The sequence below is a fragment of the Myxocyprinus asiaticus genome, chromosome 8, assembly GCF_019703515.2.
Source record: "Myxocyprinus asiaticus isolate MX2 ecotype Aquarium Trade chromosome 8, UBuf_Myxa_2, whole genome shotgun sequence".
NCBI lineage: Eukaryota > Metazoa > Chordata > Actinopteri > Cypriniformes > Catostomidae > Myxocyprinus > Myxocyprinus asiaticus.
The window spans coordinates 41,223,568-41,367,746 of record NC_059351.1 but is presented as its reverse complement, the minus strand read 5'-3'; the positions used below and the strand labels follow the sequence as shown (position 1 = coordinate 41,367,746).

At 37.9% G+C, this 144,179-nt stretch overlaps 4 protein-coding genes across 5 annotated transcripts in view; 1 reads left to right on the top strand and 3 right to left on the bottom strand.

The window, feature by feature from the left end:
• Nucleotides 1-52,950: 52,950 nt before the first annotated feature.
• On the bottom strand, nt 52,951-93,043 carry LOC127444594 (succinate--CoA ligase [ADP/GDP-forming] subunit alpha, mitochondrial-like). Its single transcript, XM_051704051.1, has 9 exons — nt 92,936-93,043; nt 90,656-90,756; nt 84,413-84,529; nt 83,473-83,685; nt 79,744-79,801; nt 78,864-78,947; nt 78,623-78,774; nt 59,566-59,754; nt 52,951-53,345 (listed from the first exon to the last, which is right to left on the bottom strand). The coding sequence occupies exons 1-9, from the start codon at nt 92,967-92,969 to the stop codon at nt 53,319-53,321; spliced, it is 975 nt and encodes a 324-aa protein (XP_051560011.1). The 5' UTR covers nt 92,970-93,043; the 3' UTR covers nt 52,951-53,318.
• A 3,124-nt stretch (nt 93,044-96,167) lies between these two features.
• LOC127444612 (CDGSH iron-sulfur domain-containing protein 2) lies at nt 96,168-105,198 on the top strand. Of its 2 annotated transcripts, none has more exons than XM_051704079.1 (3): nt 96,168-96,349; nt 100,872-101,086; nt 104,105-105,198. In XM_051704079.1, exons 1-3 carry the CDS (start codon nt 96,247-96,249, stop codon nt 104,192-104,194), a joined length of 408 nt encoding a protein of 135 aa, XP_051560039.1. In that variant the 5' UTR covers nt 96,168-96,246; the 3' UTR covers nt 104,195-105,198. The 2 variants fall into 2 exon arrangements, with proteins under 2 accessions (XP_051560039.1, XP_051560040.1); XM_051704080.1 differs by lacking the exon at nt 104,105-105,198 and adding an exon at nt 101,361-104,098.
• Nucleotides 105,199-105,307: 109 nt separating this feature from the next.
• On the bottom strand, nt 105,308-134,131 carry LOC127444576 (sodium/hydrogen exchanger 9B2-like). The gene is made up of 12 exons (XM_051704028.1): nt 133,950-134,131; nt 131,965-132,178; nt 131,602-131,772; nt 117,487-117,629; nt 114,669-114,796; nt 114,409-114,584; nt 114,206-114,312; nt 113,323-113,472; nt 111,708-111,816; nt 110,292-110,428; nt 109,092-109,275; nt 105,308-106,550 (listed from the first exon to the last, which is right to left on the bottom strand). Exons 1-12 carry the CDS (start codon nt 134,040-134,042, stop codon nt 106,489-106,491), a joined length of 1,674 nt encoding a protein of 557 aa, XP_051559988.1. The 5' UTR covers nt 134,043-134,131; the 3' UTR covers nt 105,308-106,488.
• A 4,655-nt stretch (nt 134,132-138,786) lies between these two features.
• LOC127444601 (dehydrogenase/reductase SDR family member 6) overlaps nt 138,787-144,179 on the bottom strand; it is a 15,111-nt gene continuing 9,718 nt past the window's right edge. The window contains exons 9-10 of the mRNA XM_051704058.1: nt 144,161-144,179; nt 138,787-139,345 (exon numbers count right to left, since the gene is read on the bottom strand). The exon at nt 144,161-144,179 is cut by the window's right edge and continues 74 nt beyond it. Coding sequence (XP_051560018.1) covers nt 139,292-139,345; nt 144,161-144,179 — 73 coding nt within the window. The 3' untranslated portion in view covers nt 138,787-139,291. The remainder of the gene's footprint in view (nt 139,346-144,160) is intronic.

The window sequence follows — 144,179 nt, the reverse complement described above, 5'->3', positions numbered from 1 at the left end:
TTCACGCAGCCCCTGCTCGCGAAACGTGGTGTTCAAGCGAAAACTCGTTTTGTTTATCTAAATATAGGTCCACCACAGCGATAGAAACAACAGAACACAACACAGCTGCACACAAACCAGAGAACCAAACTTACTAAACATGTCTGAAGACTTTGTAGTCAAATAATAGATGCATTTCTATGCCCAGCCTTTTTTAAACAGAGTACTCAATCAAACTGAGAGAGATAGAGGAGGTGAGAATGTCCGTCAAGAGAACGATACATTCAGCGAAAACATTCTTGGCCAAAATCAAGTAATTTTTAACCAGCTAGTGAGATGCAGGCTTCAATATACTGTTATGAGAAAGTTTTCAGACCAAAAATAGAAACCAAGCGATCAACAGAATGTGCCGTCACTCATCACAGCTGGTTAGGACAAAAACTCTGATTAACATAGTAAAGATACCTTTTATCACATGTCCTTTGCCATCAGGCACACAGTGTGAATGTGGCTGCCTTCAGCCTCCTCTGTCTGTCTTTCTTTGAGTTTGATTGGGAACTCAGATAATAAGGCTGGGCATAGAAATGCATCTATTCTCCGACTACAAACTCATCTCATCAGACATATTTAGTAAGTTCTGTTCTCTGGTTCATGTGCAGCATTGTTGTATTCTGTTGTTAATATTGCTGTGGCGGACCTGTTTTTAGATAAACAAAACGAGTTTTCGCTTGAACGCCCCATCTCGTGACAGATACTGCTCTTGTGCAGTCTCATGAACGCGCAGAGGAGAGCAACAGTCAGTCAACAGTTTCTTTAAATAATACTGTACATTAGATTTCGGTTTGTTTCTCACCAAACCTCATGGTATGCTTTCATAACAATCGTGAGTCTCATAGAATAATTTATTAAACTTCTGAATGATAATTTTGTATTCTTTTGAAGCTTGAAGAGGTGGTCACCATAAACTGCCATTGTATTACATCACAGAGCACAACATTTTTTCACAATTTCTCCCTTTGTGTTCAGAAAAAGAAAGAAAGTCAAATGTTTTTTTATTTTATTTTATTATTTTTTTTTTTAACAAAATAGGGGTGAGTAAACAATGATTGAATTTTCATTTTGGGGTGAACTATCCCTTTAAAAAAAATCTAAAATTATAAGGACATACACAGAAAGGAGTCTCATAATGAAAGAAACATTTGAGCAGACACAGGCTGGGGGTTTCAAATGGACAGTTCAGACTCTATATTCTAACTAGATGAGCCGTGTTCGAAATCAATGTAAAATGACTATTAACGCACACGAGACCGCACATCTATATTAAAGTGCCTTGTTGCTACGTTGCTTGGCAACCAAACAGCCTACGGTTAGGATAATAAACTATATACTTGGCGGAAGAATTGTTTATTCTGATCAGTTTTAATAATTTGGGCTTTAGATTTAATGTGTTAACTCAGTGCAACTAATTAAATAAATAATAACTCATTTTTTTATGTATACAAAAATAAAAAGGAAAAAATAACCATCATTATCTACCATTGAAGCAGTTAAAGCCTGAAGAACCACCTTTATGTTTTTGCGAGTCCCAGTCAGCAGGAAGAAGCTGTATAGGCAACGCTTAGCTGTTCAGGCAACAAACCATGGATGAGGATGTGCTAGTGAGACGCTCCAAAAGCTTCCATCCTTAGAAAAGCCCTTAAATTCAATTGAATTGATTGCCGTAGACTGTAGGCCAATGATAGGCTTACATTCAATGAAGTAGAAATAAACCAAACCACAAACTGACTTCTAAAACCACTTTTATATTTGTCTAATCACAATGTTTTACACATTTGCCACAATTAAGTAATGTATTTTAATTGTCTGAATTTATATATTATATTTATAATTAAGTATATTTATTTATAATTATTTAATCATTATATATTGATTTATTTTTATTTGGGGGCCTTTCTCTGCAAATTTTGATATGTGATTAATTGTGATTAATTTGATTAAAATTTTTAATTGACTGCCAGCCCTATTGATAATAAATGTAAATATTTTAAACATTAGTGTCTTTCATCATATTTTTATTGCCACCATTTTATAAAAGCAATAAGCTTTGCATTGTGACAAAGAACACCACTTATTCTTGGTAAAATAACTATAATGCACAGCCTCGTGTGGCTTGCTGTAATTAAACATTTAGGAATTGATTGCTAGACTTTAACCAACACATCTTTTGAGACTTTTATAGTATATTAATAACCACCCTTGGAAAGTACAACTGCTTGTTTTACATTTGATAATTATCAAACTCCCACCAGACATTTCAGAGTTAGCTTCTGTTAACTATCTCCACAACACAGCAGCACTTATTTAACATCAGAAGAATTCCTAAATCTGAAACAGCATCCAGATTTCCATACTGTAGGTTCAGCACTGTTTGAAGAGGAAAGGCAAGAGTCAAGGCAAAGAACGTGGTGCGAGTGAAATCTTGTGGTATCCATCATAAAGACCTGACAGGATTAGATTCAGCACAGTGTAGAACATCTCCAACTCCCAGAGCGGTTGAATCATTAACTACTTTGCAGAAGGTTACACAAAAGGCCCCATGTATTTTACATGCCCATCTGTACTGACATGGCAACCGCTGTCTGTCTGTCTGTACTGAACTGATTTAAAGCACTTAGTAAATGTTGCATCCATAGCTGAATCCATTCCAGTTCACACACTCTCCAAAATGGAGCTCTAAATCAAGCTAAGAATCTACATGCAAATTCAATTAAGAGATTTATGACACTAACGTGGTCATTATGGTATTCATGACAGAGGGTGCTGTAAGACATTGGCATCAAACATTCGAGTCCAATAAAGATTCTATATGCACAATGTTTTAGCATACATCACTAAGGTTTATATGAGACACAATATGTACCTGTACAGGTTTCAAGTGCATAGTTCTGTTGGTAAAAATCAATTTAGATCCACTTAATTCATGCTTTAGATTAAGTGTGATTACTTTGGGCACATTACAGTGCTGGAATCTTTCATCTGCACATTTTGGTGTATACACATCTTTGAGTATAGAAAATTCTGCTTTTAAGCTTGCAGCACAAAAACGAAACCATTGTTGAAAGTTCACTAGGTACTGTAGTTTTAGTTTGAGATTGAAACTACCCGAAGAAGACTGGAAGTCAATGGAGTTAATCTCTTTTGGTCCTTTTGTGCCCAGAGGCCAAAAATATTCCAGTCCTAATTGGCAGGCAGGAAGGAAGAAATCCTTGAGCTGCTGCCATCACATTCAGCATTTATAACAGCAGAATGAATTTAGTGAAATAAAATGTGCCTGAATGACCACAATGTCTGCTCTACCTCATACCACATACTTCACATTATATTAAACAGTAACCCTCAAAAGTGTCATCTGTATTGTCCTAACTTACAGTATATATTATTTTGTCTTTGTTGGGTGCTTCGTTCAGGAGCGGGTTTGGTTATTAGCAATAATTATCAAAGATAATTATTAATTATTAAGAACAATAGAACTAATGTTGATTAGAATCAACAGTAATCAAAGATAATTATTAATTATTCAAATCAATAGAACATTGATTAGAATTAACATTAGCTTATAAATCCTTCAAATCAACAATCATCAAAGATAATTATTAATTATTAAAATCAATAGAACATAGAATCAACATTAGCTTATTAATCCTTCAAATCAACAATCATCAAAGATAACTATCAATTATCAAAATCAATAGAATACTAATGTAACAGTATAAGGACGGGCAAGGAGGAGGCGGGAACTGGCTGAACAGTCAACGTAAAGTTTAATGATATAAATGAACTTAAAACCAACATAAACAAACATGCAACGCGGCCACATGCGTCTCTCTCTCTCTTGAACTGGCGTCTCCGGCTGGCCCTTATCTCGCTCTCCCACCGATCAGCTGATTCAACGGCGGCCGTGCTCCATCACGTCCCGGCCACACCCTCCTCCTCATCACACTCCTTCCCCGCCCGATTCAGGCTGGGGTGTCACCGGTCTGACTAACTCCCCCACATCTCTGGCAAAAACAGCCCAACGTGGTTGGACGACAACACAGCAAATCTCATTCGTAGTAACAGTAAGCTACATTAATACCTTAAGTATTATGAGCAGCAATGAGTGGACTCGGCGGTCTGTAAACTGTACAAGGAACAACCTTGATACACAAGAATAACACACTATAATAATCTATCTCTGCCCAGACGTAAATCTCTTACTTGAGTCGCATGAGGACGCGGGTAGAATGTGTGTTCTTCCGTCGTTTGACTCCGACTCGGTTCCTCGAAGTTCGGGTGATGACGGGAGGCCATTCCTCGCTCTGTTCTTGGTGAGTTGGTGGAGATATCAGCGAAGTCGACTCGGTTGAAGAAGGAAGAGAAATCTTCTTTCTTCACTTCTGCAGGCAAAAGGGTGAAGACGTGGATTGCTCGGCGTCTCCTTCGGATCCGTTAGCGAATCTGGGTGGAACACAGAGAAATCTCAGCTCGTCCAGTGAGATGGAGATTGTTTGGCCAAAGTTCAGGTATGTACGTTACTTCCTTGGGCAACAAGGCTACACCTGGGAGAAGGAGGGCTGCAACTAAACATGGCACATACTGTCGCTGGAAGCAAAGATTAGAAGGAATTTCCGGGTTTTATACTCTCGATGACATCATGGTTGAGGGACGCGTTCTATCGTGCGTTTCATACAATAGGAGTTGAGAGTTCAGTCCTTCAGAATTTCACACATAGGTGTAAAGTGAGCAAGGCTTGATCGGATCTGTAGTCTGTTTTGTACTCCCTTTGTTTGATTTTGGCACCATTGTTGTGGCTATCAGGCTTTGAGTGTTCCTACAGGCCGCAATCAGGCTTTATGACTGTATGTAGGCCTGCCTTTGTCTCCTATTTGAGTACATGAGGCCCAACATCTTACTGATCAGTTTCTATCTCCATGTTACTGTACTTTTATCCGGTGGGTAAAAATAAACACAAGAAACATAGTAACATTTGCATTCTGCAAAGAAGAGGTTGTAAGGTTTAATGTTTGATGGTGAAAATAGTTCCTACATCCTCAGAAAGAGTATGTACATGCATAAACAGATTCATAACAGAGGAGAAACAGCTACATCAAACACTTAGAACACTTAGAGGGAACCGAGTGGAAATGGTTACTAGGCAACTTGGTCTATGTCAACACTTCCAATCTGTATTTCAAATCTGATCTCTGGGACTGAATGTACGCCTTGCTATTTGCAAGTGATCAAATCGAGTCTGTGTGTTCAGGGTGTGTAGTTTTTTTCCAGCATAGTGTATATACATTGGCTGTAATAGCAAGGAAAACAGACATCAGCATGGTGCAGAGACTGTCTTCTTAAAAATTGGCTGCAGTACGGAGAGAGATCACAGATCACAAATCAAAATAGTTGTTCAGTCTGCATGACACACTGTAGGTTTCCTTTATTCTTGAGGTATAAATGCAACCACGTTGAATAAGAATAAAAGTATGTAACATTTCTGTAGCTAATCTGCCTCTATTCTGAATTTAACAGGAACATGCATTTAAACTAGGGCTGTCCATAGATTTTTTTTTTTTTAAATTGAATTAATTATATGATTATCCAATTAATCACAATTAATCACGTATACATATTTACAACAAAAGGCTCCCGAATAAAGGTAATTAAGAATGTATTAATTAAAATAATCATAAATATATAATAAATATTAAGACAATTAAAATACATTACATCATATACAGTTATTGTGGCAACAGACAAGTAAAGCTTTTAAACAATACAAAAAGTGTCTTTAAAACACCTCTAATTTTACGTGCTGTGTTTTTAGGAAAATGTACCAAGTGTCTCAAGATTCCAGCTCGGTCCAGCTGTCCTTGTGCGCAAAAGCGTGGGTGCGTCTCTCAACTAAGATGTTGTGAATTAGTACATCATAAATATGAATTTGGGCACTGCCAAGGATGTTCATCCACTGAACATTGGGACTCTTATGGAGAACATAGTGAGCAACGATGCTCTCTGGATTTTACAGTGCATTCTGGGAATTTTTCAAAAATATTGCACAGGAAAAAAAACTCATCTTGCATTGGTTGTACAAACAGGTAGCCCCTTCCCAAACTCACACCATTAGGCAAGCCAATGTTGCTGTGTTGGTCTGGATGAACCGAAGAGCCACAGAACCACAGTGTTACAATTTTAGGTGAAATCAACCTACCAAATGCCTTAATCCATAATTCAAATACAGTCTTCAGTTACATTCTCTAGCCCTTTTTCTGTATGCCAAATGTATAGTTTGATTAAACTTAAGGTCTGAGAGTGAATGAAAAATGACAGAGAAAAATCAAGATTTTAAGATCTCCTGACCGATTAAGCAAAAAGCAATTCCCTAACTCCTTTTCAACTCTTCTGAAAACACCTGCAAAATGAATTTCCAACAAATGCATCAACCCTTGTTCAGACTCAGAATCAGAGTGCTGCACCTGAGTGTCAATCCTGCTAATACATTGCATTCGATTAGATCTTTCTACATGTCTATCACAAAATGAGCTGGAAGCACACCAGTATTCTCTGCAGGATAAAGCCTCTGATAAATTGGTTGATCTGCGAACAATGAGTCATGAGGGCAGCGAATAAAGCAGGCCCATAGAAAGACAGGTAGGTTAGAGAGAGAGAGAAAGAGAGAGGGCGGGGGGGGGGTAAGGCAGCCCTCTGTTTAAATTAGGGAATTACTTGTCTGGCTCTGCGAAATGGTGGCAAACTTTAGGGAATAATTCACTGAAGCATAATTAAATGCACTGCAAAACTTTAAGTGTCCGAATGTGTCAAAATGTGTTTTGGGGCCACTGTATGAAAGTATTATGATTTTATATTCTGGACAGATTCCAGTTTAGGCAAGACATTTACAGTTACTTTTATCCATTTAGAAGACAAAGTTCCTCATGGTTCAATCAAATATGAATTTGAGGTGGATAGATAAACATAAACACTGCTTGATGAGTGCATTCTGCATGTGGTTCTAAGAATTATTCACATAGTTTGCTTTTTTTTATTGTTCCATAGAACAAATGTTGAGGAGCACAGTTGTGCAGAACACTTCCATCACAGACATCTGCTTCTTGCCAATTAGGTTTTTATCATTCTAAAACAAATAGCCTACTTTAAACTCCCGTATGAATAATAAAAAAAAAATAATAATAACCCTATTTCAGTAATTGTTGTCTAGAATTTATTTTCCCCATACTCATCTGGTTTGCTAACGTGAATTGTGTCCACAAATTAAAGACTTGCAAATTGGGTTACTAACCCTTGGTCCTTTTATGAATTATACATTCAGCAGTTTAATATTAAAAATAGAAGAAAAAAATATTGAATTATAAAACTCTCCAGCAAACCAAGGGACAGTCAAAAGGATAACTTTTGCATACTTTTAGTATTCCCCCTTTTGAGTTCTTTCCGCTTAGTCTGGAGTTGGAATGGACATTTCCCTCTGCTCTGTTAAATATGGAATATGCATTTCTCATAAATGAATTCTCCGCTCTTCTTACTAAGCCTGTTTCCACAGTCAGGTTAACAAAGTTGTGATTGGTGTGCAACTCTGTCCTTAGGCAAATGTCAAAGTCAGTATGAACTACTCAAGTTGGTAACATTTAAAGACCAGAGCAGCAGAATTGGGCAAACTTTAGAATTTAAGAATCAGCTCCCTGTCTATTCATGAGTTGGAATGTGAATTCAATTGGCCACATCCCACAGGACGTTGACTTTGATTTTGAATGACAGGAAGAGGAATTTAATGAATTGTAATTCAAAGAAATTCAACACTGTCACAAAACAGAAACATGTAATTAGTCCAGAACAAGTTTTGCATAAAAACATTCATATTACATAAATAATCTTGACTAATTTTGCCTATTTATTCCTGTAAATATAGATTTTTTTTCTCAATTGATTAGGTACACATCTCTTCAATACTGTCAATATATAGCTAACTTTGTAAAATACAGTTAGCTATAATAATAACTGTATACTAATTTTTATTGACATTGAAATTTAAATATATTGATTATGTATTATATATTGATGTTTGGGTCCAATTGAAGACGTAAATAAAAATTTCAATAGGCATTTCAAACATTTATTATTAATGTCATTAAAGACCACATGATGAAACTACCCAAATGAGTGGTGAAACCATAAAGACTATAATTTATACCTATGTACCATGATTTAACTGTTTTGCAGTGCTCAAAGCAGCAGGTGAAGTAGCAAAAAAATAAATACATTTGTTAAATTATGTATTCTATGATCAATCAACCAGTAGCGATAAACTGAACACTCCATTATCAAGTTGGAGGAGGAAATACATAAAAAATGAAAAAAATAAAATAAAAAAAATAAATACAGTATTTAATAAATAGAGAAATAAATAATTTAAATTTAATTTTTGCATTTCAACATTTTTGTATTTCCACAAAGATGTATTTTTGAAGTAGCCTATATTATTCTTTCTTTTTTCTTCCTCATTTATTTTTTATTTATTTGTATTTTTTCCATGTTTTATCCACATTAGGTAAAAGACATAAGCAAGATTACTTTTTTTCCAGATGGCCGGTGAAATATCATGTAATCAATCATTTATATATGATATGCAATCATTCTTCCGAAATATCTGAAGCTGGATGGTGCGACTGACCAATCAGGTAATAAGGTGATATCGTATTCCATATTCAAATGAACAGGTCTGCAAACAAAGACACACTTACATTTTCAGACTCGTGTGTAGTCACATTTAGTCTAGTGCCATGAAGTCTGGACCACATTGCAGTTTAGTCTGGAGATGTGAGCCAACCAAACACAATTTGCATCAATGATTCACAATAACAGACTAAAACAATACTACAATTGCACAACAGTACAGAAAACATCTTGGTTACTGATGTAACCTCTGTTCCCTGATGGAGGGAACGAGACATTGTGTCGATGTAGTGACACTAGGGGTTCGATCTCGAGAGCCCCAATCACCTTTGCTTAAAATAGAAAAGGCCAATGAAATTGGCGAGTGGAATTTGCATGCTACTCTCCGCCCCGGACATACGGGTATAATAGGAGATAGCGTGCATCACTCATTCAGATTTATGCTGAGGAGCCGATAGAGAGTCCCGGCCATTTCAGCGGTCGGTTCAGCGTGTCACAAGGTATGGAAGAGTGGACACAGGCAAGCTGCTGCGTGCCTCGCAGCGAGTGCTCAACCACGTCGTGACCTTCCAGCAAGTTAGGTAAGGCATGTCCCTAGTCCCGTTAAGGGGGGTGGAGGCACTTACCCAAGGAGGCTACAGGCAGTGTCGTAATTGATTGCTGTTAAGCAATGTCCCACCGAGCACTTTTCTAGAATAGCGCTGGGAAGTGCTCTTCCCTCTCCAGGAAGGAGAGCACTACAGAGACCACATCCTGCCAAAGGGAGTTAGCATGTGGAGAATACCTCACATTGACTTTTCCAACAGGGAAGTTCACATATGGAATGATACCACAGGAGGACCCTATCTATAGAGAGGGTACACAGCACAGTGGCTGAGGCAGAGAAAATTGTGACGAGGGGAAATGCAGGGTTCACCTAAGGGGAACCGAACAGTGGAAACTCATCATACGGGATTACCAAGGGGGAATCACCACGCATGGAGCATTGAGCCCGAGCACACGGGCTCACCTGAAAAGGGGAATACCACGAGTACTGGGCCTGGTGGCGTCACTCCTCTGCCGATTTAGTCACCTGAACAGTGCTAAAGAATTAAAGAGGCGTCCGGAGTCCGCCGGAATGGGGAACTGTTGTGGACATTATCACCTTTGAAAAAGGGGAAAGGCGCAATGCAGGCGGTACACCCAACCAGCCGCCCGGTCTACCTGCTGTTACCGCGTAACACTCGGATCGAAACCGGGTCTATGCGTAGGTTATAAAACCTCGCAATGGTATTGGGTGTAGCCCAACCCACAACCCGCAGCTCTGCATATGTCTGCAAGAGAGGCCCCCCTTGCCAGTGCCCAGGGGGATGCAACACCTCTAGTGGAGTAAGCCCGGACTCCCAAGGGGCACAGCAAGTCCTGAGACTGGTATGTGAGGAAAATGGCATCCACAATCCAATGGGCTAATCTCTGCTTGGAGACAGCTTTCCCCTTCTGCTGTCCTCCAAAACAGACAAAGAGCTGCTCCGAGCATCTAAAGCTCTGTGCACGGTCCAGATAGATGCGCAGAGTGTGAACTGAACACAGCAACGACAAGGCTGGGTCTTCCTCCTCTGAAAGGAGCGCTTGCAGGTTCACCACCTGTTCAAGAAAAGGAGTGGTGAGAACTTTGGGCACGTAACCGGGCCGGGGTCTCAAGACCACGTGAGAGTGTGCCGGCCTGAACTCCAGGCATTCGCTGGTAACAGAGAGTGCCAGCAGATCCCCCACCCTCTTGATGGAAGTGAGCGCCACCAGGAGGGCCATCTTCAGGGACAGAGTGCTGAGCTTGACCTGCTCCAGGGGCTCAAAGGGGGCTCTCTGTAGGGCAGGTAGGACCACAGAGAGATCCCAAGAGGGAATCAGGCGCGGTCTAGGAGGATTCAACCTCCTCGCGCCTTTGAGGAACCTGTTGATCAGGTCGCGCTGTTGTTAGGGTCTCCCATTCAGTGTCTCTGATGGCGCATCTCTGTGGGTCTTCCCCATGGGAAGAACACCAGTTAGACCTGCTAGGTCTTCTGCATCCTGTCCAGGAGCCAGATGTGGAGATTCCAGAGGTCCGGCCACGGGTGCTGGAGCGTACCCTGCCCCTGAGTGAGAAGGTCCTGCCTCAGGGGAATGCGCCAGGGAGATGCTACTGTCAGGAGCATCAGATCCAAGAACCAAGTCCGGTTGGGCCAGTACGGTGCAATGAACAGGACTTGCTGCTCGTCCTCCCTGACTTTGCACAGAGTCTGTGCAATGAGGCTCACAGGAGGAAACGCATACTTAGCACTTAGCTCGGTCACCGAGCGCAGCTCCTGCATCAAACCCGGGTCAGAACTGCCCTCGTGCATTTCTCCAAGTGCCTTGGCTTGGTGCACTTGCAGGAGAGCCATGGCATGCAGGGCGGAGGTGGCCTGTCCAGCGGCATCGCAGGCCTCAGTCACCAGAGATGACATAACCCTACAGGCGCTGGACGGGGGTCTCAGGCGGCCCCGCCAGGTGGCGGCACTTTGCGGGCACAGGTGCACTGCAACCGCCTTATCCACCTGGGGAATCGCCGAGTACCCCCTGGCAGCCCCACCATCGAGGGTAGTGAGAGCGGAGGAGCTCAGAGACCAGGTCCAGGCAGTGAAATGTGCCCACCACGACCTTGTGAGCTCCTCATGCACCTCCGGGAAGAAAGGGACCGGGGCGGGGCGTGGCCGTGAGCGGCGCTCCGGGCCCAGGAACCAATTGTCAGGCTGCGAGGGTTCAGGGGGGGTGGCGGTTTCCACTCCAGCCCAACACACACAGCCGCCCAGGCAATCATGGCTGCCAGCTGCACGTCAGACTGGGCGACCGCACCCGGTGGGAGCCCAGTCGAGTCCACAGCGTCAGACTGGACAGCCCACTCTCCGATGCTGCAATCGAGAGCTCATCCACTTCGCGAGCGCAGAAACGAGATTGCGAACTCGCCCTGAGACGAGCCGGCAGTCTCAACACAACGGGGAAAAACGAGCGTACTGGGGAATGGGAGGTCCATGGGGAGTTACCCGGTGGAGTGGCTCCCATTGGGGTCCCCAAATCGCCGCCAGTGCTAACCCGTAGGTAGAAGGAACGAGGTGGGGAGCCGCTGGGGTGGTCTTTCCCTCTAACGAAGGAAAAACCACGACCGCAACATTGCAATGGTCACGCTCTCGCAGTGAAAACGTGACCCGTCCACGAACACTGTATCCGCATGGGCAGCGCCCAAGCACGTAAGATCGTGATCGTGGCCATCAGAAGCGGAGAGGTAATGACCACAACCAGGAAATACACACAAACGGAGAGGTATCTTTAAAAAGACGTTCTCCGTTAATGCCACTCTTTTAAGAAGGGAAAATATATTCTCTTAGTAGGAAGAATATACTCTTTTAGCTGCTGAAGCACCCAGGGGCATTTTCTGCACTTCACCAGTGCAAGAGGGGGAGAAGCCGCTGTAATGCACCGTAAATCCAACAGCTTTACGAGGTGAATGGATCGGTAGAGTAATTCAGCTCGCTGAACACAACCACTCTGCTCCAAAGAGAAAATCTGAATGAGTGGTTGCATACCAGCTCCTTTTATACCCGTATGTCCGGGGGAGTGGCATGCAAATTCCACTCGCCAATTCCCATTGGCCTTTTTTCAAAAAGCAGAGGTGTTTGGGGCTCACAAGAGTGACCCCTAGTGTCACTACATCGACACAACATCAAGTGAGTGACAGATAGGGAAAACAATCATTTCACCCCGGTCACTTGCGGAGACCACCTCTCACAATATCAACTCACAGAGGTTGCCAAGTTGCAAAAGGAGTTTGCAGACGTGTTTTCCCCTCTACCGGGTTGTACGAACCTCATACAACACCACATCGAGACCAAGCCAGGGGTGGTGGTACATAGCCATCCCTACTGATTGCCCGAGCACAAAAGGAAAATTGTCTGGGAAGAATTGGATGCAATGCTCGATATGGGGTTAATAGAGGAATCCCACAGCAATTGGTCCAGCCTGGTTGTTCTAGTTCCTAAGAGCGATGTGTCTACACGGTTCTGTGTGGATTATAGAAATGTCAACGTGGTGTCTAAATTTGACGCATACCCAATGCCCAGTTGCTCGATCGGTTGGGCACTGATCAATTTTATTTGACGCTGGATTTGACAAAGGGTTATTGGCAGATCCCCTTGACACCAATTTCCCGTGAAAAAACAGCCTTCTCCACGCCGTTTGGATTACACCAATTTGTGACGCGTCCGTTCAGTTTGTTTGGAGCCCCGGCTACTTTCAGCGTCTCATGGACCGAATCCTCAAGCCGCATTCAGCTTATGCCGCTGCCTACTTAGATGACATCATCATTTACAGCAATGATTGGCAGCGGCACATGCAGCATCTGAGGGCGGTTCTGAGATCACTGAGATGTGTGGGACTCACAGCAGACCCCAAGAAGTGTGCGATTGGGCAGGTGGAGGTACGGTATCTGGGGTTCCACTTGGGCCACGGGCAAGTGCGTCCCCAAATTGACAAGACTGCGGCGATTGCGACCTGTCCGAGACCCAAGACCAAAAAGGGAGTGAGACACTGCCTGGGGCTGGCTTGCTATTATAGGAGATTTGAGCCTAATTATTCGGATGTCACCAGCCCACTGACTGATCTCACTAAAAAGGGAGATCCAGACCCGGTACAGTGGATGGAGCAGTGTCAACAGGCGTTCATGCAGGTTTAAGCCGCACTTTGCGGGGGCCGCTTTTACATTCACCCGATTTCTCTCTCCCTTTTGTCTTGCAGACAGACGCTTCAGACAGAGGGCTGGGGGCCGTACTCTCGCAGGTAGTGCAGGGGAAGGAGCACCCGGTGCTGTACATTAGCCGCAAGCTCTCGCTGAGGGAGTCTAAGTACAGCACCATAGAGAAGGAGTGTCTCGCCATCAAGTGGGCGGTCCTCACTCTCCTGTACTACCTGTTGGGGCGGGTCTTCACCCTCTGCTCGGATCACGCCCCACTCCAATGGCTTCACCGCATGAAGGATACCAACGCGCGGATCACCCATTGGTATCTGGCTCTTCAGCCATTTAAGTTCAAGGTGGTCCACAGACCGGGAGCGCAGATGGCTGTCACTGACTTCCTTTCCAGAAATGTGGGGGAGTGGTAGAAAGGCCGGATGTCTCCCTGGCCTGAGTCGGGCGGTGGGGATATGTGGCAGCGGAGGCGTGGAGCATCCATCCGGAGAGAGAGAAAGCTGTAAGGGTGCTTGCACCTGAGCTAGATTATGTGAAACACCTGTCTCTAATTCCAGTGAGCATGGGGAGAGCGGCATATAAACAGCCACACCACCAGCAGAGAGAGTGAGAGAGTCTGGCACAAGGAAGGCCACGGTACTCCTGAAGCTGCTACGTTTAATCTGTTATGTTTGTGAAGCTGATGTGTTTAAGGTACAAGTGCCTGTGAAGCTAATGAGTTTAAGTCTACGTGCCTGTGAAGCTGACAAGTTTGTGAAAGTTGTAAAGCATTGAAGTGGCCAATTAAATGTCCTACCTGAGCCTGGAAAAACCTGCTTCCCTGTGTTGTCCTTCCCTTCTGTTTGTGAGCTGTTATAGTATTAAAAACAGTTATAATAATATATGAAATATGTAATAATATATCATTTATATATTTATATATAATAAAATAATATAAATAACAAAATAAAATATTCACATATAATATTTTTTATAATTGTATTTATTATATATAATAATATATATTTTAAATATATAATATATAAAACTTTCTTTGAATTTCCTTCCTTTTTATTTGGTAACACTTTACAATAAGGTTCCATTCATTAACACATTAGGTGTCATGAACTAAATATACTGTATACTAACAATCTATTTTTACACCATTTATTAATCTTTGATACAATTGTTCACTGTTAGTTTGTTTTAGTTCCTAGTGCATTAACTAATGTTGTTACATGGCTCTCTGGAATACTCGATTCTGATTGGTCAATGGCGCCATCCAGCGGTCAGATATTGCTCTGTAACTACTGCACATCGGGGGATTAAGATGAATCAGACCACTCATCTGGGTTCTGCGAGCCATCTCTCCTGCTTCTCGGATCTGTGTGATCTCTACAAGTAAGCTTGTAAACTAATTTAAACTCAAATAAAATCAATGTTCTCCGCTTCGCGTCAGGGTCCTGATCACCCTGTCAGGTTTTATTGTGCGATAACATTATCCTTTACTTAACAAATAAAACTTTTGATTTAAAAAAGTAAAACAGTTTATCTTGAAATTAACATTAACCAAGATTAATAAATGCTGTTTAAGTATTGTTCATTGTTAGTTCATGTAAACTAATATTTTTAACTAATGTTAACTAATGGAACCTTATTGTAAAGCATTACCTTTAATTTTCTACTACTTTATATTCTAATTTCAATACTGGATCCTGTTTGTTACCACAGTTCATTTCATAGGAACTAAATTGGAATTTTAAAAGCAATTTCAACTCACTCCTCATGCAGTGGAAATGTATGGTGGAAATGTTTAATGGAAGCTTGCACTGATTGGTACTGCTGAGGTGCTCCAACTGCCCCAATCTGAACTTTCTGATGTGTTGCAAAACCAGCTTGAATTCCATGAACTAACAAGGTGATTTGGCAAGCTAACAGTAATAAAAAAGCAAGACTTTCCTTTGAGTCGGCCAAGCCACAGCAAGGGAAGTGTCATGAGACATATACTGTATAGTCTAACAATTGGGTGTCATTGTGCACATTTCCTTTAATCTAAACTTCATCGATTTTTCTGTAAACAGAACCGCAGTCACTTGCTTTTCTCCACCCTTGTATGTTCTTTTCTCAGCTAGTGGCTGGAAATAAGTGAGATTTGCTTATCTTCCCAACTCATTTTCTTCCCCAGCTATCACATAGAGATCTGAGGTTGGCAGGTAGCAGCTCACTTTCTCTACAACCTCCTCTCTTCCCCTGTCTTTCTTTACATTCTCCATCCTTCTCTGTACACCCACCGCCCCTTCCTTCTTTCATTATTTTTTAAGAAGATGGTTCAACATCAAATGTGTCTTCAATGGAAGGAATAGTCACTTCAAAGTGTGGCACCTCCAATCCCTCATTCTAAACAAATAGTATAAAATGAATTGTTAAGGTTTGAGGAGTAGGCAAAAAATAATAGCCATTAATATTCTTTTACTCCTTGCCTTCACTTCATTCACACTAACAGCCATAAATTTGTCAGGTTGTTTAATGTAATTTGCCAGTGGAAATGTAATTTCCCCAGAGAGACGAGGATGATCTGACTTCTGTGCTTCATATTCTTATCCAAGCTGAGAAAGATACTATTCTTCATTCAATAAATCTTCAATGTTTTTTCTCTTTAAAACTAAATCTAAATTAGCTTGTAATAATAATAATAAACATTATACATACAGTTGTGCTCAAAAGTTTGCATACCCTGGCAGAAATTGTGAAATTTTGGCATTGATTTTGAAAATATGACTGATCATGCAAAAAAATTTTATTTAAGAATAGTGATCATATGAAGCCATTTATTATCACATAGTTGTTTGGCTCCTTTTTATATCATAATGATAACAGAAATCACCCAAATGACCCTGATCAAAAGTTTACATACCCTTGAATGTTTGGCCTTGTTACAGACATACACAGGTTTAAATGGCAATTAAAGGTTAATTTCCCACACCTGTGGCTTTTTAAATTGCAATTAGTGTCTGTGTATGAATAGTCAATGAGTTTGTTAGCTCTCACGTGGATGCACTGAGCAGGCTAGATACTGAGACATGGGGAGCAGAAAAGAACAAGGTAATGGAACTTTATAAAGATGGAAAAGGATATAAAAAGATATCCAAAGCCTTGAAAATGCCAGTCAGTACTGTTCAAGAAAGAAGCCTTTACTGTGCCAGTGCCACAAAAAAGCCTGGTTACAATATGCCTAACAACACCTTGACATGCCTCACAGCTTCTGGCACACTGTAATTTGGAGTGACGAGACCAAAATAGAGCTTTATGGTCACAACCATAAGCACTATGTTTGGAGAGGGGTCAACAAGGCCTATAGTGAAAAGAATACCACCCCCACTGTGAAGCATGGTGGTGGCTCACTGATGTTTTGGGGGTGTGTGAGCTCTAAAGACATGGGGAATCTTGTGAAAATTGATGGCAAGATGAATGCAGCATGTTATCAGAAAATACTGGCAGACAATTTGCATTCTTCTGCACAAAAGCTGCGCATGGGACACACTTGGACTTTCCAGCACGACAATGACCCTAAGCACAAGGCCAAGTTGACCCTCCAGTGGTTACAGCAGAAAAAGGTGAAGGTTCTGGAGTGGCCATCACAGTCTCCTGACCTTAATATCATTGAGCCACTCTGGGGAGATCTCAAACGTGCGGTTCATGCAAGACGACCAAAGCCTTTGCATGACCTGGAGGCATTTTGCCAAGACGAACAGGCAGCTATACCACCTGCAAGAATTTGGGGCCTCATAGACAACTATTACAAAAGACTGCACGCTGTCATTGATGCTAAAGGGGGCAATACACAGTATTATGAACTAAGGGTATGCAGACTTTTGAACAGGGGTCATTTCATTGTTTTCTTTGTTGCCATGTTTTGTTTTATGATTGTGCCATTCTGTTATAACCTACAGTTGAATATGAATCCCATAAGAAATAAAAGAAATGTGTTTTGCCTGCTCACTAATTTTTTCTTTAAAAATGGTACATATATTACCAATTCTCCAAGGGCATGCAAACTTTTGAGCACAACTGTATATAAAAATATATATATATATATATGGTATGTCGCCATTCAGATACTGTAGCTAAGTGTGTGTCTGCAGATAGCATGAAGGGAAACAAAACAATATGATCATTTATGGGAAAAATAAAGCTTACTATATATCACAAATTTTGATGGCAATTACTACATAATTTACTCTTTCTATCTGCTTTCATATTGTGTTCTCATTCTCTCTTTTCATTATTCTGTGTTCATACATGGCTATATTACAGTCTAACATGATAAATTTATGATGTTCTGCATTGTGTTGCTGTGAAAGTGGGGGGCATCGACAGATAATTCTAGGAATTTCTTCTCGCTTCCTGTAACGCAACGACGTGGTGACAATAACGTGCAGATGCAATTTTTGATACGCTCCTCCACATTCTTCCTCTGGGATTATGACATGAATATAAATGAGAGATCAATGCTGTTATGAAACTGCTAAAACGTTTGAGATTTTACTGTCCAGTCTCTATATTTCCCTTAATGAAAACAAGATTGATCTGTCATGTAGGATTCTAGGTCATTTTTCAACTCTTAAACCAAATTCAAATGAAACTGCACATTGCATATACTGCACAAACAACATCAAAATCAATTCAAGCAATGGCACAAATGTATTTCTAAGAAAATGTAAGTGACTTAAAAAGATTACTTTGCAAAGTCTTTTCAACACAATATTCTTGTGCTTTTATATATTTTACTAATTAGTAAATTAGTATGTAATGGACCAGACATTAAAGGCACAGGGGACACAGGTTTGTAATGAAAATGTTGGGTTTGTTGGAATAATTCAATTCTGTTGTATTCAACAATAGAAATCAATGGGAAGCCCCCTCTATAATTGAAAAAAAAACAAACATGTGTTTGTGTGAACATACTTCACTATAGTTTGCAGAAAAAATATCCCCATAAGTTAGCTACATCTTACAAAACCCCCATTAAAGGACATTCAGGAATGTCCTTAATGGGAAAATCTATTAATACAGTAAATAAAGAAAATAGTTATTTTATAGGGTATAGGGTTTTGTTAGGGTTACAGTTAGTCTATAAATAATTTTAATTAGCTTTATATAAAAAGCAAAAGAAATCTATGGTACTTCCTCATTTAGATAGCTAAGTAAATCTAAATGTAAAAAGTAAAATGTGCATATGGATCAGGTTTTGCCTAAATTGTAGGGACCTGAAGTAGTGAGAGAAAAAAGACCACAGAGAATGAAAACAACCACAGGGGACTGTCTGGCTGAGAGAAGAGTGGACCATCATGCTGATCACCAGCTTGCGGCAGGGGGATACCAGGAGTGTGGGAAAGATGACACACTTCAGTACAGGGGCCACAACATGGGCTCTCACCTTATGTGAAAAAAACACCTCAGAATCTGGGAAGAAAAAAAAGAAGATAGAGGAAAGCGAGCGAGCGAGAGAGAGAGAGAGAGAGAGAGAGAGAGAGAGATAGAGAGAGAGAGAAGGACAGAGGCCCCTATCGATTTCAGATAGCGCCCTGCGCTGGAGCAAGCAGCTTAGAGACAGAGTCCCGCAATCATTAATGTCAGCCCAAAGTTCACATGGATCAATTTGGAGACTAAATAAAAACTGGAGGTAATCTCCTTCAGTGCCCCACCAAACACCATCAGCCTCCAGCCAGAAGGGCTGTATCAAGGTTGCCCTTTATAGATGGTGCCTGCAAAAGTGCAGAGAACATATTTCAGCAATATCACACAAGCAAGAATGCTGTTTTACTGAATGTGGCTGTGGTTTGGCAGTAGAGTATTAGGCACAGCTGTGCAGATGTTCAATACAAGTGTGATATTGCTTTTATAAAACAGTTATACAACCAAGAATTTAACCCACCTGTTGTGTTTTTTGACCTGTACAAGAAAAACTCGTTATAAAGGAATAGTTCACCCTAAAATGAAAATTCTTTCATCATTTACTCACCCTCATGCCATCCCAGATGTGTTTGACTTTGCAGAAGACAAATGAAGATTTTTAGAAGAATATCTCAGCTCTGTTGGTCCATACAATGCAAGTGAATGGTGACCAAAACTTTGAAGCTCCAAAAAGCACATAAAGGCAGCATAAAATAATCCATATGACTCCAGTGGTTTAAACCATGTCTTCAGAAGCGATATGATAAGTGTGAGAAACAGATCAATATCTAAGCCCTTTTTTACTATAAATCTCCACCTTCGACCAGCCCCGACCAGTAGGTGGTGATATGAATGAAGAATGGGGGGGGAAGGGGATTTCAGTGGATTGCTTTTATGATGCATTTATCTCCTTTTTTTTTTCACTTGCATCGTATGGACCTACAGAGCTGAAAAATTCTTCAAAAAATCTTTGTTTGTGTTATGCAAAAGAAAGAAAGCCATACATATCTAGGATGGCATGAGGGTGAGTACATGAGAGAATTTTCATTTTTGGGTGAACTATACCTTTAATCTTGTATTTAGTAAAAATGGCAGTGGATTATCCAAAATAATAAATTTTACAGTAAATTACAGTTTGAAAAAATAAATAAAAATTGTGTTAAATTTTTATGATACTTGTGTATATTTATACAAGGTCAGCATGTTTTGGGTGGTTACTAGGGCATTGTTAGGGAATTACTAAATGGTTTCTTACTGGCCCAAGTCAGAAGAGACCATCCCCAAGTCTCTATGATATCCTGATCTCTATTATGTGTGGTTAAATTTTCAATGGAAGTGTCTGAGATTTTTCACTAATTATTCATCTGTCGGGCAGGTACTTATATTGTGAATTAAAATCTTAGGATATAAACCATGATTCTTTATTTGTTTCAAACACTTACAGTGTTTAATATTCCAATGATCAGCTTTCTGTATTCTGTAAAAGAACAGTACCATCAGATGTCAGGAACTATCCCACAAAACACAAGGGTTAATATCAATTAACTTACATTTTAGACAAATATAAAGCCAGTGCAGGATTAATTGTGTGTAGCTGAGCAATATACAGACTGACAGCAACTCTTTGGAATGCCCCGAACACAGAGAAGTGGAGTGACACAAACAGTGAATAGTCCTAGAACTGCTACACTAAATTTCAGCACTCTTGGAATGCCTCTTGTCCAATTGGATTAAAGGACTGGAACTGTTTAAAATGGTAAGATGTGCACATCTTCAAACTGTGTGTACGAGTGTAGTTTAAAAGAATAAAAAATAAAAATAAAATAAGTTTAACAACATTGAGGGTGCTCAGATTGAACTGTAACACCATCTCAAGGGAAGGGTCGAGATCGAGATTCCTGCCTGGATGTGCATGAGTTTGCAGAGGGGGCCATCATGCCACCTCGCCCACAACCGCACAATTGCAGTGGGGAAACAGTCTTAGATGCATTAATTATGAGCCACTCTGTCTGGTGAGAAGATGTGATGGATTTTATTTATAGTTTTCTTTTAGGGTTTGGGAGGTGGGGATACAAGGAGGTGTATGATATCTGGAGAATGCTATCCATCAGCATTCCCATTCAGCTCAAAGGCAGTTGACCTTCTTAAATGCAATGTAAATTTAACAATGGCATGTCACCGTTCAACTTAACCGATGGAGACATCCTCCTCAACTTCTCCAGACCCATGCAGGTATTGTAAATTTCCTTAATAATGCATGCGTATGCGACAACACACAGTGAACAGATCTTGGAAATAAACTTCTTCGGCACTACACAGTCACTGGCGAGTGAAATCTGAGCTTTTACTAGCCAGTGGCTAATGACAGAAATGTTTTCGCCATGAAATTTGGTCGTAAATACAAGTGATGTACTCTACATTGTAGAGGGTTGGAAATTATATGGCAATATTTTTTTCAATTTCAATTCAAGTTTATTTATAAAGCACTATTTAAAACAACAAGTGTTGACCAATGTGTTGTTCAGCAGCCGATTAATACAGAAAACATATAAAATATTATTTAAAAGACACAGATACAAAATACAACTTCTAAGGTTGGTTAAAAGCCAGGGAGCAAAGGTACGTCTTCAACTTGGTTTGAGCTGTAAATGCCATGTGACACTCTGGAGCTGCAGAAAAATGATGTCCTGACAATACTGATTGGCTGACGGCACCACAAGAAGGCACACCATCCAAAGCCCTTTACTAGTGCCTATTCAGAATTTGAGATGTGAAAGGCACCAGACAGGGAAAGCTCCATTTTACACTTTTAAAAGCCTTAAAAAAACAGCACTTTTGAATGGCTACTTTTAAATGTCTGTCAACAGAGACAAATGCTTTTATTGCACCATAATGGAGGAGTTACGGCACCTATAAGCAGGGGCCAAACTGTCAATACCCACCAGGCAAACCTTGCCCCTATAGCTTCATAAAGTTCAAAAAAGTGCTCAAAGGTTTTATTAAAGATGGTCATCTGAACCTACAGGCCACCCTCATCCTTAAAGCACAAGCCGGACTTTTTGTAGCCTTTCTAAAGAGATAAAACAAAAACAGAAACTAAAATAAGTCAAGGTAAATCTAAAAAGTCCTCCTGTCCTTAAAAAAAAAAAAGGGGTTTTCAAAGTCACAAACAAGTTCAATGTCCCAAATTCAAGATGTAAGATCTCATTATGTAAAAAGTTTTCTGTATTAATGAAATGGAAGGAAAGTAAAAAAACATTTTACATCTTCCAACTGAAGTTCCTGAAACCGATGCCCTGATTTTGGCAACCTTAAGAATGATGGATTCTTAACTGCCATTTAATGCCCATATACAGAGGAGGTGTTTTGCGAGAAATTAGTGTGGTTACTTTCGGTTCTGTGACTCACATATTTAGCAGCGAGACACCCAAGTGGAGCCAAGCAAATATTAAGAGAATAAACTGTGTGACAGAGGCCCATCAGAACCATTTCCTTCCAGATTATACAGCATGTAAATCATGGCGATGCATTGCAGTTTGGAGAGGTACCAGACTGACCGATGACCATTAAGTTGACAGAAACTAAATGAAGCTGCCCGAATTCGACTCGTTTCTCCTCAGGGTGGGTGATTCATAGTCCCCCCAATCATTCCCACCTCCCTACCTCTGATTAAAGGGCACTTTTTAATATCTTCCTTACAGCAGTGCCAGACACTTTAGGGTAGACTCTGTAACAGTTTTTTTTTTTTTTTTTTGGCAAGAGCCAACCCTTGTTAAAGTCAAGGAACCATAAAAATACAGAGAGTGAATGTGTTATTTTTCATTCAACAATAAAGACAGTCTGGATCTTAATAGAGTGCTACAGATTAATCATCGTCTAAATGACAACAAAAGCAGAGAGCGATTAGGGCCAAGGAATGACCTGGATGGACATTATGTGCCATCTGCCTGCAGGAAACAAATAACTGCATGCACATCAGAGCAAGCAGAGGCATCATCATTACTTGTGAATTTAATTTACCTTCCATTGATTTTGGCCAGACTATTCTCTTGCTTCTTGGCTCTGTGACTAATTTCTTCAGCTGGCATCAAGTACTAAATGTTACCTTCTCATATGTAAAAGTGATGCATGTAATTTTTTCAACATTTAAATAATTTATCCTATCCCATATTAATATTGATACTGGAACTTAAACAAAAGTAAGCCATTCTAGGGTTGATTCTCCAAATTATTTTAACAATTTAGCTCTGTGGCACTATCTAAACCTTGCTATGCTTGTTTGAGCTTCCCAACCAGCCCAACATTGGCTTTGGCTTAGTCTTAAACAAAAGCATGAGTTTTGGGGGGGGGGGGGGGCACTATGTGTTTGTTCAATCAGTGGAAGACGGGGAAGAGTTCAGGTAACTGTCATTATTTTGCAATTCCATTTGGTGATGCTAGCTACTTTATTTTAATATCATAAACAAAACACTTGAAATATATTCGTCATAATATCTGTGGTCCTCTATGCATTAACCATTTACATTTATGAGAGGTCAGACAGCAACAACGTTATTTTAACACACTTTTATCCAAAGGGGTGTTCAATATACAAAATATTTTTAAAACCTAGTCTATAAGGTAAAGTTGCATGAACTCTAATTTTCATTTGAGAAGCTTACGGATACTGATACTCTAATCTAATCTGGTTTGGGATTCGGGCCTAAAATGGGCATTGATTTGCAGAAAAAAAAAACATTGACCAAGACACTTCCAAGACACTTCAGTGATTTTAAAAACTTTAAAATTTCACCAGGACAATCTCTAAAAATATTTCTGTCCCAACTTAAACTCAAAAACAGATTTCTGGCCTTAAATGAAGTGCACAACCTTGGTGAGACTAAGAAGATACTGTCTGCTTCAAAACTGCTAAACGCTTGCTCAGTGAAAATCTGAAGTGAATGTTTTTCAGCCCTCAATATTGGTCACTACAGGTGATTTCAATGATGCTTTCAAAATATATCTGCAAAAGCAAACACAAGTTTCTTTTAAATATGCATACCTTTATGATAGGTTTCACCCATGTTTCCCTGTAGATAAGAGGATGTCAATAAATTGGGAATGCAATTGTCTGAGAAACAGAGATCTCATTCAATTTTTTACATCAAAAAGCAAGTTTGAAACTCACAGAGTGTCTGGTGATCATGATTTACCAATGTGTTTGGGATGTACAGTGCATTAAACATTTGCATGGGATTATTACTTATGTGTGACCTGATGGGAACCATGTGACCACAGTTTTTCCCATCTCCAAGAGATTAAATAAGACATCAAAAACAGCTGAATTTCAGTTATAAATTATTGCAAGATATTAAAAAAAGACATCACTTAGGTATGTGCACCAAACTTCTTAGATGCTTACTTACTTATTAAAACTGAATCTTTAAATGACTGGACTGTAAACAAAATATATAATTCAAGATTCACATTAATGATTCAGTGTATTTAGATAAGGGCACCAATCCGATGACATTAGATTTGTGTGTACAAGTGAGTGGTAAAGGAAACTTTGATTCGTTAGTGAAATTATCATTCATTCCAAGGGAGTTTGTTGTACATACAGCTCTAAATGACAGGCTTTTACACTGAAAGGAGGAGTGTACACAAACGCTTTGACACAAAAAGAGACTTTTTGTGAAAGAAAGCTTTTACACTTGTAATATGGAAGCTCAGGGGTGCCATTTACAAAAGAATGAAGGAATAAATTATCAATCTATTAATTTGAAAATAAAAATCTGAATAAATCAATTTATAAATGGAAAAATAAAAAGCACATTTAAATATGTTTATTTAATTAGTGTTTAAAAATGTCATGATATTTAACAATAAAATTGTGCATTAATAAATTATATTTATTTCATGTTTAAATAAGCAATAAATGAGTAAATTAATCAGTCTTTTAAATGCACTTTTTAATGCACTTTAAAAGCACTTTTTAAATTGCATTTTAAAAAGGTATTTGGCAAGTCATTTGCCAATGGCTTTTCTTTTTCGTTTTGCTTTTCCTTTTCTTTCTCCAACTGAGAATCGAGTTAAAAGAAAATGCCATTGGACTGTTGAAATGTGGGAGCAACCAATGAACTTTCAATTCAGTTATAAGACACACCCCCTCTCCCACGTGCCACTTGGAGAGGATGTACTGAGAGAATCCCATGCATAAGAACAGGTACAAAGCATATCCGAAGTTAATGGTAGCTCATTCACTGTTGGTGTGAAATGCTGAAGGCGGCCCTACCTAAGTGGCACAGTAAGACGTGTTCTGGATGGGAGCTGGTAATCGTGATGCTGTCAACAGAACCAGCTTCCCGACCTGCGCCCCAAACTGAAACAAGCGACAGAGGTGTGCAAGGGCAACGGCTCGTGTCGCTGGAGAAAGCCGATGGACTTTCCAGAACTTATACTGAAGAAATGCACATCCCCATTCAGTTTTATCACATTCATTTTAAAAACACTGTATGATCAGCTTAAAATATTAAATTTTTTATTAAAATAATTGCATGTGTATGATCGAGAAAAGGCGGACTCTCAGAATGACGGTCAGCTGAGGGTACAGAGAAGGCAAGCGAGCACACTTTGCGGAACAAATGGCAGTGTTTAAACTAATGTGTATTACTTATGTGTATTATGAGTGTCTTTCAAATGAAAATTTATATATATATATATATATATATATATATATATATATATATATATATATATATATATCCACACCAACCTGCTGTGTATATCTGTTTATAATATTGCAAATAAAGTTTGTGCTTAATCTTTTGTTGTGCTCATCTTCATAAAGATGTTTATTGACTGACAGTATCTTTGCACACAGTAAACACACAATGTACACATTCTTTTATCACATTCCTCTTTTCCAGCTGTAGTCTGGGTCTTATGGATTTAACATTTGAATTTGAATTTTGAATGAATTTACATTTTAATTGTACCTGAATCGATTATGTTTTAGGCAAAATTTAATTGACACAGATAATGGCAATTAACATGTCAAATATGTTTTAGGTAAAATGTTCAAGATTTAGGCCACACATTTTCCAAGAGAGAGAAAAAAAAGCAATAACCAACAAGTGTTTTACCCCTTCACTGCTAGAATTGTGTGAAATGAAACAGTCACTTAACATAACTTTTACTGGAAGAAAAAAAAAAGACCTTCTGGTTGTGTAAATGAAAGATTAACACTTTATTAAGCTTTATTAAGAAACAGTTTCACAAAGTTTCATCGTGTTCCAGTGCTTATGATCGATGATCTCACAGTGCACAGAAGGTACAGTATATGGGCTTTGTTCACAAATATGGCAGAGAGAGCAGTCATACAGTAATGAAACAGGGTAGGGTTGCACCAGCTGTGCGTAAGGTCTTACGTAAGTTGAGACGTAAAGTTCACACTAAGGGCTTAATTACTACAAGTTAGTTTTTAACTAAGTGGCTTTTAACTAAGTCAGTGCTTAATTTGGTTGCACCACCTGTTCATGTCAGCATGCCATATCACCCTGTAGCTCAAAGCGGTTGCCCACTGAAGCTAAGCAGGGTTGAGCCTGCTCAGTACCTGGATGGGAGACCTTCTGGGGAAAACTAAGGCTGCTGCTGGAAGAGGTATTAGGGAGGCCAGCAGGGGTTGCTCACACTGCAGTCTGTGTGGGTCCTAATGCACCAATATACTGATGGAGATGCTATACTGTAAAAAGGCACCATCCTTCGGCTGAGATGTTAAACCGAGGCCCTGACTCTATGGGGTCATTAAAAATCCCAGGACACTTAGTGAAAAAAGTAGAGGTGTAATCCTGGTGTCCTGACCCCATTGGCCCTCATCAATCATGGATGCTGCACATTGGTGGTGGTTGAGGAGAATCCCCTGTTCACTGTGTAAAGCGTTTTGAGTGTAGTGTCAGAAAAGCGCTATATAAATGTGTTTCATTCATTAAGGCAAGGCTTAGCTAGTAGGTCGTAAGCTCTCTGTAAAGTAATGTGTAGTTGCATATGACGTTTACCTGTAATGATCTAAAAAACAGCCTTCAAATTTGTCACAGAAGTGTTAAAAAGCCATGCATTTTAGTTTTATCTTTTTACGGTTGATGTTCAAACCTTGTTTGCTCACGTAACTGTCAGTTGTAATAAATTATATCCCCATTAAAATATGATATGTAATAAACGTAGATTTGATAAATAGTATATTTGCCCTGTGTAAATAACAATATATAGGAACTGTATCTAAAACAAATAAGGGGTGATAAATAAATACTAATACAACAGGCTGGAAAAATAGACATTTATTAATTTTAATATCCTATATATATATATACACTATATTGCCAAAAGTATTCGCTCATCTGCCTTTAGACATATATGAACTTAAGTGACATCCCATTCTTAATCCATAGGGTTTAATATGATGTCGGCCCACCCTTTGCAGCTATAACTGCTTCAACTCTTCTGGGAAGGCTTTCCACAAGGTTTAGGAGTGTGTTTATGGGAATTTTTGACCATTCTTCCAGAAGCGCATTTGTGAGGTCAGACACTGATGTTGGACGAGAAGGCCTGGCTCGCAGTCTTCGCTCTAATTCATCCCAAAGGTGCTCTATCGGGTTGAGGTCAGGACTCTGTGCAGGCCAGTCAAGTTCTTCCACACCAAACTCGCTCATCCATGTCTTTATGGACCTTGCTTTGTGCGCTGGTGCGCAGTCATGTTGGAACAGGAAGGGGCCATCCCCAAACTGTTCCCACAAAGTTGGGAGCATGGAATTGTCCAAAATCTCTTGGTATGCTGAAGCATTCAGAGTTCCTTTCACTGGAACTAAGGGGCCAAGACCAGCTCCTGAAAAACAACCCCACACCATAATCCCCCCTCCACCAAACTTCACAGTTGGCACAATGCAGTCAGACAAGTACCGTTCTCCTGGCAACTGCCAAACCCAGACTTGTCCATCAGATTGCCAGATGGAGAAGCGTGATTTGTCACTCCAGAGAACATGTCTCCACTGCTCTATTGTCCAGTGGCGGCGTGCTTTACACCACTGCATCCGACGCTTTGCATTGCACTTGGTGATGTATGGCTTGGATGCAGCTGCTCGGCCATGGAAACCCATTCCATGAAGCTCTCTACACACTGTTCTTGAGCTAATCTGAAGGCCACATGAACTTTGGAGGTCTGTAGCGATTGACTCTGCAGAAAGTTGCCGCACTATGCGCCTCAGCATCCGCTGACCCCGCTCTGTCATTTTACGTGGCCTACCACTTCGTGGCTGAGTTGCTGTCATTCCCAATCACTTCCACTTTGTTATAATACCACTGACAGTTGACTGTGGAATGTTTAGAAGTGAGGAAATTTCATGACTGGACTTGTTGCACAGGTGGCATCCTATCACAGTACCATGCTGGAATTCACTGAGATCCTGAGAGCGGCCCATTCTTTCACAAATGTTTGTAGAAGCAGTCTGCATGCCTAGGTGCTTCATTTTATACACCTGTGGCCATGGAAGTGATTGGAACACCTGAATTCAATTATTTGGATGGGTGAGCGAATACTTTTGGCAATATAGTGTATATACTGAATGTGTAGAAACTTGACACTGGGAGATGCACCGTTAGAATGGTTTCATGCTGAAGAGTCACTTAAAAGTAAGTTTTCTTTCTCTCTTGTAAATGTAAAGGAGTGTAAATGTCAACATCATAATGTATGTCGAAAGGATTGAAGCCTGTCATGCAAAACATGAGCTCATTGATGTCATAAAATATCAGTCTGGTTTTTTATTCCAACCGTTACTCCTGGTCGGAGGCTTCCGTAAATATTTAGTTTATACATAGGGTTACGTTCTACCTAAGTTTAATGGTGCAATGCTCAAATATTTAGTAGTGTGTCAATTGTGACTTAGTGCCCATTTACGCCACAACTAGGCTAAGTTGTAACTTACGTATAGCTGGTGCAACCGGCCCCAGGTGAATAGCTATAAGGTCAGGCAGTGCAGAGAAGTGATTGATTTACTAACCTCCGTGAAGTTGGCACCTCATATAATTAAATCATTACCAAATCTATACCATTCGTTTGTGCTGCGTTTGCGCTGATTTGTGCTGCAAAAATGAACTTTTGTGTTGGTTTGGTGTTTGAGTGGCTTGTGCCGTGTTTGGTATGGTTAAAGCATTAATTTTTTGGCAAAGATTAATCTTTCAGCCCATCAAACTCCAAATGCAACAGCAAAAATGTTCTGTGTTTGTGCTGCAAATTATGATTTGTTTATAGGCTATATGTGAGACTGCTGAACAAAGCTGTACATCATGTTTATGTAGGTTAATTATTCAGATTTTTTTTTCGCAAGTAAACAGCCACAGTTTTCAGCTCTGAATTTTCTTTTATTTGTTTTAATTTAGCTAGAAGCTGCCGCGACTTGCGTTGATGGTGTTTGTGTAATTGTATAGGCCAATATGGTAGCTAATATTCAAAATATTTCTTTGAAATCTCAGCGCAATGTTTGAAAACATGTTAGGTGCCGTTCACATGCTGGAATGCATTGTTGTTGCGCTAAAATTACACGCAGTGCCACAAAAGAGCAAAACTTAGGCGTCTCGACTCGAGATGCACCTTTTTAACTTGACATGGCATTTAAAAACATGAACAAGCCATCAAAGATGTCTATCTAGCGCACGTTTACATTGAATCAATTATAAAACAGCGCGGACGGACACAAAAACGCGCTCAATGTTGACAGCCCTTCAGTGTAAGATTAGAACTCTTTCGCAAAGTTTGATCACACTTGCCTATTCTTTATTATTTGCAGCACATTTTAGAATTTAGAGTAGGCTATTATGTCATCAAAATTAAGTAACAAAAAATTATGGAAATTATGCAGTGACCAAAACAAATTCAATCAGAAACATCTTATATTTGAACTTCTTCAGTGTAGCTTTTTGTCTGTTCAAGCTCTGCATACTCTGTTCATTTTCTCAATCAACTTCAGGTGCATTCTGGGAAAATAAAAAATAAAAAATACTATAAAATAAAAAAATAAAAAGTTTGTATAGACATCTATAATTAGGCACAATTTATTTTTGAGTACAGAAATAATCCCAAGCGTTTGACCATAAGCCTTTAGATCAAAAGGTTCTAAGCGTATGAGAAAAAACGTAGTGTCCTATTGGACTGGTTGTGTAGGCTACATTTATTTTATATTTATATGTTCTTAATATTAATTTTATTTACTAACTTTAAAAATATATATATATTATTTGATTTGTATTGTATCGTGCTATGTTTTGCTATTACTGTAGATAAATCTAGAATAACTGAGTTTCACGTTTTTTTTTTGTTTGTTTTTGTTTTTTTAAGTTTTTAAGCTTCAAGTAACCATTTAAAGTGATTTTAATTAGAACAATTTAGAAATTTTACCAAACAATTTGGGCAAATTAGCTTCAGGAAAGGTGACTTTAGCTGATGGGTGAGTAATTTTCATCCCCGGTTTAAATATCAGACCAAATCTGATATTTCCTGACAGAGAAAGAGAGATGTGTTTAAATTTGATGGGGTGAAAGATTAAATCTTTACCAAAAAATGAATGCTTCAACGATACCAAACATGGCACAAACCAGAAGCGAGCACAAACGGGGGAGACAGGCGAGAGTGACTGACATGGGGTTTAGTCTGCATGATTTCACAGCTCTCAATGGGGCATGTGGTAAGCTGTGCGTGGATCACAGAGAGTAGCATGAGCCTCCACATGCGGAGTCTCCGTGGTGTCATGCACAACGAGCCACGTGATAAGAAGAGCGGATTGGCTATCTCAGAAGTGGAGGCTGAGACTTGTCCTCCGCCACCCGGACTGAGGTGGGTAACCACGCCACCATGAGGACCTACTAAGTAGTGGGAATTGGGCACTCCAAACTGGGAGAAAAGGGGATAAAAAAAATAAAATAAAAAAAAAAGCAATTGCCAAATACCTTTTTAAAATGCAATTTAAAAGGTGCTTTTAAAGTGCATTAAAAAGTGCATTTAAAAGACTCATTAATGTACTCATTTATTGCTACATTTAATGGCATTTTAAATGTGAAATAAATATGATTTATTAATGCACAATTTTATTGTTAAATATAATGACATTTTTAAACATTAATAAAATAAACACATTTAAATGTGTCTTTTTTATTTGTTCATTTATAAATTGAATTATTCATGTTATTTTATTTTATTTATTTTTTTTATTATTAATAGATTGATCATTTATTCCTTCATTCTTTTTTAATTGGCACTCCTGGGATTCAGCATGTATGGATTGACAAATAGCAAGAGAAAAGGAAAAGTCAAACAATAAAGAAAAGCAATTGTCAAATGTTTTTTAAAATGCAATTTAAAAGGTGCATTTAAAAATGACTTATTAATGTGCTGTTTTATTGCTAAATATAAGTACATTTAAAACATGAATTAAATAAACACATTTAAATGTGTCTACTTATTTGTCAGTTTATAAACTGGCTTATTTATTCACATTTTTATTTTCAAATTAATAGACTGATAATGTATTCCTTCATTCTTTTGTAAATGGCACTCCTGGGCTTCCATATTGTAATGCCTCTTTCTCTAGGACTGAGCAGTGGGAACATTGGTTCATGTTATGAGTCAATGGACACATATTAGGTCCTGGAAGGATCTGAGAAGAAATGTCAAGGAGAGAACAACAGAACAAAGGCTAGTCATATTAGCAAAAGACAATAGTGGCAGCCAAATGGAGATTTATTTTACATTTAAGATATATTCATAGAAAAGAAGCTACACAGTTACAGAACATTACAAGCTCAGTGAATGTGTGAATTTACACTGTTTTTTTTATTTATTTATTTTTATCATAATTGTAATTACTGTATGTTGTGTATACAACTGTAAAACAACAAAAATCAACTACTACTAAAAAATTAAAATAAAAAAATAACTAGACACAACACATAGCAGAACGTGGATGTCTGGAGATGCGCTTTTAAAAGTTGACATTCTTTTTTACCTGAACGGCATCTAAAAAATGCGGCGCTCCTGCATGATATGCTGAAAAAAAAAAAAAAAAAAAACTGGACGTGGTGCAACGGTCAAAGATGTCTATCTAGCGGTTTACATAGTAAAACAATGTTAAAAGTGCGCAGAGATGGACACAAAAATGTGTTCATTGTGAACGACCCCTAAAGTGAAAATACAGCACAATACCCCTACATGTAGGTCAGTCCATGATGATTTGGGGAAATATTTGCCATGAGATTAAAATGCTTCTTGTTTAAACCATTTAAAATAGTAAATATTACCTAAGTAAATATGTAAATGTTACCTGAGTTGACCAATTAATTATCACAAAGAAAAGGTTATTTGAACCGCTGACAACTCAGAGCTTGTCATAACCTGTATGTGTTTGATGGAGATGGAAACTGATATGGCTAATATTTTGCTAGTCTCTTTCCACTCCAAAGCCAACTGTGTGTGGACATCAGCTCAGTAAGCTGAGAATTCAACTTGGCAGCCCTAAAATTTTACTTTATTTACAAGCAGCCCTTCACATGGAGACAAACAAAGGTTCAATTTCACAGAGAACAGAAAGTGCCAAAGATCTGTGAGACTATCATATATAAACATGAATCTCCGTCAGACACGCAACAAACAGAGACTATTTCAACAAAAATCAAGAGATGGAAGCATCAAGCATCTCTCTAATCAAATAAACTGTGCAAAACAGAATGAAAGTGAACATTTTGTAAATTTGGTCAAGGCCAAATTTATATTTTTGTGAACTTCTGAAGGGCCATCAGATATAAAAAGACTGAAATCAAGGACTACCTATTTGCTCATCTGACCAGAAAAATTAGACTGTTTGCCAAAATTAAATTTGTCAATGTCAACCTTGATTCTTGAATTGAAGCCTCAATGAAACACTTTAATGGATGGCAATCACTCACATAACAACTTCCTTTGCATAAAAACTGATTTCCTCTGAGAATCTCTTGAGCTTTGCACTCACCGAACTACAATGCCACTTTAGAATGGTACATTAGTATCATGTTCAGAACTGGTGTCATGGAATAATATTTCGAACTAAACAAATTGCCTTTTTGTAACCTTTTAAATACATGATCTAACAATAATATCCGGCAAAATAGCACATTAGCATTAATAATAGAATAATACAGAGTTCTTGGTACACAAAGTGAACTGTTACTGTTAGTCAAAGGTCTCCCCAATCTCATTCTCAGTCTCTACATCATAATATTTCAGATGATGACATGTATGTTTTAAGAGCCTCTAATTTTACCTTACTTTCAGGCTCTTGGTCTTCTTGTGACCAATTCATCTGTGCACATAATTTCAAAATAATAAATAAATAATTTGTCTAAAAAAATAAAGCACATCAGTCTGATTCTGGAAGTAAAAATCCTCTAAATGTTGTATACATAGGGAAATTATTACAGACCTACAGTGAACTCCAAGGTTGTTAATCGATGATACTGTATATGCTTCTGCTAAAGTCATCAGAGCCTGCATTATTTAAACTTTTTAAAAATCTTATTTAATAGCAGTATTTGTGGTAAATAACTACATTATGCATGATCCAGCAAAGACAACATCCAGCAATCAGTTGGTGATGGCCCACTTCGATGACGGACTGAATGACATAATCGAACTAGTTTCCCTACACTCTCAAACTTCTTATATATTTGTATATATTTAGTATTTTGCAATAAACTTGAAACACATTGTTTCCGTACTTATAATCAAAAATGTTATAATTTTTAATTTGATCATGTCTTTAGCTTCATGCGAATGTAAATTATTCCCACATTAATGAAGTGGTCTTGTACCGTTGTTTTTTTGTCTCACTTTCAAATACTTATTTTGCTTTCAGTCATAGTTTGGAATGTTGCAATTCACCTCAGAGCTGGATGGTTTGGTTCACGGCTTAGAACTCTTTTATGAAAGATTTTATGAAACCCCAAAGGAAAAAAACATATCGGAAAAAACTTCCAGAACCAAAAATCTACAAAATTTGACGGGCACTGTTGCACTCTATGGGCCCTGTTTTAAGAGCACTAGCGATTAGCACAGCGCTATTCCATAAGCGCAAAGTCAATGGGAATGGCCATGAAGTTTTAGTATTTTCATGCAAGCATACGCTAAATTAGGGCGCAAATGGGTTTGTCGAAATTGTGCACACAATGCACTAATGGGCTGGATCAAGTGCAATTTAATTCTGAGGTTCTTCTACGGTTATTGCAGAATATGCTTCTTATTATATAGTACATTCCCTCAAGCACCAGTGTAAGAAAGTGGACTCTCTGAAGGAGGCGGGAGCCGGTCAAACATCCAACATAAGACACTTTATTGTCAGCATATTTGAGTGTAACAAAGACATTCAACACCACTGCTTTTCAGCAGCAAGAACACACATTAACGAGGTGCTTTTCAGCTCCACATAAACACACACAGCTTCGTTGTATCTCTCTCTCTCCCGGAGACTCTCTCGACTGCAGCTCTCATTGCGGCTTTATCCCTCACCCGTCAACACCACAATCACCAACAGGTGGGCGGAATAATTAGCTCCAGGTGTCCATCCCGGCCTTGCTCCGCACAATTGTCGCTCGGCCCGCCCCGCTCTCAACAACCAGTGAAATAAACAAAGACAGCACATTCATAAGAAGTTGGTAGAGTAAATGGACTGTATGCAATGAATTAGAATAAAAGATATATGGACACGCTCTTTAGTATGCTTACAAAATGTTATTCTCGTCAGGATTTGGATGTACGCTCCGCTAAAGTATAGGGAGTGTAAGTGGGGCAGTGGTGGCTCAGTGGCTAAGGCTCTGGGTTACTGATCAGAAGGTTGGGGGCTCAAGCCCCAGCACTGCCAAGTTGCCACTGTTGGGCCCTTGAGCAAGGCCCTTGACCCTATCTGCTCCAGGGGTGCCGTATCATGGCTGACCCTGCACTCTGACCCCAGCTTAGCTGGGATATGTGAAAAAAAGAATTTCACTGTATATGTGCAAATGTATAATGTGTGATAAATAAATATAATTAAATTAATTATTATTCATAATTTTCATCTACTGACACACAAAAAATGGCTAGTATTAAAGGGACAGTTCACCCAAAATTGAAAATTCTCTAATTGTTTACTCAACCTCATGCCATCTAAGATGTGTATGACTTTCTTTCTTCTGAAGAACACAAATAAAGATGTTTAGAAAAATATTTCAGCTCTGTGGGTCATACAATATAAGTGAATGGGTGCCAAAATTTTGATGCCTCAAAAAACACATATAGCCATCATAAAACTCCAGTGTTTTAATCCATATCTTCAGAAGTGATATGATAGCTGTTGGTGAGAAACAGATCAATATTTAAATAATTTTAGAAAATTCTCCACCCTACCCAGTAGGGGGTGATATGTATGGAAAATGTGAATCACCAAAAACACAAGAAGAAGAATGTGAAAGTGAAAGTGGAGATTGACTGAGCAGGGAGGAGAATTTATAAATAAAAAAAAAGTACTTAAATATTGATCTGCTTCTCACACGCACCTATTACATAACTTCTAAAAACATTGATTTAACCACTGGAGTCATATTAAATATTTTTATGCTGACTTATGTGATTTTTGGACCTTCAAAATTCTGGCACCCATTCACTTGCATTGTATGTCCCAAAAGAGCTGATAAATTCTTCTAAAAATCTTAATTTGTGTTCAGCAGATGAAAGTCATACACATTGGGGATGGCTTAAGGGTGAGTAAATGATAGGAGAATTTTCATTTTTGAAAGAACTATATTTAACAGTGACTGTATCAGCATGCACTTCACTTCTACCGGTCGGTTTTGATTTTGAACAATTAAATTAATTTATATATAAATATTTTAAATTGCACTTCAAAATAAAAATAAAAAATAGTAATCAAAATAATGAATTGGGGGGCCTGGGTAGCTCAGCGAGTAAAGACTTTGACTACCACCCCTGGAGTTCGCGAGTTCGAATCCCAGGGCGTGCTGAGTGACTCCAGCCAGGTCTCCTAAGCAACCAAATTGGCCCGGTTGCTAGGGAGGGTAAAGTCACATGGGGTAACCTCCTTGCGGTTGTTATAATGTGGTTTGCTCTTGGTGGGACACATAGTGAGTTGTGCATGGATGCCGCAGAGAATAGTGTGAAGCCTCCACACATGCTATGTCTCCACGGTAACACACTCAACAAGCCATGTGATAAGATGCGCGGATTGACGGTCTCAGACAACTGAGGCAACTGAGATTCTTCCTCCACCACCCGGATTGAGGTGAGTCACTACACCACCACGAAGGACTTAGAGTGCATTGAAAATGGGAGAAAAAACAAATTAATGAATTTATTAAAAAAGTAAATGGACAAAAAAATAAAAAAAATCTTCTAGCAAATCCAAACATATTATCCTCGCCCACTTATTTCACCAGGACCATTTGCAGTGGATAAAAAATATAAAATCAATATATGAAAACAGGCAGAAATATACCAATACAAATTAGTTCATAAATACATAAATACAATGTAATAATACCTGCAATAGCTACAACTCTGATCATCAAGGACATAAGCTGATGTTCCACTATATTTTCAGAATTTGGACATTAACTTTTTTACCACCTGCTGGTGGAATCTCCAAACTGCAAATAAAGGAACTGAGTTTGGGCTTTGCACTGAAAAAAGACCTGCTTTTGAAATGTCTTAGCACTAATAACCAATTTCTCAGGAAAATACACCCACAGAAGGAAAATACACCCACAGAAAGCACAAACACTCCAACCCAAGGCTGCTTGCGCTGACACAAAAATTGCACGTAGAATTAGCACTCTCATGAAAATTGGATAAGATGAAGCGAACAGTCATTGCGTGTAGCACTGCACTTTGCACACTCACAAAAATAGAGCCCCATAATCGTTAATCAAAATTGCGCCACCTCTGAAACAACTTTCTTTTTTCGGTTGACATCAGAAAACCCTTTTATTATTTCACCCCCTCTTACTACTTGGCTCCATGTTGGAACAGAATGCCCACTTTTCAATATCTAATCAATTCCCCCAAAATAAAATCAAGTCCCCCAATTCATTTTTTCCCCATTGAATGTCCTGTTTTATTCTGAAACATATTGTTTCATATTAATGAAATTAAATGGGTTGCAAATACCTTTTCATATTGACTTTAAGGCACCTCTCAAAAACATCAGTGCTTTATTTATGGCTGCTACTGTAGATCCAAAACTTTGAAAAAATATTGGGAATACTTGCTTGCTAACTTTAAGCCTGCTCCGTTTTAAAAAAAAAGCTATCCTCAAAAAAAGATGTGAGACTTTCATGCCTTCATTTCTCGATGCATTATACACCGTTTTTCTTCCATTCTTGCTGCTTTACATTATATTTACCCTGCCAGAGAAGTACCTGTATCATATATATCTGTATGTTTCTGCTTGTAATAACAGTCTGATTTATATCGTTTCATGACTTTGACAGTTTCTTTGAAATGAAACTCACCTATTTCTCTCCATTAAAGGCAAATGTACTCGGTCTCAACTCCCATCTCTCTTGATATGCTCCCTCTCTGTTAACATTTCTCTTTCAACATTTTGCTGGCTGAACCTGGGCTGTCTGTCTGGAATTAACACAAGAAAGTGCAGAACATGTCATTGCATGCTAGAGCTTGTCTTGTAGGCATGGAATTGAAGTAGGAGTGATTATAAGCCAAACTGAAATATGTGCAGAATAATATTAAATACAAGCTACTGCTCTTGAGTTTGACATGGTCCGAGTAGTAATTTTTGTGTGTTCATATAATTGATTAATTACAATCTCTGATTAAAATGCAACATAAAGCCACATTTCAGAGGTTTTACTTACAAAAGAGGCATGTCCACAGTCCATTCACTGACTGTCTGATGCACATTTATGTAACAACATTAATGGATGAAATCGCTTGAGAAGGGTCTGTCTGCGTCCTGCAAGACATGCCCACTACAATGCACCCCCACTACAAGTTACACCCCCTCCAAATAACCAGCAAAAAAGAGTTGGATGCAACATTCATACACTATGTTTGTTGTGTTTATTTGGAGTCCCGCAGAAACCCTACACCTATGCATAGCTCTAAACCTAACCATGAACACAAAGATTTAAAAAATGAAATGTTTTTAAATTCATTAGATATACTGCATAGTAAAATTCCTTTTGAATAGAATCATCTCTATCACTAGGAATCAATAGAATCAAGCACCATGTCATTAGGTGGCGACAATGAGGAGAAATGTGATGAAAATGAAGAGGAGAAGCAGCTAGCGGTATGCTAAGATAATAGGCTAATAATTAGCTTGTAAGCTAACTGGAGAAAACATAACAGGGACATTTTTATTTTACATTTATATCTTTTTATTATTAATATTGAATTGAATTATTGGTTTTTGCCTATTGGTTATGCTGAATTTATATTTAATTTTTTTTATATATTGTTTTCTAACATGTTTATTTTTGTGGCATAATCAAATATATTTCAGATAACATTGCCCCTAAAAAGCATGTACAAACAAAAAAGAACTGTAGCTGGTCACTATCTGTCGTTCAGATGGTTTCTTATTGTCTCAGTGGGTGGTTCATGGGCAGTATAAACTGCAATGAGGACTAGCAGTCAGTTGCAAGAAACCCCCTAAAGTAAAGAAAACCTATAGAGACAATACCCTTCTAATTATCCTAAAAGTGTTTTGTAACTCAAAAGGTTTCTTGCAGCTGGTCCCAGAACTTATGCCATTTAGTCAAAAGTCTGGCTATGTGCGAGATAACAAAATAGATCAATTATAATAATAAAAAATTTAAAAAAAAACATTCCCAGATTGAGGACAATGTTCAGATGGAACTTCCGGAGACACTCTGACCCAGTTTGTATTCTCACTGCGGTAAACACAAAAATAAGACATGCATGAAGGAGAAACCCTGTGGAGTAAACTTCAGTCAAAATCAAGTATAAGTCTAAGAAAAAATGTAGAGTGACTGTGGTTGTTTCAAACCGCAAAGAAAAAGTAAACATTAAAAAAAGAAAACATCATTCATCTTTAAGATACCAAATACTTAATGTCTTAGCATTAATGTTTCATCCACAGTACTAATGGAAGTATCATTTAATTTGATGGAAAATACAAAAATGAAACTGAAGCACATTAATTTTTGGATAATGGCAAAAATAAAATGGAAGTGGAAATGTATCTTTTATTTAAATATTGCTAAAAGCATCTCACTTTATTAGCTCTCCAAATGTTCAATAATCCAAGTGAAGAGCTTTATGCCTCTTTATTTGACTTTCTCAATGAAAAATAAAGAAATAAATGGACTTGTTTATTTTGACACCATGGTTGTCTTGCCTTTTGTGCAGGGTGGGACGTTGGCAAAGAAATGACACTTCTCCTAAGTTCATGATGGATGTGATGTGAATCTGCCTCCCTGCTGCATGACTGACGAGCTCATCATGCAGTTGGATAAGTGATGGTAAGTAAACTGTGTATAATGAAAAACTGCTGCAACGATGCAAGGCTATTGCTTTTCTTCTCAGAAGCAAACAACAAAAGCCTCGGGAACACTCACCAGGACCATGATGAATGGAGATGCCTTAATCAGTGACTAGACTGCAAACTCCACCATCAAATTAGCTCAGGATATAAGAGTGAGAGAGAGAGGGGTGCAGCAAAAGAAAAGGAGAGGGTGAGACTAAGATGAATGACATCCTTGAGGCGAAACGATAGGAGCCCTCTTACCATTTCATGTTTTCAGAAGCATTGCCTTTGAAAGATCGACTTGGTTTCCCTTTGCATCATGATTAAGTTGCAGTAAGGCCGCTCTGCTGCTTGATGAAATCACCATGGATGTGTAGAGGTTAAATTGCATTAGCATGCGACTGTGCGGGGAGCGAAGCACATTCAAACAGGATGTGATGTGCTCCGATTCTTTGAAACGCTCAGACGTTTCCCGTCAGTGTAAGCACACCCCGGTGTATAATTGCAGATTGACTTCAGACCCAACGGGAACACAAGTACAGCTATTTGAAGTCTAAAAACAGAACATATTTCACTTCGCTAAGTGTGCAGCCAGGGCCAGATGCTTTATAGCCATGTTATACAAGCACTTTACCTTCTCATGATCATGACTTCCAAAGGCTTTGAAATAAAAATGGGCAGGAAGTAGGGGTGGTTGAATTAGATGCCTAGAGCTGAGCACTTCTTAATGCAAGCAGTTGAGACAGTTTGGCATTTAGTAAGATGTCAGGCTGACTCGACCAGGACACAGGGGGGAAAACTGCATTTCTCTATGCGTAGAGGCAAACCACAGTTGTGCCACTTTTGTGCAAGGTATTTCCGTGCAAAAACCTGAAAACTGTATATTTTATATACACTTTATATACTATTTTTATTGAATGTGTATTCTATATTATGTGTATTGTATTCTGTTCATTGTATATTATTATTGTGTTGTGTAATTATGTGTATATTAGATATGTAAATTGTGTTGTGTAAATCTGATGTTTATTGTAATTGGTATATGTCTCATCACTTTCATGACTGCTATGTTGCTCAGAACTGCACCCAAGACTTTCACCCACTGTTCCACAAATGCTGTTGATTGAGCTTAACCCTTGTGCGGTGTTCATCATTGGCTACCACTTTTTGTGTTCCCCGGTCAAAACAGCTGACCCATTTAAATGGTTTCCTCATATAATCCTTACATTATTACTAAATATTGCATTAGATCTTTTCTTTTTTTTTTTTCAACTTAATTTCTGGTAACTAATACAGGTTCCCTATCTGTCACTCACTCGACGTTGTGTCGATGTAGTGACACTAGGGATCACTTTTGGGAGCCCGAGACACCTCTGGTCTTTGATAAAAGGCCAGTGAAAATTGGCGAGTGGTATTTGCATGCCACTCCCCCGAACATACAGGTATAAAAGGAGCTGGTATGCAACCACTTATTCAGATTTTCTCTTCAGAGCCAAACGGTCATGATTATTTTATTTTGGTGTTCCTGGTCAAAAATGACTTGCCCATTAAAATGTACCTGCATCTGTCATTAAGAATATGTTTTCACTAGATATTGCATTAGATCTTTTTTTATTATTTATTTATTTATTTATTTATTTTTAAACTTGATTTCTAGTAATTAGAACAGGTTCTGTACTTCTTTTTGGAACTTATTGATAATAGGCTTTATTGACCTGACCTTACACAAGGGAAACCCTCTAGATATTAGTAAACATTGTTCTTACTCTTTGTGAGAATATTTTTTAGGTTACAAACTGATAATTACAAGGATATTATGCTGTAAATGTGGTTTATGATGACATTTCTAGTGTCCCCATAATTCAAATAGCTTAAAAAAAATATATAAAAAAAAACATACTAAATGCTATTTTATTTTTTTTAAATGTAAAAATGCAGAAAGTTTTTTGTGAGGGTTAGGTTGAGGGGTAGGGTTAGGGAATAGGATTTATAGTTCGTACAGTATAAAAATCATAATATCTATGGAGAATCCTCATAAGGATAGCTGCACCAACGTGTGTGTGTGTGTGTGTGAGAGAGAGTGCGAGAGAGAGAGAGAGAGAGAATGAGTGAATGTGAAAGTTCCCAAAATACTTTGTCATAATATTTTTTTTTTTTTTTTTTTTTTCAATGTTCTTTTGTTCTTATGTAGTCAAAAAAGGTTCAGAAATGGTTGTCAAAGAATCAAAGGGTATGTGTGTGTGCTCATCTAATGTTTGGACAGGCTCCTGAACACTAATTTCTTTCTTTTTTTAACCTCATCCATTCATTCCTAATTACCTGTCATTTCTGACTGGGAACACCACAGGTGTGTGTGTGTCTGCACATCTAGTTTAAGTAGGCGCAATCAGCGCTGAAATATTTGAATTAAATTAAGTCACTGTCATTCATTTCTGCACAAACACGGCTCCTTTCTAAATTAAAGGGATTTTCCAGGTTCAATACAATTTGATAAACCTTTCCAAAAGATTTTATGAATGCTGTAAACATAAAAATACTCACCGTTTCAAAAGTAGCCACAAGACAAACATCATGCATGTTACCATGATTTTAGGTAAATAAAACCACTTACTAACCTTTTCTGGGTAAAGTTACATATACAAAATACATTGTCATTTTTTTTCCAGTGTTCTGTTGTTCCTGTGTAGTCAAGAAAGGTTCAGAAATGGATGTCAAATAATCAAAGGGTGTTTGTGCGTTTATGTTCGAAGACTGCATGTGTGCTCATCAAATGGTTGGACAGGATCCTGAACACAATTTGTTTTTGTTTTTATGTCACCTCATCAATTCATCCGTAATGGCCGGTCATTTTTGACAGGGAACACCACAGGTGTGTGTGTGTGCGTGCGCATGTCCATAATATATGTGTGTGGCTTCATTCCCAGTGATCAGTTTAAAGAGCCATCAGTACATTCAATGAAAAATTTCTCCCTAGAGTCTGGATTTTCAGAGGCAAGCTAAAAGGAACAAACAAAAGCATCTCTTTGCTGAATACAGAAAGCTCAGTGCAGCAATACACTGTCTGAGGAAAGGTTTCATGTAGTCAGACTTTTGACTTGCGGCACAAAGTCTGGTCTACTTTGCAGCTTATTCTGGCTAAGAACTGCCCACTTAGACAGGAAGAGACCATCTAACAGACGTGAAGTGACAGCTACTTTTCCATTTATTAACGTGGCATTCAGGGGCAGGTTTTTCTTAAGTAGTGATGGCCACTTTCGAAACACTGCTTCATAAAGCTTTGAAACCTTTTCGAACCAATGCTTCGGAGCACGTTTCAAACTGGCCAAGTCACGTGATTTCAGCAAATGAGGCTTCGCTACATCATACCATTTCGAAACAGTTTTGAAACGTTTCTAAATGTTTTGCGGTTACACTAGGGGGTGTTCATCCCACAGTGAAACCGTGAATCAGAGTTAAATGTAGGCTGTAACTGATCTCGAGTCAGTTCAGCAATTACTAATGTCTATAAAATCAGACAAATTCAAAGAAGAGTTGCTGATTTGAATTCATTCTTTTTAATTTCTCTGTCGATCACCTTGAGTTGTGTTCCCAAAGGAAAGAAAATCGAAATGTTGTGTTTGTGAGAAAGAAATTTAAGAAGACATAGAGATTTTGTGACATTTAAAGAGATTTGTTTGTTTTACAAAAGGTGAATCTGGAATTTCAACTATTGAACATGATAACACACCTTCACTTTTTTATTTTATTTAGTACACCCAATTTCTTAAAGTCAGCAATGCTGCATAGACTAGTGATTAATACTGACGTCATTTTCTTTTAAGCATGGACCGAGTGAAACTTATTACAACAAGGTTTCTTTTTCAAATGCTTTTTGCACAATCTGTCAAAGCATAAACATTTTGAAAAAAATTAATTGTTTATACAAAACAAAGTGTTGTTTTAGAATGATTTTATATATAAATCACTGGTGACCAAAAGTTTGGAATAATGTACAGAATTTTGCTGTTTTGGAAGGAAATTGGTACTTTGATTCACCAAAGTGGCATTCAACTGATCACAAAGTTTAGTCAGGACATTACTAATGTAAAAAACAGCACCATCACTATTTGAAAAAAGTCATTTTTGATCAAATCTAGACAGGTTCCATTTCCAGCAGCCATCACTCCAACACCTTATCCTTGAGTTATCATGCTAAATTGCTAATTTGGTACTAGAAAATCACTTGCCATTATATCAAACACAATTGAAAGGTATTTCGTTCATTAAATGAAGCTTAACATTGTCTTTGTGTTTGTTTTTGAGTTGCCATAGTATGCAATAGACTGGCATGTCTTAAGGTTACTATTAGGTCAAAAATGGCAAAAAAGAAACAGCTTTCTCTAGAAACTCGTCAATCAATCATTGTTTTGAGGAATGAAGGCTATACAATGCTTGAAATTGCCAAAAAAACTGAAGATTTCATACAAAGGTGTACATTACAGTCCTCAAAGACAAAGGACAACTGGCTCTAACAAGGACAGAAAGAGATGCTTAAGGCCCAGATACAGCTAAACAAGATGATAAGTACATCAGAGTCTCTAGTTTGAGAAATAGATGCCTCACATATCCTCAGCTGACAGCTTCATTGAATTCTACATGCTCAACACCAGTTTCATGTACAACCGTAAAGAGAAGACTCAGGGGTGCAGGCCTTATGGGAAGAATTGCAAATAAAAAGCCAGTTTTGAAACGGATAAACAAAAATAAAAGGTTAGAGTGGACAACGAAACACAGACATTGGAAAACAGATAATTGGAAAAGAGTGTTATGGATCTTAACCCCATTGTGCATTTGTGGGATCATCTAGACTGTAAGGTGAGTGAGAAGTGCCCGACAAGACAGCCACATCGAAGGCAAGTGATATAGAAAACGTGGGGTGAAATATCATCTGAGTATCTGGACTGGAACTGACAGCTAGAATGCCAAGGATCAGCAGAGCTGTCATTGCTGCACGTGGAGGAATTTTTTTATGAGAACTCTGCGGTAGTTTAAGAAGTTCTGAAAAATCAATTCAAATTGTAATAGTAATTTTTCATGTTATTAATGTCCTGACTATACATTGTGATCAGTTGAATGCCACTTTGGTGAATAAAAGTACCAATTTCTTTCCATAAGAGCAAATTCTGTATATTATTCTAAACTTTTGACTGCCAGTGTGTGTGTGTGTGTGTGTGTGTATGTATGTATATATATATACAGTACTGTGCAAAACTTTTAGGCACTTGTGAAAAATGTTGCATAGTTTGGATGTCTTCAAAATAATTCCATAAATAGTTTTCATTTATCCGTTAACATCATACAAAGTCCAGTAAACATAAAAAAGCTAAATCAATATTTGGTGTGGCCACCTTTGCCTTAAAAACAGCCCCAATTCTCCTAGGTTCACCTGGACACCTTTTTTCTAAAAAGGTCAACTAATATATGAAGGTCTACATATTCTGCAAATATTCAGATCTGTTTATTCTAGGATATTGTAGACATCCATGAAAAATATATGACAATTACAGCAGGGCAGTAAATGAATTCCAATGTATTGTGTCATTGTAGTTTGACTCATGTCTTCTCATTGCATTCACATGCCTGTGACCAACAGATGTCCTCAGCATGCAGCGTTTCATGCGCTTCGTAACAGTGAATCATTTTCTGAAGCAATTGGTTCAATTGACTCGAAGTTTTGGAAAGCTTCATTTCTGCCGTCACTAATCTTAAGTATAAACCTGATTCCACAATGATAGACTGGCATAATGTTTTTTTTTGTTGTTGTTGTTGTTGTTGTTGTTGTTGTTGTTTTACTCAAATCAAAATATGGCATATGGCAAATGATACAGAAAGCACAGAAGGAATTCACAGAAATGTGTGTACACTAAGAGATCAGAATTTCTGTCCATCCATTGCTGAGGTCATTGTCAACATACAAAAAAAAATAAAAATAAAAATAAAATTTGGCAAAATAGAGCTATGCATACATTTCTGTTATGCACTCTTACTTCCCAAATAGTACAGTCACAGATAGCAATATGACAAATTGTAACTAACCTCATTGCCACAGTCCCTTTATGCACATATAAAATGAAGGCATAATAGAGCTACCAAAAGTCACAGTTAAAATTGTGTTCGTAAGAACAGGTGATATAGTTGTTAGCTGGTACATTTAAACAGGAAGTCGATTCAGTGAACATGAGAATAAATAACTTCTACACTTCCACTGTGCAGATATTACAGCATCTTCGGAAAAGCATTAGGAGGGAGTTCGTTCCTTTTAAACCATGATCACATTTTTCAAGCAAAGTGTCATGGCAGAAAAACAACAGCTTATTCCAACAGAAACGACTCGCTTTGTACTCATCAGCTGCGCAAGTGTGAAAAATGAAACCTTTTCTCTTTGCAGAACAAAATAATTCCTAACTGGCTTCAATAGGAACAACGGTTTGTCTTTTCCCACCCCCTGCTTACCTCTCTTTCACATTTTGGAAGTCCTGGTAATGCTGAGTCACTGCTACTCAAACTCAGACCATACCTCATGAAAATTGAATTTTTTATCAGTTTATATCGGTCCTCTCTCACAAATACATTAATTTAAGAGGACTGAGATGTGCAACTATTGCGGCAGTAGAGATTAATCATACTGCCTGTAAATCACTTTATATGTACTAAACGACCATGGATGTTAACTAAAATACCACCATTCTCTCATTCCCAGCAAGTGTTTGAGAAATTGAAATAAACAATTTTGCTGAATTAAAACCATAATCCTTATGGTTTTATCTTAAGCCTGTATGGAAGCTATTTTCAGTTTGGTATGCTGTCTTCAGAAATTTCTTCCACACATTTGCTGTGTTTTATGGGACAAGGAGCATGGTTAATATCTCTTTTATGCTGTTCAATTACCGAGTCCCATTCCTTGCACACAGCAGCACAGCTTGGAGTGGCAGACTTAACAACCATTTATGAGACATTGTAACAAGAGCTCATGCCGACTTATCAGAGAATGAACAGCACTTACCGATGGCCTAAAGCTGCCTGGGATTGGAGAGGTAGCGGAAAATCAGAACTTTTTTGTGCTGTTAGACCCATAATGAAAGGCTTGCAGCAATTTGCATGCACACTCCAAATCTCTCTGAATACATAAGCCACCTCATCTACATGTATGCCAACTGAAATTGTGCACAAATTTAAAGTTTAAAAACGTCTGGCTCTTGTAAGAACATTTGGGTTTGAGTATGTTTGATTGACTATGAGCAATTTGCTGCAAGCTTTTGGTGGCTCTAAATTTAAGAACTAGTAAAGCCTCTACTTCTGAACACAAAGCAGTTGATTTCCAAGTAGGAATGGGAAGGCGTGTCATGCATAAGTGTCGTTTGTGTGACTTCTTGACTAGAACTGAATAAATGATGGAAAAGAAACTAGGTTAGTTCACCCAAAATGAAAATTCTCAAAAGGAGAAACATTTAATGATCTTTGCACAACTCTTTCCATACAAATAGTATAATAGAAGTCCATCCTACTTGTGTGCTATATTCAAAGTCTTCTAAAGTCATGTTATAGCTTTGTGTGATGAACAAAAATAAAAATAAATCACTATTTGCTTATAATCTTCACTTATATCATGAAATATAATTTGTGTTAAGATTAAAACTTTGACAAGTAGACTTAACTGTGATTTAAGCCACTTTGTTTTTATTAATTTATTAAAAATAAGCAATAGCATGTGCTGTTTTAATATTAGAGAAATTATCACTGGACTATAGGTCAGTCATGGAGTATTTTGGATTCTCATTACTTAGTGAACATATTTACCTTATGCGCCAGAGAGACTAGCGAGCAGCCATCTTGAAAACTGTGTCTGTTAGCGTTCGCTATATAGATAGGTGTTGATGTCAAAGTGTAATCAGCTAGCAAAATGGATTTACAGGTTATCGAGCTGTCAAAAGCTATCATGAGTATTTTAAAGTGTTCAGGGGATGTCATAACAACTGGAAGCAGACCGGGGAGATTTTAAAACAAGCAAATTTATTCATAAACGCACAAGATCCTACTTTCAGGCTGTGGATGTTCTGATATGCCTCTGTGCTCATGAAACTCTGAGAGACAACACAAAATCATTAAAATATCTCTGTACGACATCTCTAGCTGGCCATCTTTTTGTGTCATTCACTCATCGTGTTATTGTTAAGGTGAGTATATTTTTTGAGTGTTAAACCGGGACGGGGAGGGGTGACACTATATTAATACACACACACACACATACACATGTGAAAGTGTATGTTTTATTTTATATTCTGCTTACAACAATTTTAATCACATTTAAGCCTCTAAAAAATGTAGGGTGACAAATTCATTTTAAAAAGTACAATTGTAATTTTCTTCAATGTTATGAACTTGCATGTGTAATAATATGAGCTGTCACTGTTGGAATTTTCATATCAGCTACACATTTGAACACAAATTATTAACGAGTTGAAACCTAAACATTAAGCAGAATTACACATATAACAATTAAACACTTGTATTATGAAAAAGTGCAGTGTGTCATAGCTGTCTGAATATGATCTGCCAGGTCCAATTTACCTCTGCGGGTGTCAGAAAAAACAAACATTTAGAGTTACAGAAAAAACACCTCACTATCATTTCACATAGTAAAGGGGTGCTGTAGACTCACACCATCAACTCTTGGTGAAAAATACTTTGTGCTCCCACACGTAATCCATTTTGATTGACTCTTCTCAGTAGCTTCAAAACAAACAGAAAGTTAGATAACAAAATTCGGAAGAGCCGAGTGCGGAAAAGGGGCAGTGCTCAATAAGGTGAATATATTTGTAAAGTATTTACATTTGAGTGCGAGGAATGGCTAGAGTTTAACAGGTTAATTTCACCAGAGGCAACACAAATCACCCTTCACACAAATCACAACCAACCAACCAGATGCAACATTTCAACAATAGTCAAAAGAGCTACATCTATACTCATTTTTAATAACAGTTTTTACATTTCCTCCCTTATTTTGACCAGTGTATTAAGTACAGGGGCTTATGGATATTCCACATTGTCAAAGCTGCAATTCTATAATTGAAAATGTTTAGTTATAAGTATACTTGAAGCCAGCGTTTACACAAAGTATACATTTGAGTTATGTTATTTCAAATAATGTTAAATTAGGACCGCTTGATTGCTTTTATTAATGACAGCTTTAGGGTTTGTTTGGGCAAATCAGACAAAATTTCAAAGAATAGTCGTGAAAAAACAAGCATCATAATCCAAGATGGCGGTCACTGTAATGGACAGAGTTTAATGTTAGGGGTCAGTTTGAATCATCAGGAGGAGCGTAATTAGATTCAAAAATAATTTTGTTTCTATGACAAATGGTTCAAAAGATACGCACAAAAGAAAAGTGAATGTTAAACATGGTGGTGGCACTATAGAGTATGACCTAGAGTCCCCCAATTTGGTATGGGGGCTATTCATGCCCACCCCTATCAGTGGGTTAAATTTCACCATTTTCCTGTGTACAGTTCTATAGGCTGCCATAGACTCCCACTGGGGAGAAAGGGAGAATAATAATAAATGTAACTGCAAGCAGCGATGACGGGCCCAAGCACCATGGGTCCATTTCCACCAGGTGGCTTTCGGAAAACAATGCAAGGTGGACGCATGCATTTGGCATATGACATTATTCTAAACAATTTGGGTAAATATAAGAAGACTATTTTTAAGTCTGTTGTAAGAGCTACACTTCCTGCTGCCAGGTGGTGCCGCTATGACCGTGACCCAAAATAGTCACATCCATGTGATTAGCCTCCAAGTCTAAACATACATCTCAATTTGATCTAAATCACACATTGCACACAGAATATGTGACACTGCCTGTTTCCCATTTTTCACCATTAATTTAATGCCTCGCCATGGCAAAACCATTATTATATCAAAAATCTGTTCACAGTTTAGCATATTCAATGTCTTTGCATAATGTTGTCTAAATGTGGTGACAGTCTCATGAATCCCCTAGGACAGGGGTGTCAAACTCGGTTCCCGGAGGGCCACATTCCAGCAGAATTTAGCTCCAACCCTAATTAAACACACCTGAAGCAGCTAATCAAGGTCTTCAATAGTGATTGAAGATTATGGAACTAAACTCTGCAGGGCTGCAGCCCTCCAGGAACTTAGTTTGACACCCCTGCCCTAGGAGGATTATATAAAAGTTCAAAGACAGCAATATTAAAAAAATGCAAAATGGCAGACTTCCTGTTGAGCGGAGCTAATAACTACAATTATGAACGTTGTCCGGCTTGATGAGAACTATATAAGTCCCCATTTTGGTGACTGTAGGTGAAAATGGGGGTGCTACAGAGGCCGTCTTAAATGCCCATTTTAAAGGGGGCACTACAGAACCCCCCTACACGCCCATGTGTGAACTTTTTCCCAGCCCTAATGGCCAACGACTCTGATGTGTGCAAAATTTCATGAAATTTTAAGCATGCCAAGTGCCTCAAAAACACCCAAAATATAAGAAAGGAATAATAACAATTAATGTGTTGCCATGGCAACACCATTTAAGATATTAAATATCCCTTGACAATTTTACATCAGCAATGTCTTGACATTCATGTAAACATAAGACTATTTCAAAGTCTGTTAAAAGTGTCATACTTCCACCAGTTGGTGGCACTATAACCGTGACCCACAATAGCTACATCAATGTGATTAGCCCACAAGGCCAAACATTTGGCTCAATTTTGATGTAAATTACATGATGCACGCAGAAGATATGAGACACTACCCTTTTCCCATTTTTTGACATTCCCATTTATCGCATCACCATGGCAACATTGTTCGATATATCAAAAATCTGTTTGCAATTTAGCATCGTCAGTGTCTTGGCATGATGTTGCCCATATTTGGTATCTGTAACATGAAATCCCTAGGAGGAGTATTTCAAATTCCAGAGCATGCATTTTTCAAACAATCCAAAATGGCTGATTTCCTGTTGGGCAGAGCTTATGACTGTCAGAACTATGTGTAAAAGTTTGGTGACTGTAGCTCAAAAAGTATGTGCTACAGAGCCCCCCGAACATGCCCATCTTCTAGGTGGCGCTACCTTCGCTGCTTGGCCCCTAATAATTTCTTCTCTTCCAAGAAGGCAAGTCATAAGGGTTTTGGGTGAACTAACTCTGTAATGACACAAATCAAAAATTACTTTTCTAAAAATCTGAATTAAATATATATGAGTTGGCGTCAACAAACCTCAACTAAAATTTTAGTGTATGAAAAAAGCCAGCTATTTTTGTTCATATTATCACTTGTCATTCTGCCAATGTGCAGATCTTCACAGCCGAATCCAAGGCAGTGAGCTACGAATGAGAAAGCGCAGTGCGCACTGCTATTTCATTAGCTATGTTCAAAGATAACGAGTACCACGGCAGTGCTTGGCCACTGTAACGTTCCAGCAGAGTAGATACCCAAAGCCCCCAAACAAATAAAGCCTTAAATTTGACCTCCAATCTTCATTATGGTAATTTTCCCTAATGCAGAAACGGAACTGGTAACAATACGTACACAGCATAATCTCTTCCTAGGCCGACTATGACAGAAATTGAGATGAGCACACAAACATGTCCTGCGGAACAGGACATTTACAGGCTCCATTTGCGTCTGTTTTTCAGTTTCAACTCAATGTTGCTATTTACAGCTTTGCAAGTTAACGTCTTATGAAGAGCCATTTAGAAGAAGAAATTAAATCTGACCCGACCCATTCAGTATCTCTCTCTTTCTCAAAGTTATTAATAGAATACTTCCACAATAAACATTTTCATAAACATTTAATAGCGAGGTCTCATGAGAAACAATCTTTACTGCATTTTTAATGATTATGTATGGAGGAACAGTCAAGGAAGTGGTGATGATGACACGACAAAAGTGATAATGGATCTTTATAATAATACGAAGTACCTGCATCTGTATCAGATGTTAAATAGTTAAGAATTTTAATTCTTCATTCACTGGCAATGTACAGTATTTATTGAAATGACTGAAAATGTATTTAATTAAATTTATTGAAAATAAGATGTTACTTATGTTAAATGTACTGTCAGGAATGTATTGTGTAACATCTATATTTCTTAGATGTGTAAGAGTTAATAAAATTAAGTCATGAAAAGATCAGCCCTGCCACACTTCAGAAGGACATGTAGTTTGAGCAGTAATGTTAATTTCTTATGGGTTTTTTTATTTTATTTTTTTTATACGAGTTCATTAATCTTGGCTGATGTTAATTAATCAATATGCAATTGTTCATTGTTAGTTAATTTTGCATTAACTAATGTCTATATTAACAAATGTAGTTAACTTGTTAATAAATGCAACATTATTTTATATACATTATTATATACAGTATATAATTTTAATTTGAAACTTTGAGTTAGGAATATTCTGGTAAACACTGATGAACCCAATTCTTTAAATCTTGTCTGAACGAATAAAAGCTGGCAAGACATCCATCCACGTTTTCCTTTTGCGGTTATATTACTGTAGCTTCAAATATCACACACAGTCAGACATTCTGTGATCATGTCCTCAAAGTGTGTGCCCCAATTTCTCTGCGCCACAAAGGCAGATACGGAGTTGTGATATATGTCTGTTCAAAAGCTCCCCCCCCATCCCCATTCTTTCCATTGCAGTCTTCCAGTGAACAATACATGAGATGATATTTCCATGCTGACCTCCTCCCACTCATTCCACACAAATTGGTATCATTGAAATCTCAGCAAACTTGCCTTTTTTTTTTTTTTTTGGTACAGACAACCTGGGCAACCTGACATAATTTAGAGCTGATATATATGTGATTCCAACAAAGAATATTTATAGACTCTGAGCACTTTTGATATACACCTGGCAAGAGAACAAATCTGCATATTCATTCTTTATCAGAGTAAAATGTGAATGCATGTCATTAGGCAGGAGAGATGCAATTACAGGGGTGAAAGGAAAAAAGTCCTCCCACACACATTTTACCTACCAGTGAGGCATGTCAGAATTAATAAACCTGTGTCTGCAAATCAAAATCCATGCTAAAAGCCTGGGACAGGTAACATGTAGTTTCGTTCTTTTCATTGCAAACTAGATTTCAGTAATTTGGACTATTTAGGTCTCCAAATTTTTCATGCTAGAGTGAAAGTTGTTGTAGGAAAATGCACTCAGAGTTGGGGAGCAAGAAGGTCACGCATTGTCCACGTGAATGTATGGGCTTTTGCAGAAGGAACTCTGGAAATGTGTAGAAAAGCCGAAGGCTTTCAAATGCGCAAATGAGTTCTGCGCTCAACGCGGGTGTAGGAGGGAGAATGTCATTGTGCCGCAAAAATCACACATTACCTCTCACCGTGGAGTGATGCATTTATCAAGGCTGCCAAAGTCCACGATCACCAGAGACATGCAATGTGTTATTGTCAGTAAATGAAGCATAGACTAGAGCTAAATGTAAAAAATAACTACTACAAGTTGGCGTCTGAGCATAACAGATATATTTGCAGTTTCAGAGGGAGAGAAAACATAAGAAATGGAATTCAAACAGCGTCAGGTTATCACAAATAGCAACACATGGCTGACATTGCTCGCAGTGAAGCTGGATTACAAGGGTCTATGGATGTGCTCCTGTTCTGTACAATTCTAAAAAGGAGACTGTGATAGACTTTGAAATGTTTTATTATTATTTCCTCTGGTGCAAATACCGAGCATGAACTCATAGAATCGGCTGAAAACACAAAGGTGTGCACACTGTTGAGCCTGGAGGGAGGTGATGGACTCCAGCAAGGATGAAGGTCCTTCGGCAGGGAGGACAGTCGGTTTCTCACACTCCCTCTAACAAGTTACAACATCTTCCTCTTCTCAAACTCCTGCAGAGAAGAGGGAAGAGTAAACAGTGTTTAAATAAAAGTGATTGGCAATGGCTGTAGCAGGGATTGCCTCTAGATACATCCATAGCAGGGGTCTGTTATTAGGGCTGCAACAACTACAGCAATCGATAAAATCTGTAAAGTTTTATTATGGAAATATAATCAGCAACAAATGTAATTCTTTTTGCATTCTGCACAGAGAACCTTCACTAGTAATGTCACTTTACAGATTATAACAATTGTAATAAAAAACTAACTGTCCAGGTTGTCGCATTCTGTACTTCAACAGTGATCGTGCTGTGCAAAGCGTTGATACGTTGTCCGCCAGGACATTACTTACGTGTTACTGTTATATTATTACATAACAGCAAAATTACTGTTTTACGCATTTCCATTACGCAAAACAACTCATTTTTAAAGGAATAGTTAAAAAAAATTTAATTCTCTCATCATTTGCTCACCCTCATGCCATGCCAGATGTATGAGTTTATTTCATCTGTAGAACACAATTAAAGATTTTTAGAAGAATATCTTAGCTCTGTTGGTCGATTCAGTGCATGAGACCAAATGTGACTATTGTGGCCAAAACTCAGGTCCAAAAAGGACATAAAGGCAGTTTAAATGTAATAAAAATGACTCCAGTGGTAAATCCATTTCTTCTGAAGTTATATGATAGGTGTGGGTGAGAAAAAGATCCAACATTTAAGTCCTTTTTTACTGAAAATCTACACTTTCACATTCTGGAGTGTAAGCGATTTTCACTTTCACATTCAGCTACCTACTGGTTGGGGCTGGTCAAAGTTGGAGATTTATAAAAATCTATTTTATAAACAGAGTCTGTTTCTCAAACAAACCTATTATTTTGCTTCTGATGATATTGATTTAACCACTGGAATCGTATGGATTACCATTATGCTGCCTTTGCGTGTATTATGTACCATATGAGTTCTGGCTATGGCTTCATTTTTATATCATCAGAACTTGAATTGAAAAAGCCTCACAATTCATGATCTTGAAAAAAGACTGGGTAATTTGATGTTATTAAAAATTTTTGCAGTTAATTTTAAATATATGAAAATATTTTGTGTGAATTCACCTCCAAGAAATTCAGGTTTTTCAAGTGGGGGATTTCATTTTGTGAAATTCAGGTTGTTGAATACAGGCTGAAAAATTCAGGTGGTAAAATTTGAGGATGACATTTGGGAATGCAAGGAAGAGCAAACGAGTGTCGATGTAATCCATCTCTTTCTTGGACAAATCGCAAAGCGATGGAAACAGCTCAAAAGTAAATTTTAAACAACTGTGGCAACAAAATTGTGAAAAAATAAAAAGGTATACTTTAGGGATACTTATAATGTTTCATTTATGTGTTTTGAAGAGAAGATCAAATTAATCTTTAAATTGGATCCTTCACCTAACAGCAAGTTTAATCAAGAACCTTATTTCATAATCATATGGGCGAAGGACATTTACCAGTGGAAACAAATAATCAGACTACCTCATTTTAACTACCTCAATTTTTTAATTAAAAAAATTATTCTCTCTGCCTTCAGAGAACAACAGAGTGTGTTTAATTATAAGCCTACATCCAAGGTAATATGACTCAGGTAGATATCTACCTCTTTTTACTGTAAATAAGTGAAATACCGTAATACGGCTGACTGAAACAACAGCCACCTTTACCCATTTTGTAATTGTGTTGCATGTCTTGGCTGTTTGATAATATTTTTTATAATTATATTTCACGTTCTCTTCCACATTTGTACTAGTGTTGAATGAAAATATAGTGAACTTTGAATGTACAACACACATTCTGTTCCTAATTGTTTACATCAGTCTGAATTGCTTGAGTTAGCATGCCATCTCACTTTTTAATATTTGTATCAAAATTCTGGATAGTCTAACCTCATATGTAGATTTGTAGACTACTGATGATTTGTCAGAGTCTTATTTATTATGTTTATTTTCAGGCAGATCACGTTACCTTCATGATAATACAAATCTGGGCTCTATCTATATACTTTATGTGTTCTGTAATATGTGCATTTGCATTGTACCCCTTATTAAAATTAGACAGCAGTATTCCTTTATAGTTTCTTCTTTTTTTGTTGCATGTAATGCATGCGTGAAAGATCAAAAGTGATTACATGAGTTTTTTCAAATTCACACAAAATATTTTCTAATATTTAAAATGAACAGCAAATATTTTTGATGACACCAAATTACCCAGTCTTTTTTCAAGATCATGAATTCAGAGGCTTTTTCAAATTCAAGTTCTGGTGATATAAAAATGGTGCCATATCTGGCCACCATTCACTTGCATTGAATGGACCTACAGAGCTGAAATATTCTTCTAAAAATATTTGTGTTCTGAAGAAGAAAGTCATACACATCTGGGATGGCATGAGGATGAGTAAATGATGAAAGAATTTTACATTCTGGGTGAATTATTCCTTTAACAGAAAGTGAGCAATTAAATGTCTCTGTCGCGTTTAAACTTCTAAAACTTAGAGTGTGCAAATGGATGCAAATCAATCAGAGCATGACAGCAAAAGGAAACGTATTCAAATTTAATCAGATTTAGGCGTCAACTAAGTTTTTAATTATTTTTAAATGTATCATAACTGATATCCTATATGTTATGCAAGTAATCATCGAGAATCGATTCGATTCATAGCTTTTCAATTAGATTCAAAAAATTTTTTTGCAAATTCAGAACGATTCAGTTCGATACAAAATGAAATTCAATGAAACTCAATTTAAATCAAATAGTATTCTGTATTTTCTTTTATGTATTAAAAGGATACTTTAAATATTCACCCTAATGCATTTTACACATGTAACTAATTAAATATTTATATATTTTAAAATAGTGTACACTGAATTGAGATTCGACAAAGCATTATCTCAATGAATAAAGCTCATTCTGATTAGATTTTAAGCATTTTAAATAGATTATTGACCAATACAAATGATTCACGATTCAAAAATCATATTTCAAGATTAATGCATATAAATCTGCAGGATTAGCAATTAATGCATCAAGAAAACAAGTGAATCGTTATACCCTTAGTAATCATATTTTTGTGAACAATCACTGTAATGGGATAACAAAAAATGGGATCCTCCTCTAGTAGTTACTTCATTATAGGAAAAAAGTAATCTGATCGCAGTTCCATGTTACTATGTTCAGAGGAGGAAACATGTTCCTGCAGATCATATTACTGCTTAATATTTTAAAACTACATTTTAGTTTAATTAATATTTAATTTTAACCTTTAATTTTAAGTTGCTTTTTGCATACAAAACAACACATACATTAAACAAACCTCAATTTTGCACATTGTCTAAAAGGAAACAATGAATTTAAAGAAATTAACAGATTAATCTGTTATCAAAATAGTAAGTTGCAGCCCTATATTGTATGCATTGGAATAGTTTCTCTCAAATCCAGCTTTTCCATTCCAAGCTGGAAAGCCCACTGCATTAAAACTGAGATGACTCCATAGCAGCAAGCATTGTGTGAACCTCAGGAAATGGGGATGCATATAAAGGCTAATGTCAACATGCAACATGCACACAAAAACATTTACAGAAGCCATAAACACATAAAGCTGTAAGAAATAGACTGTGTGACAAAAAGACAAGCACAAGACACGCAAGATGAATTTAGATCATTTCAGGGAGGTATAGCTATTTACATAGTTAATTTACTAAGGCTAACAGCTGCAGGGTGATGCATTGTGCTTTTAAAAACCATTTTCCCCAACAAGGGTGACGAAATTGTGTATTTTCGAGAGAGTTTCCTTATGCAAATGTTATGAGTCAGAAATGAGGAGCATGCCAGAATGAAGATGCACAGGCTTTTCAGAGAAAATACTTGAAGCTCTACTGCCATCTAGTAGTCATGCACTGCCAAGTCTTCAGAGTCAAGTGAAATAATCTGGATTATTGGTAATGGTCTTCAGTAAGCAAGAACAAGAAATTAGGGATTTGTTATGGTTTGCATGATTAGTACAGAGAAAAAGAGATAAGAGTATACACTACCGGTCAAAAGTTTTGAAACACTTGACTGTAATGTTTCACATTATCTTAAAAATCTTTTGATCTGAAGGCGGATGCTTAAATGTTTGAAATTGTGCCACCATATTAAATTATTTCATTATAAAACTAAAATTTAATAATAAAAAAAGTTTTTGAAATTGATGACTTGGACCAAATAATAAAGAAAAGCAGCCAATAAGTGCCCAACATAGATGGGAACTCCTTTAATACTGTTTAAAAAGCATCCCAGGGTGTTACCTCAAGAAGTTTGTTAAGAAAATGCCAAGAGTACATGTCTGCAAATTCTAGGCAAAGGGTGAGTACTTTGAAGATACTAAAATTTAACACAGTTCTGATTTATTTTGGATTTTGTTTAGTCACAACATAATTCCCATAGTTCCATTTATATTATTCCATAGTTTTGATGACTTTACTATTATTCTAAAATGTGAAAAAAAGTTTCAAAACTTTTGACCGGTAGTGTGTGTGAATATACTGTGTGTGTATGTATGTATGTATGTATGTATGTATGTATATGTGTGTGTATATATATATATATATATATATATATATATATATATATATATATATATATATATATATATATATATGTATATATGTATATATAGACATAGACACACACACACACACACACACACACACACACAGTATATACACACAATATATTCGCAAAGATTTTGCAGGTGATATATTGTAATATTAAGCAACATTGTGAATATGTGATGAATTAAATGTGGTTTTCCTTTGTCCAACAATTTTTCTAAAGAACGTGTCAGACTAATTATGTGATCTTTCGTTTACCTTGTGACTTGTATGACAGCGCAGAGACGAAGATGTTTCAGTAGCGTCTCTGATTTAAACTTGTGAAGCAAGGCTGATTTTATTAGCAATTATGATGAAAGAATTGTTACGTTTGATATATTTCCATAAATAAGTTCAATTTGTCAGCACATTTCAATGAATCACTTTAAAACTCTGATTCAATTATTCATTTGCAACATCACTCAAAAATGTTCAGGAAATTGCATGCATGGCATTTTACATACTTTTTTTTTTTCACTTTATGTTCATATAGCATGTGGAAATTATTCTTTGATTATTTCTAACAAGATGTTTAATTTATTTGACTTCTTGCTTTGCACATTTTGAATTTTATTCACTACAATAGCTGTATGGTCAAAAAGATGGTTCTTGTGAAATTTTTTGGGAAAATACATAAAAATCTAGATATTTTTGAATATAGTCAAAAAAGACTGATAAATATACATTTAGCAACATAGCCCAACCCAAAACACATGCTAGGGGAATAGAGACATTGGGTATAAGAGAGAGATAAAATTCAGATTGAGACAGATACGGCATAAGAATGTTGCCTCTGTGTATGTGTGTGCATGCATGTTAAGGTAGGAGAAAGCCAAGGAAACACAAAATCAACTTCCAGTCATGTGTGCCATCATTATTAAAATCGGCCAACGAGATAAACACAGTTGTATGAAAACAATGGGCTGCAAAATTAACAACCAGCACAGGTTTTTTTTTCATCATTACTCCAAATGATTACAAATTGCAAGGGTGTGGTGGAAAATGGTATTGATGCAGAGGAAGGAGCGTTTGCGAGTGCTGATAATGAAAGGGATAAAATGATGAATGAGTGTAATACACGCTTTCACTTTTTATACATCTTGTTAAAAGTGCTGGCTGTGATAAATTGAGATAAAGAGGCAGAGCTGCTAACTCCCCAATATAAATGGAGCTTTGTTCATTTCCTCTCTTGTGCTGCAGCTTTCTATTGAATATCTTACGGTAAAAACTGCTGTGATTGTCTAACGGGGCCCTTTATATTAGTCACCGGTTTGGCCCACAAAACTATGAGTTTTGGAGCTAAAGCTGTGCATGCCAATAAATCTACTTTAGCAAGCTGACATCACTGTGTGACTCCTAACTAATAAGAAGAAAATACATAGAATTTCTAAAGAAACAGCCAATAATGGTTGCTCTCAGCATGTTTGTGTTGGCAGGCAGACCTCAAGAAGCTAAAAACAGTGTGTTGAGCAATTAGCCTGTAAGGTTGTAAACTGCAAAGCTGGGTGGCTCTGTGTGAAATCAGCCACTCTGCTTTTCAGTTATGGCTTACACTGAGAGAAATCGTTCTCACCTTGAACATGGTACTGCCCAGCTGAGCTGGAGACATGCTGACGACAACTCCTGCAGACTGCAGGGCGGCGATCTTCTCTTTGGCACCCCCTTTGCCTCCAGCGATGATGGCTCCTGCGTGCCCCATTCTCCTTCCAGGAGGGGCCGTAAGGCCGGCAATGAATGACACCACTGGCTTAGCACTGGCACCCTACAGATAGAGTAAACAACATAGATAAAAGATGAATGGACTTTAAATAAACAGTGGGGTGCAAAAGTGTGACTTCATACAGATAATCTGTTAAAGCTTCAAGGATTTTGAAAATGTAAACTGAATAGTTCACCCAAAAATTATAATTCTCTCATCAATTTTACCCTTATGCTATCGCAAACTCATACGACTTTCTTTCTTCTGCAGAATACAAAAGATGATATTATGAAGGATGTATCGAGTGTTCTTTCCATACAATGAAAGTTAATGGGGTCCAAAACTTTCAAGCTTCAAAAAGGACATAAAGGTAGCATAAAGGTAATTCATGTGACTCGAGTTGCTTCATCCATGTCTTCTGAAGTGATACAATCAGTTTTCGGCATGCATTTTGTGCATGCGTCAAGAGCGAGGAAGTGTGAAAGACCTTCAAATCGTGATTGCGCAAAGGAAATCTGCAGATGTCGAGATATTAGTGAAAAAGGAGTGGATAAACAACTTGAGTTGTATGGATTACCTTTATGTCCTTTTTGGAGCTTAAAAGTTTTGCACTGTATTGACTTGCATAAAAAGATCCTTGAAAAAAACATCTTCATTTGTGTTCTAAAGAAAGTCACACTAGTTTGAGACGAAAAGTCATAAGATTATGGGTCGCCACAACAATTATGATGTCTGATGTCTTTATTTCCCATTAACTGGGTTCATACCGGCGCCAAAGGAGGGATACAAGATAATGTGTTTTGAGACAATTACAGAAGCCGAGTCTATTTTGCTGCCACAATTTGCAGTTCACGGACATGTAAATAAGTGCTGAACTGTTAGACGTCACATTTTGTGTTAAAAGTAGGTATTAAAAGGGAGGTAGATCAAGTTATCTAACTGCTTGCATGGGAGTAAGCAGATGAGCCAGTCATTTAATACCTTTCACTTTGATGGAAGGAAATGAGTCATGGCCACGTCCATTAACTTCCACTGTTGATAGACTATCATGTTCGACAGGTCAGGATTTATTTCCCCTCATTCCCAGCTAGGCCAATATTTTGTCCCCATGAATGGCATCCCAATTCCAGAGTGCAATGTGGGTTTTGTCTTAATTGCTACTGCAGCTAGGCAGCAGTTGGGTGAGACAAATTTTTAAGTTGTTTGTGATTCCTAGAAACCAACATTTCCTGATATTTTCAGGTTTTGCATGCCCGTTGGAAGCCTGATCAAGTGTCTAAAATAATTTGTTGGACAAAGTTCAACCATTTAACTTTTCTGTCCATTATGGCAGCTTTTCTTGGGGTGGTTTACATCAAGGGTTGAGTAATGTTTGTAGCTCCTTGGTGCACCTTTTGAATTCAGATAAGGCCTGTACCGGAGCCAAATGCTCATGCAAACATACTCATTAGAATCTCAGAGGAGAAGGTTATTACTAAACTTCACTGGCAATTCTTGATTCCATTGAAAACTTTAAATGGGATTGCAGACTTCAGGTGGAGAAGATTACATGAATGTGACGCCAGTCAAAGAAAATCTGGCTTAATGCTTGATCATCTCAAACTACCTGCTAACATTATAACGTTCAATGGGATCAGTCTTTAGTTTAAAGCTGACTGTAGACTAAAGCTTAATCTAGTAAGATTAGGATAATAATATTGTGCTCAGGCACAAAGCCTTGAGTGAATGCTTGAATTGAAAATCATTCTTTCATTTTTGTTCTCTTTTATTTTGCATGACAACCCCTCCTTAAGACAGTTTCCAATTAACCCTATCTTGAGTATAGCAATGAGTTACATACATCTTAAAGGTTAAGCTGAATTTTGTAATGTTAAAACACGTTTTCCAATCCCAGCTTAAGCCCAAAGTATACTTGGCCACATACAGGACGCGTGACAGATCTCATCATCAGCAGAGTGCTCGAGCACTGAACTCAAGCAGCCCCATTTTTCTAACTGCGCATCTTTGAACGTGCAGAATGCGCTTGAGCCTGGAATTATCTGCACTAGTTAGTGGGTCCACAAGGTGACAACACTTACATCTGAGCCCATGTTGTCACGAAGATGCTCTAGAAGAAGAGGTAATCACCAGCAAACAACAGGAGACGAAGGTAAAAATATCAACAATGGATGTGCATGTCAAGAACATGTGTAAGGAGGTCATGAGATACCTGCAATTGTATAACTTGAGTCTGAAGGAATATACACATAAGACATCTTTATTGGTCTTAACTCCTGAAGGGAAATAGTCTGGTGTCTTGAACAGTCATAATGAGTATGCGCCAACAGCCTGTGTATGCCAGCACAGTCAAATCAAAGTATACTCTGGGTTTAATATGCAGAGGCAACAATAAGTAAGTAATTTATTGGTTGATTCTGCTGACAAGTGCAAACGCTGTGGCGCTATCAAAACATTGCTGTTTGTTTGAGCATTCCAGCAACTGTCATAACTGACATAGCAACATTGGCTCAACCACTGGCATGAGTTTCAGGTGGGGCTGCGGCCAATGGCAAAAAGGTGGAGTGTTAGAAAAACCTATTTGAAAAAGTCATTCTTTTTGCAATTCCAGAAAAAAGATGAGGGGCCTGCGGGCCATGTGTTGAGTAGTGCAGCCCTATCCTTGTGGGACAATGTTCCCTTGGTAGCAAATGTTACCAGTAAATAAAAAAACAAGTGTCTTGTTGACAAGCACCTGAGAAGAATATTGATATCTCTGTTACTACAAGAACTTACTAGAGTATGCATGTTGTGAGTTGCTAAATTAGAAGCAAAGAGGGAAAAAGTGATTGTACCCTTATTTGCAGAATGCCACTGTAGCTTGGATACAAGCAAGTATCAGACATCTTTCCAATAGTAAATAATGTATAAATGCACTGATTTGATTATCAGAAGTCCATTGGTTACTGACATTCACCAAGTTATATGGTATTGGAACAGGAGCCATTGACACTACTATCAGTCCAAACGAAAGCAGAGGACCATGTTCGAGGCCATTTCAAAACAGTCTAAACAAAGAACTGAATAGCTCACAAAAATGGTTCATAGAACAACATAAATCTGACATTACTTTTTCTAGAGCCAATAGTTTACCAGCCCCTGTATGGATTTCCACCTTCAATACTGCCTTTAACCTCAACGCTGATGCATCATCCCTGTCGGCAGTCCTTAATCAGGCCACCATGCATTTTACAGTCTGATCAATTCAAGTCTTGTTAACAGCTACACAGACAGAAAAATGTCATAACGCCAAATACTTCTCCCTAGGCTTAATCCTGCAAATTAAATGTAGCATGACCGATGATCGATTGATCTCCATTATTCATGGCCAGGGCCATTTTTAGAGCGTTCACTAAAAATTACCTTGTTGGGGTAATTGGAAAAGTTCAACAGAAAGCAGCAATTTCATACAATTTGCAACCAGGCATTGAGGAATAATTTCCACTGAATCAATTTTCCTTTACTTGACCAGCCAGGAAAAAAAAAGAAGAAGATTTTTTTGCAACACTCATGCATGAGCTTTTTTCAAAGTAGACAAAACGCATAATGTTTTGAGCAACTGTGAAACTTCTCAAAAGTGTTGAAAATTGCAGGTTGAAATTTTGCTATTTCTGTTCAACTTAACTGTGGCAACAATAGAAATAAGCCCTTTAGCCGGTTCTGCTTGATGATTCTTTGAAAATCTACAAGTGTCACTAAAACGAGGCACTTGTGCATGCAGCTGACGCATTCGGGGCCATTTGATTGAACTTTACTGGGTTACTGCAGCCCACCACTTCTGCTCTCTCAGACGTTAGCTCCGTCTGACCCTTGTCTGGATGCCTAGGGGCCTCTTGAGAAAATAGACTTTCATGTACAGCTGTAACTATTCTATGAGCCGGGCGATCAAGAGTTTATCAGCGTGCTCTAACAGCTTTTTGAGTGCATTTCCTGTGGGAGTGGGTGGGTATGATTCACTGAGCCAAAGCATGTTTTTTATATCATCACAGACTGAAAAATTCTCCCCGACCAAGAGATGTGTTAATATATCAGCTCTCTCCACAACTCCACACTGGAGGAATAAATATGACATAGTTAATGATGATACAAACTGAGGCTGTGTGTTACAAGTGGGGGGAGGTCTCTGACGGTGAGTGAAATCCAGGCTGGCTGGGCCAAAGATCACACTGAAAGCCCTTCAGATTTCCCTTCTCGGCCAAAAGAGATCAAAGAGCAGCTGGAGGCTGTTTTCTCATTCACAGACACAATGCGTGTTGGGCGCTTGCCTTCCGGCTTTAATCTCATCTCTTGGGTGCCAGCTAGGAAAGAGGAGCACCGTGTGTGATGAGGGTTCCTACTTGCTGAGGAACAATGCCAATATCCAGAAGATCAAGAAGAAAAACTGTGTACATCTTAAAGGCTAAGAAAACAGAAGCACTGATTCATGGGCTGACAAGTGATTCATGAATGAATAACAGCAATTCGTATCGTTTAAGTTTGTAGGGTGTGTAGAAGAGAGCTAGTGTTAGTTTCCTACACCTTATCTTTACCTGCATATGGTATGAAATCCTGCATATGTGATTCAACATGTTTTTAAAGGGATAGTTCACCCAAAAATGACAATTCTTTCATCATTTACTCACCCTCATGATGTTTCAAACCTGTATTACTTCCTTTCATTCAGTGGAACGCACAAGGAGTGGACATTCTGTTGGTCAGAAGGTCTAATCTCAAGTCACTATTCACTTTCATTGTATGGAAACGTTCGTTCGTTAGTTTGTTCATTAGTTTGTTCGTTAGTTAGTGGTTTTACGCCATGCCAGCTTCCGTGGCTATTTTCATGGCGAAAAACAAGTAAAAATATGTTAAAAGGTAGAGTAATTAAAAACATATATATATATATAAGGTTTTTAAAATTTATTTTCGATAAGAACTCCAAACTGACTCAGGGTTAACTTTGTTAAAAATTTCTTCAAAAGTGTTTGCGGAGTAAAATAAATTCCACAAAAAATAAAAAATCAGCACAATCCAATAATATATGCTTCAAAGATAGTGGATTCTGACATAAGGTGCATACTGGTGGATCTTCATCAGTTATTAAAAACGTATGTGTGAGTCTGGAATGTCCTATTCGGCAACGGGTGTAAAAGATCTGATCCCAGCAATTACTGAAATTAAAGATACGTCTTTTGCCCACTACAGGGTTGATTTCATGCAATTTGTTTGCAATGCATTGATCCCATTCTGTTTGTTAATGATGTAAGAGATTATGGTAGGTTTCACATCGGAGCGTGGTATGGAGCATTTTTTAAGATCTGTAGAAAGTGCTTCTTTAGCAGCAGAGTCTGCTTGTTCATTTTCAAGGATTCCACAATGGCCAGGTACCAAGCAAAAGTAAATATAAAAATTCTGTGCCTCCAGAGCTGACAATTTTGGTTAGAATCGTTACAAGGGCTCGGTGGTCATTTTTGAGTGATGCAAGTGCTTGAAGATATGAATTTTGAATCTGTTATTAAGAAATTTCACTGTTGTGTGGTCTTGATGTGATTCAGTGCTAGAATATTAGCATTAAAGTAAAAACTGAGCTCTGATTGGGGATCCTTATTCCGCTTTTTTGGTGACTGATCACATATGCAGCAGACACATGATTTCCAGATTGAGCAGGCTAGATACTGAGTCATGGGGAGCTGAAAAGAACTGTCAAAACACCTGCGTAACAAGGTAATGGAACTTTATAAAGATGGAAAAGGATGTAAAAAGATATTCAAAGCCTTGAAAATGCCAATCAGTACTGTTCGATCACTTATTAAGAAGTGGAAAATTCGGGGATCTCTTGATACCAAGCCAAGGTCAGGAAGACCAAGAAAGATTTCTGCCACAACTGCCAGAAGAATTGTTCGGGATACAAAGAAAAACCCACAGGTAAACTCAGGAGAAATACAGGCTGCTCTGGAAAAAGACAGTGTGGTTCTTTCAAGGAGCACAATACGACGATACTTGAACAAAAATGAGCTGCATGGTCGAGTTGCCAGAAAGAAGCCTTTACTGTGCCAGTGCCACAAATGACAACACCTTGACACACCTCACAGCTTCTGGCACACTGTAATTTGGAGTGACGAGACCAAAATAGAGCTTTATGGTCACAACCATAAGCGCTATGTTTGGAGAGGTGTCAACAAGGCCTATAGTGAAAGAATACACTGTGAAGCATGGTGGTGGCTCACTGATGTTTTGGGGGTGAGCTCTAAAAGCACGGGGAATCTTATGAAAATTGATGGCAAGATGAATGCAGCATGTTATCAGAAAATACTGGCAGACAATTTGCATTCTTCTGCAAGAAAGCTGCACATGGGACGCGTTTGGACTTTCCAGCACGACAATGACCCTAAGCACAAGGCCAAGTTGACCCTCCAGTGGTTACAGCAGAAAAAGTTGAAGGTTCTGGAGTGGCCATCACAGTCTCCTGACCTTAATATCATCGAGCCACTCTGGGGAGATCTCAAACGTGCGGTTCATGCAAGACGACCAAAGACTTCGCATGACCTGGAGGTATTTTGCCAAGACGAATGGGCAGCTATACTACCTGCAAGAATTTGGGGCTTCATAGACAACTATTACAAAAGACTGCATGCTGTCATTGATGCTAAAGGGGGCAATACAAAGTATTAAGAACTAAAGGGTATGAAGAGTTTTGAACAGGGGTCATTTCATTGTTTTCTTTGTTGCCATGTTTTGTTTTATGATTGTGCCATTCTGTTATAACCTACAGCTGAACATGAATCCCATAAGAAATAAAATAAATGTGTTTTGCCTACTCACTCATGTTTTCTTTAAAAATGGTACATATATTACCAATTCTCCAAGTGTATGCAAACTTTTGAGCACAACTGTATATACATATATATGTATATATATATATGTAGGTGTGTGTGCTGGAAACATCTCTTTGATATCCAGGAGTTGTTGAAGATATTCATTCAGATGGGTTTCAGATTTTTTGTTTTTTGTTAAGTCCAGGATCATTTTTGTTTTTTTGAGATTCCAGGATGAGATACTGCAGAAGTATGTCTATTCCAGTATGCTTAAGTCAACTTTTATGTTTTCTAGCTGGGATTTAATCTGTAGACCAGGAGGTTGGATATGTCTTGGTTTTCTCTCATACAGATATGAATATTGGGGTGAGAAGATTGCATGATACACTGGATTTTCTTTGTTGGTCTTTACTTTTGTTGAGTATTGCAGGGCTAATTTGAGATGTCTGTTCTCTAGAGAAAGTTCATTAGCCTCTACATATAAACTTTGAATTGGTGATGTTCTGAAGGCCCCCAGTGCCAGATGTATGCCTTGATGGTAAACTGTGTCCAAAAGTCGGATATACGATTTCCTGGCTGAGCCATACACTATGCTTCCATAGTCCAAGATAAGCATTCTGTAAAGGTTTAAGGGGAACTGAGCTCTCTGCTCCCCACTTAGTCTTTGCTAAAACCTTTCAAATATGCATTGCTTTAAAACATTTATCTTTTAAAATCTTTATGTAAGGGATAAAAGACAATTTATTGTCAAAGGTTATTCCAAGGAATTTGGTCTCCTTGACAACTTTGATAGGATCGCCATCCATAAATAGCTCTAGGTCATGATGGAGAGAGCATAACTGGCAAAAATCATACAGACTGTTTTACTCTTTGAGAACATAAACCTGTTGGACATAGACCAGGCCTGGACAATATTAATTGTCAGCTGGATTTTCCATTCAATACTTTTCATGAATTTGCCTTGGTAGCAAATACAAATGTCGTCTACACAGAGGCTGCAATGAATGTTTGATCTGATGACTTTTGCAACACTGTTTATTTTGATACCTAAAGGGGTCACTGATAAAATGCTTACTTGAGGTACTCCTAACTCTTGTCTGTGTGGGTCTGATAGGATAGTACCTTCCCTGACTTTAAAATGTCTATTTGATAAAAAAGTTAGCAATAAAAATGGGTAGATGTTTTCTAAAACCAAGATGATGTAAATCCTTTAAAATACCATACTTCCAAGTCATGTTGTAAGCTTTCTCCAAGTCAAAGAAGACAGCAACAGCATGTTCTTTTCTGATAAAAGCATCACATACATAACTTTCAAGGCTGATGAGGTGATCTATAGTGCTTCTTCCTTTTCTAAATCCACCATGAGCATTACTTATAAGATGTTGAGACTCCAGCATCCATTCGAGTCATTCATTAACCACTCTCTCCATAAGTTTTACATAAACAACTCATCAGGGCTATAGGTTGGTAGTTGGAAGGTTCGTTATGATCCTTTCCTGCCTTTGGAATAGGAATAATTTCTGCTTCCTTACAAGAATATGGAACATCCCCTGACATCTAGATGGATTTAATTATTTTTTAAAGTAAGGACAGGACAGTGTGAGGCAAAAAAAAAAACGTATATTGAATATTGTCGGGTTCGGTTGCAGTATCATGTGATTTGCATATGGCCTGCAACAGCTCTTCCATAGTGAAAGGTTGGTTGTGAGGTTCCATATTATTGGATGAAAAGTTAACATCTCATGAATTGTTTGAAAGGCAGGGAGGCAGTTCTCAATAGGGGAGTTATTTTCAAAGGTTTCAGCTAAGATATTTGCAATTTCTTGTTTTGTAGTTTGTTTAATATGTTGAATTTGAGGTCCACTGTTCTTGCTCTTCATTCTTCAAATCAGATTCCAAACCTTTTTCTATGGACTTTTTGATGTCAGGTTGGACACTAATTGTCTCCAACTTTGTTTCTTCACCTCATTTATTATACTTGTGCTCTCTTTATTTTGACACTGATGAGGTTTTCCATTGATGGACTTCTGAAGAATCTTCTTTCAGCTTTCTTCCCCTCTTTTATAGTCTTTTTGCAGTTATCGTTGAACCATGGTAATTGTTTGCATTTCATATTTGGTGAAGTTTTTGGAATGGTATTGTTTGCTATGGAGATTAAAATACTGGTAAAATTTTTAATAGGATCTTGATCATCCTCAGGAACTGCATTGAATCTTCCATAACATAAGGTTTGAAAAGCATACCAGTTGGCTTTTTTAAGTTGCCGTCTCTGTACGCTTGGGACTTCTCCTCTTCCTTTGAAAGTCAAAATTAGTGGAAAATGGTCACTTCCACAGAGGTCATTCCACACTTTCCATGAGAGATCTAGTTGCAGCTCAGGCTGGCAGATGGTTAGGTCAATTGCTGAATTGGTACCATGTCCAGGGTGTAAATAGGTTTGAGACCCATCATTTAAAAGGCACAGGGCATGGTTGTTGATAAAGTCCTCAATGTTCTTGCCTTTTGTATTACACTGATTACTACACCACAAGGTATTATGGCTGTTAAAATCCCCCATAAGTATGAAGGCGGAAGGAAGCTGCTCCACAAGGTTGTCTAGATCTTGATGCTTTATAGTCATATCCGGTGGAAAGTATATGGAGCATACTGTGAAAGTCCTCTGGAGGGTAATATGTACTGCTGTTACTTGTAAACTACTATTTAGTGTGATGTATCTGTGTATCACATAATTTCTAATTAAAATAGCTGTTCCACCAGAAGCACGTCTATTGTTTGGACCAAAAGAATTTAAAATTGTAAAGTTTTTAAAAGAAAGGATAGCATCAGGTGACAACTGCATCTCGTGTAAACAAAAGTCAAGTGGATTTATAATTGCAGCTAATCGTTGCAATTCTGTGAAGTTAGCTCTGAGCCCATGGCAGTTCCACTGGATAATAGTGTGATCCATTTTGTTCTGCCTTTTGGTGAGCGGCTCTTACTGTGATAGCCACTCTCTTTCATTTCTACATTTTTGATTGCTTTCATCTTTGTATTCTCACCTTATGATACTTTTGATTGTGAATATCCTGCTTTTTTTTTTTTTTTCTTATTATTTGGTTTTCTGTTTGTAAGTTCTGGTTGGTTTGACTATGGGTTGATAAAGGTATACCTTTACTGTTACTGACAGTTTGTGGTTTATCCTTTTGCAGCCAGGTCAAATCTGTCTGGCAATCCACCGAATGAAAAAAAATGTAACCAAGTTTTATTTACAATGAAAGAGGGTGCCACAGAGACCAATTTGCGTGCTTCATTATAGCTGATTTTCTTTGTACATCTTATTTTCTGGATTTCTTTCTTTTTAATCCACATCAAGCATTCTTTTGATGTAGCCATATGTTCTCCTGCACAATTGCAGCATCTGGGTGGCTTCTGATAGATTTTATTTGTCACGATCGTCCTCCCCACATTTGCAGCAGACACGCTTATTCTTACAGCTGTTTGATCCATGTCCATACTTCTGACAGTTAAAGCATCTCAGTGGATTTGGTATAAATAGATCCACTAGAACACTCATATACCATAGAGCAGCTTTGGGACTCTCTGATCACTGTCTGGTTCATCTTCTTCCAACCTACAGGCAGAAACTAAAATCAGCTAAACCTGTAGTAAAGACTGTAAATTATATTCACCCTTTGCTAAATTGAAAGCACTACAACTACACATTATATGAAGTTTTACCTTGTGAATTTCATAGTCTTTTTGAAAATGTACAGTAATTTCAAATTAGATGATTGCAACACACTCCAAAAAAGTTGAGACAGGGGCAATTGAAGACTAATAACAATTTGACGAGTTAAAATAACAAGGTGATGTGAAACAGGAGATGTTAAACAGGTGAGGCAATAGTGTCATAGTATATAAGGAGCCTCCAAAAACAGCCTAGTCCTCAAGAGCACGGATCATTCGAGACTTGTCAATTTGCCAACAGATGCTTCAGCAAATAAACCAGCACTTTGAGAACAATGTTCCCCAAAGACACATTGGAAGGATGTTGGGCATTTCACCCTCTACTGTGCACAATACAGTTAAATGATTCAAGAAATATGGTCAAATCTCAGTGCGTAAAGGGCGAGACGAAAACCACTTCTGAATGCACGTGATCTCTGATCCCTCAGAAATCGCTGTCTTAAAAAACATAATTCATCTGTAATGGATATTATGAACATTGGCTTGGGATTACATTAGTAAACCTTTGTTAGTCAACACTACTTGCCGCTGCATCCACAGATGCAAGTTAAGACTTTACTATGCAAAGCAGAAGCCCTACATCAACACAGTCCAGTAGCGTTTCCAACTTCTCTGGGCTCAGCCTCGTCTTAGATGGAAATTAGAACAGTGGAAACATGTTTTTTGGTTAGATGGTTTGGTTAGTTTGAAAAACACAGCCGTCATGTTCTCAGGGCCAAAGAGGAAAAGGACTATCCAAGTTTTAGCATCAGGTCCAAAAGCAAGTGTCTGTATGGGCCAGAGGTGTGTCAGTGCCCATGGCATGGGTAACTCGCACATCTGTGAGGGTACCATTAATGCAGACAGATATGTTCAAATTTTGGAGCAACATATACTGCCATCCAGCACCATCTTTTCCAGGGACGTCCCTGTATTTTCCAGCAAGACAACACCAAACCACATCCAGCCCGGATTACCAGTGCATGGCTATGTAAGCAGAGAGTGCGGATGCTAGATCGGCCTGCAGGCAGTCCTGACCTGTCTCCAATTAAAAATGTGTGGTGCATTATGAAGCGCACATTACGGCAACGAAGACCCCGTAACATTGTGCAGCCGAAGAACTGCATAATGGATGAATGGGGGGGGATTCCACTTTCTAAACTTAACAAACTTGTGTCTTCAGTGCCCAAATGCTTAATAAGTGTTATTAGAAGAAATGGTGATGTTTCACAATGGTAAACACTCGACTGTCCCACATTTTTTGGAGCGTGTTGCAATCATCTGATTTGAAATTACTGTACATTTAAAAAAAAAAAAAATGAAATTCACAAGGCCTAACATCATATAATATTTAGTTGCAGTGCTTTTATAATATAATTTACAAATCACTATTTGTGTTTTCATTAGCATTTTTCGTACTGTCCCAACTTTTTCTGAATTGGGGTTGTACCAGTCTGCTTTGACTGCACTGATTGGAGTGTTTTTGAGGCTACAGACACCAATCTGGATGAGCTCATAGACACTGTGACATCATATATCAGTTTCTGTGAGGATATGTGCATTCCTACTAGAACTTATTTAACATACAACAATGACAAACTGTGGATTACAGCAGAACTCAGGCAGCTTTGTCAGGCAAAAGAGGATGCTTACAGAAGTGGAGATAAAGTCTTGTACAATCAGGCCAGGAACACACTGAATAAGGAAATCAGAGTGTCTAAAAGAAGCTATTCTGATAAGCTGAAAAACAAGTTTTCAGCTAACGACCCTGCATCAGTGTGGAGTGGCCTGAAACAACTTCCTAACTACAGGACTCCTACCCCCAACACTGTAGTGGACCAACAACTGGCTGACAACCTGAATGTGTTCTACTGTAGATTTGAAAGGCCCAATCTCACACCCGCTGACCTTTACTTCACACAAACATCAACACCTCCTGCAACCAGTCCTGCTACTCAACCTGCACTTAAGATCTGTAAAGAATAGGTGTGCCGTGTCTTCTGAAAAAAAAAAAGACAAGGAAAGCACAGGGACCAGACGGTGTTTCACCCGCTTGTCTAAAATCCTGTGCTAACCAGCTGGCCCCCATCTTCACACTGATCTTCAAGAGGTCACTGGAGCAGTGTAAAGTCCCATGCTGCTTTAAATGCTCAATCATCATTCCTGTCCCAAAGAAACCCAAAATCACAGGACTTAATGACTATAGACCCGTCGCTCTGACGTCTGTGGTCATGAAATTATTTGAGAGACTGGTGTTGGCCCACCTGAAGGACATCACTGGACCCTTTCTAGATCCCCTTCAATTTGCTTAACGAGCAGGTCTGTGGATCAATAATGATGCAGTCAACATGGGATTGCATCATATCCTGCAACATCTGGACAGACCAGGGACATATGCAAGGATCCTTTTTGCGGCTTTCAACACAATCATCCCAGCTATTCTCCAGACTAAATTACACCAACTCTTTGTTACCACGTCTAACTGTCAGTGGATCACCAGCTTTCTGACGGACAGGCAGCAGCTAGTGAGACAGGGGAATTTCACTCCCAGCACATGTACAATCAGCACTGGTGACCCCCAGGGATGTGTGTTCCCCACTACTCTCCTCCCTGTATACAAACGAATGCACCGCCAAGGACCCCTCTGTCAATCTCCTGAAGTTTGCAGAGGACACTATTGTCATCGGCCTCATCCAAGATGACAATGAGCTGTATACAGAAGGGAGGTTGAACGGCTGGCTCACTGGTGTATTCAAACCAACCTGGAGCTAAACACGCTCAAAACGGTGGAGATGATTGTGGACTTTAGGAGGAACACCCCAACATTGATCCCCTCTCCATTCTAAGCAGCACTGTGGCAGCAGTGGAGTCATTCAGGTTCGTGGGCACTACCATCTCACAGGACATGAAGTGGGAGACCCACATTGACTCCATTGTGAAAAAGGTCCAGCAGAGGTTGTACTTCCTTCGCCAGTTGAGGAAGTTCAACCAGCCACAGGTGCTGATACAGTTCTACTCAGCAGTCATTGAGTCTGTCCTCTGCACTTCAGTAACTGTCTGGTTTGGTGGATATCAGAAGGATTACAAAGGACAGTTCGGACTGCTGAGAGGATTATTGGTTGCCTCCTGCCCTCCCTTCAAGAACTGTACACTTTCAGAGTGAGGAAAAAGGCTGGAAAAATCACTCTGGACCCCACTCACCCAGCCCACTATCTTTTTGAACTCTTGCCTTCTGGCAGGCGCTACAGAGCATTGAGCACCAGAACCGTCAGGCACAGGAACAGTTTTTTCCCTGAGGCTATCCATCTCATGAACAGTTAAAACTGCCCCATTGAGCAATAATTAATGTGCAATACACACCTTAGTCTATTTATATTTATCAAACATACCACACTTCTTCTGCCATTACATTCCCTTGCTTCTGTATATAAGAGATTTGTATATTGTACATACGTGTATATATATATATACACTTAGCAAAAAAAGAAACGTCCTCTCACTTTGAACATAAAAAGATTCAACAACTAAGACATAAACTGAACAAGTTTCACAGACATGTGACTAACAGAAATGGAATAATGTGTCCCTGAACAAAGGGGGGGTCAAAATCAAAAGTAACAGTCAGTATCTGGTGTGGCCACCAGCTGCATTAATTACTGCAGTGCATCTCCTCCTCATGGACTGCACCAAATTTGCCAGTTCTTGCTGTGAGATGTTACCCTACTCTTCCACCAAGGCACTTGCAAGTTCCCGGACATTTCTGGAGGGAATGGCCCTAGCCCTCACCCTCCAATCCAACAGGTCCCAGACGTGCTCAATGGGATTGAGATCCGGGCTCTTCGCTGGCCATGGCAGAACACTGACATTCCTGTCTTGCAGGAAATCACACACAGAACGAGCAGTATGGCTGGTGGCATTGTCATGCTGGAGGGTCATGTCAGGATGAGCCTGCAGAAAGGGTACCACATGAGGGAGGAGGATGTCTTCCCTGTATCGCACAGCATTAAGTTTGCCTGCAATGACAACAAGCTCAGTCTGATGATGCTGTGACACACCGCCCCAGACCATGACAGACCCTCCACCTCCAAATCGATCCCGCTCCAGAGTACAGGCCTCGGTGTAATGCTCATTCATTCGACGATAAACGCGAGTCCGACCATCACCCCTGGTGAGACAAAACCGCTACTCGTCAGTGAAGAGCACTTTTTGCCAGTCCTGTCTGGTCCAGTGAAGGTGGGTTTGTGCCCATAAGCGACGTTGTTGCCGGTGATGTCTGGTAAGGACCTGCCTTACAACAGGCCTACAAGCCCTCAGTCCAGCCTCTCTCAGCCTATTGCAGACAGTCTGAGCACTGATGGAGGGATTGTGCGTTTCTGGTGTAACTCGGGCAGTTGTTGTTGCCATCCTGTACCTGTCCCACAGGTGTGATATTCAGATGTACCGATCCTGTGCAGGTTGCCCTTGTAAATAGCAAAAGGAGAAAGCTTTGTGATTGGCAAATCTGATGATGCAGATTCAATAATTATACATTTTGGCTAATCTTCATTGTTAGATGTAGAAGCACATTGATTCTTAGAAGTGCAGTCCATGTCCAGGTCTAAAAGTTGTTTTTTGTAAGTGTGTTTGGTAGACATGTTTAGCGTATTATACTTCATCACCTCTACTCCCCACCCACCTCGGAGTCCTAAAAGGGGATGCACAGAGCTACGGAACTCTACAAATTATGCACCAGGGATATAGGGATGGTATACTCGAGGACAAAGAACGAGAGATATTCCATCTACTCGATTGACCCTTAGCCAACGCCTTCTGGGGATACTGAAAAGATAGTTGATGTTAACTTAATATGTAGTATTACCAGGGCATGTCTTGACCAGCCGATTGATTGGATTGGGCCTTTGCAATCTCCCATCTAGATGAATTAGGAGTCAAAGCACAGTGTTGAAATAATGGAAACCGCAGCAAACCACATTTCTCAGGAGCCAGGATCTCTTCCTCCACCGACACGGGTTGCAACTCATGGCAAACAAGTCGCCCTCTTTTGTTGTATTTTACGAGTAGCAGGGGGGTGCTAGGACTACTCAGGGTCCTTACGGAGAAGTAGACATTGTATAAGAAGATGGGCAAACTCAAGTACAGTAGAGAGAAAAAACAAAATAAAATAAAAAAGTATATAAACAACAGTGACCCTAGTATGGGAAGCTCAAGGGTTATACACTCTTGCCCAAGGAGTAGACCCTAGCACTTCAGAGGGAAGGAGCATGCCACTGTTCATTTCACAAGCTACCACCACAATAGTGGGTCCTGCGCCGCACCCGGTTCATTGTATGGAAAAAAGATACAAGAGTGAACATTGACTAAAAACCAATGCATACTTCAGTCAGACGTGAATGCAAAGCATCCACGTACAGCACACATGACACAAATTTCATCATCAGCACAGTGCTCGAGCACTGAACGCACGTACAGGTGTTTTCTCTTTCCCTTGTCAGGACTGTTCACAATGTCGGGCTGTCTAGCCATTTGACATGGTTGAATTGCTCCATAACGCTTTCAAATTAGAAAATTCATATGTGAAATTCAAATGTGTCGCATGTGCCACAATATCGAGGGAAGCCTGATTTGCTCACGCATGTGAGCAGCTCTGCGCTATCCTGTCACTGGATCTCGCATTTCAAGGGAAGCCTGGGCCAGTTAACGGGCACACATGGATAGAGCAGAGCACAACTTTAGGTTTCAATCACCCCTTACACATGTGTGTCCCACAAGCGAAGCATATTTAGTACTTACAGTATAAAGTGAGATGAATGTCATAAGGTTGCTGCATCGCCCGACAGAAATGTGTATGGACGTGGCTGGCATATGAATGTCAAAATAAATGTGTATCATAAAAAATATATATCGATGTTAACGCGTTGAATTGATGGCATTGCATCGGTGGTTATTTGATCAATGCTTCAATCCAGATCGATGGATCATTACACCCCTAGCACTAATTAGTGGGTCCATAAGGTGGCAACACTCGCATTTGAGTCATTGCTGTCACAAAGAAGTGCTAGAAGATGTAACTGCCCCTTAACAACAGGAGACGAATGTGGAAACAACAACAGTGGATGTGCATGTTTAGAACATGTGCGAGGTCAGAAGATACCTGCATTTGTATATCTCGTGTATGAAGGAATCTAAAGACATCTTTATTGACCTGTTTCACTGACTTCACTTTTCAAATTTGTGAGGGAACAATGGTGGTGAATGGAAAAAAACACCTGAAAACTATATTAAGAAAAACATCAAAAACTGCTTTTGATACATGCCAATAGGGCTGAAACAATTAGTCGACGTGATCGACAATAAAAAATTGTCATCAAAAATCGAATCGTCATTTGATCTAATTTAACGTAACATAAGATCATCTGAAACTCTAATGATGACACTTCAGATCGCATTTGATTGAGGAGAGGAAGAAAAAACAGCTCACAGTCCAGACACACTCCAAACTTTCCAAACAGATTAAGGCGATGTAGATTGCAAAGTATGAGGGAATTATAATACAAAATACAAAATATGTAAATATAGAAGCAGTGTTGCCTTGACGTGAAATAAAGCGGCGTTCCGCTTGAGCAAAACTTGTCAGAGCGTCTAAAAAGGAAACACCCTGTGTTATATATTTAATGCATCCTTTATTAAAGTTCAAACAATAAGGAAGCGGGTTCTATAAATAAGCACACACTCCGAAACTGGCATTTCACTGTGTGGTCAGAGCCTCTTATATGAGTAGCGTGAAAAACAGTGCGAGAGAATTTCAAACTTCTCAGAGAATGTTGAATATAATATTTTAAAATATCTAAAAATCCTTAAAACAAGATATATTTACCTGAGAAGCAAGATATTTAGACTTACTTCAGAGAATGTATCTTGAATACGAGTATATTTTGTCTCTACTGCACTGACAAAAGTATCAAATTAAAAAATACACATATACAAAATACACTTATATTCAAGATACATTCTCTAAAAACAAGTCTAAATATCTTATGTGTTGCTTCTCAAGTAAATGTATCTTGTTTTAAGGATTTTTAGATCATTTTAAATGGAAAGCAAGACAAAAACATCTCTGTACGCTCAAGTCAAAACACTCGATAACAACACGGTTGAATTGCTCCATACTTTCAAAATAGAAAATTCTCATGTAAAATTCAAATGTGCCGCATGCGCCACAATATCGAGGGAAGGCTGATTTGATCACGCATGTGAGCAGCTCTGCGCTATCCTGATACTGGATCTTGCGTTATGAGGGAAGCCCGGGCTGGTTGACGGGCACGCACAGGTGATTGGTGCATGCATGCTATGACTGCTAAGAGATATTGGACTACATCTCTTGAGGAGTTTGGACCAATTGACCTGTTTCATGTGACATCACTGTATGACCGTCCCGCCATGTTTGTGACCAATATTGCATATACCTTCATTGTGAGGCACAGTCATACAGTCCCTAATGTTCTGCCTAACATCTCCTTTTCTGTTCCATGGAAGACAGAAAGGTTTGGGACAACAGAAGGGTAACGTGTAAATGACAGAATTTTCATTTTTGGGTGAACTATTCATTTATGTTTGCTGGACTGTTGCACTGCAACAGTCCAGCAAAGCTTGGCAAATTACGGCAATAAAAGAAGTTTCACTGGTCATAAATTTGTTAGTAAAGTAAAACAAACAACAGAAAGTGCGGTGATAGAAAAATGTGAAGACAGCGCAAGACAACAAGAAGCTTGTGAATAACTGTTAAGTAGGTGTGCTATTGTTATTAGGCATTGCTATTAGGCACATTCAACCATAAACCCTTTGCTGTAAATTAACAGTATTTTTTGTTTTTTTCAAATATAGGTCGAGTGAACAAGAACCATTGTCAAACTGGAATTGTAATATTTCCAGAAAAAGCTTCCAATTTTGATAACATCATTCACAGTGTCATGAAAGTAGACGGTCACTGCACAGCTCTTTTGCTGTAATTCTCTGACTGGTGGATTTTTTTCCACCTAAGGATCATGGGAATGGGAATTCCGATATTAACCACGATTTTAATTTGAAATAACACGGACGGATGGCTTCAGCGGAAGCATATTGCATCAATTAACCACCTTGGAGCACACAGAAGATCTGTCTTTAAATGTTTAAAAAGGTATTGTTAACAATCAATTTCCCAATGGAAATTCCAAAAAAAAAAAATGTATGGGATTTTTACTTCCGGAACCAGACTGTTGAGCTATATTGCTTGTGTGAAAACCAGATGTGGTACAGTACCTATACCAGAAAAGATCATCTGGCATTTATTTTATAAATTTTTTTCAACAATTTACAAGGTTTTGTTAAGTGGCTGTTATGAATTCTAAAAGGCAGCTTACAGAGTTGTGCTGTTTCAAGTACTCTGCCGCATTCTCCTCGGCATCTCCGCCAATCTCTCCAATCAGAATGATGCCCTCTGTTTTGGGGTCCTGCAGGAACACCTCCAGACAGTCAATGAAGTTAGTGCCATTAAACGGGTCACCACCGATACCTGAAAGAAAAGACACTTTCTTCAAAGAACTGTTTCTCTAGACTAAACAAAGACATGTTAGAATATGACAGTTCATTAGGTTGTCATACCAATGCACAGCGACTGTCCAAGACCCACTTGCGTTGTCTGATGTACAGCTTCATATGTAAGAGTGCCTGATCTAGATACAATGCCTGGTGAAAAATGAACAAGGCAACATAAACAATGTTAAGATTATCATATATCACTAAAGTGAGTGTCTACTAATTTTCCTGTCCTTCCATAATTACATGCTCTCAGCTCCATATTCTTCCATGCACAATGCAATCAGGGGGCAACTAGATGGCATTCAGATATATTGCTTTGCAAATGTCAAATGTAACAGCAGTGGAAAGGGTGACGAAACCTCTGCTGAACAGTTTTGCAATAGCAAGACCATTTTAAGAGGTCACATCTTTTAAAGCAGAAGCAGACACAAAGCTCATGTCTGAGTAGCATTCTTCAGAGCTCTTCAAAAACGTGTCCCATTTATCTAGTGATCTAGCTTGCGTGGCTCTTGAGATTGCACAGCCCTGCTGCTTAAAATGACAGAGAGTGTCTGCATACTGCCAGAGAGCACCATGATGAGTAGCTATCAGCAGTCTGAAAATGCATGGAGATCTGAATAATGTCTGTGTTTAAGTTCAAGGTCTACTAGCCAGCAGAGACATCAAGTCTGACAAGGTGAGAAACTTGGACAAATCAACACAATAAAAAAGGGTCCGTCTCGAATTGAGACTCTCTCTCGCTTTCTGCCTGTTTGATGATTCTTTGATGATCGTGAAGACATTTTAAAGGCTCTTTTTCAATTCTATCATTCAAGCAGCATGTGATGTCATGCTCTGAGCTGCTCAAAAATCGAATTTAAAGACAAACCCTGCTGGAAAGTTGATTATACTGAGCATTAAAGATGGAACAACAGAGACAGGTGTTATCCAGTGGAACTGTTACCAATTCTTCCTTTCTTGTGGATGTGTCCAGGCATGATCCCAATTTTGCATTCGCCAGGCTGCAATAGATGTTGGACAAAACACCATTAAAAATCTGATTCAGTTTAAATTATACATAGCCTATTACTGAAGGCAATTCAAATTTATTCCAAGCATGAAATCAGAATTGATCCTTTTCACTTTCTTAATGTAAGTTCCTGCTTTTGGGCACATTATTCCAAAGACAAAAAATTAAACATATGTAATCTTCTATCAAAAAGTAATTACTTGCTCCACCTCTGAAACAACTTTCCTTTTGGGCTGACACCACAAGCATTCATGTTCTCTTATTTTTCAACTCCTCCCCTACACCATCCAGTCATATTGAGACAAGTTTGCACAAATCCATTAATTCCTGATTGATAAAATAAAGTTTTTTCCTGCTTAGATAGTGATGTTTTTACCCGATACCACGTTAGTTATGGTGGTTACCATCAAACTCAAAGAATGACATAAAATAACCTTTATAGCACCATTTATGTAGTCCATATAACTCGTGCAATTGTTAATCTTTGTGAATAACATTTGTTAATGTGTTTAATAAATAAATATACAGTCTGCATGTGCAGTGCACTTCCCTGAACGAGTGTCACTCTGTTAATACATGCACGGGCTTGTGATGCACTGCTCAGAGCAGTGTGCAATATGTTGGTGCTCTACACAAACTTCAGCTCAGATGTAGATGCTCTATAGCAGAGGTACTCAATAGGCAGACTCCGGTCCGGATAGGGACCGAAGGATAATTCAATCCAGACAAAGATCTAAATCTTTGTGCTAGTTATCTGACACCTGGCTAAGAGATCGTGTAAGCATACGTGTATATGCACGTGGAGCGTGAATAAAGCCCGCTCAGCGTTTATCTCTAAAGCGGGAATATAGCACATCCAGGGCTACGTGATTATTCCCTAGCGCTGAACGTGCTTTTATTCCTGCTCTCCGTGCACTGCCTCTCTCCCCAATATAGTCGCCACATAAAGCCTAATTTACAGTACGTAGTTGCAGGCACGGTTATTTTAACAACAGTAGAGGAGACAACGCTATAGATACTGGCATCTTTCCCTTAAACACACTGCAGAAAACAAAAATGAAGCAAAGTGAAACTATCTTCATCTGTCTGATGTGTGATTCAGATGGTTCAGCAAAGCCAGTTTTGTGTCAGGACGTGCCGCCTTTCAGCATGTTACGAGTCTTTCATAATATACAAACAGATTTTTGGTCTAATTTTGTGAAAAATTAATCAGAGATGTCATTATGGCATGGGTGGCAAGGACAAGGAAAGCCTATTGATATTTAAATTAAGCAAACAGTATTTTAATGCTTCACTGTTGTTATGTAAATATGTTTTTTTTTTTAGTAGATTCTCACTTTAAGGAAAATATAATTCATACTTTTAAATTTTTATAAATTTTTTTTCAGGGGACACCCCTTAATCCCCATACAGTGTTTTTTTTTTATCTGTAAAAAGGCCTCCTTTGTCCCATACATGTATATTCTGAATGTAAAAATATTTAAACACAAAAACTGCTGTCATTCAGATTAAAAATGAACTGTTGAACTTATCTTTTAATATTCATATCCAAATGCCCCTCAACTGATAAAGTCTTGATTAAATATTTTTATCTTTTGGAAGACCTCTCAGACCCCACTATTTTGGCTGTCTCTGGGTCCCCAATGACCTCATCCCTGCCCAGTTTTGAAGAGACTATTTTGACTGTTTAGGATTTGCTTTTTATTTTAACAAAGTACTATTGCTTCCAACGTGGCAAGTTAAAAAAATCTATTCAAAAACATATATTATATAATTTCATAGCCATATGACACAGTGTAAGCGACGTATTATTATCCGGACCTTTGCTGGGAAGGAAATGTAGAGACCGGACCTCTTGGAACTTTAATTGAGTACCCCTGCTCTATAGTTTTGTTCGCTTATAACATGCATTGAGAACGCCACCTGATTCTTATTTTACAAGATGTTGATTGAGAAGCAAATTAAACTACTGTGAACTAGCCTACAAAAACTCTTCTGGAGTCAAAATAAAAGTCCTACGAAACTACAACGGAAATGTATCACTATTGCATAATGAAATGTAATAATTATTATTATAATTATTTTACAAATAACAATAATAACAAATTACATTTGTAATTTAACTAATTTTATATATATAAGTTGACTGGGTTCCAAAAAATTACTATGTGATTGATTGAAACAAAAATGATGTTTTTCTTTATAGACCATTTCAAGGACTGTTTGTTGGTGACGTCAAGTGATGTCATTGTTCCATGAACATTTTCTGCTTGTCAAAACAGAGAATATTTAGCAGAAACTGGCCACTTCTATTAAAATGAATGGGAGAAATTGGAACGCCCAATGGCAGCCAACGGTCAACGGATGTATAAAGGAATTCCCGCCTTTCAGGCAGAACAGCCAATCACCTTTAAGATAGAAAAATCGCCTGTCAATCAACTTGAGAACGCACATGCACATTAGCTATTCAAGACGGTAAGACTGAATTTTTTTGCGTAATCTGAGTTAAAGACACATAATTTATTATACCAGTTGTGACGGAACGACACGGCCCCGTGGATCATCGTTGCCCGCGGTGAATTTTCCCTGTTTGGCAGCATGTGATGAGGCTCACCTGAACCCAGTGAAGAGCCTCATCGCCACTGCCTTGAAACACCGAGTGCGCCTCTCCTTGGGAGACTGGTCTCTACCAGCTGGGATCTTCGCAAGTCCAGGAACAAAGTGGGGAGGGTCCGCTGCGAGTTAGATGCATCACCGGAACCCTGGTACAATTTAGATGCAACGCCAGGGATTGGAGCACGTGTTTTGGGTGATGGCCAGGATGCCGGGGCACTAGCCCCCTCAAGTGCCGAGGCCCAAGGAAGCCGGGTCGCTCGAGTGAAGCTGCCAACCTACGCACTTCGGACCAAGGAGGGGAGCACGTCGCAGCTGCAGGGACCCCACCCACTATCACCTGGACCTTCCCCTGTCTTCACTACTCTTTCTTCACATGGCCATTTCCACAGCAAAGGCCCCAGATTCCCCTTTGCTTTGGGTATTTTAAATAAATGCCTCTCCGAGGCCTGACGCCACACCCACTGTGTCCATCTCTTGCGCACCATGCCACACAGTGTTGTCAGATTTTACTGCTTATTTAAAATATGTTCTTTTATCGTAATCTTGACCAACCGTTTTTGAGATTTTGGTCTTTCCTCATTCAAGTAGATATGAGCTGCACTTTCATGATGCTTGTTTACATAAAAAAAATAGCTGCCCAAACTGCCCAAGAGTGTTCCAAAGACGGCCGCTGAGTGGACTGACTGACCTCGAAAAAGAGACTTTGTTGAAAGGATCCGGAAATACGTTTTGACTGTAAATTTGTTTTTATTTACATTCTTAAAATGGTCTACAGGCTACACATGTTAAATAATTGTTTTTTTCTTTTCCTATAATGAAATAATTAGTGAGGTAGTTAGTTTCTTTACACATATGAGTACTCTCAAACAGTTCCACACAGTGAGTTATAGATATTCTAAACTCATAAAAAAAATAAATACAAAAAATAACATTGTTACTGAGAGTTCAGGCATCGGAATCGGATCGGGAGAGAAGAAAATTGTATCAGTGCATCCCTATTAACTATTAGCATAAGAGATTGGCATATTCATTCAGTGTAGCTCTTACGTTGATGACACCGGGACAGTTGGGGCCGACGAGACGGGTCTTGCTCTGGCGGAGCAGCTTGTGTTTGACACGCACCATGTCCTGCTGGGGGATTCCCTCTGTGATGCAGACCACCAGCGGTATCTCTGCATCAATTGCCTCAGTGATAGCGGCTGCCGCAAAAGGAGGGGGCACATAGATCACGGTGGCTTCGGCCCCAGTGCCATCCTTAGCCTGCAAAACCAGCAAAGAATCAAATGTCAACTGTAAAAAACTCATACTGTCAGTGAATTTAAGTTCCTTCAAACAAGTTGGGTGTTAATTGACTTTTTCTGGTCGTATTTCAGCCTAATGGAAAATCTGCTTAAAGCCTATTCACAACAAGTCTAAATTTATGGTAAAATAAGCATGCAAGATACAATAAATCTCCACAGCCTCCTTCACACCATGTGTTATAGTAAGTACTGCATTATAATGATCCAACTTATTTATTGGGAGAACAGGTAGTTTTTCTTTTAATTGTTTGGATGTTTTGCTAGCATTGATGGCAAGGTCATGGGCTCAATTCTGACAAAATTATAAATTTGCATACCATAAATGCGACCGTAAGTCGCTTTAAATAAACATCTGCCAAATGCATACATGTAAATGGATGCTGAACAATTCATTCAGGTACTTTTCAGATAAAAAAAGAAAAAAAAAAATTGCATTGGACTTTTTATTTGTTTGCAAATCCTTTATACTTTTATGTCATTCAGCCACAAAAGATTTGATCTGATCAGGCCTTTAAACTGAGATCTGGCACCTAGCTTCTGGCCTTTAACACATCCGTTACTGTTGGCATCACTTGCCCTAAATATGTCCCCTTAAAAGTCTCTTAGTATCCTCACAGAAGGAGAGAAGCTGCCCGTAAACTCTTTTTGACTCACAGGAGACTGTCAGCTGTCACACAGGCCATTACCTCCTTCACAGAGTTGAAGACTGGCAGACCCAGGTGTGTTTTGCCCCCCTTGCCTGGGGACACTCCTCCTACTAACTGAGAGCCATAGTCCAGAGCTTGCTGACTGTGAAAGGTGCCCTAGAGAAAGAGAAAATAGATAACAGAGATCTTTCAGTGAAGGAGAGCAGAATTTGGGCTTACCGTTAATGAAGCTAGAACAATGAATAAAGTATTTGAAACTGAATTGTGTACATTTGAATTCTAGGCATGTGACACTTAACAAAACATCGATTAACACTGTGTGGCATATAAATGATCAAATTTGTACTTTAACATTTTTTTTTTTTTTTTTAAGAAGTGGAATTAGCTGTAAATATTCACACAATACAAATATAGGTTTAATTTTTCAAATGAAGAAAAAAAAAATCATGTAGAAAAATGTAGAAATAAAAAATAAAAACATTTTGCCAAAATATTATTGTTCATTGTCAGCTAATTATGCATTAACTAATGATATTGTATATATTTATGTATTATAATGTTAAAATCTATTAGTATATTAAGAAATTTACATTGGCTAAAATTAATGCATGCTGTAAATGTTGTTCATTATAGTTCATGTGAACATCATTCACTGATTTTGTTCACTGTAGTTCAAGCCTACACCTGTGCCAGAGAATTCTGGTATCTCTGTGACTGGACAAAATGCTAAGATCAACTATTCTGTTAACTTCTACATTTCCATGTGGAACCCGGAAGCTTGCCCTATGGCCTAGTATGTTTATCTAAATTTCTGATATGAGAGATTTGTATTTGGAGTTCTGAATTTCTTCTTAATCTGAGAATTTTAACCTATAATTTTATTATCTAAATATTTACAGCTAATTCCACCTATTAAAAATAATAATAATAATTTTAAAAATATGCTTTTAAAAGAATAAAAAAATATGCCACAAAAATCTACAATTTTATTAAATTGTCACAAGTCTATAATTCAAATGAATGTACAAAATCCAAATTTATATACATAAGTCACTGTTATAGCTCCATAATTGTTCAGCACACAAACTTCTAATAACATTAACGTCAACATGAAATCAAAATTGAACCTGTTACATTCTTACAGGGATAGTTCACCCAAAAATGACAATTTTATAATCATTTACTCACCCTCATGATATTCCAAGTGTGTATGACTTTCTTTCTTCACCAGAACACATTTGAAGAAAAATATCTTAGCTCAGTAGGTCCTTAAAATGCAAGTGAATGGTGATCAGAATTTTGAAGCTCCAAAAAGAACAGACAGTCAGTATAAACGTCATCGAAACAACTCCAGCGGTTAAATTAATGTCTTCTAAAGCATCACGATCGCTTTTGGAGCGAAACAGATCAATATTTAAAGTTCTTTTTAACTCTAAATTATCGCTTCCAGTCAACAGTGGTATGTGCATGTGAAATAATCGCGTTGGCACTTAATACACATGAGAACTGAGGCGCGTGCGACACACACATAGAAAAGCAGCGCTGTTTACAGCGGAGTAGGAGAAACGCTGAATAGTAGCTTCATTGGTTTTGGTTTAGATCTGTATTTGTATCTGTTTTGTTTTTTTTACTTATAATGGTGCATTTGTGTGTTTATCCTGGACGTCTCAACCGAGTGGAGAACGTGAGATTACATCCGTAACGTGGCAACGCGAATACATCACACAAGAGACCACGTGAACTTCGGCGCTCTTGTGAAGCTTACCGGAACGAAAGGTTTATAGTTATAAAGTACTTAAATATAGATCTTTTCACACCAAAAGCGATCACATATTCGTATTGATGACGTTTATGCTGACTGTCTGTGATTTTTGGAGCTTCAAATGTCAGTTCAACATCCACTTAAATTTTAAGGACCTACTGTGTAGAGATATTTTTCTTCAAATGTATTCTGGTGAAGAAAGAAAGTCATACACATCAAGGATGGCAAGAAGGTGAGTAAACGTTGAGAGAATTTTAACTTTTGGGTGAACTATCCTTTTAATGCATGTTCCTGGTCTTATTGTGTACTATACAATGGTGCTGCAATACAGTCTACTTATGGAAACACATTAAAAGAGGACTTTGTCACTTTAAGAGTAGACTCAGGTAACCTTTGCATCAATAATAATCAATAATATTCTTAATTGCATCTGCAGCATAGACTTGACACAGTCGATTCCATTCCATTACAATAATTATATCAGTTCTTTCAACAACACAAAGAACACCTCGAACAGAAAACCACTTACATTACATGGTTTGCATGACTAAAGATTTACATGGCTGGGTCACTTCACATTCTTCTTAAGTTATTAAATTAATGACAAGACTTAAAGAGACTAATGTAGAACAGGGCATAAGTAAATTCCCTGCATGTAACCCAGAACACAGACATGAACTACAAAAGAGCTTTTATAATGACAAGCACTTTAAATCAATGAAAGCTCTAACATGGAATTTTAATAGTAAAATATTGTGCCCTATGATAATGGATTGGATTAGGGATTTGAATAGTCTGAAAATGGTACGTTGTGAACTTCAACCTTCTGTCCTCATTTCATCCATGTTAATTATTACAAATTATAATTAAACAGGTAAGTCCAAAGGCAAGTGTCACCAATGACGTCAATATCTTAACATCGTAATGCTTCAAATTTAATTAGGAAAAATTAGCAAACCGGGCACTTTTCGATCCATCTCCCCTCCCTGCATTCCCTTGCCAATTTTTTCACCATCATTTGCACTCACACCTTCATTAACGCTGAAGTGCTGAGCTAACTTCGCCGTTTTTCCTGCACGTTGCCTCCGTTAATGGTGGGGCGATTAATTTGAAGTATGGTTTGCTTATTTAGCCGAACAGCAACGTTAATTCGCAGCAATGACACTTTAGTCATTCCTCATCTCCTTCTAATTATAATGAGTGTTCATTTAAACTTCATCTAATAACCCTTTATTATGGTAAAGGGTCATTTGAAAGAGGGTGAAGGAGAGCGAGAGAAATACAATGAGAAGTAGCACATAAATCAGAGGGACTGGAAAAGTAAGGTTATTGGACACTGTAGCCAGCAGTTTTAATGTAAGGGCCTGGGCAGCATTTAAAGGAGTCAAGTCATACATTGTTTTTTGTATTTATTTTGTTTCCCTTGAGGTCCAGGTTTTTTGCAGGTTTTTTGCACCAAAACAGTCATAATTACTAACTAATAACTAACATTTTCCTCCCTCTCTCTGAACCTTAGAATTAAAAGGAATATGCTGGGTTCAATTCAAGTTAAGATCAAATCAACAGCATTTGTGGCATAATGTTGATTACCACAAAAAAATTTAGACTTGTCCCTCCTTTTCTTTAAAAAAAAAAAAAAACTAAAATAAAACAAACTAAAATCAAGGTTGCAGTGAGGCACTTACAATGGAAGTGAACGGGCCTTTTTGGAGGGTTTAAATGCAGAAATGTGAAGCTAATAATCTTATAAAACCACTTACTGTACATTAACTCTTCTGTTAAAACTTGTCTGACTTTTCTGAGATGTAAAGTTGTTTAAATCTTTACGGATTTTTTTTTTTTTTTTACACGCCTGATTTAGAGTTTTGGGGTTTATGTCACTATGTCACCATGGCAATGAAGTTTTAAAAATTGGATATGACTTTAAACAGAAAGGTTAGTCAGCAATTTTATCACATTTAAATCATGTTTTAACACAAACTGTTTAAATCTTGAGGCTATACTTTTAAAACAGTGAATATTTTAGTTTACAGATTGACCCCATTCACCATTGTAAGTGCCACACTGTAACCCAGATTTCTGCATTTATTTTTTTAAATAGAGGAAAGAGTCATCAACATTATGCAACAAATGCCGTTGTTTGAGCTTAACTTGTATTAAACCTGGAATATTCCTTTAAGAAACGGATACTTTGCATATTAAATGACAAGAGCCCCTCTAAAACACGGGCCACAGGTTTGCCGGCGGGTCAAATACAGTTTTTAATGACACAAAAACCCAACCTTCAAAGACGGACAATTTGTACAGCCAGCTTTACATCGTGACAGGTCCACAAATCAATACACACTGAAATGCAGGGCTGTGTTCTTCAAAATATCTATATGACGATACATCGTCATGTAATCAATAATATAAATGTGCATTTTGGCTATTTGCCTAAACCTGGCATTTGGGAGTACTGTAAAATGAAAGTACTGTGTAACACGACGAACCTCCATCTACCAGTGCATAGTGCATGTCAAGATAAATCTGGTGATATGCGCTTCTTTTACTATCAACCAGGGTATAAACAACACTGACTCTGTGTCAATGATCAAGTTAAGGAGAATGGACCTCTTAACCGTATTTTTTTTGTATGAAAAAAAAAACATCAGATGAGACTAGGGCTGCAACTAACAATTATTTTGATAATCGACTAATCTAACTATTATTAGAACGATTATTCGACTATTTGGGCGATTACTGCAATGATTAACCATTAGCTCTTAACCGACTATTCAGCTTGTGCCTCGACTTAAAAGGTTGCATTAAATGTGCTTACTAACAAAAAAAGAGGACAAAATCATCTTTTAAGAATATCTCTAAATGACATTCACTGAATTACAAGTAAGAAAATACTTGGATTTTTATTGTTTAATTCATTAAAAAATTCACTGTAAATAATCCTGTTGTTATCAAGTGCTTTTGTTTTGTTTTCAATTTAAAATTGTCTAAAAATCCTTAAAACAAGATAAATTTACTTGTGAAGCAACATATAAGATATTTAGACTTGTTTTTAAAGAATGTATCGTGTGCGAGGAATGAACGTCTCTGCACGAGACATTTGGTGAATCTCAATGTGTGTTCTTTTCTGTTCTTACGTGGACTCGTTCTACGTCATCATCCACTGTCGAAGTTTCCTCAGTTAAGCTGTTAAATTAAGCTCAATCAACAGCATTTGTGGCATAATGTTACATATCACCCAAAAATTATTTTTACTCTACCCTCATAAATTGAGGTTACAAGTGAGGCACTTTTAAATGAAAGTAAATGGGGACAATTTTTGGAGGGTTTAAAAGCAGAAATGTGAAGCTTTTAAATTTTATAAAAGCACTTACATTAATTCTTCTGTTTAAACTTTTACATTTTTGTTGTTGTTGTTACGGTCATTGTAGGGTTTACAGTGTTGTCGTATTGGCAAGGAAGATGTAAAATTGGCTATAACTTTACACAGAAAACGTTAGTAAGCGATTTTATCACATTAAAATCATGTTAACATGCATATCGTGAATGTCTTGTGGCTATAGTTTTGAAACAGTGAGTATTTTAACATTTACAGATTGGCCCCATTCAGTTCTATTGTAACTTTCTCAATGGAACCCAGATTTTTACTTCTTTTCTTTTTTTTTTTTATAGAAAAGGATGGACAGGTCTAAATATTTTTTTTGTGGCAATCAACATTATGCCACAAATGCGATCGAATGAGCTTAACTTGTATTGAACCCAGAAAAGTTCATCTTCCAAGAAAAGTAGTCCAACTTCAAGAGAACAATTTAGATAAAACTTATCATTAAGTAAAATGTATTTTATTTATAGTGTATTGAAGCTGAAGTTTATCTTTAAAACACTTAAGCTATAAGTTGCAATGTTAAAATACTTACACAATCTCAGCTTACTATGCAAAGACAACTATAAGATATTGTTAGTGTTTTTTTTTTTTCATATCAAGTTTCCTGTGCTATGTATTTATGTTTGAGTATTTACTTCTGCTCTGTTTTGCTGTTTCTGTAAGCGATCTTGGGTTTTAGAAAGGGGCTATATAAATAAGATTTATTATTATTATTAATTTCCCCAAAAAGTGCAAACATTGTAGCGCTAAAACATTTAAGCACTCTGACCAGCCCTCTTCAGCTTCAAAAGAAAAAGCCTTTACAATTTTCCTTTTAAAAACCCAATTGTAAGTGTATTACTGTACATCCTATTTCCTTTTGTTTTTACAAACTGAAAGTTTGCAGTCAATGGAGTTTGACATTTTCAAGGGCTTTAGTTAAAAGATGTAACTTGACAGAGGTACATATCTTGATTAAGATCAAAATACAGTACAATGTACTGCTATCTCTGAGCAAGTTTCCTGTAATTCAGGTAGGCCGCAACCAACAGGACTGCACACCGATCACTGTCTAAATGAAACTGTGCTGAATCCAGACCTTGCAGCACAAGGTTGAAGGGTTCTGTGCGGGACACAAACTGTGGCTACACACCTGTTTTCCCGTGAAGCCTTGACAAATGACCTTAGTGTTCTTGTTGATGTAAAGGTTCTTTCTAGTGCCGGTATAACAGTGTCTCACCCCAGCCTGCTGCACTGCAAACAAACAAGACAACAGAGGTGGAATTAGAACCAATGATCAATAGAAACAAATATTTTAAGAAATAGTTAATTCAGCATTTTAAGCTAATTTCTTTAAAGTTTAGCTCTGTGGAGTTATAACAAATCAGGGAACTCCAGAATAATCCTACAGGCTTTGGACACAGCTTTCCAGCTATACAGTAGTACATTAGAAAAATTGTTCTACACCCAGGTTGTTGGCTTTTCGATCACATTGCTCAGTGTAGTAGATTCCTTCAAGGGTCTGAAGACCAAAGGTCATGCTGCCTTGACCTCAAATCAGAAATAAGACAGGAGAGGGACAGACAAAACATGGTGCAAAGCACAAAGCTGAATAAAAGATCTTTGTCTAGGTATTAAAATGTGTTTACAAGTGATCAGGGAACAATCCTAACAGCTGAATGATGTAACAGCACAAAACTTAAAATTAAAATTCTCTCATCATTTACTCACCCTCATGCTATCCCAGATGTGTATGACTTTCTCTCTTCTGCTGAACACAAACAAAGATTTTATTATTAATTCCGCTCTGTTGGTCCATTCAATGCAAGTGAATGGTGGCCAGAAATTTTAAGCTCCAAAAAGCACATAAAGGCAGCATAAAAGTAATATATACACGACTCCAGTGGATGAATCCATGTCTTCAGAAGCGATGTGATGGGTGAGGGTGGGAAACAGATCAATATGTAAGTCCTTTTTTACTACAATTTCTCCTCTCTGCCCAGTAGGTGGCGATATGCACAAAGAATGTGAATCGCCAAAAGAAGAATAATGTGGAAGTAAAATTGAAAGTGGCCATTTGTAGTAAAAATGGACTTAAATATTGATCTGTTTCTCATCCACGCTTATCATATCGCTTCTGAAGACTTGTATTGAATCACTGTAGTCATATGGTAATTTTTTGCTGCCTTTATGTGCTTTTTGGAACTTCAAAGTTTTGGTCACCATTCACTTGCGTTGTAAGGACCAACAGAGCTGAGATATTCTTAATTTGTGTTCTGCAGAAGAAAGTCAGTCACATAAGGGATGGTATGAGGACGAGTAAAGGATGAAAGAATTTTCATTTTTGGGTGAACTATTCCTTTAAACCTCAGAGAATCCAATACTGAGGAATGCAACTGGTTTCCTGAAGAAGTCTGACTTATTGATCACATTAGACAGGATCAGATAGTCAGTTCGCATGTCTTCAGGTTAAAGTTCACTTTAAATTACTGATAGACAATCAGATGTAGACTTGCAACATTTCAGTCTTACTGAAAAAGCCGCTGTGTGTGCATTCCTACAGCAGTGAAACAATCACATATGGAATTCCATTGTAATTTAATCAAGTTTACAATTAACAGTTAGCCTAGTGTATGAATGGGCATGGTTTACAGTGTACAGCACAGCTGGACCTGTAAGATTGGCCGTTTGCGAGAGACAGTAGTCAACACTGCCTTCAGTTCAGCTTGAGTGAAAATTCCATTATTGACAGGCACCTGAACTGCACAAGACTGGAAAACTTGGCAGAGAGAGACAAGAGTGTCAAAAGTGGCTACACGCCCACGCGGACGCATTAAAACTGTTCATTTTGACAGTTTCTTAGTTTGTCATTATTCTTTAACAGAAATCTAAAGATAGTCAATTTTGCCACTGAAGCAAACCAGTCAGCATTTAAAACGTTATGCACTGATGACATTGAAGCATATGTGACCACACAGTAACATTTCACGCAGGTCCTCACATGTTAATACTAGCCTGTCACAATGTCTTCTGCAGAATCATAAAAAGCAAGGACATCCCAGTTGATAACATGAGCTAAACAGTAAGAAACACACGGGCTTCTAAGATGTCCGTGTGATGCTTTCTCAGTCCTAAATATAGTCTCACTAGCATTGATCTATTAGACATTTTTATTAGGTGACCCTTGATTAGGCACAATAACCAGTAAAGGTCACGGTTCACAAGTTAGACACTGTTAAACATGCTAAACTAGTGCTCAGAATCCCAATCTCTGATACCTGCACACAAGCATTAGCATTAGCTGACTGTGTGTGTACAGCCCAAATAAAGAGACATAAATTACTCTCACGCTTACATTTGTTGCTGGAACCATGTCATTACGAAGGAAACATTGTGTTTAAAATGCAACAACACTTGTGTAGGTTTCACTTACAGAGCAACCGGGCAAACAACCTGCTGTGAGACATCTTCGGTCATTCACCAATGACACTGGACAGACATGAACCTAAACGTCAGAGCGCGTAGTAGTCCTGTTAGATGCCTGAAGAAAAGTTAAAATATTTTAAAATCGCAATAAAAGTGCTTGATTACCATTAAAAACACCCCTCAAGTTTATGCTCGGTTTTTAAGTGCAATATATTACCAGTTCTTCAAAAGTGTATCCACAAAAATGCATTGCTTGAAATTACCTTACAGCACGGAATGCTGGGCAATGCTGTTTTTTCATGACTCAGCTGTCAATCAAAGAGATTTAATAAACTTTATTATCATGTGTATCATGTTTTTAAATAGAGGTTCTGCATATAAATAATTAATTATTTTTATACTGTAACTACTAAAAGCGTGGAAAATAAAAATCCAGTATATACATTTTATGTATATCAATGGTTTTTCAAAATGACAATTTGTATTTTTGGATAAAAATACAATGTTTCAACGTTTCAACATTATTTATTATTATTATTATTATTATTATTATTATTATTATTATTATTATTAATTTATTTATAAATAAGCAACCAGTTGTATCAAATGACATTTCAAAGCTGTCAGTCTGCTGCTTTTCTAGTTTTATAAGACTATTTGTATTTCTGGGTAGAGGTATATAGCAATGTTTCAGAGGTCATTTTATATATGTATGTAACATATACAGTGTATGTATATATATATATATATATATATATACACACACACACACACACACACACACACACACACACACACACAGTACTGTGCAAAAGTCTTAGGCATATAAGTTGTTTCACAAAAGCATTTGTCTTAAGATGGTTATTTATATCTTCAGCTTTAGTGTGTCAATAGGAAATATAAATGTTAGACACCAAAACATTATGTTTGCAAATAGAAAAGATTAGAATAGAAGAACAGGGAGCCCTGCAACACATGTCATGGCCCCCACAAAGTCCCCCACTGAACATCATGTCAGTCTGAGATTACATATAGAGACAGAAGCAATTGAGACAGCCTAAATAGATAGAAGAACTGTGGCGAGTTCTCCAAGAAGCTTGGAACAGTCTATCTGCCAACAACAAAGAACAACTGTATCCAGGTGTACCTAGGAGAACTGGTGTTGTTTTAAAGGCAAAGGTTGTCACACCGAATATTGATTTAGCTTTTTTATGTTTACTGGACTTTGTATGAAATTAAGTGATAAATGAAAACTATTTATGCCATTATTTTTGAAGACATCCTCACTATGCAACATTTTTCACAAGTGCCTAAAACTTGGCATTGAAGGCTGAACTGAAGTCCACAAATAGGATCCTTGCATAAGTCCCAGGTCTGTCGAGGTGTTGCAGGATATAATGCAATCCCATATTGACATCATCATCCACAGACCTGTTTGCTCGGGGTCCAGCAGGGGTCCAGTGATGTCCTTCAGGTAGGCCAAAACCAGTCTCTCAAATGACTTCATGACCACAGACGTGAGAGCGACAGGTCTATAGTCATTAAGTCCTGTGATTTTGGGTTTTTTGGGGACCGGAATGATGGTGTGGAAGCTCCAGTGATCTACTGAAGATCTACTGAAGATCTACAGTATATACAGTGTATATATACTAATATTATTATTATTATATTATTATTATATTATTATTATTATTATTTTCCAGAATAAGTAATGTTGTAGTTTGTTTATATGTTCAACACAAACAGCATATTTCCAAAATAAAAATAAAAGGAATAACAAACATTCTGAGATGATATTCTTCTCACCAAAATTGTACAGAGCGGTTATCTGAGTTACCGTAGACTTTGCCATTTCGATTCAGTCTGGCCATTCTCTGTTGACCTCTGTCATCAACAAGGCATTTCCGTCCACAGAACTGCCGGTCACTGGATGTTTTTTGTTTTTGGCACCATTCTGAGTAAATTCTAGAGACTGTTGTGCGTGAAAATCCCAGGAGATCAGCAGTTATGCAAATACTGTTCCCTGTATATATACAGTGTTGGGAGGGTTACTTTTGAAATGTATTCCACTACAGATTACAGAATACATGCTGTAAAATGTCATTTGTAACGTATTCCATTAGATTACTCAAGGTCAGTAACATATTCTAAATACTTTGGATTACTTCTTCAGCACTGGTAGATTTTTTCACTTGTTTTGACTATAAAAACTCTGACAGTACAGTAAGACAAAATACACCTGTTAAAAATACATTCTCTGAAAAACCTAAATATCTTAAGCAGTGTTGTTTCTAAAACAAGATAAATCAAATTGATCTTGTTTTAAGGATTTTTAGATATTTTTACAGGAAAACAATACAAAAATGATCAAGAATACGATTTTTGCCCTAATATCAATGGTCTTACTAGAAAAAAGAAAATATGATCCAACGTGAATTTTCTTGATAAAAAAATATGATCATGTCTGGTAACGTGTGCATGTAAAATGGCTAGAAATAGCATTTTAGCTTAGCGTAAAGCTGACAATTTACACAAGGTTTATTTCTATTTCTTCTGCTCCAAACTTACATCAAACTTTCTTCTCTGTCTGCTTATATGAATGAAACACATCATAAGAAAGTGTTTCACCGCTGTTCAAATGCACTTTGGATCACATCGTTTATATGTATAAATGTTTTCCATCTGAAAGGACTAAATATTAAATGAAACAAATGACAATAAAATGCAAAGTAATCTCTTCAGTAATCAAAATACTTTTTGAATGTAACTGTATTCTAATTACCAATGATTTAAGTTTTAACTGTAGTGGAATACAGTTACTTATATTTTGTATTTTAAATACGTAATCCCGTTACATGTATTTCCTTACTCCCCAACCCCTCTCTCTCTCTCTCTCTCTCTCTCTCTCAATCTCTCTCTCTCTCTCTATATATATATATATATATATATATATTATTATATATACTTATTATTATATATATATATATATATATATATATAGATAGATAGATAGATAGATAGATAGATAGATAGATAGATAGATAGATAGATAGATAACAATGGCTGTTTTTGTCAACTTAAAAAACTAATATCAAGTGGTGCGGTGAAAGGAGCCAATCGGACTCAACCAGCTCTGCACACGGTGATTGGTTGTCACTTTGACGCCGCGGCGTGTGTTAACGCTTATTCACTATGAAAACTACGTAAATTCTTCCAGTTGTAACAGAACATACTACGCATCTACACTACCACGATGACGTAAACGTCCCAGGAAATATCACGCTGGCTCTCAATTAGAGGATCTCAAAGTCATACAAGATGGTGTTAGAAACTCTCTCCAGGATTATCAAGATACAACTTCCAGCCTACCTCAAGAAGCTGCCTCTGCCAGAAACTATCGGTGGATTTGCGAGACTCACAGGTATGCCTTTTATCACGCAAATTGTCACGAGCGTAGGTGTGAAGTGAAGCATATTCGCGTGCATGTCTGCATAGAAAGACTGATGTAGTTGCCTCTTTGTTTTCTGTCTGTTAAAAACCTCTCAAGTAACAAAATTATTAGTTACCCGCATTTGTTTGGCATCTCTCTGGTTGGGGAAAGTGTCTAACGATCTTCTGCAATACAACTTTCTTATAGTCTAGTTGTCGGGTTATGATACACAAGATGTACTCACTTTTTATAGTGCATTAAGACCATTGTAATTATTAATTTAGGATTGCACAGATTCTGCTCTCCCCTACAACAGATCCCAACTGAGTGTCTATTTTAAAAATGTGTGAAGAACAAAGCATGCTGCATGCATCTAATAGCATGTTCAGTCTTTTACAAACATTCTAACAGTTTTCCAATCTAATGTGAGTTTGAGAATCAAATGAGATTACATTCAATCTGTAATAATGTCAGAGCTGTTCTTTAGACTCAAACACTTGAAGTGACCAATCATTAGAGGTTCAGAAACTGTCATTTCACCCTCTGGTTGTTTTGCCATCATGCATCTGAATGTGCTATAACCGACATGCATACACTTTATTGTCTGTCCAGAGATCAGCATGTATGGAGAACTGTTACATGCAACAATAAAAAAAATAAAATAAAAAAAAACTCTTATTAAAAAAAATTATTGATTCCATTCATAAGACAAACAAGCACAACATAAAATATGGAATCAATTATATACATTAAACCCCTACCCCTGAAAATTACCCCCACCCGACACAAACACGCACTACACTGGTCACCAACAATTAGAACATAAAAAAATACCAAAAAAATTTATACTTTCAAAAAACATAAAGAATGCACATAGACATCTAAACTAGAAATCCCTCTCTTCACTAAGATACAGAGTCTGGGGCAAAATGAAATTGAGTGTCCAATACGTCACACATAAAGCTCTGAACCCTCAACCAAAATTCTTGGATCTTAACACATCTCCAAAAAAACATGGGTTGTGTCCCCGTCTTTTGATTGGCATCGCCAGCAGGTAGGTGTGTCTTTAAGACCAAGCCTACACAATCTAGAGGGGGTCCAATAGACTCTATGTAAAATCTTAAACTGCATCAGATGCACCCATGCATCTCCAGATGTAGACTTGACATTTTTTTAGAATCCTAGCCCACACGCCCTCCTCCAATACCAAGTTTAAATCTTTCTCCCATAATCTCTTAAGAGAAGTTGAAGCTCTGTCCCCCAGACTCTGAATTAACAGGTAGTAATACACTGATGCCTCATGACCTTTTCCAAAAGCAGTAATCACCACTTCCAGAGTATCTGCCGCTTTGGGGGGGGGGGATGTATGCTACTCCCAAAAATAGTACAGAGCAGGTTGGGCAGCTGTAAATACCTAAAGAACTGAGATCTGGGAATCCTAAAATGTTGAACCATATTTTCAAAGGATCTCAACACTCCACTCTCATATCGGTCACCGAGCGTATTAACCTCCCTCACAATCCACTCTGACCAGCAGAAAGGGGACTTATTAATACATAATTTTGGGTTCAGCCATATGCTCGAGGCAACATTTAAATAAATGTCCGAATTAAACACCTTGGACACTTTTGTCCATATGCGTGCAAATGCAAGATAACGGGGTGTAACTTAACTTCTCCGGTTAGTTTAATAGAAAAGCTTTGCAATGGCAAAATAGGGGCAAGAACTTCCAGTTCAATACAAAACCAGGGAGGGGCTCTCCCAGGTGGAAGCGACCAATGATTAGCCCGATTGGGGGCCGGCCATGCGGACTCCCGGCCCCGCCCTCCTCCTCGTCACAAACTCTAAACCCACCAGGGCGTAATCTAAGACTAAGATGTTTCCAATTGAACAATCAACAACAGATGAAATGAGGGGCTTAGAAATAAATAAAAAAAAATAGATTCTAGAATAAATCTTATGGACTGATGAAAAAAATGTATAGTCCCTACCTGATGGGTTCAAAAGTCTCCAAATATCTGTAAGACTAAGATTTTTACACATCCTGTGAAGCGTCATTGTTGCTCTAGAGGGCTTACACACTTTTGCTTCACTATATCCATCAGTAGATTAAAGTCTCCTCCCAATATTATATCATGAGGGCTGCCAGCGTCTTGCAACATCCCTTCAAGATATATAAAAAAGCCCTGATCATCAGCGTTAAGTGCGTAAATATTAGCCAAAATCAAACTTTGCCCCTGAATTTCTGCTAAAACATTAATGACTCTTCCTAATTTATCTTTAATCTGTTTGAGACATTTGAATTGTAGATGCTTACTTATCAGTGTAATGACTCCCCTGCTCTTACTTGAGCCAGCATTAAAAAAAACATGTCCACCCCATATCTTCCCAAATTTTTCAGCTTCCTGTGGGGAAAGATGCGTTTCTTGAAGAAACACTATCATATTTCTTATGTTTAAGAAAATAAATAACCTTCCTTCTTTTGGGATGCCCCAACACATTCACATTCCACGTGGAGAGAGACAATCCACTCATACTAACATTTTAACATATTAGAAAAAAATAGATTGTGTGTCAAAAATAAAATTATAAAGAAAACCCCAAAATTCCCCCTGAACCAAACAAACAGAAAAAAGAAAAACATGTGCATTAACCCCTTGCACGACAGCGCCAACTGGCATCCATCCCTCTAAACTCCAACAGTCCATGTACGCCTATGAGAGCCCCCATGACAACTTTGCTGTTGGAATGCTCAAGTCCGGTGTTTCTATACAAATTTTGTAAAACAGAATTACACAACAGAAGATGATAAACTCCAGCCAATAGGTGGAATAAACACAAAGAACATGTAGATTCATCAACATAACTGTCCCGAAGGTGTGTTCCTCCACAAAAATGTAGCACCCCCAGATCATCACTGATCCTCCACCAAATTTCTCACAGGGTGCGAAACATGGTGGCTTGAAAGCCTCTCCAGGTCTCCGTCTAACCGTTAGACGACAAGGTGGAGGATCGGTGGTGATCTGGGGGTGTTTCAGCAAGGCTGGAATTGGGTAGATACGTCTTTGTGAAGGACACATAAATCAAGTCACATACAAGGTTATCCTGGAAGAAAACTTGCTTCCTTCTGCTCTGACAATGTTCCCCAACTCTGAGGATTGGTTTTTCTAGCAGGACAATGCTCCATGCCACACAGCCAGGTCAATCAAGGTGTGGATGGAGGACAACCAGATCAAGACCCTGTCATGGGCAGCCCAATTCCAGACCTGAACCCCATTGAAAACCTCTGGAATGTGATCAAGAGGAAGATGGATGGCCACAAGCCATCAAACAAAGCCGAGCTGCTTGAATTTTTGCACCAGGAGTGGCATAAAGTCACCCGACAGCAATGTGAAAGACTGGTAGAGAGCATGCCAAGACGCATGAAAGCTGTGATTGAAAATCAGGGTTATTCCACCAAATACTGATTTCTGAAATCTTCCTAAGTTAAAACATTAGTATAGTGATGTTTAAAAATGAATATGAACTTGTTTTCTTTGCATTTTTTGAGGTCTGAAAACACTGCATCTTTGTTTTATTTTGACCAGTTGTCATTTTCTGAAAATAAGCTCTAATGCTCTAAATGACAATATTTTTAATTGGAATTTGGGAGAAATGTTGTCAGTGGTTTATAGAATAAAACAAAAATGTTAATTTTACTCAAACACATACCTATAAATAGTAAATCCAGAGAAACTGATCATTTTGCATTGGTCTCTTAATTTTTTTCCAGCGCGCGCGCTCTCTCTTTCTCTCTCTGTATGTGTGTGTGTGTGTGTGTGTGTGTGTGTATATATATATATATATATATACACACACACAGCACTGTGCAAAGGTTTTAGGCACTTGTGAGAAATGTTGCATAGTGAGGATGTCTTCAAAAATAATGACATAAATAGTTTTCATTTATCACTTAATGTCATACAAATCTAGTAAACATAAAAAAGCTAAATCCTTTGCCTTTAAACAACACCAGTTCTCCTAGGTACACCTGGACACAGTTTTTCTTGGTTGTTGGCAGATAGGATGTTCCAAGCTTCTTGGAGAATTCACCACAGTTCTTCTCTCTATTTAGGCTGTCTCAATTGCTTCTGTCTCTATATGTAATCTCAGACTGACACGATGTTCAGTGGGGGCTTTGTGGGGGCCATGACATCTGTTGCAGGGCTCCCTGTTCTTCTATTCTAATCTTTTCTGTTCTCAAACGTAATGTTTTGGTGTCTAACATTTATATTTCCTATTGACACACTAAAGCTGAAGATATAAATAACCATCTTAAGACAAATGCTTTTGTGAAACACTTTATATGCTTAAGACTTTTGCACAGTATTGTGTATATATAGACATATATATACTGTAATTTAATTCACAACAAGCAGAAAAACCCTCACTATAAAGGTTGTACTGATTGATTAAAAAAGGTGTACAGTTAAAACCTGTAGATGATGAGTTCAAACACTTTACTGTCTCTCAGTTTCAGAGTGGTTGCGGCTCCTACCATTGTTGGGCATTTTGGCTCTGTTGGGTTACCTGACTATCCGACCCTTCCTGCCCAAGAAAAAGAACCAAAAGGACAGTTTAATCAACCTGAAGATCCAAAAGGAAAACCCTAAAGTGGTGAACGAAATCGACATAGAGGACCTGAAGAGTCCAAACGTTTGCTACTGTCGATGCTGGCGATCCAAAACGGTAAGAAGACCGATGCCTGAGAGAAAAAGCAGTACAGTTTCTGTGAATATTGTCTATCTCTAATTTAAAGGGGTCATGTCACAAGATGTCAATTTTTTCTTTATAATTGGAAATTAAATAGTTCAATGAACAGTCACAACTGTAAGAGTAACGTAAAATAGCCCTTTTAATTCTAAGGGTCAGAGAGAGGGTGGAAAATAGTCATGAAAATCAAATTATGAATGATTTTGGCTCAAAAATACTGTCTGACTAATTTTATTTTTTATTTTTATAGGGATGCACCGATATGACATTTTTTGGTTGAGACCGATTTTAACAAAATCTATAAGCTGATACCAATATTTGCCACTCACGATATTTTGTCATCAGATCACTGTTTTACTTAAGACTATGCTTTAAAGACATACCAAGGGGTACAAAAGCTTTTTTTTTTTACTGTTCTAACAATAAAACATTTCTATTGAACATGGATTGGATCTGTTGAACACATGATGGGCCAACATTTTATAGAGAAAGATAAATGGAAGATAAACGTATTTAAAAATATACACAAATTAACTAAATATAACATAATGATAGATAAGAAAAAAAAGGTTATTTTGTACTTCTAAAACATTTCTGCACTTCTGTTTTTGCAGTTCAAAACAACTGGTCACATTTTACATGTACTGTATATGATAAAACATTACAAATTCATACTATGCTTATGTTGGGCAATTCCACTGATATGACAACCACATCATGAAAAATTAAACAAAGAAAACAAAACCCCCTTTTAAATTCTGTATTATATTGGTATAATGGATACTGCCATCCAGACTGCAAAAGGGCTCCTGACTGAAGCACTGAATGTGTGGTGTCCCCCCACCCCAGGTTATAATGGTTGCTACAGCTCTGGCTTGCTTTATTACTTCAATGAAATTACATTTTTAATTGAAAATATACAGGTACATATTGACTTTATCATATCAAGATATCAAATGTACATACACATATGGAATAACATACATTTATACAATTTTCAGGGAAATAAAAACAGAAATTACAGATAAAAAAAAAGACCATGTAACTTTCTTTTTCTTTTTTTTACTACTGAGACTAGTGCAATCTCTGATAGAGATAGAAATGCCAATGGTAAATAAAAATTTATAAATATAAGAAAAGAACAATAGATGTAAATAAGAAAATAAAGTGCAAAGATGTAAAATTATATTTCGAAAGGTAAACGTTACTTAAAATATCAGGGGATACTTTAATTCATTTAATAATACGTTTTATTTTAACAGCGCTGTAACGGTTCAAGGACGGGCAAGGAGGTGGCGGGAACCGGCTGAACAGTCAACATAAACTTTAATGATATAAATGAACTTAAAACAACATAAAACATAAGGACACACAGACACATATGCAGCACGGCCACGTGTGTCTCTCTCTCTTGAACCGGTGTCTCAGGCTTCCCTATATCTCACTCTCCCGCTGATCTGCTGATTCAGCTCCGGCCGTGCTCCATCACGGCCCGGCCACGCCCTCCTCCTCATCACACTCCTCCCCCGCCTGATTCAGGCCAGGGCGCTACCGGTCTGAGACGCTGCCCTTCCGGCCGTTCTGTCAGCCAGTGATCCACCCCGCCTCCTGTGAACATGGGGGAAAGACGAGGGGAGGCATGGGGAGAGGGAAAGGGCGAGCGGAGACACAGAGAGAGAGGAGAGAGAGAGAAGCATTTGCTCGCCGGCTCCCGGACACGCTGTCGCCCAGTCCTCAACCGCTCCTCCGCCCTCTGGCGGACGCCAGCTTGCTCTTCCCCTGGCGAACGCCAGCGAGTCCTCCAGCCCCTGGCGGACGGAAACACTCCTCCCCTTCTCGGCAGACAGCTGCAGTTCCTCCGGCTCTTGGCGGCCGGCAGTGACCTCTCCGTCCCCAGGCAGACGGCCGCGGCTGCTCCCCTGGCGGATGGCAGCGGTGAGGACTCCGCGACAGCGCATCCCTCCTCCCTCCTGGGTTTCAGCACCACTGTAGCAGTTCAAGTACGGACAAGGATGAGGTGTGAACTGGCTGAAGTCAACATAAACTTTAATGATATAAATGAACTTAAACATAAACACAAACACACATGCAAAGCGGCTGTGTGCGTCTCTCTCTCTCTCTAACCGGCGTCTCCGGCTGCCCTTTATCTCGCTCTCCCGCTGATCAGCTGATTCAGCACCGGCCGTGCTCCATCGCCCTCCTCGTCACAAGCGCCTTTCCAAAAGCTCAAGGTCGCTTTACAGTCAGTGTACATTGTTATAACAAAAAATTACAAGGGTCAAAGAAAAAAAACGAAAAAAAAAACTTTCAGCAACCAGAAATAGAATGATAGTTCTGTGAGAAAAGATGAGTTTTAAGCTGAGATTTGTAGATAGAGATGGAGGAAATGTTGCGGAGGCTTATAGGGAGTGGATTCCACATTTTTGGTGCAATTACACTGAAGGATCTGCCACTCAAAGTCGAGAGGCAAAATCTGGGGATAGAGAGAGAGATGGATAATTTAGGTATAAGGGGTTCGACTGACAAAAAAAGTTTGGGAACCCCTGACGTAGCCTTTAGGTAAGTGCCACTTTCACAGCTGTCACATCCGTTTATGGTGGTTTTTCCCTTAATGTCAGAATGAGGAAGAACATTTAATATTTCATTTTTATTCTAAGGAGTCCCAACCCTTCTACATTTTGTGGCTATCATTATTTCTGGATTGTGCATTTAAATTCAGAGTTTTTACCAACTGTGATTATAATTAATTATATTTAAACCTGTTTTTTTTTTTATTATTTTTAATCAGTTATATTTTTATGCTTATAACCGATATGCCGATGGTTTTAATTTGCTGATAAATATCGATACATTGGTGCATCCCTATTCATTTTTTTATGAAAAAGAAAAAGCATGTGTGATTGTTAGCTTCCTGTTTGTCAGTGTCAGTTTTGTCCCTGGGTGCCCCTAAAACCACTGTTACTATGAAAACTTAAGTTGTCTCTCTTCTTGCAGTTTCCTGTTTGTGATAAATCGCACATAAAGCATAACGAGCTGACAGGGGACAACGTTGGCCCACTTATTCTTAAGAAGAAGACTCTGTAGCCGACCTGTTTTTTTGGGGGGGTTTTTTGGCCCATAGAGAGGAGTAACCAGTGCTTTGAAGACCATTCAAAACGCTTTTAAATACATTGTTGTTTTTCCCCACTGAAAAACCTACGGTAGTTTTGTTTGTTGTACTTACCCAAAACTATTTCCAACTTTTTTTTTTTATAGTTTAGACAAATAGTTCTGTAAATTGTCACTGTAATGATCTGAATATTTTAGTTCATCTGAGAGACTAATTATATTGATTACATTTTGTTACATTGTTTTGGTGTTTATTATTGTAATTATTTTTTAATTGGAAAATGTAGTTTGACCTTTGTGTGCAATATAAATGGACCATAAGGAAAGGTGTGTCCACGAAAGTCTTTTTTTTTTTTTCATTCTTAATATCTGACTTTTTAAGTTGCCTTTTACTATTTTCTGTACAGCATGTTCATTTAGGCTATTGTGAAAGACCTGCGTTTGACCTTTTGTGAGATCACACTAAAAGTCATACTTTTTTGTTAACTTTTCTAAGTGAAGTACATTATTAGGATTTGTATTTTTTTTCTTTGCCGTTTTCAACAGAATGTTTGCTAAATGATTGTAAATTTTTCAACAGCAGGATACTAAATTACTGTAGTGTTTGCATACCTATAGACATTTCATGTTGCATTAGATTGTAACAAATGCCTTGGTCAACATCATTACATGTTATTACAGTATTTATGATGAGTGTAACAAATGTGCCCTCCTTTTACTTTCCACCTGAACCGACATGCTGTAAGATTGCAATTAATATTATGTATGTATTAAGTTACATTCAGAACAGTTTTAAACTGCACACAGTTTGACAATCCATTGATTCTTACCAGAATTTCCGGTGCCAGGTGGTTTTTTATTTGATGGCTGTTGGTGATGGGAATCACCATAGATGTTTATTTTCATTAAGGTTACATTTGTATTGCAACTGGACTGTGCCTAATGACTTTTATCAAATAAAAGTTTAACCAAACTTATAATTTGATGTCTCTGATATATAAGTAGCATGTGTATTTTTACTCTAAATGCTGTTAGCATGACTGGTCTCCTAACAAGAACTGAGAATTGATACCACATCATGTGATACCAATGTAACAGTCTATGCTTGCCCAGACTAAATCTGCTGTTGGTTTGTAGTGTGCATTTGATAAAGCACACAATGGTGCAGTCCACTACACTGCTGCTAGATGAAAAGTAACAATGCTGCTTATTTACATCTGCTTTGCTTGACATAAAATTATATGCTTCCAAATGAATGGGGCCTTTTGCCTTCCATTTACTAACAAGGCAAATATCATGTAATTTCTGTTGTACTGCACACTACATACATATTACCACATATACATCAGACATTTAATTTAAAAAAGGTGTTACGTAATTACATGTTAAATTATGAATAACAACAGTCTTTTTATTACTTTGAAAATGAACAATGACTGCATGTAGCATTACTATTATATTCTGAGACAAAACCTTGTAAACTCACTTCACTAAAAAAATACTCTTATCTAAACCTTTCACATGACCCTGCATGATAACAGATTAAAATAGACACATTATGAAAACACAATCATATAAAAAAAAAAAAATTACTTAACTGATAAATAAATATGTCTTGTTCTTTGGAAAGTAACATGATAAGCTGTGCAATGCTGACAGTTTAAGTGTTAGCAGAAAAAAGAATTAGTAAGATACTGGATAACAATGACTTGTATAATTAAACTAATAATAATAATAATAATAAACAGTCTCTTTCATTAGATTCTAAAATAACATATTGTAAACACAAAACATGTTTGAACAATCTGACTGTAGATACCTGCAGGAACTCTGATGTAAAATGTCAGAATGCAGGAGGTCGATCCGACACTGACCACTACATGACTTTTTGTAACATAGATGTGCAGTCTATAGACTGATTTATAATACGCCTAATGTAACAAATACTATCAAAACAGCAGCATGCAATTTTAAACAAGTTAAAAAAATTTACTTGATAGCACTAAAACAATCTCTGTAGTGTTTGATGCTTAAGTAGTGTTTAGAAGGAGAACAATAAATTAAGAGTACAATCATTGCCTGTGTCTAAATAATGTAATGTTTGATCGTTTCCGTCCAGCTCTGAATAACATGTCTGCCATATCTGCAGTCTGACTTCAGAGGGGCGTAACAAAGACAAGGTTTATCAGCAGCCTCAGATGTTGGGTGTCAATTCCTTCTAAGATCCTGGAAACTCCAGTCCAGAAATTTCCAAAAGCTTCTATCATGGATCACAAAGCACTCTCGTATGTCACCGGTGTGCCTGATGCCGATAAAGCACCTTGGCTGACAGCTACAATACAGAAAATAAAGATTAAAACAATGTGCACAAAGTTAAACACACTTTCAATGAGCATCCTAAAGAGGAAGTTAGTGGCAAGTAAGTGTTATTTCAGAGATGTCAGTTTTAAATGAATGTGTGTGCAACATATTACAATCATTTAAGGGCATTTTTTCAACTTCGGGCACTTTTAGCACTGTGGATTTCTAGATTGCCACCAGTGTGATTTCCACCAGATCTCAAATTCTGCATTGTGTTTAATAGAATTCTGTGGAGAAAATGACAGAAATTACATTTATATATATATATATATATATATATATATATATATATATATATATATATATATATATATGTATATATTTTTTTTTTTTTTTTTTTTACCCTTGTGCTGTGTTGAAATTTTTTACCTACTTCAGCGTTCCCGGTCAAAAATGACCGGCCTATAAAAATTGCTTATAAATCTCTCATTATGCCATATTACTAATAAATATTGCATTAGATCTTTTTGCCAACTTGTTTTCTTTAAATTAGCACAGGTTTTGTATTTCTTTTTGGAACTTAATGATCGTAGGCCCCACTGACCTGAGCTTTTGCACCTCCGTTTTTCAGTGAAAAAAGCATTATTTGTGGATAATTTTGGCAACATTAAATAAAATATGAAAACATTCTGTACTATTTATCACACTAGTGTGCTTTAATGTTTAACCAGGAAGTTTGTTTTGAAATGCTTTTATTTTGTACAAAATGGCACAAAGGATAGTTAAAAGGATAGTTCATAAAAAAATGAAAGTTCTCTCATCTCGTTACTCACCCTCATGCCATCCCAGATGTGTATGACTTTCTTTCTTGAGCAGAACACAAACAAAGATTTTTAGAAAAATGGCTCTGTAGGTCCATACAATGCAAGTGAATGGTCAGCAGACCTTTGTAGCTCCAGAAAGCACATAAAGGAAACATGTAATCCATCTCAGACTCCAGTGGTTACATCCATATCTTCAGAAGCGATATAAAAGTCCTTTTTTTTTTTTTACTCTGAATCTCCACTTTCACTTTTACATCTGAAAGTCACACGTGGTTCCTGTTTAGTTTCACTTCCACATCTTAAAGTGGAGATTTAGAGTAAAACAAATACTTAAAAATGGTTCTGTTTCTCACCCACACCTATTATATTGCTTCTGAAGACATGGGTTTAACCAATGGAGTCTTATAAATTACTTTTATGTTTCCTTTATGTGCTTTTTGGAGCAAAAGTCAGATCATCATTCACTTGCATTGAATGGACATACTGAGCTGAGATATTTTTCTAAAAATCTTTGTATTCTGCAGAAGAAAGAAAGTCATACACATCTGGGATGGCATGAGGGTGAGTAAATTATGAGAGAATTTTCATTTTTGTGTGAACTATCCCTTTAATGTTTCTGTTTTCTTTAAACATCACTTGTCTCATATTACTTCAATCATGTTTTTCACTGACACTTTTGTTGACTTGGTAAACAAGTACACTAACTTTTGATAGAAAAAAAAATGTATTAGAGGCAACATTTTTGGTGTGATAGAAATGTCACCACAGTCGTAATTTTTGAAATATTGATAAAAATAATTTTCACACAACAAATATTGAAATGGTTTATGTTTATTTCACTCTTTAAGTAATCATAGTTTTAAACATTTTTATAATGGATTTTCATAATTTAATATTCTGGGTCTGGGACAAGGCTAAAACAATAAAAATCTTAACTGTAAAAATCTACTGTAAATGGCATTTGAAAAGTAACAAAAATCATGAAGGCCTGGTAAAAAGTTTCTAATTCAGTTATAATGTGACCTTCATATAACAATTTTTTTTTTTTTTTTTTTTTTTTTTTTTAATAGAAATCTACCCCTAGGACATGAAATTGCCCAAAACTGAAGAAACACCCTACTATAAATGAACATATGTGTGTTTTTTTATGAGGGACTGAAGTTATCTGAAGGGTATATGTTTTTTTTCTACGTGAATTTGATGACTTTGAAGCAATCAGAATCCACATGCCTCAGTTAAAGAGCTTTGAGCATTTGGATGTAAAATAATTTTTAAAAGACGTACACATTAGCACAAGAGTGAGCATTGCACAAACAATGAAGCAAACTCAGTGTTAAATTCTCCAAGTTGTGGTTGAGAAGGGGATACATTTCCATGTATAAATCAGGTAACACATTCATCCAAATGGATTGTTTGTTTATCCACAAAGCAGTTTAGCTCTGTTCCAAAACCTGTTCACAACTACAGTAGAAAGCTAGCCAGCTAATTTCTAAAAAGGCTGTGCAAACTGACACCAATTAAATTGCTGGAAGTCTCTTGAGTCTCTGTGCTGTTGGCTTCTAGTAGGCATTTCTACTCAACTGTAGTATCAAAATGTATCAGTTGGTGGATCACGTGAACTCTGCTATCTACATGCAGTGGGGTAATATTTTACCTTAAAATGCTGCCTTTTATTTAAAACAGGCTATCTAATAAGGTAGCATAATGTTGCATATGAATGTGTTTGTGTGTGTGTGCAAACATCTTACCCCACTCAGGGTTCTTTGGTTTCTGCAGCATTCGAGGGCCGAGCAGGCCAATGATGAGGGCTCCAATAGGAGCGGTGATGAGAATGGACAGCACAGCCACGGTGAGGACGTCCATTCCGTATTTCTGCAGCTCAAGGTCATTCTTAGAACGGGCCATATCCAGAGCTGTGGAGCCTATAGCGGCCTAAACCAATCACATAGTGTTCTCTGTTAAGGACCTTTCAATGCATTTAAATTTAATCTTAAAGGGTTAGTTCACCAAAAATTAAAATTCTCTCATCATTTACCTTCATGCCATCCCAGAAGTGTATGACTTTCTTTCTTCTGCTTAACACAAGTGAAAGATTTTTAGAAGAATATTTCAGCTCTGTAGTAGATCCATTCAATGCAAGTGAATGGAGGCCAGACCTTTGAAGCTCCATAATGGATATAAAGGCAGCATGAAAGTAATCCATACAACTCCAGTGGTTAAATCCATGTCCTCAGAAGTGATAGAACAATATTTTTGTCCTTTTTTACTATAAATTCTCATCACTGCCCAGTAGGTGGCGATATGCACAGATAATGCAAATCGGCAAAAAAAAAAGAAGAAAAAAAAGAAAGTGGAAGTGAAAGTGGACATTTATAGTAAAAAAAAGGACTTAAATATTGATCTGTTTCTCACCCACACCTATTATATTGGATTAAACCACTGGAGTCATTTGGATTACTTTTATGCTGCCTTAATGTGCTTTTTTGAGTTTCAAAGATCTGGCCACCATTCAACTGCACTGTATAGACCAACAGAGCTGAGATATTATTCTAAAAATCTTCATTTGTGTTCCGTAGAAGAAAGAAAGTCATATACATGTGGGATGGCATGAGGGTGAGTAATGATGAAATCATTTTGGGTGAACTATGCCTTAAAACCACAGATCTTTCATCACAAGGCTACAACACCATATGTCAATCACAAGTAAACCAAGCATGTAGAATACAAGCCAATAAAGCCTGTATTACCTTAATTCAGTGGTTCCCAACCCTGTTCCTGGAGGACCCCCCAACACTACATATTTTGGATATCTCCCTAATCAAACACACCTGGGTTGGGAACCACTGCCATAGTTCATGCTCTCTAACTCACGTACATGATACAGGATAAAGTGGGGGGAACAGAGGGGGTATAAATTTGTTTCTAAGTGTAGATCTGGAGAGGTTTACCTGTACTGTGGCTTTAGGCATCCAGGCAAGAGCGATAAAGACTTTCTCTTTTAGGTTAAAGCCGGCATGCAGAACCACAGCAAAAGTGATGAGCAACCGTACAGTGAGAGCAATGAACAGGGCTGCAATACCTAGAGCTGAGGACACAGTAGAAAGGAGATAGTTAAATGCATGTTTGAAATGCATTCATTTTGTTGAATGACCGCCAAGAAACCCTTAAATTCCCTGCAGGGGATTTTACATATTACAAGGCCAGTCCCCCTGGAGCAAGTTATTACATGATAGCTAATGGCTCACTCCTTAAAGGGCTCAAACTAGTAACCTTTGGTTATCAGCCCTAAGATTTAGCCACAAGACCAAGCTATTTAAGGGATTTGAGTCTTTGAGAAAAGGCATGATACTTCATTCATTCATTCATGTGTACACAAAATAAAAAACATTAGCAGGCAGAGGTTGTGCTAGAAAAAATATTTATCCGTCACTCTGACGGACTAAGTTGTAAAATTTTCGTCAAGGTCTATTTTTATCCGTCATACTTGTTTTAATTTTATAAGTACGACATTCAGGAGTGTAGCATCCATTATAATGGCATATCCATGACAGTGGATAGGCTTAATGATATTTTTGCAAGTCTGGTGAAACCAAGGAATTCTTGGGTGAATGTAGTTAACAGTCAATGAACCGCTGCGCTAAAACAAGATTTTTAAACTTTACCGGTACGTGGTGCTTTTAAATTAAATAATCGTCCGATCGGAAAATGCACAGGTTCACGGAACTTCTTCAATGCGCCTGATAGCCTATAACAGTGAAGTCACAGATGAGAAGCACATGCATCTCTGAAGCTTTAATGCAGGTGCTACCCTAAAATAACTGACAATTCTGTTCTAAATGTAGGTTAATGTTTGCACTTAGATTAAATGCAAGTAATGATGTGCCACTTTTTTCACACTTTCATTTTGTTACTATACTTTTTTTGTGATTTATTATAATAAAGTGACACACTGATCATGCAGTAACACAGTAACATAATGACGGATATATGCAGTCAATAATTCAGACCTCTCCTTGGTCAAAAGAGACGCATACTATCAGGTGTTAATGGTGATGACTGATGTTAATATGCATCTTAATACCAGGCAATAAACAGGGCATACACACACACACACACACACACACACACAGAGAGAGAGAGAGAGAGAGAGAGAGAGAGAGCGGGAGTGTGAGAGAGACAGTGAAGTCAAAACTGATGCACTAGGTGAAAATGTTTTTCTTATATCTTATCTGTCAAAATGATGGACAGCATTTGAAATTTTCCATCAATCTTTCAAAAAAAAAAAAAAAAAATCTGTAAATTATTGAGAATTTTAGGTTAACGCAACCCCTGCTAGCAGGATAGAAAGTCTATCTGATACTCACAAACAGTGCTGATCTCCAAAGCACCAATGACAATTTCAGCACCGATAAGACCAAAGAGAAGAGGCTGGAACACATGCCAGAACCTTTCCACCATCTCTACCACTGGAGCCTGAAATATACAGATACACAGGAATTTAGTGCTGGACATGCATAGGGATGGAAATCGTAAGGAATTTAAAGATTCTGGTTCTGATTCCTTTTAACAATTCCAGTTCCTTTATGGTTCTACAATTCTACTAGTACTTTTGAGGTAGAAATATTTAGAAATTAGAACTGCAATTCTTATTAGTTTTACTGCCCTTAGCAGTTTCATATTTTTCATATTTGAACAGCACAGATTCTTGCAAAAAGTGTTTACACAGACTTTTTAATTAAGATATTTTTATTAATTCAGGGGTTTAAAATTGGGGTCCAGAGACCCCCAGTAAGGGGTTACTAGGGGTCCACAAAAAATTTCATTGAAAAAAAAAAAAGGTACAAAAAATGCTTTAAAAACATAAAATGTTTAACATTTGACATTATTACCATTTCATTTAGCTGTATAAAGACTAGTTGAAACTCTTGAGGTTATTTTATTCTATTGACAGCCATAGAATTTAACAGTAATAATTTAAAACAATTCTACATATAGTTCTGTGCAAAAAAAATCTTATTTCTACGTGTTTATCTCGCCTTTCCTGAGATGTACTCACTTTCAAGAATAGATTGTACTTGTGTTGTGATTGTACTTGTACAGTGTAAATCACTGTACAAATCCATTTGAACTGAAAATGTTTCACTTCAGGTTTATATCTAATATTATACTAATATTGTGTAGTAAAAAGATACGCAGTCAACTTAATACGGAGTAAATATAACTTAGATAATATTTAATCATTTCTTTTGTCTTCAGTGCAATAATATAAAAGCCAAAATTCAAATTTGCAATCAACATGTTGTCTTTATAATATCACACTTAAAAATTTGGTCACACAGTATGTGACTTTATACATTAAAATAAATAGCTGGGGGTCCTCACAAAAGATCATCATATTTGGGGTCCTTGGCATTCAAAAGTTTAAAAACCCCTGTATTAACTCATATTTTTTATAAAATAAATACAACCTAATTACAACCTTATTACAACAAAAATTACAACAAAACTTAATGTCGACAACCATCCAGTAATTACTCCAGATTTGAGTCTCACAAGCCTTTGGTATGCATAATACAGTAAAAGTTGAGTCAGGCTTGACAAAATGAAAGAGTGGTTCGGTGTGTTTTCATTCATTAAAAAGAATCAGCTGTTAAGAGTCATTTGTTCAGGAGGTAGCGCTGTATGTTTTGCGGTATAGATTCAAAAGAACCGACTCATAAGAGTCATTTGTTCAAACATTAAACTTCACTGGTCACGCTGTAGATTTAAAAGAACCAGCTAATACTGTATATGGTCATTCATTCGGGAAACGGACTACAGTAGTTACACTGTATGTTTCGCTCTGTAGATTCAAAAGAACCGCTAATAAAGAGTCATTAATTCGGGAAGGAAGGAAGGTAGGAAAGAAGGAAGAATGAAAGAAAGCTCCTTTTGATACTACAGTGGAAAGTCTGTGTGTGTTTGGAAGAAGATTCAAACCTTTGCATTTCCCCATCCTATTCCTGACACAAACGTCAGCACCAGTGTACAGAGGCCTCCTGCGCCAGGAATCCCGGCCACATTACTGCCAAACAAAGCAAACACAGCCAGCCCTAGCACCAGGAAGGATCGTTTCAGCACCAGGCTTCCCTGCATTGTACGACGAAAGACAGAAATCATCAACAACAATCAAACCTGACATTGAAGAAGATCAATTTCATATACATTTCTGACTTGAAAACATTTGACTTCAAGAATATTTCTCAATCACGAAGTGAAAGGAATATTCTGGGCTCAATACAAGTTCATCTCAATCGACAGCATTTGTTGCATAATGTTAATTACCACAAAAATGTACTTTGACATATCCCTCCTTTTCTTTAAAAAAAGCCAAATTTGAGGTGACAGTGAGGCACTTACAATGGAAGTGAATGGGCCAATTTTTGGAAGGTTCAAAAGGCAGAAATGTGAAGCTTATAATTTTATAAAAGCACTCACTTTAATTCCTCTGTTAAAACATTTGTATTATTTTTTAAAGTAATTTTAGGGTTTGTTGACATACATCATCATGGTAACGTTGTAAAATTGGCTATAACTTTACACAGAAAAGGTTAGTAAGTGATTTTATCACATTAAAATCATGTTAACACGCATATTGTTTATGTCTTGTGGCTATACTTTTGAAAATGTTTGTAATTTAACGTTCACAAATTGGCCCCCATTCACTTCCATTGTAAGTGCCTCACTGTCACCCCGATTTTTTTTTAAGAATAAGAGGGACGTGTCGAAATGAATTTTTGTGATAATGAACATTATGCCTCAAATGCTGTCGATTAAGCTTGACTTGCATTGAACCTGGAATACTCCTTTAAAGTGGACTTACCTGATCTCTGCTGGGGAAGTAATGCAGAAAGTATCCTAACGCCACACCAGCAATCACACCACCTAACACCTCCAGCGGTCCTCTCAGCACATTTAACCACACTGTGCCTACAGAGGACGACAGAAAGAACATATCAAATGGTACTGGGATCACTGCTAATGGTTTTTAGGAATACACTATATGCATTTAGCCTTTTGGCTGACCTGTAGCGAAAGCTACACCCAAGCAGGTGGTGAAGCAGGTAATGGCAATGATGTCATCAATGCTGCATGCTGCCATGAGAAGAGTAGGTATACCCTGCTCTGCTCCATATCCTTGCTTCTGTAGAAGCAGCATGGATGGAACCACCACTGCAGGAGAAATAGCCCCAAGAACAAAGCTAACAAACAGAAATTTGATGCAATTAGGTTGGCAGTAGACATTTCATAGAGGTTTTTTGTCTTATCGAGAAACATTGGATTACCCTAGTATAAAGCCCCAGACCCATGGAAGACCCAATAATAAATAGGAGACCACGGCCATAGTGGTTGCCTCAAAGGTGAGAGGAAATATGGACAAACGTAAACACACTGCTTTAAGCTTCCTCAAGGCCTGAAACATAAAAACACAAACACAAAAACGGTATTAACTGAGTGAATAAAACTAGAGGTCCACCGATATCAATACTGATAACTGAGGTGGTGGAAAAGGCTGATAACTCATTAATTGGCTGATAGTTTTTAAAATTGATTTATAAAATGTTACAAATTTTTTTTAATCTTTCCTTACTATGACGGGCAGACATATTGAGATATTGAGTCCAAAATTAACAAAATTCCAGATGCAGGGAAGCTCAGTGAGTATTGACATGACTACCACCCCTGGAGTCGCGAGTTTGAATCCAGGGTGTGCTGAGTGACTCCAGCCAGGTCTCTTAAGCAACCAAATTGGCCCGGTTGCTAGGGAGGGCAGAGTCACATGGGGTAACCTCCTCATGGTCACGATTAATGGATTAATGGGAATTGGGCATTCCAAGATTGGGGAGAAAAAGGGGATAAATTACAAAAAAAAAAAAAAGAAAAGAAATGAGACTTGGTGCCGTTACAATGCTCTATATTTCAGTGGGCTATTTAACAAATGGAGCAAATGTATTTCACCAGATGAAGTTTAATGAGGAATAACGCTTATACTTATTCACAACTTGCAGTTGGAGACATGATGTATGTGCTGACGGGGTACGTTTCTATATAGTCCCATTTTTCTTTACAAGCCCTCACTTCAATTTTGAACATTTAATCATCTCATCAAAATAACAATAAATTCATTGAAGTGAGGATAAAAATATGGATGAATAGTGTCAATGATGAAAAGAAAAAAAGCAAAACTATCAAAAAGCAACTATCTGCACCTATTAATCAGTAAAACCGATATATCGGTCTACCTTTAAATTAAACTATGATATCAAGCCAAAACAATCCTTTGAGACCAGTTATTCATAAAAGTCTTCATGAAATAAAAATGGACCAAAAAAAAACAAAAAACAAAACAAAAACAAACATGACTTTTGGACAAGGCACATCAAGGCAGCAGCTACAGTGACACAAAAAAGTATTTAAGCCACACTTAAAAATGTATAGATGTCATTGAATTAGATAAAATATCTATATAATGCTAAAACTGTTTCTCAGAAGTGACTTAACTTATCTTTTATGCAATTTCTTTTAATCAAATCGTTCCGAGTAGGGCTGCAACAAACGATTGTTTTGATAATCGATGAATCTTTGATTATTTCTTCGATTAATCGCTTAATTTTATTTCCTGTATTTTATTAAAATATAATAAAAAAACCCAGAAGTGATAAAGGGCGTAAGGATTTGGTTCGATTTACGGTACTGAATTCATTATTATTTACTCACAAAACTTTGAACAAAGCCTGAATCATGAAAAATTAAGTTTTAATTCATTATTATTACTTTCAGGACATATGCAAAGCAGTTCCTTTCCTTTACTTTTAAAACTTAACAAAAAGTACTGTTAATTCTAGAGTAAAATGATTCATCAGGGATGGAGTGTGACTAAAAATCCAGCAGAGGGCTATAGTGACACCAGAATACAAATATTAATTATTCTGCCCAGCCATAATTATGTTATATACTCATGCTTGTACATTGTCACTGATTACATACATTGAGTATTTTAAAATAATATTGTAGGTTTTAGAATAGTATTGTCTCTAAACTATTTGCTTATCCAGAAAAATAAAATTTGCAATGGTATAAATTTACGAGTGAAATCAGACATTGCATTTGGCATTATCAGGAGGACTTTAAAATATCTGGACCGTTAGCAATATTATATATTATATTCAACATTATATACAGTTTAATATAGTACAGTCATCTAAACCCTGTTGAGATTTACTCTCATGCTAAACATTGCTCAATGTATTGCACGAGCTGCACAATTGATTACATTGAAACTGAAATCATGGTATGATGTTGCACACTTTAATCCAAATGACTGTGCTCCCTTTCTCCATTGCGATCGGTTTGATTGATGTGGATGCGCACGCTCGTTCACTCATTCACGTTTAACAGATACTCGCTTGTGGTAAAAACAAACTGGAGAGAAACAACTCTCGAGCATCAAACAGCACATGCCCTCTGTCAATGTAGGCTACCTGATTCAGCAACCGGTCCTCATTAAACTGTATGCTTATTATGCTCTTTGAAATGTTTGTAAAGTGCTCTCTTGTGTTGGACAATTTGGGTAGTGTTTGTTCCGCTTCAACTTGTCTCTGTTGTCTTTCAAATGTGTTTCATCATTTGACACATTTTTCACTGAGCTGTAAAGTGACATCAATGACGGGGCTTCTCCGTGCTTAGCGCAAATATCCAACTAATCAATAATGAAATTCGTTGTTGTTGATTTCCATTATCAATAATTATCAATTAGTTGTTGCAGCCCTAGTCCCCAGACCATATTTAGTGGATGTATAAAGTCAGTTCTTCTCGAACAGAGTAACCACAAGTGTACTTCATCACATTAACTTTGGACAATATGTTTCCCTATATTATGTTCACTTTTATTTTATAATTTAGCACCTAACAAACTTGTTTTTATGAAAAGTTTTGCTTGAAAAGTGTGTTATTTTAAAATAAATACCACTTGGTTTGATCCTTTGTTATCTAATGCAGTGACAACACATGTACAGTATTGTTAAGTGTGGCTTAAGTCCAAATGCTTTTTTGGTACTACTGTATGTTTGCTGTAACTTTAAAGGGCTCGAACCAGTTGAATACCTTGCTGTCTAATTCCAGCCCAGCTTTGACCAGAATGATAGCAAGAGCTATGTTCCTCAAAGAGGCAGACCATCTAACATCAATGTAAACCGCATCTGTCACCACAGGGATATTTCTGAGGATAAAGCCTGCCAGCAGCATGCCTGCAGACACACATGGAGAAATAAAGAAACTGAATAACAGAAATAACAAAAAACAGGAATCCCCTGGTTATTCATTACAGTTTTCTCACATTGATGGTGAAACTGACCACTCTACAGTTACAAAATAACAGTGATGTATCAGTAACACTTCTAAACAACGCAGGCATTTTATCTATGAGCTGTGAGGAAAATTAAGTACAAAAATTGTTTCAATTTAGTTTTACACTTGCTAGGGCATAAACAACAGTCAGTTTTTTTTTAAGTGTGGTCAGTTGGGGAACTTCACAGCTAAGGTCAGTTTGCTGCTTTGGTAAGAGAGCATTCAAGTCAACACAATCATAAAACATCAAATCAGACATTAGTTAATAATTAAGAGAAAAATGACTCAACCTTTTAACGGTTTCAGTTGCAAAAGAAAGTTGTTGTTAACTCAACAATAGACAACAGACTACTTGGTGAACAGCATCAGACTAAGACCCCAACAGAGATTTTTTAAAGGGGTCATGACATGCTTTTTTCCCCTTGAGGTTCATTTGTAATATTGGTCAAGTTTCTTTTACAAAAAAATTTCATATATTTGTAAAATATGATCATTTTTCACACTCATTCTGACCCTCTGTCAGAAACGCCCTTCAAAAATGCTTGATGCTGACTTAAAGGTGCACTCAGTAATTCTAATCCAATATGCTTTTTGTCAAATTCTGCAAATATCTCCTCATAGTCTGCTATCTGTCCATTCTGTGTGTGGGCTGAAAAAAAATCTAGTATTTGTACACAGCCCTGGCTCTGTAAATGGGACAAAAACAAAGTGGATCGGGCCGATCCACACAACACTACTCCAGCCAATCTGCAACAGGGGGTGGTTCTTGCGCGTGCACAGGATAGGAGGTGGGGGCAAAGCGAGTGGGAAATTCATTAGAAGAGTGACGGCAAATCTGGCTGATGCGAACTTTCTAAACTCCAAGGAGGACAAATGGCTGAGAAACAGACCAAGAGCAAAAGGTCAGACAAATATAAACTAAAAAAGAAGGATTATGATAAGTCGAGGGCAGAGCTTCCAAAGGAGCACTGAAGGGAGGGGTGTGTTTATTTTGGCAGTTGAGTTCGAATAACAGTGTTTCTCAGGAATCGCTGAGTGCACCTATAACAAAGCCATGTCTGAAAGTTTAAACTAGTTTGAAAAGTTTGAAAATTGATAGTTACACAGACATTACATAAAGACAAACCACCATCTAGCTAACTAGCTAGATGTTCAGACTTAAGTCACATAGATAGTCAAATAAACCACATAGACCTTATTCACGTTAGCGCCATCTTTGATTTATAATGGGAATGACAATGAGGGTGTGAGGGATATACGTATAGTCTCTTCAATGGGCTGTACTGCAGTTTAAAGTGTTTTTGGATCATTCTGCAGACAAAATACTGATAAAACATCTATCCACGAACATTCAGTATACAAAGAACTCCAGACAACATAAGTTGTGGAAAATCTTGGAGCTTTATACATCTTTTTTTACCATTCATGCCATTGAAGAGATGATAAATCTATCCCTCACAGCCTTGTTGTCATTCCCAGTAAAAATCAAAGATGGCACTAGCATGAATTAGGTCTAAAGCTAGAGAGAGATAGATACAAAGAGAGCAACTTAAAGCAGATCAAAGGCCTTTTGTGGGTTTGTTTACATTTGAATTTATTGACAGTTGCAGTTCACAGGGTGTAAGTCTATGGCAATTTTCCTGATATTTGATCGCCTACTGTATGAAAACCATGACTCAGATCAGTTAGAAAAAAACATAGCACAATATTCCAGAACAGTCTGAATGTCTGTACCAGGTTTGGTAGCTTGAAAGCTCTAGGAGCAGTTAGTGTTAGAAATTTTGGTCTCAGTTTACGGATTTCGAAAAAACCCTAAACCAAGTTTGTAGAATAACAGTATGTTGGCTTTGTCAGCTTTACAAGCTGGTCAGAGAGCCCCTTTCTGTTTAATTGGAGGGCTAGAATAAACTGCAAACTGGACCAGAATTTATGCCAATAGCCTGCGTGAAAAGACTAGTGAGACTAGCTAGATAGAGACAGAGCTAAATCATGATTAAGTCAAGGTTATTTTCTAAGCAACCAGTTAAGTGTTTTCACTACCATGCACAGTGAAACATAATGGGATTATTTTTCCTAATATGATAAGACAGAATTTTTTTTTTTTTTTTAAATCGTGGAATCAAGGTTTTGCATAAAATATTATCAGATGCTGTAGTTGGATACACTGTCAATCCACCAATGGCTGAATGCCGCCCTCAATCTGATAAACTGAACACGTATATATGTAAACAGGAAATACGTGCGATGTAACATGGGTTAATAGCACGGAGACCGATATAAAAACTGGTAATATTACCAGTACGATTGTACAGTGTGACTGTAGGTAGACTTCGTCCATCATGCATGTTTACACCGGCTTACTCAAACAATAACTATGTTCTGTGTAATTTGTGTAAGTCATGAAGCACTAAGCTACATTTTCTAAGATGTCAACAGAAATGTATGATTATAATAAAGTGTTAGAACATACGTGACAGTTATGGGCGCTTCATATCAAATCATATAATGGATAGGATATAAATGGGAGAATCATCCACATCTCCTTTTAACACGATTCAGATAGATAGCTTATTATTGCTTTGATCTGTGACGTGTTTCAAATGTCCTGCACTTATAGCCAACATTTAGGAATCGAAGAGATCATTTTGACAGTGATATTTCATTTTGCTGCTCTGCTCAGCGTGTACCGCTAGAGAGCGCCATGTGCTCACAGCACTGACTTACGTTATTATTTTAAACTGAGCTTTTTGCTTCTTGCGTTTTCAACTACACTGAAATTTTTCTGATATCTGGACTATCTGCAGGTGTTCATGGTTATACATACAAATTGATTGATATACTAAAAATACTTTCTAGATAAACATGACTATTTCTAGATATTGATTTCTAGACAACTTTCTAGATGGACTTGATTTAGAAAAAAATAATATGTAAATTGGCTTTGAGGTATTTTGTAGTTTTCTTATTTTACACTATTATTTCTGGACATTAGTGTTATTTTAAATAAATTAGATTTTAATTTATAAAATATTTTACGCTGTTGACAACTTTCTGTGTGTTGCACTTTTTTTTGTGCATTTCTGTTACACCTTTGTAAAAAACTTAGATTTTTCTAACCAGGTTGCCTTGCATTCTAATAAGCAACATGTTATTTGAATCATGTTGGAGTTACTTTTTTGGAAAAATACCTTTAAATGTAGTAAAATCAAATCGGAAATCGTCCTTAAATTTGAAAAAATATTTTTTATTTTGTTTTTGCCATATCGCCCAGTCCTAGTCTTATTGTTTTGACTCTCTGAGTCTCCAGGAAACCATAGTGGTGAAAATGACACAAAATCAAAATAGGTGAGTAACATGAATGATACGTGTCAAAAGGATGCTGGCAATCATTCCAGAACTGTTATTTCTAAACCTACAACACGAAAAACAAAGCAATGGTTCAGAGAAGGCCATTTTATTTCCCGCCACAATATATTTAATTGGACCTCAATAGAGCGCAACAGTCCCTGTCCACTTTTTCAACAGTGTCCGTTCCAGAAGTATTTTTTCCATTCATTTTTCCCATTGACTTTCAAAAAATCCTTCAAATATTTGAAAATTGGATAAAAAGACAAAGTTACAACACTGTGTACTTACCATCTTTCGTGAGGGCACGACATCAGTCCCATGAACCACTGCGAATGACATAATTGGACAAAAGCCAATGAAAATATATAAAACTTGATTTTAGGTTGTTGATTATAAGTAGAGTGTGGAGGCGGGGGTATGATCAAGCACTGATCTGTGGAGAGTGAGGTCTGGGAAAGCTGAGTGGTTAAGGATTTACACCTGTGCTAACAACTGTTTGTATTCCCAGTGAGCTGTGACACAGAGATAAAAGGGGAGGAGACGGTGGCAGACGAGAGAGTGAGCTGAGCTTCCAGTTGTATGTGTGTGCATTTGGGAGCGTTCTGCTGAAAAGCAAAGATTTTGTGTTGAATAAAGACTGTATTTTGGAATGAAGTATGCCATCTCCCACTTCCTCATTCCATAGAACTAAGGAATTTGCTGCAGTGGTGCTGAAACCTAAACGAGGAAGATTGCCGTCATGGAGTCCTCGCCGCTAGCCGAGATTGTCTAAACCCTCGCTATCATTCACCAGATGCAACATCAGGTCCTACTGGAGCTGCGGTCGGAACAGGAACAACGGTTCCAGGCCCTGATGCAAGCCCAGGCGGAAGACCGACAGGTGATCCGGAGCTTGCTGCCACAGGGGGGTACTCCAGCAGCGACACCGATCACGCCTGCTGTGCCTCAGATCACGCTGGCGAAAATGGGTCCACAGGACGAACCCGAAGCCTTTACAGAACTGTCCGAACATGCCGCGGAGTCGTCGGGGTGGTCCCGAGCACAGTAGGTGGTCCATCTGTCGCCACTGTTGTCGGGGGAGGCTCAGCTTGCGTCACAACAGAATCTGTCGTGATTCTGCTGGAGTACTCAGACCTGAAACAAGCCATCCTGCAACGGGTTGGCCGTAACCCCGAACAGCACCATCAGTGCTTCCGGGCACTGAAATTTGGTGAGTCCGGCCGCCCGTATGCCTTCACCCAACAGCTTCGTGACACCTGTTGGAGGTGGTTGCTGGCTGAAGACCACGGCGCTGTTGGGCCTCATGTATTCAGATAGAAGACAAAAGCAGGCCTAACACAGTCGTAAAACCTAACTCAGGCCCCCAAATAAGTCATAAATCTTACTGATAAAAACCGCACCAAAATCAAACAAAAGGAGTCCAAAACAGACTACAAATCCCATGAAGCCTTGCTCTCTAAGGATCGAACTCTCAACTCCTATTGGATGAGGCACACGACAGAACGCACCTCAACCATGACATCATCAGGAGTAGAAATACCTCTGAAATGCTTCCGGGATTTGCTTCCAGCAACTTTGCTCGCCGTGCGTAGACGCAGCTCATCGCTGCTCTCAGGTGCAGCCTTGTGGCACAAGGAAGTAACGTCCGACTTGAAACTGTGGCCATACAATCTCCATCTCGCTGGACGAGTTGAGATTACTCTGTGTTCCACCGAACACTCTAACGGATCCGAAGGAGACCGCCGAGCAATCCGCATCTTCATCCGTTTGCCTGCAGAAGTGAAGCGAGAAAAGATTTCTCTTCCATCTTCAATCAAGTCAACGTCGCTGATTTCTCCGCCAGCCTGCCGAGAATCAGCAGCCGTACCGCCCGCCGACAGAGTGAGGAAACGGCCTCACACATTCTGCATCCTCATGCGATTCAAGTGAGAGGTTTACGTCTGGGCAAAGACAGAATATTATAGTGTGTTATTCTTGTGTATCAAGGTTATTGCTTGTACAGTTTACAGACCGCCATGTCTGCTCATTATTAATACACAGGGTATTAATTATCACGAATTTGATTTGCTGTATTGTAGTCCAACCACATTGGACTGTTGTGCATTTCCGACATCGCGGGTGAGACCGGCAAACTGAGTTTATCCATTAAAGAATCAAAGACTGCGGGACGGTTTACGAGCCGTCCACTGCGTCTCTGAGTGATAAACTAACAGCTGCTTTCTCTCCCACAATCGTGAAATCGGCTTTGGGGCCGTCACTTAATTCTCTCTCTCTCTCTCTCTCTCTCGTACTAACACACACACACTCACACACACACTCACACACACACACACACACACACACACACACACACACACACACTCACCCTCATGTGTTATAGGATTATTTTGATTTCCATATCTAATCATATCACTGTTTAGTTTGTAGTTGTAAGTCGGAAGTTTATTGACTGCATTGTATTAATTGATATTACTGCATAAATAAACTTTGTTATATTACAAAGAGAAGTGTTTTGGTTTGTTTTGCATACACCTGTGTCATGCTGACGGGATGTCAGTGCTCAGATTCAAGCCTTCATTCATTGTTTTTTTTCCCATAAATCGATATTCTTCGGATGTCGATTTTCCTAAGAAAACAATCTAATATCGAGACTGTTATACTATCAAGTTATTAGTCCCTGATTCCAGGGTGGTGCCCCGTCAATGTTAATCCTTATTAATATTCTATTGATTTTTGATCATTGATAATTATCTTTGATGATTGATGATTTTGAAGGATCAATAAGCTAGTGTTAATTTTAATTAATGTATCATAGATGTTATTGATTGGTGATTATCTTTGATAATTGTTGATTTAAAGGATTAAAAAAGCTAACTTTGATTCTCATCAATGTTCTATTGATTTTAATAATTAATAATTGTCTTTGATCATTATTAATTATTGCTAATAACCAAACCCGCACCTAAACGTAGCGCACTACATTTACTGGAGCCCCATATGAGGTTTTAATGAGTTAGATTCAATTCATTTATTTAAATATTAATTAATAACTAAAGAAATAATTATTAATTATTTCTGATAGTAACACTGATCTAAACAACCAGTAAAGCCCTACAGCGCTGATAGAGTCATCAACCTGGTGGTGCTGGAACAGTTTTTCGACCATCTGCCGAAGGGAACGGCAGAGTGGGTCCAGTGCCACCGTCCGGCATCACTGGAGGAGGATGGATGTTCTGAGAGAAAATTGGGAGGAGGGACTTTCAGAGAGTAAGAACGAAATTCAATACGTTCTGCACCTGAGAGCAAAACTCCACACATTGGGGCAACTAACACAGGAACATTTGCTCCAGGCCCAGGAACAGCAGTCCCGGCTGTATAACAGGGGCACTCAGCTACGGGAATTCTCACAGGGAGATAAGATCCTCGTGTTATTACCCATGTCGAGCTCTAAATTGTTCGCCAAGTTGCAAGGGCCTTTTGAGGTCACACGGCGAGTTGGGGAAGTTGACTATAAGGTAAAACTATCGGATAGAGGCGGAGCACGGCAAATTTACCACCCGAATCTCTTAAAACTGTGGAAAGAGGTGGTACCCATGGCTTTGGCGACGGTCGTCCCAGAGAGGGCAGAGTTAGGTCTGGAGGTGGAATCAAAAACCACCCATCAAACCACCCCAGTTCCCTGTGGAGACCACCTCTCACCATCCCAAGTCAATGAGGATGCCCGGTTGCAAAAGGAGTTTTCCGACGTGCTTTCGTCTCTACCCGGTCATACAAACCTCATAGAACAACACACTGAGACGACTCCAGGAGTGGTGGTACGTTTCCACCCCTATCGGTTATCAGAACACAAGAAAAAAGTGGTCCGGGAGGAACTCACGGCCATGCTCGATATGGGTGTGATCGAGGAGTCCCACAGTGACTGGGTCAGCCTGGTGGTTTTGGTACTGAATTCCGACGGGACAGTCCGGTTTGTGTGGACTATAGAACCGTTAATAGTGTCTAAATTCGGCACGTACCCAATGCCTCACATTGACGAACTGCTCGATCGGTTAGGTGCGGCTCGCTTTTATTAGACACTGGATTTAAAGACGGGATATTGGCAGATCCCCTTGACTCCCATGTCCTGAGATAAAAACGGCCTTTTCCACTCCATATGGCTTACACCAATTTGTTACCCTTCCGTTTGGTTTGTTTGGGGCCCCGGCGACGTTTCAGCGACTCATGTTCAAAATTCTCCACCCGCACGCTGCATATGCCACTACCTACCTGGATGATATTATTATTTATAGCAATGATTGGCAGCGGCATATCCAGTATCTGAGGGCCATCCTGAGATTGCTGAGATGGGCAGGACTCACAGTGAATCCGAGGAAGTGTGCAATTGGATGGGTGGAATTATGGTATCTGGGTTTCCACTTGGGTCATGGACAAGTGCATCCCCAAATTGATAAAACAGCAGCTATTGCGGCTTGTCTGAGACTCAAGATCAAAAAGGAGGTGAGACAGTTCCTGGGGCTGGCTGGCTATTATCGTAGGTTTGTACCTAAATATTCGGATGTCACCAGCCCGCTGACTGATCTCACTAAAAAGGGAACACCAGACCCAGACCAGTGGACGGAGCCATGCCAACAGGCGTTTACACAAATGAAAGCTGCACTCTGTGGCAGACCACTCTTGCATTCCCTGACATCTCTCTCCCTTTTTTGTTACAGACGGATGTGCCAAACAGGGGGTTGGGGGAGCAGATGGTTGTGGTCGATTTTCTCTCTCGGAATGGGGGGGAGTCGGTGGCAGGCTGGATGGTTCCCCAGCCTGAGTTTGGCAGTGGGGATATGTGGAGGTGGGGGTGTGATTGAGCGCCGATCTGTGGAGAGTGAGGTCCGTGCAAGCTGAATGGTTAAGGATTTACACCTGTGCTAAATCCTGTTTGTTTTCCCTGTGAGCTGTGACACGGAGATAAAAGGGGAGGAGACGGCGGCAGACGAAAGAGAGAGCTGAGCATCCAGCTGTGTGTGTGCGTTTGGGAGTGTTCTGCTGAAAAGCAAAGATTTTGTGTTGAATACAAACTGTATTTTGGAACAAAGTACTCCATCTCCCATTTCCTCATTCCACAGAACTAAGGGATTTGCTACATAGAAAAACAATATATTTTAAGTTTATTGCAAAATATTCCAATATATACTAATAAATTAGTTTGAGGGTGAAGGAAGACCTACTCTAATGCATCACTCAGAGTGGGTCATGAAAGTGGGCGGTCTCTTCCGGGCTTTTTTCTCAGGCTTGCATGGCCGCAATTCTCTGATTAGTGGATCTTTCACTGCTGTACCATGGGTAGTGTAGTTGTTCAACAGGACATCTGCTACTATACGTGATTTTTAAAAGTGAAGTTGAAATAATGCTGACTAATGGTTTCAACAGAAGCATATATCATGGATTAACAACCTAGGAGCTCACAGTAGGTCTGTCTTTAAAGGTTTACAAGTTATCGTTAAAATCAATTAGTCTATGGAAAAAATGAATGGGATTTTTACTTCCAGAACCTGACTGTTGCACGCTACAGCAGACCTGTTGAAAAATGTCTTTTGGCTGGGCCAAAAAAAAAAAAGATACACATTGTCCACATACCAGTAAGAAAGGGTTCACTTTACATTACCCAAGACAAGACAATCTTTTCTCACAGTGCAAAACATACTATCATACTACTCTTAATCTTTCAGTGTAGTAGGGCTGGGCGATAGGACAAAGTAATCGGATATCGACGATATCTTACAAATATCCTGATGCCAATTGCGACACTCATTGACAGACATTGATCGATAATATCGGGAAATGGCAAAACCATGGATCTGGGGAATCCCCAAATATATTAAACAGTAGCCCAGGTTGTGAAACTAGCACCCGCCACCCGCCAAATGCGAAGAGACTGAATCCAGTTTGCAAGCTCCTCGTCCAAATGCAAGTATTTCATCCATGGGTAATTTTGCTCATCTACCCGCAACAGGCGGGCGACCTGTAAGACATCTCATAGTGACACATGACAAGAAATGCTGTTAGACACAAAGACACATGCTTGAAGAAACACATTTTATTATATTTCTAAGAACAGACAAAAGAAAAGCCTTCAATGCGAGTGTCTGATTCGCTGTTTATTCAGAGGCGTGCAATGCGAGTCTGTCTCATGGAACAGGCATATGTAAAGAGTTATCACTCTTTTTTTTTTTCTGTGTTTCATTCATCAGAAAACTGTTTGCAAGAACTGTTTGTTATGACAATAATAATAAAAATAAATAAGCCAAATAAATTCCCTTGTGTTCCCAAAATAATGCTGCCAAATGTGTGTTCTTATCGAATTTGTGTTTGTATTGTGTTTTGGTAATACAGTTCATGCTGCCTAAAGAAAAGAAAAGAAAACAAAATTTTAGGTTCAAGATGAACGTGTCTTGCATTACTTTATGATTTAATTACTTTCATCTTTGTTTCTTTAATACAAAGATATATATTACTGAACCTGCAGAGTTGCGTTCACAATGCTTGCTAACCGTGTGGAAATAAAGTGAACTAAACCCGCAGCACCTCCCGAGATGATCGGAGGTAATATGCAGCATTCTCATAGACAACATTATTCTTGCAAATACTTTTCAGATGAATAAAACAGAAAAAAAAAAAAAAAAAAGAGTGAAAACTCTTTACAGACTTGTGCTGCAAGCCTCTGAACAAACAGCGAATCAGACACAAGCATTGATGGCTTTTCTTTTGTCTGTCTAAAAATATAATAAAGTGTGTTTCTTCAAGCACATGTCTTTGTGAGCAACCATATTTCTTGTCATGTGTCACTCCGGAATGTCTTCTGGGTCGCCCACCTGTTGCGCGTAGATGAGCAAAATTACCTGCGCATGAAATACATTTGGATGAGGAGCTTGCAAACTGGATTCAGCCTCGTCGTATTTTGTGGGTGGCAGGTGCTAGTTTCACTCCCTGGCCACTGTTTAATATATTTGGCGACTTCCCAGATCCATGGTTTTGCCATTTACCAATATTGTCGATCATCATCTGTTCGCATTCAGCATCGGGATCTTTGTAAGCTATCGTCGATATCCGATTACATCGTCAAATCGCCCAGCCCTAATGTGATGCCTGATGAATGAATCCCGAGATCTTCCTGCTAGAACTATGCTTACATTTCTGAACAGCCTGTGCAACTGCGTTCAAGCAGCCTCTCGCTGAAAGCTCAGACAGAGCTAAAACGATAACAGACGCAATAGGAGTACTTATAATTGAGGGATAAGTACAAGTGGTGAGCTGAAAGGAAAAAGACAGAAATCTGCACTGCTAAAGTTTTAATTTTGTTACAATTATAATTGCACTTTTTTTACCTTTATTATTTTTTATGTTTTTAATCAATGTGCATATAAGAGGTTCTTAAGTTTTGTATTGTAATATTGTTGAAGATACATGCATAGTGCAGTCATGTATAAATGAGCCTTCACAATAAGAATTGTTGCCAATCAGTCACTGTGTTTTTAAATTAAATAACTTAAAGAAAGATTCTTTGTTTTCCCTGCTGTAAACGAAACTGTTCCGAACCGTGACCCCAAAACCAGGTATGTACCGAACCGTGAATTTTGTGTACCGTTGCAGCCCTAGATTACACTACTCAAAAGGAATAACATTACATATTACTTCACTAACTTACTTTTTACTTTCTACTTTTACTTTACTAAGTTATTTTCTAAAACAATTTTCACAGTTTTGTTTTTCCGATCAACAAATTCAAAATGATCACTATATTTTCTCCTTGTTCATATCCCTGTCCCTTCAGCTGTCTCAGAAACACAAACAGACATACACATGAACATAATTTAAGTTTAAAATGTATTCTACATTAATAATTTTTAGAAATACAGTATGTGTAACCCAAGTAATTTACTTAAAAGCAGTGACTAAACAAACATTCATGGAACAAAACTGAAAACAGGAAATTATTATTCTTTTTTTTCCAGAATGTAACCGAAAACAGGAACAAAGTCCCTTTCAATTGTTCCAGAGTGAAAAAGTAATTTTCAAATGCTGGTAAGCGGTTAATAACGTTCCATATATATATATATATATATATATATATATATATATATATATATATATATATATATATATACTGTATATACACACACACACACACACACTACCGTTCAAAAGTTTGGGGTCACTTGACTGAAATGTTTCTCATAATCTTAAAAATCTTTTGATCTGAAGGTGCATGCTTAAATGTTTGAAATTAGTTTTGTAGACAAAAATATAATTATGCCACCATATTAATTTATTTCATTATAAAACTAAAATGTAATAATAATTTAATAAAAAAAATGAATAAATAAAAAAGTTTTTCAAATGGATGATTTGGACCAAATAATAAAGAAAAGCAGCCAATAAGTGCTCAACATAGATGGGAACTCCTTCAATACTGTTTAAAAAGCATCCCAGGGTGATACCTCAAGAAGTTGGTTGAGAAAATGTCAAGAGTACATGTCTGCAAATTCTAGGCAAAGGGTGAGTACTTTGAAGATGCTAAAATATAACAGTTTTGATTTATTTTGGATTTTGTTTAGTCACAACATAATTCCCATAGTTCCATTTATGTTATTCCATAGTTTTGATGACTTTACTATTATTCTAAAATGTGAAAAAAATAAAATAAATAAAAGATTATAATAAAGAATGAGTAAGTGTTTCAAAACTTTTGACCGGTAGTGTGTGTGTGTGTGTGTGTGTGTGTGTATATATATATATATATGAAACCAAATACTATATGGGGCTACATATTGGGCTTTACTCTTTATAGTAGAACATGATAAGCATGTGCTTTGATCCTGACGGAAACCACTGCATCACACATTTCTTTGCCTAACTGCACGTTGTGGACGTCGCATTCTCTGAATGAAGGCCTTTTTAACAACTATGTATAAATACTACATATACATGCACAATTAATCCAAATGCAAGAAAAAATATTAAAGTAAGAAGTACATTTCTCAGTTGTTTCCAATCCTTCACTGAACTATTGTTTGATACGATGCAAATACAAATTTGATGCTTGGTGTAGTATTTGAGGGCGGGTCAAAGATGTTCGCGAGCAGCCTATGAAGACCAGAGGCGGGTTTTTTGTTACCAAATTACGCAGGTTAGTACAGGAAGTAAGTCTGGAATTAATAACGACTCGTTTCAGGTGTTCAGAATCGGTTCTTTCTTTTGGGAGTCAATAACTCCATTTGTCGTGCACTTTGATTTTTGAAACTTTGCAGACTTTTTTACATTCACAAACAGCTATATAACACACTACATGAAAGGTAATATTTGAAAAACCATAATAGGTGCTCTTTAAATATTTTTGGGGATATATTTAATATTAAGAATACTTTTATTGGGGGGCCTGGGTAGCTCAGCAAGTATCGACGCTGACTACCACCCCTGGAGTCGCGAGTTCGAATCCAGGGCATGCTGAATGACTCCAGCCAGGTCTCCTAAGCAACCAAATTGGCCCGGTTGCTAGGGAGGGTAGAGTCACATGCGGTAACCTCCTTGTGGTCACTATTATTGGTTCTCGCTCTCAATGGGGTGCGTGGTAAGTTGTGCGTGGATCGCAGAGAGTAGCATAAGTCTCCACATGCTGTGAGTCTCCGCGGTGTCATGCACAGAGAGCCACGTGATAAGATGCGCAGATTGACTGTCTCAGAAGCGGAGGCAACTGAGACTTGTCCTCCACCACCCGGATTGAGGTGAGTAACCGCACCACCATGAGGACCTATTAAGTAGTGGGAATTGGGGATTCCAAATTAGGAGAAAAGGGGATTAAAAAAAATAAATACATTTATTGAAAAGATGCTATTTTATATAGGCTACTGTATGAAATGCTTATTTTGGGTGAGGCCAGTGCCTTGTTTCTCCAGACCATGTCCCGTTCTCTTGCCATATCTGGCAAAACTGCAACTGGTATATCACCCACCCTTAGCACAGAGTACTTTATTTTAAAAAAAAGAATGTTATTAACTATCTTTTATTTCATTCTAACTGGTTACCAATTGGAAAGGAGGCTGCAGAATGACTGAAATAGACCGAAAAAATACAGTTTCCGCTCAGAACAAACCAAAAAGAAATACATTTTGTTTTTGTCCCTGATTAAAAGTAATTAACATGATTGAAAGTCAGTAACTGGAATCTGGTTACATGCATTAAAATTATAATGTGTTACACCACTTTTTGACTAAAAAGTATTTAGATTACTGTAACTAATTACTTTGTACTAAGATTAAACCCAACACTATTCCAGAGTGATGAATAAACCAGAAATATTAACCAAGATTTTAAGTCTGTTCCATTACTCATTGATAGTACTGTTTCACATTCTTTTTGCATAAATAGTAACCAGAATACAGTTTATACTGTGCCATATGCTATAAGCAGAAGACTTATATTCTATTCCAAACATAGTCATTATTTGCTTACTACATTATATTCACAAATGGTTTCTACCAAGAAGAGGAGGTAATGGAGGCAGGTTTGGAAAGCGGATGTGTCCAAACAGTTTTCCTCCAGCCACAGAACAGATGAACAGGGTCACAATGCCAAAGAGGTTCCCGCCCGGAAGGCATTCCTTCTCTGTAATGGACCACACCACCCCAAAGAGCACTGCAGCCATGGTCACTGCAAAGGGAAAAAGAACAATCAAATATTTGTACATCATGTTTATCACTGCAAGAGTGAAAGTGGAGACTGAAATACTAACATGATACATTTGGTACAGTAATGCAATCTCCACCATCAGGTTAGTCTCACATGTCTCCAGTGAGGTTAAAACATAAGGAAGCTTTAGAAGATTACTGACTCAGTTCAAACCTTTGGTGATTATTGTGGCCAGCAAGCCTCGGGGTGGGCACGAGTATACTCTGCGTAGCCATGGGCAGCATTCGTAAGGAGGTTCTGTGTTGGTGCACGCATCTACTGAAGACACTGTTCGAGGGATGTAGATTGTCTCTTCGGTCATACTCGGATTGGGACTTTCTGAGCGCTTGGCAACCACCAGGACTGCCCGATTGACAGTAAGGTGATGCTGCAGAAGGAATTGAAGAGTGAAGAGAGATTAAGTGACCTTAATTCAAAACCAGAATTTGATATTGTTTTTATCCAATGCAGCTTACAATACACTGGATACACTGACATGTGTTTGCATGTGGTAAAATTCATGGCTTGCACTTTGGGGTTTGAACCTACCACCTTTGAGTTACCAACATAAATCTTTAACAACTAAGCTACTTCAAATTTTTACATTTGAAAAATTATGATTGAAACATTGATGGTATACACTGAGCGTCTGTTTATATACAAATTAGTAGGGAACCTCCTATCAACAAAATAACCTTGAAGCAACCCTAACAAAAAAACTTCATTTAAAATATTACATCATATCATTACACTACTACCAGGCTTTTCAACCAGGGGGGTCCATGGACAGAAATATAAAACATATAGGATTGCTCTTAAAAGTATAAAATATTATTTATATTTCTACATTTATTTCTAAATGTGATACATTAATAATCTGTTAATCATATGAGGTAATACTATTCATGTTATAAATGAAAGTTTTGATAAAGTGTTACCAAGAAAATTTAACTTTATAATAATGGCCATCTTTGGATTGGCTGAGAGTCTGGATGGGGGGACCCTTGGTCTGTAAAGTCTGAAAATCCCTGCAGTATTACATTATTATTATCATTCATAAATGTATCAGATAGTTAGCAAATGTAAACTATCAAATAGTTATAAATGTCAGGAGGCCTTAAAGGAATAGTTCACCCAAAAATGAAAATTCTCTCATCATTTTCTCATCCTCATGCCATGCCTGATGTGCATGACTTTCTTTTTTCTTCTGCAGAAAACAAATGAAGATTTTTAGAAGAATATCTCAGCTCTATTGGTCCATTCAATGCAAGTAAATGGTGGCCAGAACTTTGAAGCTCCAAAAAGCATATAAAGGCAGCATAAACGTAATCCATACGACTCCAGTGGTTTAATCCATATCTTCAAAAGTGATAAGTGTGGGTGAGAAACATAGTCCTATTTAAGTCCTTTTTTTACTATAAATCTCTACTTTGGACCAGCCCACCTATGCACATTCATGAGAGGAACAAGTTCTTCTTTTGTTTTTTGGCCATTCGCATTCTTTGTGCATATTGCCACCTGCTGGGCTGTTGTGCAAATATTATTCATTTATTATTTTCCTTTCCCTTACATCTTTCTTTTCTTTCTCCTCCCTGCCCAGTAGGTGGCGATATACACGATGAATGCGAATTGCCAAAAACAAAAAACTAAAGAAAAATTCCCTCTTCCCGTGAACGCACATAGCAGGGCTGGTCGAAAGTGGAGCTTTATAGTAAAAAAGGACTTAAATGCTGCTCTTTTCTCACCCACACCTATCATATTGTCTCAGAAGATATAGATTTAACCACTGGAGTCATATGGATAACTTTATGCTGCCTTTATGTGCTTTTTGGAGCTTCAAATTTCTGGCCACTATTCACTTGCATTGTATGGACCTACAGAGATGAAATATTCTTATTTTTGAGTGAATTATTCTTAAGTTATATATTTTCATATTCATATTTGAATGTGAACGAACCACCGCACTGTTCCGCATTTTGTTTGTTAATGATAATAATAACTGTCCTTAAAGGCTCGGGATAAAATTTGAGGATACGTAACTACAACATGTCTCCTGTTCGACCTCAATAGAGTGAACAACCACGTTTTTTTGATCAATATTCATTAAGTACTGTCTGAAAAACAAAATACAGTGGGGAAGTTTAACTTTTGAACCCTACTTCAACATGATTTCCCAGCGCGGATGCTCCATCCTCAGTCCTCTGCGAGTATGTGGAGTGGGATGAATGGGGTCTGGACTGGGTATCCTCCATGGCACTTCAGTTCTGCTCTATCTTCGCTGGACTCTTCTAGCCATGGCATAGACTCATGCCCACTCTCAACCGGCTGCTTGTCACCAAAAACTCACCTGTGGAAATATTTGTCACGATAAAAGCTCCTTCCTATAGATAAAAGCTTGAATAGGTGTTATCAATGGACGTCAGGCCGTTTCGAGAAGGAAAGCCACTAGTACTTGGAAAGAACCCGAGTGGCTTGTTTAACAGGTTAATCGGATTGTGTCAGGACTAAACGCGACGCTTTGGCCATATGGTGGTTTATCGGACCGAAGAGCGGTGTGCCATATGGTCTCTTGTTTATAAGACTGTAGTAAATCACCCACTCTGAGGTGTCCCCTGAACATCTAAAAACACCGTCTGGGTGTTTGTACATATCTTTGTTATACTACAGTACAATATGTGATGACGTGAATTATCCTTATTCATGACGAATGCCACATTGCTTTGCATGCTTTGAATCTCTTTTTTGCCGTCTTTTGTCTTTCTCCAAGACGGTAACACTGCAGATAATAAAGTTGTGACGATAAATCGCCATTTAGTTGAAATAATTAAAACGATAATGAAACTGTTGGTAGTCCAATCCTGTTACTGTCATAAAATCTAATGAGGACTTATCGGTCGGTCGGAGCACTTGAGAGTGTCTTGAGCATCTGCTCAGGTAGAAAACCTCAATATTTAATTAGAAAATAACACTGAAAATATCCGCACTTAATGCTAATATTTGCACTCGCAGATTACTTTAAAATGTGTATATTTTATCCGCTGGCCGCATCGAGAAGTATAAGTGACAGAAGGCGGTGTTTTACCACCGTAGGTCCAACCGGTGCGTGCATTTCCTGACAAAGCCCCGCCTCCGGAGACAGGATTGGCTAGATTTCACAGTAACCGACCAATCACAAGACGTCGACTGAAACATCTTCATGCGCGTACATACAGCGCCAAACGTCACCGAAAAGTCGGGTTTTTTTTTTTATTGTAGAAAGAGGTGGACAAAGTTTGAACGTTAATTCCCTTGAAAACTTCTCTTTAAAACATTAAAGTCAATAGGTTTAATTTACGAATGAAGTAGCCTACTTAGCAAGCAAAAAAAAAAAAAAAAATCACCTTCATATAATGTCTCTGTTTTTGTGACTTATTTTTTAATGCTCGATATGGTATATCTGTGTACAAGTCATTTTGGCACTTTCTTGATTTTGGTATAATCCCATTGGTGTTGAATATGATCTCGTTCTGTTCTGATTTTTTTTTTTTTTAAATCCCCTTTTCTCCCAATTTGGAATGCCCAATTCACACTACTTAGTTGGTCCTCGTAGTGGCGCGGTTACTCACCTCAATCCGGGTGGCGGAGGACAAGTCTCAGTTGTCTCCGCTTCTGAGCCAGTCAATCCTCGCATTTTATCACGTGGCTCGCTGCGCATGACACCGCGGAGTCTCATGCTATTCTCCGATCCAAGCACAACTCACCACATGCCCCATTGAGAGCAAGAACCACCACTGCGTGAAGTTGGCCCCCCACCCAACGCAAAACGTCGGCAAAATAGTCTCAATCGTTTGTGCTCCGTTTGTGCTGCTTCGGTTTTTTAGATATTAAAATAATATTTATAGGTCATTCTGAGGTCACTCAGCCCCCCCCATGCTCAATTCACCCAAAATAGTCTCGTTTGTGCTTCGTTTGTGCCGGTAAAAGTTTCGTTTGTGCTGCTTCGTATTTTTAAATATTAGACATTGAATTGTCTATGTATTATAATAAAATAAAACATAATATACCATATATATATATATATATATATATATATATATATATATATATATATATAATGTGGAAACACGTGACTCAAATTAAGAATGAAGCCAAAATGATTTTACTTTTGAAATTTAATTACTGTGTACTATCGAACATCAATTAACACAAATAATGGACCTTTAAAAACTTCAACTTAAAAACATGATGATTAAAATCCAGATGCCAGGCTTAAAATTGTGTATTCCCTTTTTTGTGTTTTAGAGAACTTGTTGTTGTATTTAACCATTTCTGGCATGAATTCAATCCATTTCTGAAATGGAACTTCAAGATCAAAAGTCCAGCAATCTTTTGGTCTGGGTAAAAGGGACCCTGGCTCAAAATCAGTGTCATCACTACTGCCATTTGTTTCATGATCACATTCATGAGTAAACCCTAAAGCAGTCCAGATTGTGTGTCTATTTAATTTAACAAAAGTGTATAGAGCCTTTGCAGTGATCTTGATTTCTAGCTGCTTACTAAGCTCTGTCCAGATTAGGAGTAGCTATGTTGCCATTTTAGACTATGGCCTCTTTAGATGAACACAGGACAGTGAAAATGTAATCTCTGTCGACTGCTGGTTTTTCTTGAAGTTAACAAATAATATTGTAACTGACAGTGTTAAAACATTGTACTTACATTGGCCAGAAATTTGATTTAGTAACGACTTTTTTAGTTTGATTTATATCGACTTTTTCTCTACTAACTCTACACTAATTTCCACAAGAGCATCTTGAACAGAAGTGTCACTTGCGCCTAATGGTGGCAGTGAAGTGTAGCAGATGATACTCCATGTAAATAAATAAAAAGTTCAATCAGGAAAGACCAGTGAATGAAGTAAAGATAATTGTTTATTGAACAAATGATGTGATGTGCCAGAAAGTCTTCGGCAATTCGACTCTAAAAGTGTGTTCACATCGAGGAGATTTGCGCTTTTGTTCTCGTGCCCAGAGCTGAGCGAAAGTGAGTGACAGAAAAAGAGTCCGACAGACACCAGATGAATATTGAGCTGCTGCTGTCTGAACACCAATACGTTTTTAATAAACACCATAGTGACTACAAAAACATTGATAAGAAGGAGTTGTTGTTGTTGTATTAAATCAAAATCAAATCAAATCAAATCACTTTATTGTCACACAGCCATATACACAAGTGCAATGGTGTGTGAAATTCTTGGGTGCAGTTCCGATCAACATAGCAGTCGTGACATTGATGAGACATATACCAATTTACAATAACATCAAATTAACACAGCACAATTTAAACATCTGATATACACATAATTACACTCAACAATATACAATAATAACATACACTGTACAGTATACAATACAATGTTTTTTTTTTTTACTATATAGATACACATTATTCAATAAAAATTAATATATATATATATATATATATATATATATATATATATATATATATATATATAAAAAGAAAAAAGTATATATATATATATATATATATAGAATGTACAGTATTGTACTGTATTGACATTCAGGCTGTCGGTTGATAGTCAGTTGTTAAGAGAGACATAATATAATAATAATAATATAATTTAATATAATAATAATATAATTTATGACAGTGAGATATAAGAGTAAGAGTAATAAAGTGCAGGGCTGATGTATATTGATCATGAGAGATCAAGAGTTCAGAAGTCTGATTGCTTGGGGGAAGAAGCTGTCATGGAGTCGGCTGGTGCGGGTCCTGATGCTGCGATACCGCCTGCCTGATGGTAGCAGTGAGAACAGCCCATGGCTCGGGTGGCTGTAGTCTCTGATGATCCTCCGAGGTTTTTTCACACACCGCCTTGTATATATTTCCTGGAGGGAGGGAAGCTCACCTCCGATGATGTGTTTGGCAGTTCGCATTAAAACATCATCCAACATTTTGGTAAGAGATTGAAATGACAAACCTGAAATAAAATGCTCACTGCTCATAAATCGTACTGACTACACACAAAACAAGATAGACCTATTTTAGAAATATATAATATAGTAGCCTAATATATAGTAATCAGAATGACCGAGACTGCTACTAACCTATATTTGATTTTTGTGACCATTAAGTGATCTATTTTATTCCGTCAGTATTGTATTCAATAAATATCAGCATTTATAATTCGCCTGTAATTCAGTGTCTAATATTTAAAAATCCGAAGCAGCACAAACGAAACTTTTACCGGCACAAACCAGCACAAAGCACAAACAAACAAGACTATTTTGGGTGAATTTGGAGCATGTGGGGGGCTGAGTGACCTCAGAATGACCTATAAATATTATTTTAATATCTAAAAATCCGAAGCAGCACAAACAAAAATTTTTACAGCACAAACGGAGCACAAACGATTGAGACTATTTTGGGTGAATTTGGAGCATGTGGGAGGGCTGGTGACGTCATCGTCTATAATTCAATGTCTAATATTTTAAAAACCGAAGCAGCACAAACGAAACTTTTACCGGCACAAACCAGCACAAAAGCAGCACAAACGATTGAGCCTATTTTGGGTAAATCTGGAGCATGTGGGGGGGCTGAGTGACCTCAAAATGACCTATAAATATTATTTTAATATCTAAAAAACCGAAGCAGCACAAACGAAAATTTTTACAGCACAAACCAGTACAAATGGAGCACAAACGATTGAGACTATTTTGCCGACGTTTTGCGTTGGGTGGGGGGCCAACTTCACGCAGGTCCACTAATCGCGACCACGAGGAGGTTACCCCATGTGACTCTACCCTCCCTAGCAACCGGGCCAATTTGGTTGTTTAGAAGACCTGGCTGTAGTCACTCAGCATGCCCTGGATTCGAACTGGCGACTCCAGGGGTGGTAGTCATCTCGTTCTGTTCTTTAAAACATATCATATGTTACATATGTTATCATAATGATAATAATACAAAATTATTCATGTTCGTCCAATCATGCGACATCTACAATGTTGTTTAAATGCTTTATTAGGCTATTTGAACATAAAAAATAAAATACAAAAAAATTACAAAAGAAAAAAATCAGTGTGCAGACAGAGGACTTAAACACTTTAAATTGCTCAGAAAGAGTTCACTGCTTTTTACTTTTGAATTGCTAATTGTTTTTAAACAATAGTTTACTATTCCTAAATTTCAATTTATGAATATGAAATTTTCCCAAAAGAAGACCTAACGTTGATTACATTATGGCATATCACACTTATCAATTTGACAGAGGTTATCCAATAAATGCAATAACTCCAATGTAATGAGTTTATAAACTCCACTGGCAAAGAACGTTTCAATGAAAACAATAAAGACAAGAATTTATTGATTGTTGGGAAAGATCCACACAGTTATTATTTAGCGGCATTAAAAGTTTTAGATTTGGCTAGTGATCATGAAAACTACATGTCTACAATTTTCTGGAAGCTGATTTGCATGTTTACTGTAAATGCAAGAAAAAAAATCCTTAGAGTCTCCATCCTCCATCAATGATGAGTTCAGTTCCTGTTACATAGGCAGACTGCAGAAATAAAACTCATTTAAGGTTTTTTTAAAAAGTAAATTCTTCAACCATTAAAGGAATAGTTCACCCAAAAATGAAAATTCTCTCATCAGGCCATCCCAGATTCGCATGACTTTCTTTCTTCTGCTGAACACAAATTAAGATCTTTAGAAGAATATCTCAGCTCTGTTGGTCCTCACAATACAAGTGAATGGTGACCTAAGTCAGAAGGTTCAAAAAGGATGTAAAGGCAGCATAAAGGTAATCCAAGACTCCATGGTTAAATCCATGTCTTCTGAAGAGATATAATAGGTGTGGGTGAGAAACAGATTAATATTTAAGTCCTCTTTTAATATAAATCTCCACCTTTGACCAGCCCCAACCAGTAGGTAGCTGAATGTGAAAGTCACTTCCACACCAGGGCCCTCATTTATAAAGACGTCCGTAAAATTAAATTAAATGTGAATGTACGACAATTTTCAAAATTTTCCTACCAATGATTTATAAAACTTTATGAATCGCAATTCAACTTAAACACATGCATACGTGACTGAACACATGGACCTACAGAACGCCCACAGATATCCTAATATTGCGAGACAGAATACAATAAAAGCACATGCGCAAGTTATTCGTTCATTCATTCATAAATCTGGAATGTTCTTGTGCGGTTGACCAAGGTTTTCTAAAAAAAAAAAAAAAGTGAGCTACTAGTTTCTGCCCATATAATGCAGCATATTCAACAACTCATCTATTCATGTTCATTTTCAATAATAAATACATTAATTGACCATGTTTACTGTAAATCCACACCATTCTTCAACCAATGTCCATGTTCTTGCTAAACCTTTATTCCAAAAAGAGGTTTTCATGCTCGTTTACATACAATGAAATATGGATTGTTTAGCTACAAGCGTGTTCTGTATAAAATATGTGCATTATTTTCCTGCTATAATCTTCTGTTCACTCTTGCCATTGATTACACTGCATTTCAGTTAAATAAATGTTTATGTCCTCAACAACAACAAGAGGCTGAAGGATAAACTGAAAAAAAAAATGTAGGCAAGTTTAATGTATTATATGAGACTTTTGGTGCTTTTTAAATCTGTGAATTGATTTAGCTATGTTTAACTAGCTCTCCTACTCTTTGCTCCAAAAATGTGCTGAACATATTACATACTATATATTACACCTGTCTGTTATGTCATAGGTCTCAAAATTAATTTATTATGAAAACGTAAAGATAGGACTATATAAATAGTCTGTTACAGCGGATTTCCAAAATAAAATATTTACATTACGCATAATCTATAAGACCACATTCTGACTAATTAGGAAATTCGTGTATACATAAACGTTCTCAATCATTTATTAATAAATTCAGTCAGTCACTGATTCATATTTGCATCACTAAAAATAAAAAAATCAAGTCAGCGCGCACTGGCACACCGGAGCGCAAGCACCAATTTGTTTTGTACGCATCCTTGTTAGTTGACATACGCATAAGAACGTTTTCACGTCCGTTTCTGCCTTTATAAATCCTGATTTGTTCCACACTTTTGACCTAGGATCAAATCGGATCAAATGTACATTTTATAAATGAGGCCCCAGAATGTTAAAGTGAAAGTGTAGATTTACAGTAAAAAAAGGACTTAAAAGAAATAGTTCACCCAAAAATGAAAATTTGCTGATAATTTACTCAGGCCATCCAAGATGTATCTGAGTTTCTTTCTTCATCAAAACAGAATTTAAGACTTTTAGGATTTCATTTCAGGCCTCCTCCTCTAAACAATGCAAGTGAATGTACTCCATTTTTTGACGGTCCAAAATGCATATTTAGGGTGCATCAAAATAATCCACATGACTCCAGTCGACAAATAAAGTTCTTCTGAATGCAAATTATTGATTATTTTGAGAAACAAAACAATACTTATATACTTTTTAACTACAAATGTTTGCTTCCGTACATCTCGGTGACACGCGCTCATGAGAGGGATAACGTAAGCTCATTGGTAAGGCCACGCGTCACGTGGAGGAGGCAGGAAGCGCATCACTGTTTACAATAGAAACTTGCACAGAGCACAGACCAAGTGCCATTCACAAACCAAAACAGTCCAAAACAATTTCAAAACAAGATAAAATAAAAAATAATTTCCAAATAATAATAATGAAAAACAATGTAAACAATGGCTGTCTCGTTTGGAAGGATGCATGAGGTGTATCCTTCGTGGGCACTCACAACCCACAATTCTTTGCTTCAACGGAAATGTCTAAAAAAAAACTGTCGCCAATTTGCCCGTAAATATGATGTTCAAACGCAAGTAATGCTAATTCTCAAGTTGAAGTACCTCAGTAGATGGGTGGAGGGTATATAATATGTATAATTAATATGAATATATAATTCAAATAAAGTATTAGACTAAAAGTACACCCGTAAAATCTATTTTCTTTTCTCTTTACATCATTATAACTCTCCTAAATGTTACCTCATACCTTCACTTCCAAAGGGAATTTGTTACCTTCTCACTCAAAGTGCTTGCGCTTGTTAAAGAGTGGCATGCTGTCATAGCAACCATGTTACATTCCGTTTCCGTTTGTCCTACGAAGGCCGTCTCGTTTAAACGAGACTTGTTTAAAGGAGGACGCTCGGTATACCGCAGCCTTCAAAGGACGCGTCCTACCTAGCATGCAGCCTTCCAAACAAGAGACAGCCAATGACGCACTTCCTGACTCCTCCTCCACGTGACGCGTGACCTTACCAATGAGCTTACGTCATCCCTCTCATGAGCACACGTTACAGAGATGTACAGAACATTTGTAGTTAAAAAGTATATAAGTATTGTTTTGTTTCTCAAAATAATCAATCGTTTGTGTTCAGAAGAAATTTATTTGTCGACTGGAGTCGTGTGGATTATTCTGATGCAACCTAAATATGCATTTTGGACCGTCAAAAAATGAAGGACATTCTCTTGCATTGTTTAAAGGAGGAGGCCTGAAATTAAATCCTAAAAGTCTTAAATTCTGTTTTGATGAAGAAAGAAACTCAGATACATCTTGGATGGCCTGAGGGTGAGTAAATTATCAGTAAATTTTCATTTTTGGGTGAACTATTCCTTTAATACTGACCCGTTTCTCACCCACACCTATTATATCACTTAAGAAGATATGGATTTAACCACTGGAGTCTTATGGATGACTTTTATGCAACCTTTATGTCCTTTCTTGGACCTTCTGAGTTCTGGTCACTACAGGTGAAGTCAGAAGTTTACATACACTTAGGTTGAAGTCATTAAAACAAATTTTTTTAACCTCTCCACAGATTTCATATTAGCAAACCATAGTTTTGGCAAGTTGTTTAGGACATCTATTTTGTGCATGACACGAGTAATTTTACCAACAATTGTTTACAGACAGATTGTTTCACTTTTATATCACTTTTTGTTACCATAAAAGGTACCATGTTCATCTGTACAAACAATAGTACGCAAGTACAAACACCATGGAACCACGCAGCCATCATACCGCTCAGGAAGGAGACCATTCTGTCTCCTAGAGATGAATGTAGTTTGGTGCAAAAAGTGCAAATCAATCCCAGAACAACAGCAAAGTACCTTGTGAAGATGCTGGAGGAAACAGGTAGACAAGTATCTATATCCACAGTAAAACGAGTCCTATATCGACATAACCTGAAAGGCTGCTCAGCAAGGAAGAAGCCACTGCTCCAAAACGGTCATAAAAAAGTCAGACTACAGTTTGCAAGTGCACATGGGGACAAAGATCATACTTTTTGGTGAAATGTCCTCTGGTCTAATGAAACAAAAATTTAACTGTTTGGCCATAATGACCATCGTTATGTTTGGAGGAAAAAGGGTGAGGCTTGCAAGCCGAAGAACACCATCCCAACCATGAAGCATGGGGGTGGCAGCATCATGTTGTGGGGGTGTTTTGCTGCAGGATGGACTGGTGCATCTCAAGACATCAGCCTGGAAGTTAAAGCTTGGTCACAAATGGGTCTTCCAAATGGAGAATGACCCCAAGCATACCTCCAAAGATGTGGCAAAATGGCTTAAGGAAAACAAAGTCAAGGTATTGGAGTGGCCATCACAAAGCCCTGACCTCAATCCAATACAAAATTTGTGGGCAGAACTGAAAAAGCATGTGCGAGCAAGGAGGCCTACAAACCTGACTCAGTTACACCAGTTCTGTCTGGAGGAATGGGCCAAAATTTCAGCAACTTATTGTGAGAAGCTTGTGGAAGGCTACCCAAAACATTTGACCCAAGTTAAACAATTTAAAGGCAATGCTACCAAATACTAACAAAGTGTGTGTGTCAACATCTGACCCACTGGGAATGTGATGAAAGACATAAAACCTGAAAAAAATCATTATATCTACTATTATTCTGACATTTCACATTCTTAAAATAAAGTAGTGATCCTAACTGACCTAAGACAGGGAATGTTTTCTACGATTAAATGTCAGGAATTGTGAAAAACTGAGTTTAAATGTATTTGGCTAAGGAGTATGTAAACTTCTGACTTCATCTGTATTCAACTGCATTGTGAGGACCAACAGAGCTGAAATATTCCTCTAAAAATCTCTGTGTTCAGTAGAAGAAAGCAAGTCACAGATCTGGTATGGCATGAGGATGAGTAGATGATGAGAGAATTTTCATTTTTGTGTGACCTGTCCCTTTAACAATTACACAGAGACAGGTGAATTGTAAAACAGGCAAAACCTCTTTTTAATAACACACAGTGTGTCTGTGACAGTTAAAGGATATCCCAGAGAAAAAGAAAGGTACATGGGTCATGTCATGTCTGGGATACTAACCTCATCTGAGGCCAAGTAC

Excerpts from the sequence above, each read along its gene's own strand:
- LOC127444594 (XM_051704051.1), bottom strand. The coding sequence starts at position 92,969 with ATGTCTCACAGCAGGTTGTTTGCCCGGTTGCTCT. Across the intron at positions 84,530-90,655 it reads AAGGCTTCACGGGAAAACAG|GGCACCTTTCACAGTCAGCA; the intron begins GTGTGTAGCCAC and ends CTCTTTCTCTAG. Across the intron at positions 59,755-78,622 it reads ACTTGAAACAGCACAACTCT|GGTGCCAGTGCTAAGCCAGT; the intron begins GTAAGCTGCCTT and ends CTCTATCTGTAG.
- LOC127444612 (XM_051704079.1), top strand. The coding sequence starts at position 96,247 with ATGGTGTTAGAAACTCTCTCCAGGATTATCAAGATACAACTTCCAGCC. Across the intron at positions 96,350-100,871 it reads TGGATTTGCGAGACTCACAG|TTTCAGAGTGGTTGCGGCTC; the intron begins GTATGCCTTTTA and ends ACTGTCTCTCAG. Across the intron at positions 101,087-104,104 it reads GATGCTGGCGATCCAAAACG|TTTCCTGTTTGTGATAAATC; the intron begins GTAAGAAGACCG and ends CTCTTCTTGCAG.
- LOC127444576 (XM_051704028.1), bottom strand. The coding sequence starts at position 134,042 with ATGGAGGATACCCAGTCCAGACCCCATTCATCCCACTCCACATACTCG. Across the intron at positions 114,797-117,486 it reads GGCTGGAATTAGACAGCAAG|GCCTTGAGGAAGCTTAAAGC; the intron begins GTATTCAACTGG and ends TTTATGTTTCAG. Across the intron at positions 110,429-111,707 it reads TTTGGAGATCAGCACTGTTT|CTCTAGGTATTGCAGCCCTG; the intron begins GTGAGTATCAGA and ends CTGTGTCCTCAG.